The 142704-nt window shown below is 41.7% G+C and overlaps 5 protein-coding genes and 1 non-coding gene across 16 annotated transcripts in view; 5 read left to right on the top strand and 1 right to left on the bottom strand.

Annotated features, from left to right (window-relative positions):
* Window positions 1–18440, top strand: part of GSTA4 (glutathione S-transferase alpha 4) — a 20810-nt gene extending 2370 nt beyond the window's left edge. Inside the window, exons 3-9 of one of the 2 annotated variants that reach the window (XR_007152011.1) lie at window positions 3038–3089; window positions 4443–4575; window positions 5452–5593; window positions 7983–8114; window positions 11749–11922; window positions 14500–14509; window positions 18430–18440. Coding sequence is in view for 1 of the 2 variants with exons in the window: in XM_047857773.1 (XP_047713729.1) it covers window positions 3038–3089; window positions 4443–4575; window positions 5452–5593; window positions 7983–8114; window positions 11749–11871 (582 nt within the window). In the remaining variant the exon portion in view is untranslated. Of the gene's footprint in view, window positions 1–3037; window positions 3090–4442; window positions 4576–5451; window positions 5594–7982; window positions 8115–11748; window positions 12361–14499; window positions 14510–18429 lie in introns of those variants that run through there. The other variant, XM_047857773.1, reaches the window with a different exon arrangement.
* A 5011-nt stretch (window positions 18441–23451) lies between these two features.
* On the top strand, window positions 23452–23554 carry LOC125166903 (U6 spliceosomal RNA). The gene has a single exon (XR_007152608.1). It is a non-coding gene; the product is annotated as a U6 spliceosomal RNA (small nuclear RNA).
* Window positions 23555–24995: 1441 nt separating this feature from the next.
* Window positions 24996–56682, top strand: LOC125165186 (glutathione S-transferase alpha-4-like). Of its 6 annotated transcripts, none has more exons than XM_047857768.1 (8): window positions 25049–25151; window positions 26857–26908; window positions 29483–29615; window positions 31981–32122; window positions 36750–36881; window positions 51184–51236; window positions 52753–52772; window positions 55009–55121. In XM_047857768.1, coding segments are annotated over exons 1-7 (600 nt in total). In that variant the 5' UTR covers window positions 25049–25064; the 3' UTR covers window positions 52754–52772; window positions 55009–55121. The 6 variants fall into 6 exon arrangements, with proteins under 6 accessions (XP_047713722.1, XP_047713724.1, XP_047713723.1 ...); XM_047857767.1 differs by lacking the exon at window positions 55009–55121 and adding an exon at window positions 54227–54356 and having other exon boundaries at window positions 52753–52891; XM_047857769.1 differs by lacking the exons at window positions 51184–51236; window positions 52753–52772 and adding an exon at window positions 56551–56682 and having other exon boundaries at window positions 55014–55150.
* Window positions 56683–61717: 5035 nt separating this feature from the next.
* On the top strand, window positions 61718–73658 carry LOC125165188 (glutathione S-transferase A2). The gene is made up of 7 exons (XM_047857772.1): window positions 61718–61860; window positions 67040–67144; window positions 67526–67577; window positions 68828–68960; window positions 70863–71004; window positions 72180–72311; window positions 73176–73658. The coding sequence occupies exons 2-7, from the start codon at window positions 67058–67060 to the stop codon at window positions 73299–73301; spliced, it is 672 nt and encodes a 223-aa protein (XP_047713728.1). The 5' UTR covers window positions 61718–61860; window positions 67040–67057; the 3' UTR covers window positions 73302–73658.
* A 4316-nt stretch (window positions 73659–77974) lies between these two features.
* TMEM14A (transmembrane protein 14A) lies at window positions 77975–121677 on the bottom strand. Of its 5 annotated transcripts, XR_007152012.1 has the most exons (6): window positions 121527–121677; window positions 117397–117488; window positions 112667–112768; window positions 110349–110436; window positions 93601–93781; window positions 89057–90089 (listed from the first exon to the last, which is right to left on the bottom strand). XR_007152012.1 is itself a non-coding variant. In XM_047857775.1 (5 exons), exons 2-5 carry the CDS (start codon window positions 117464–117466, stop codon window positions 78588–78590), a joined length of 372 nt encoding a protein of 123 aa, XP_047713731.1. In that variant the 5' UTR covers window positions 117467–117488; window positions 121527–121677; the 3' UTR covers window positions 77975–78587. The 5 variants fall into 5 exon arrangements, 4 of the variants coding, with proteins under 4 accessions (XP_047713731.1, XP_047713733.1, XP_047713734.1 ...); XM_047857775.1 differs by lacking the exons at window positions 89057–90089; window positions 93601–93781 and adding an exon at window positions 77975–78699; XM_047857777.1 differs by lacking the exon at window positions 89057–90089 and having other exon boundaries at window positions 92899–93781.
* Window positions 90020–105658, top strand: LOC125165190 (glutathione S-transferase-like). The gene is made up of 6 exons (XM_047857774.1): window positions 90020–90106; window positions 95626–95677; window positions 98065–98077; window positions 98154–98276; window positions 101083–101224; window positions 105451–105658. Exons 1-6 carry the CDS (start codon window positions 90020–90022, stop codon window positions 105619–105621), a joined length of 588 nt encoding a protein of 195 aa, XP_047713730.1. The 3' UTR covers window positions 105622–105658.
* Window positions 121678–142704: the final 21027 nt, after the last annotated feature.

Genomic DNA, 142704 nt, shown 5'->3' with positions numbered 1-142704 from the left:
AGCACAGAGGACAAGTGCCTTTCTCATTGTATCATATTAGGGCTGATATTAACATGAGTATATCACTGGTGCTGTTAACCTTGGTCATTTGGCTAAGACGGTGTCTGCCAGGTTTCTTCATTGTAAAAGGATTTGTTCCCTTTATTTTTTGGAAACGAGTCATTAAGTTCAGCCCACGCTTAAAAGGATGGGAATTAAACTCTACCTCCTGGAGGGGGCGGCATCTGTGTTTAGAATTCTTACATAAGGGAGATTTGGGTTTTTTCTTGTCCATTTATCTATTCAATCATTTATTTTTATCAGTGTGGACTTTAGTATTTATTTTGTGCTTTGGGTTATAATCCAATAATGTTTTCTTGCTCAAATTGTCCCACTTTGGCCATTAGCTCTTTCACATTGGCTCCTGCGTCACACCTGTGCACATGACTTCATCCTCCCTTTTCTTTTTTTCCCTTTAGCTCTTTCTTACTTTCTGACACTACAAGATGCTTCAGGCTCATCTTGTATTTTCCTTGCCCTGGCCTTAGAAATTGGTATTCTTCCAAGGAGCCCTGGTCCCTTTTATTAGCAAATGGTATTAGCAACCAACAGCTGAGTGCTAAGTGTCTGCATCTGTTTTTAGTGCCATTTATTTGTGGAAGAAACTACCCTGTAGAATTTCCCCCATTCTGGATTTGACTGACTTACCCTCATTTCAACATATTCTTTTATTCTTTATGTTTCCTGTAAACTAGTTAGACCCAGAGATATGATCAAATCCAGGCTCCTTGTTTTCTTTCTATCTCTAAATCTTTTTTTTTTTTTTTTCCTACCAGACTCCATCACAGGGATACTGGGTGCATATTTTTATTATACAACATCAAGGGATGCATGATGTTTGTCTCCTTTTCAGCAACGCCGGCTTGATCAGTGCGTTCCGGTGACGTCAGGCTGGATCCATGCATAAAGTTTCCTCCATCACCTTCTCAACTAGTGGTTTTAGCAGCTATTTTCATCACCATTGTTAGGGATAACAAAATGGTGCTTTTTCTATTTCTGTCTATCATTTTATCTGAATTTATTAACTGTGTTTCTTTTCTGAAGAGTAGTTTTTCACTTAACTATTTAATTACTTTGAACTACAGCTCATATGGGAAGAGTAAGGTAAATGCTTGATATAGTCTCTTAATCGATTTTCAGAATAATTAGGCGTTACCGTAGTAACCTCCAAAGATGATACATGAGGGTTTTGGGGTTTGCGGTTTTGTGTTGTTTGGTTGGTTTTAGTTTTGGTTTCTTTGCATATCATTATAACTCACCATACAGTGTTTTACAGTTTTCTAAGTGAGTTGATATCACTTTTATTTACAAATTCTGACTTCTGACTTCTCTTGAGAAATTTGAAGATCTGATTGATACTGGACCCTCATTTTCAGAGGGCAAGTAATTACTAAGTCTGACTAAGTAAGGAAGGACTGCCACCATAGATGGTCCTTTCTAGTTCATCACAGTCCCCATTATTCCACCATTGTCTCAGGATATGTTTTCTAATTATGTTAAGAAGATAGTGAAAAAAATTCTTGGTCCGGTGACCTGAACATGGTTGGCTTATTGATGTCACCTACCTTTTCCCTGCATGCTTCTGAGTTTGCAGTTCTGTCTTATTGAATAGGTTTGCAATGGTTATCTTATTTGTACCTTTAATATAATCTTTTCCCAAATCATCTCTCTTTCCAATCCTCATTCTACCTCATGCCTCCTACTCTCCTATGTATGAGTCAAGATTCTTGGTGACAGCAGTAGAAAACCAACCCTAAGTAAGTTCTACAAAAAAGAAAGTGGGTCACATAACCTACCTCCCCTAGACCAGTCGCAGTGGGCAGGCAGGTGAGGTAGAGGAATTAGCCCAGCAGGTCCCGAACCCACCTTCCAGCCAGTGTGGAGGGAAACTGCAAAGAAATGTATAAAGGAGAAACTGACTCGTGAACTCCCACACAACTTGGTAACCAAATTCCATCTAGAAGAATTATCAGAGGAGGGCTACCTAGCTAAAGTCCAATCTCTTAAATAAAGATTTGTCCTTGGAGAATGGAGCTCACACTTTCAGTTGGGAAGTGAAAGTTAGTCTAGGAAAAGAGAGCCAGGTAAGTGGTAAAGACTGCAGAGTGGGAATGGCAGAGGCAGATCCCTCGAACCTGTTCTCAGATGTTGCATGCTCAGGCAAAACAAAAGGAAACAAGTTTTCTGTAGGTTTGAAAGAGTCTCAGCCATTTTTGTTACAGAATACCCTGCGTCCTGGATTTGCCTGATTTTCACCTTGCAGTTAGATCTGGCAGTATTTTTTACAGTGTTATTGTGCCCTTCTCACTGTCACAGCAGGAAGCACACAATGTCTCAGTGTCCCCCAATGGGGAGCTAAGTTTGACCACTTGGTTAGATAGATGGTGTGATCTCCCAATCTTTCCACCACAAAGATGCTTTTTTCCTTTGTCATAATTAACTTGTGGGCTGATACTTTAAGGTTGTTTGAATATTCTGTTCCCCGAAAGGCAGTGATTTCAGCATCCATTTTGATCCTTTTCAGAATCAGTTGTTATATTGTAGGTTACAAATTGGTGATTTTCTAATTGTATCATTAGCACTAATTCTTCTGTTAAAAAAAAAAAAAAGCTTTTCCTTCTGCCTTGTTGAATATCATCACTTAAGGACACAGGGATTTTTTTTATTAGAGTGTGTGATGATCCTTAAGTGACATTACCCGTCTGATGCTTGAAATGTCCCTAATTTGGCTAAGGACTCCCCTTCAGGTAGGGTCCTGCCTGCCTTTGCCTTTGCCATATCTCATTGGTCTTTGAGCTCTTCCTTGCTTTCTGATGTATTAGCATCAACCTTTTCTCCCAGGAGTCCAGGTTTCTTTTAGTGGTACAGGGAAACCAAGATGTGGGTGCTAAGTGTGCTCCTTCTGCTTCTGAGACAGTTTAACTTGGTATTTTCAGTACTGATCCTCTAATGATATGTGCCTTCATGGGGGATATCTTTTTTTTTTTTTTTAATTTAGTTTGATGAAGAGTTCTTAGAAACAAAAGAACAGTTACAGAAGTTGCAGGATGGTGAGTATGGAAGTGAAACAACTGTTTGGTAATGCTGATTTTTCTTTTAAGAACCAATATTTATGTGGAAGGTCAAAGATGCTGCTTACACTGAACTCTCAACAGTATCCTAACACCAGGGGGGGAAATAGCTGAAATTGCTCTTCTCTGAGAGCTAAAGGGAGTGAACCATCAGGTGAACAGCCTTTCTCCATCCTTTTCTCCTCTCTCTGCCCCCCTCTTTTCCCGCTTTTTTTCCTCTCCTTCATACCTTCCCTCTTCATCTTCCCCACCTAGCTCCAAATTATCTGAGCCATCAGTGCCTGCTTGAGTATGCAAACAGAAGTCCTCATTTAAACTGGGCCGCATATTTGCAGTGAATACTAAACAGAAATGAATTCAGTGAAAGTCCCCCCACCTTTAACTCCTGATCAGCCCCACTCCCTCTATGCCCAGGCTCCGTAAGGAATACCTAGTGACTCTGTAAGTAGCCTCCCTCCCAGCCATCAGCAGGGTCTCTAGACCCAACTGAAGGCTGCCTCGAGAGGGACCAACTGTAATGTCACTCTTCCTGTGTGACACTGGCCTCATGTCACTAGGCATGTGTTGAGTAATCATTTTCCCCAGACACTCATGTACCCCCAGTCTGTGAGCCCCTTGAGGGCTAGGCTGTATCCTACATTTGCATCTCTCCCCAGGGCTTAGTATATGGAAAGTGTTTGACACAGTTTTTGTTGAAAACTGCAAGTGGTTGGTTTTTGATCCATGACAGCAGACTTGGTAGTACGTGGTCTGTGGCTGTGGAACAGAAAGCCCGGTGAGTACACAGGAGTCTCAGTCGGTGACGTAGGTTTTATGATCAGATTGTTTAAAGCAGTGCAATCGATAGAACAGTCTACAGTGATGGAAATGTTCTGTTCCCAGTCTGGTGTCATAGCCGCTAGCCATATGTGCCTACTGAGCACTTGCAATGTGTCTAGCATGCTTAAGGAATCGAATTCTAAATTTGTCAAAATTTTGATTAATTTAAGTGTAGGTTTAACTAGACACATGCAGCTACTGACTACTGACTGGGTTGGCCAGTGCAGCTCTGAAGAAATATCTTCCCCACATTCTCTCCCGCCCCTTGTCATGACTGTTGGGCACTTTTGCTGGTGTGAACATGAAAAGGGAAGGTTTTGAACAGGGCTTGTTTTCAGGCTTCTTTGGCAGTTCAGTCTGCTACCCTGCATGAAGTTGATGTCATCTGTCATCAGGGAGCTTTCCACTGTTCTCAAGGCTCTGGCCCCACCATCCCTTTTCATTCAATAGGGCATGTTCAGGGGTTGGAGGACAGGGAAGAGATCAGTTTTAACTCTGGGCTTCCATTCTCAGGTAACCACCTGCTGTTCCAACAAGTGCCAATGGTTGAAATTGACGGGATGAAGTTGGTGCAGACCCGCAGCATCCTTCACTACATAGCAGAGAAGCACCACCTGTTTGGCAAGGATCTCAAGGAGAGAACCCTGTACTATGGCCCTCTCAAGTGTTCTCGATTGTCACTTACTGAGACCTCAGCCGATTAGCAGTCTCTACAGCAAGCCCCGTCTCCTTTATGTCTTGTATCATTAGAGTAAACCGGGAACAAAAACCAGTTGGAAAATCAGCACAGAGAGTCTGGGCAAAACAATAGAGAAGAATTGAGTTCAGATACTAGATCCTCTATTTGGGGTGTGATTGTTTCAGGTTTCAACATGTTTAAATGCTTTGATATTGCTTTTTACGTTTCTTGCAAATTTAATATCACAGAGTATTAAGAACAGGAGGCTGCTATGACATTCAAGGTCAGGAATACTGTACCTTGATTATAATTTGGATTATATTTTTGAACTCAAAGCCTGATCATTGTACCTACTAAGATGCGTGATCCAAGGCAAAATGCTGAGTTCCACAGTCCTGCCGAGTATCGTATACAATATATTAATATCATATGCCTGATAATGAAAGCCAATTAATATGGATAATAGACTCAATGAAATATTGGGTGGAGTGTTTAGTACCATGCCTGGTACATACCAAGCATTCCATAAATGATAGCCACTGTTTTTATAAATGTGAAATTCCACCCACACCAAGCGTGGGTTCTGGAGTAAGGATAGACAATTAGGGTCCCTGGAGAGGGGGATGTCATTGCTATTTGCTTTCTGATCTGTGACAGATTTTTTTGAATTACAGCTAAAATTGGCTTTGCATCTTTGCTCTTGAGCCAGGTATAGATAAATGCTCCCGGGTCCTTAAGTTGCCAGAGCCTTAAGAGAAAAGCACTCTGAATTCTTAGTTGTGGAAGCCGATGAGTTCAAAAAAGGGGAAACTGAGATAACTTTTTTGTTGTTGTTATTTTAAGGATTGACATGTATGTGGAGGGGACGCTAGATCTGCTGGAACTGATTATCATGCATCCGTTCCTAAAACCAGATGATCAACAAAAGGAAGTGGTTAACATGGCCCAGAAGGCTATAATTAGATACTTTCCTGTGTTTGAAAAGGTAGGTGGCAGAGCAACTCACGAACACAGCATGACCAGACTACAAGAGAGCTGTCACTGACGCCCCGCTCTGCGCTGGGCAGTGGAAAGGGGAGCCTGCTGGACTAACCTCGGAGATTCCCGAGAGCTGACAGTAGCTGTCAGAGCAAAGCCAGGGTGTCTTGAAGCCCCTCAGGCTCTACTTGGACCATGTTACTCTGGAAAAAACATGGGTTCACCACATGTGCGCATTATTGTTCACCGGGTGCCCACCCTGGGTAAGATGCAGAAAAGCAGAAACTGCCTAATTCCTACCTTCTTTCATCCCATGAACATTTGGGGAAGGGCCATTGTATACCAACATCCTACCTGATAGTTTGGTATGATGAGAAGACCATTGTTTTATTTTTCTCCCCTTTGCTCTCTTTGCTTCCTGTTTTGTTATTTTCCTCATCTTGTTAATATATCTGCTTTCCTGAGCTTCAGACTCCTGTTTTTCTCAACTAAGAGCAATTGTTTTAAATGTTTCTGTTAAAAAAAGAAGAGAGTGTAAACGTACGGAATTGGCAAATCTCTGGCCATCTTTGTAGAATTAGATTTAAGAAGGAGAGGTATTCTCTGGGTTTTTCAGTCACTTGGTTTCATGGTCTCTCACCCACAGGCACTTTGCAAATGTAAAATATGATAATGTAGAAATGTGGTGTGACAAGGGAGGAAGAGGTGCCTTGGTGAGAGGTCACTGCTGGTTCTTAAATTCCTATGGCCCAGACTGAGTCAGCTCCTAATACATACATGAGCTGAAAATTTTTAGCTTTATTTTTTTTAATTTTTATTGTTTTTTACACATAATGGAATGGAATCACAGAGAGACTGAACAACATGCCTAATGTGGGGAGCCGGGATTGGGAACCCTGGCCTCTGACTGCAATTCTGGATTCACTGTGCTCTCCCACTCTGGCTCCAGTAGCTATACTTGATTGGGAGTTGTATGTAGAGCCCCTGTCTGACACCCCCCCCAACCCCCCCCCTCCCCCCCCCCCCAAACACACCTTGCATGCATTCATACTCACTTATGGGCATCCAAGAGTTCACTACAAAGGAGATCCCTCCTTTTCTTTCTTCTCTTTTTTCTTTTTTTTTTTTTTTTTTAACTTTTATTTATTACTGAGAGACAGAAAGACACAGAGTGTGAGCAGGGGAGAGGTAGAGAGAGGGGGAGTCAACAGAATCTGAAGTAGGCTCCGAGCTGTCAGCACCGAGCCTGACGCGGGGCTCGAACTCACAAACCTGGAGATCATGACCTGAGCCGAAGTCGGTCGCCCAACCAACTTAGCCACCTAGGCGCCCCAATCCCTCCCTTTTTTACCACTGTTCCCTGCTTCCTCCTCCTCATCATCTATCCCTATGAATCTCTGAAGCAACATGTTGCCCTCACAACAGGAGTCAAGATCAGCCCTTGTGCTTTTAGTTTTCTCTGTCTTGGAAGTTGTGACAGGAAGCCTGCTTTACTAAAAAAATTTTTTTGGGGTGCCTGGGTGGCTTGGTCGGTTAAGCGTCTGACTTCGGCTCAGGTCATGATCTCACGGTCCATGAGTTCGAGCCCCGCGTCGGGCTCTGTGCTGACAGCTCAGAGCCTGGGGCCTGTTTCAGATTCTGTGTCTCCCTCTCTTTCTGCTCCTCCCCTGCTCATGCTCTGTCTCTCTCTGTCTCAAAAATACATAAACGTTAAAAAAAAAAAAATTAAAAAAAAAAAAACTTAAAAAAAAATTTTTTTTTTCAATGTTTATTTTTGAGAGACAGAGACAGGTTGTGAGCAGGGGAGGGGCAAAGAAAGAGAGAGGGAGAAACAGAATCAGGAGCAGGCTCTAGGCTCTGAGCTGTCAACACAGAGCCTGACGTGGGGCTCGAACTCATGAACTGTGAGATCATAACCTGAGCCAAAGTCGGACACTTAAGGGACTAATCTACCCAGGCACCTCGGAAACCTGCTTTTTTTATGGTCATGTCTAGTTGATGACTGCAGGTCCCCATGTTTGTAGAAATACGGAGTCAGCAAGTGAGATTAGAGTCCTTGGAGGGGACCTGTTGCTGACTTACATGACATCCCCCAGCCTCCTGCATCTGTCACCTCTAATCATTTCTGTAGGATACATTTATGGAATAGATGTGTCCTTTTAAAGCACTGGATGCTAAATCTAGAGTTCAGATTTTCTTCCCCTTTTCAGTGTTTGATATAAAGCAGGTATTTAATAGTACTTCTGTGTCTACACCTTTTGTGTGTTCTCTCTCTCTGATATAGGGATCCTCCTCTTGATATTACTTATATGCAGAGATACTGCACTGATTCAATAGTTTCATCAGTTTCTCTGTGTAAAGAATTGTTAGCAATGCAAAACATTTATATCCTGCAGGTTTTAAGGGATCATGGGCAAAGGTTTCTCGTTGGTAACCAGCTGAGCCTTGCGGACGTGATTCTACTCCAAACCATTTTGGCTCTAGAAGAGAAAATCCCCAATATCCTGTCTGCATTTCCTCACCTCCAGGTAAATAAAACCGTGTTTTAGAAGATTGGTTCAGATCTCTTAGACCTTCCTTCCTTCAATGTCTGTTAGTTGGTTGGCTAGGGGTGCATGTGTCCTTTTTTAGATTCTAGTTAGTAAGATGAAATGAAAGTAGAAACTTGAAATGGTTTTTCTGGTTCCCAGATCTTACGAGCTGAAAGATAACGTATCTGTGAAAGCAGTTTTACCTAAATTTTATCCCATAACTATGCTCTTGAAAAAATATCCCATACACAGTTTGCTAACAAACTTGCCTTAGGGGTAATCTCAGGGATGAGGCGTTCCTCATCTGTCCGTGCTGTATATATACTGACAGGAGGGCTTCAGGGTCAACACCAAAAACAGTCTCTTTGTCAGGATGTGGCTCCCGATTTTCAGAAATAGGTGCTCTTGAATTGGAAATGTCCCAGCCTGAGTTCTGAAAACAAGTAAGAGGCTCGCTGAATATCACTCTAGAGAGTTCCCACCATACATTCCCCTTCTTGGAAAATCCAAGGAGAGACTTGTGTGTGTCTCCACTTATTCCTCAGTATTATTCTGGTAAGACTGATCATGGAACTTCAAAGCAGAAAAGGGCTTTAAACAACTAATCTCATCCAGAACCTTTGGTGTAGATACGAGGAAATAGAGACCCAAGGTCAAGAAATCAGCAGCCAAGATGGCCTAGTTAGTGAGCCTCAGTTCTGTCTAGGACCTTAGCCTTTTATCTCCAGGTCCAGTGGGTTTCCTCTATATGGGGGTTTGGCAAACTACAGCCTCCGGGTCAAATCAGCCCTGCCACCTGTTTGTGTATGGTCCCTGAGCTAAGAATGGTTTTTACATTTTTTTTTTTTAAAGTTTTATTTATTTTTAAGAAATCTCTGAGCTAAGAATGGTTTTTACATTTTTTTTTTTTAAAGTTTTATTTATTTTTAAGAAATCTCTACACCCAACATGGGGCTTGAACTCATGACCCCAAGATCAAGAGTCACACTCTCCTCCAAGTGAACCAGCCAGATACCCCAATTTTTACATATTTAAGTGGTTGAAAAAAAACATCAGAAGAATAATATTTCATGACACATGAAATTATATAAAGTTTGAATTTCACAAAGCCATGGCTCATTCATGCACACATTGTTTACAGCTGCTTTTGTGCTACCACAAGAGTTCAGTAGTTCTGATAGAGACCATATGGCTTGCAAAATCTAAAATATTTACTAACTGGTCCTTTATAGGAAAAGGTTGCCAATCCCTTATATACCCAAATGGGCACATATTTGACTAATTTACCAAAAGTCAAGAGAAATACACTAGATCTCCAAAATCTCCAATGCTTCTTAAAAAATGATAATAATTTTTCCAAGCCTAGCAAATACACTTTGATATACTTACGAGGACAACAACCCTAGTTAAATACATACACCTGGAAAAGAAGAATAGAAGTCTTCAACAAGCCAGTAGCCATTATATTGTTTAGCTGCCTGTTCATTTCCTCTTGTAGACACAGGGGCGAACATTCTTTAACCTGACTTTCATACCAGTAGGTCCCTGAAATAACTCAGGGACCTGTTGGCATTTTCCATCCATGACACTAACGACTTATTTTTAAACCCCAGGTACATCTGTATAAATGTAATTTTTTGGAACGTGGGTCAAGGTGTTTTTTTTCCATATTGAAGGATAGTTAACACACAATGCCATGTTAGTTTCAACACCGTGACCCAGCAGCTCCACACATCATGCTATGCTCATGACAAGTGTAGCTACCATTTGTCCCCATACAACGCTATTACAGTGTCATAGACTATATTGTCTGTGTTGTACCTTTCATTCCCATGATTTATTAATTCCATAACTAGAAGCCTTTATCTCCCACTCCCATCCGTTTTGTCTATCCCGCCCCCACCCCACCACCTTCCTTCTGGCAACTGTCAGTTTGTTCTCTATTTATGTGTCTGTTTCTGTTGCTTGTTTCGTTTTTTAGATCCCACATACAAGAAAAATCCTATGATACTTGTCTTTTTCTGACTTATTTCACTGGGCATAATACCTTCTAGATCGATCCATGCTGTCACAAATGGCAGAATTTCATTCTTTTGTATGGCCAAGTAGTGTTCCATTGTATATATATAAATACATATCTTATATATCCACATCTTCCTTATCCATTCATCTATGGGTGGACACTTAGGTTGTTTCCATAATCTGGCTATTATAAATAATAGCACAATAAGCACAGGGGTGCATATATCTTTTCAAATTAGTGTTTTCATTTTCTTTGCATAAATACTCAGTAGTAGAATTACTGGATTGTATGGTATTTTTATTTTTAATTTTTTGAGGAACCTCCTTACTGTTTTCTATAGCAGCTGCACCTAAATACAATTTTAATCTCTGATGAGATTGGGCATCAATATTAAAACACTTTTTTTTATGTTTATTTTATTTTTTGAGAGAGAGAGAGGGACCAAGCATGAGCAGGGGAGGGACAGAGAGAAAGGGAGACACAGAATCTGAAGCAGGCTCCAGACCTGAGCTAAAGTCAGACACTTAACTGACTGAGTCACCCAGGGACCCCTTGGTATTAAAGGACTTTAGAATCTAACACCAGATCTAAGTTGAAATGAGGATCATTCCTGCATTGATTAAAGGGCATAAAAGTCAGATGTCACAAAAGTTTTATTATATGTGACAAATATGAATCTCAGGTAAATCTTTAAATGATAAATCCTATAGAACAAGTTTCCAAATGTTAGTATAGTATTTGAAATTAGATGATATAAAGAGTTAAAATAAGTAATAAAAAGAGAAAATTGTCATTTACATAGCTTTAATTGACATAATTATTAGCTTTTGTTAATAGTGAAATATGTATGTATGTTTCTGTATCTCTGTGTGCATGCTTAAGGTTATGCTTTGTATATTATTGACTTTTAATAAATAGTAACTTTTTGAATAAATGACCTCTTTGAAAAATTTTATTAGAATAATTATATATGATAGATATACACTTTTTCATATGGTTCAAAATTTTTATTAGATCGAATAGACTTTTCTTCTCAATTACTGAGAATTGGTAAGATTTGACTGTATGAATGGAAAATATGATTTCCGTAAATATCTGGTATCTGGGGTCTGAACCCCAGGCCGTAAAAAATGCTACTGTCCGTCTCCCATTCATAGCCATAAAGAGGATCCATTTGCTAATAGGAGTAAAACAAGTCCAAGGAAGCTGAATTTCAGTTGTGCCATATGATGACTTTTTTAAATACTTTTATTCAAATGACTCATGCATTTTCTCTGAGTAGAATAGTATATTTAAGGTACTGATTTTTCCTTCCTTTTTTCTCTTTAAGCAAGCATTATAATCCTAATCTAAGTATCTTTTTTATTTTTCTATGTCTGAAAAGAATTCACATTTTGGTCTGAGCTGTGAGTTTGCGTGAATAAAGCCTGGATAGATCCCAGCCATTGTGGGCAGAGATTGTAAATAGTCACACCAACACTTCTGCTTGGGTTCCTGTAACAAATATGTATTGCAAAAACTTTCATGGGCCATTTTGTACAACTGTATTTTCACAGTAACTTATTACCTTTGCTGTTAACCTTGAATTGTTGTGTTTTCCTTTTTCAGGAGTTCACAGTGAAAATCAGTAATATCCCTACAATTAAGAAATTCCTTGAACCTGGCAGCAAGAAGAAGCCTCCTCCAGATGACATCTACGTGAGAACTGTCTACAACATCTTTATGCCCTAAGACATCACACCCATCTGTGAGTGCGAGCTAGTCCCTAGAGATTGCTGTCTCCACAATAGCATCTTCACTGATGCTGGGCCACTGCGATCCCAGCTCTGTCATGGTGCTATGTATGATTGTTCTTCAGTTGGGTCTTTCATGTCAAGATCTCTTTTAGAATCATTGATTTTTTTTTTTTTTTTTTTTTTTGTCCAGTGAATAATTGTTAAGTGACCTTTTTCTGAAAACCTTTTTGAAGAGGCTGACATTTAAGTTAGATCTGATGTGGTTACTCATTTCCTGAATACCAAGGATGGGCAGGACCTCATGTTCTTCTCTGAGCTTCTTTTCTCCTTTCCTTATCCCATTCTAAATGCCCTCCAATCTTTTCCTAATGTTTAGTGTTTGATAACAACAGAATATCTAGTGAATAATTCCTCTCTGCTATAATAAGTCTGTGGTAGTAATGAAGGCAGTCAGTATTAGCCAAAATAAAGAATTTATAAATCATTGCCCTGTTGCCAGAATTTTTTTTTTAATTAATTTGTTTGGAATTTATTACACACTCTCATGGTTCAAAAATCAAAAGAGCGTAAGAGGGTATAGACTTGGAAGTGTTCTTTTCAGCCCTGCCACCAAGCTACCCAGTTCTGTTCCCCATAGGTAAACACACTTATCATTTGTATATCCCTCCAGTTGTATTTGATGCATGTATATGAAAATATAAATATATATTATTTATCTTCTTACTACCCAAATGGTTATTTGTAGACTGGTAACTTTTTGCATTTCAAAACTAAAAGTACTGTTTATTAATACTCCTTTATTTTTTTTTTAATTTTTAAGTAAACTTTTTTTTTAAGTTTATTCATTTATTTTGAGAGAGAGAGAGAGAGCAGGGGAGGGTCAGAGAGAGAGGGAGAGAGAGAATCCCAAGCAGGCCCCACACTGTCAGCACAGAGCCCAATGAGGGGCTTGAACTCATGAACTGTGAGATCATGACCTGAGCTGAAACCAAGAGTTAGACGCTTAACCGACTGAGCCACTCAGGTGCCCCTATTTTTAAGTAAACTTACTAAAGTATAATACACACACAAAGGTAAGCATATTGTAATTTTAAAGTGTAATGAATTGTCACAAAGTGAATACTCCAATGTAACCACCATTCAAATCAAGAAATAAAACACAACACCTCAGAGGCACCCCCAAATGTCTCTTCTCAATAGTTTTTGTATATATAGTGCAATCATATGATACACATTTTTCTATTTACTTTTTATACTTAATAATTTTTATGCCAAGAACGTATACCCTTGTTAAACCACTGTATTAATACTGCTTTAAACATGTGTTGGTTTTTAAAAAAAATTTTTTTTTTCAACGTTTATTTATTTTTGGGACAGAGAGAGACAGAGCATGAACGGGGGAGGGGCAGAGAGAGAGGGAGACACAGAATCGGAAGCAGGCTCCAAGCTCTGAGCCATCAGCCCAGAGCCCGACGCGGGACTTGAACTCACAGACCGCGAGATCGTGACCTGAGCTGAAGTCGGACACTTAACCGACTGAGCCACCCAGGCGCCCCTGATATTTCAAGAATTAAAAAACTAAGGAAAAGCAAGTTTTTGATGAGAGTCTTAGAGGGGACAAACTCATTTCTTACTGCAGAGGAATATTTGTCCAGATGTAAAAAGCAAACAGCAGCCATGAGGTGATCATTAATGCCTATCTTAATCAATGCCAGTACCTCAGTGTTTTGTTAGAGGAAAATCAAGTACAGCCATCAGGGTGATTATTTGTGTTTTCATGTCCACAGGGTGGGCTTCTGTTATCACTATGATATTTAGAATTGCTGGAGGAGCAATGGCTTGGTGGCAGGCACAGTGCCGGGCAAGCCTGAGGAGTAATGATGGGCTAGGCTGCTGCTTCTGAGGGAGAGGCCCAGGCTCCCTCTAGGCTCCTGAGAGCAAGAACACAAGCCAGTAAGAGGAAAATGGGGGAGTTTATAGTACAGTATCACCTCACCCAAAGACAGGTCTGCCCTTTGCTTCTGGGAGTTGATCTCTAAGCCCTTGGAATATCATGCCTGATGGGAACGCCTGTTTGTCTGGAGGAATTGGGCCAGCCAGATCATAACTACATGATTTAGGGTGAGACCCTTGAGCCACACCAACAATAGAGTATAGGGTGGGGTCACATGTCTACTCAACTATGGAGGGGCTGGAGACAGATCAGCCATATGGACAGTCAATCATGACCATATGATGGAGCCCTCATACCCACCCCCAAATTCTGGACTCAATGCTCCAGGAGCTGTCCTGGTTAATTATACTCCATTGTCACACATGGTTGTCAGGAGGAGTTAATGCTCTCCACGACTACATAGGACAAGGACATCCGGAAGCTCCATGTTGGGAACCTTCCTGGATTCTGCCCTGTGCATGTCTTCCCCTGGCTGATTTTCATCTGTACCCTGTCCTTATAATAAACTACAGCTGTGAGTATAATAGCTCTCAATGTGTTCTGTGAGTTTGTCAGCAGATTGTGGAACTTAGGCTGGTTTGGGGGCACCCTTCAACTTGTAGCTGGTGTCAGAAGTGAGGGTGGTCTTTTGAACTACTCCTTCTAACCTCTTCAGAGAAGAGAAACATGTTATACTCATGTGTAGATTAATTTATGCATAGGAACCAGACATTGACTTGATAACACCCAGGGTCTGTATGATTGGGTTTTGTGGGATGGCAGCAAATTTGCACTATTTTGTACTATTATTGTGGTGTGATTTTACTATGCAGTGCCATTGCCTGGTGATATGTAGACCTCAAGCCTTTTTGTAACCGGTGGGTTTTAATTCTTCAACACTAGAGGGCCCTCAGGGCTCTGAGAAAACAACCAGAAAGAAAGGTTGGCTTCTGAATTAGAGGATTAGAAAAAATAAATACAAGAGACCATGTGGTGTCAAATGAAGACAGGTTCCTGTGTCTTTCCTGCTCAGGGCTACATGACCTTAAGTTGTGTGGTTCTCTTCCTGTATTGAAAACAACTTTCCCTCCTCCCCTATTTTGCCTCAGGTGGCATTACCCATTTTGTCACAGTCCATTTTTGGTCCAGGCTCCTACCCTTTGGTCTCAGCCCACAGCACTCCACCCCCATTTTCATGAGCCACGAGACTCTGGTAATAGAGTAAGAGGTCAGGAACAAGAAATCGTTCATTCTCAAAAACAGCAGTATGGTAGAGGGTTCAGGGCTGACCCCAAGCCCATGGAATAAGAGGCTCACCATCTAAAGCCTCAGCAGGTGAACGAACAAGTAAAAGTGCCTAGCCCTAAATGGGCCAGTTGCAGAGGCTCTGGTGTCTGGACAGAGGAGAAGGTGCAGCACTTAATGAGCTTGGGACCCAGCACAAGCCACTCAGAAAGTTTGCAATACAGATTTACAACTATGCAAAGACCACTTTCAAATAACACTATACTGCCCGATGGGTAGTGCAGGTATCTTAGAGTATTCCCGATTCTTTCCTCTGGTCCCTTATAACATTTCTGTCATAGATGTCACTTATCCACAAGCTATAATCATCTGACATATTGTTCCTACTATTATTTTTAACACACTACATTTACTTGTTCATATATTTATCCTGCCTGTCTTTCCCAACTAGAATGTAAGCACCACGAGTGCAGGAATTGGGGTTATCATGCCTGCCACTGTAGACTCCAGGCCTAAACCACTGACGGGCACAGAGCGGTACTCAGTAAATATTTGTTCAATGCACCAGTGGAATCTTACTTTCTTCTTACTTGGGCAACCTGATGCACTCTCAAATACACAAACAATGGATGTAAAGTGAAGCCCCAGAGGTGTGTACAAACTGGAATGCTCGTTGGCTAATCCCTTGAGTTGGGTGGAGCATTCAGTGGGAAAGGAAAGGGTCATAAACCCTCACTTGAACTTCCTGCAACACTCCAAGACAAGAGCCACGAAGAGGTAAGGATAGTGGTGAATTTCTTATATGATGTTCTTGGGTTTGGCTGGATAGTTCTATTTTGTGGCCAAATTTGCAGCTTACAGTCAGCAATTGTTTTAACTTTGTGGTTAATTTAATGCCTAGGATTTTAAACTTGCCTATTTCAAATAAAAGGAACATTTTTTATGCAGAGTAGATCTGTACATGGAAAAGAGATAGCAAATTTTCATCTAGACAGGCCTTTTAGAGACTTTCATTGCCTATGTATGACATATAACATATCACACATTGAAATGCCCCCCCCCCAGGCCCATACTGCACATTAAATGTAATTTAAAAAATAAGTATGTAAGAGTCAAGTGGTATTTCAGTTGATTGGCGGAAATAACACACTTAAGTAGAATTGAAACATTTACCAATTTTTAAGCCATTGCTTCTTTTCCCCTCAGGCAAATCTCCTACTTTTGTACACAGTTGAAAAGAACACAGGTGCCCCCCCACTCTGTGCCATGGTGGCTAACAGAGTAAATCTCTTCCATCTAGGTGTCTATTTTATGTAGGCTTGGAAGATGTAATCATCCAGTCTGACACGGGGGTCTTCCTCCGAGGTCCTGCATCCCTGAGGGTCTGTGCTAAGTTGAAAAACAGGTGTCTCTCTCTAGTCAACCCTGACACAGTTTTTCTAGGTCTTGCCCAGATCTTTAAACAGCAATAGGCCAGGTGATGGCCTACTTTGTTCATTCCCTCAACAGCCTGAATCACCTGGGCAGCTGAATGTCTCTTCCTTGGCTCAGGTATGTATTTCACCAAGATAAATTTATAAACCTGGGGGGTGTAAGTCGACCTCTTATTAGTTTTGGCAACATGAACCAATCCATTAGGCCCATTAAACCCTAATGGAAAGGAAATACAGTTTCTGAAATATTTAGGAAATATATATTTCTGAAATACAGGGCTCTTTGGAGAAACTGCTTAGCATGTGAGGTTGGAATAGAGCTACCTTCCTAACCACCCTATTACAGAAGTAACTCCCACCCCCACCCTACCCAGGAATGTGGTTTGGTGGTTTGTGTATTAAAAATGTCAGAGAAATACTTGAGCTATTTTTCGGAGGGGCTAATTCCATGTAAGAGGCTTACCTTTTGATAACATGTCAAATTCAACCAACGTGTCAAATCAACTAATTAAATATTTTTCTAATATGTCATGTTAGAAAAATAGAAGAGAAATAATTCTTACTCAATTACAAATGGATTGTAACTTTAAGCCTATATTTAACTATACTTTAAAGCTACACTGAAAAGTCTTGGTTATGCTGTTAATATTGCTGTTTTCCAACTTTAACATATTCTTTGTCTGAAACACTGTCAACTTAAGGCTAAATTATGCTACATCTTTCCAGTCTAGCAAATTTAAGTTCTGTGGGTGAATACAGGGTTATGTGGGAGAGATTTGGGTTTGTTCTGTTTTGTTTTGTTTTTGTCTCAATTTGGATCTACTGGTTACAATGAAGATAGGCCATTCAGATGCACTGGAGAAGCCAAAGTAAATGTTACAGATATTTCCATTAATAATAGATTTAGCATCAACATCTTGAATTCTGGCCCAAAACATCTGCTAAAATTGGCAGCTTCTTAAATTAACCACTTAAAATTTTCATTATCCTGAAAATTCAATAAAAGCCTGCCTTTTGCCTAACTGTTCAAATAACTGAGAAAATCGTGTGCTGTTTTGCCCCAGTTATCCAGAATGGCTGTTAACATTGTCAGTAGAATTTCACCTCAAAAAGATGGCCTGTTTTCTCAAGGCATGTGTTCGACAGTTAGAGGAGTGTAGGGCAAAGAATGAAGACAAGTGAAGAAAAGATCAGAAAGACTGTTAAAACTGAAAGAAATGAAGGATTTTATCAAATTCTAAGCCAACTCCCCGTTTGATAGTTCAGGCAAGTGACATTTCTTCCAGACCTACCCCAGGATTGGAGGAAAGCTACACATCTGGTACTCGGTTAAACTTGGGGATGGAAGAAGCATTATATCTCTTCAAAGGGGGTCAATGAAAATTTATTTAGCATGGGAAATTCACTTACAATTATCCCAAACTCCCTTTGCCCTTCTTTTTCTCCATTCTTAGCCACATGCCACTCCAGCACTTCACCATTTGCTCACCCTACTTTTTAAGTATCTGCAATTTATGTCTGCACGACAGTTCCTGAGAAGAATGACCTAGGGCCACACATGGAGCCCCAGATGCAGTTGTGTTGGGTGTTCACTCCAGACCTGGCTTCTCAAAGTTCATTAAAAAAAAATTTTTTTTAATGTTTATTTTTGAGACAGAGACAGGGTGTGAGCGGGGGCAGGGCAGAGAGAGAGGGAGACACAGGCTCCAGGCTCTGAGCTGTCAGCACAGAGCCCAGCGCTGGGCTTGAACTCAGTGATTGTGAGATCATGACCTGAGCCGAAGTCGGACACTTAACCAACTGAGCCACCCAGGCGCCCCTCAAAGTTCATTTTGATATACAACTGAATTGTCTAGGTCTCTTATGAAAAACATAGACTCTGATTCAGTAGCTTTGACCCAGGAATTTAGAGTCTACATTTCTAACAAGCTCCCAGGTGAAGCTGATGCTGCCAGTCCAAAATCCCACTTGTGGAGAATGCCTTCTTTCAGAAGCAAATTTGACTTCTTTTCTCGCATGTGAATGTTACTACAATCTGGAGATAGGGAATGTATATGTGCCTATGTGTGTGTGTGCATGCGTGTGTGCATGTCATTTTTTGAGTCCTTACTATGTTCAGCAATTTGCACACATTATCTCATTTCCCTCTCATTAACTACCCACGTGAATTAGGGACTATTTGTCTTATTATACAAATGAGGAAACTGAGGCTCAGAGAGGTTAAAAAACTTGCTTAAGTGAGAAACAGAGCTAAAATTTGAACTTAGGTCTTTGCTTTTATTGGTACCCAGGGCGTAACTCAGATATGAGTTCTTCCACATTTTCTAAAAGATTTGGGGCATATTTTTTACCCAGGTCCACACTCTGACTATGCAAATGTTGTGATGTCATCCCATTACTGTCTTCTGCTGACCCTGTCTTAGGCATGGGCCCCCGGGGCTCTGAGTGGGGGGAGTGCATCCAACGGCTCATCTCACAGGTGAAGTTTGTGAGCCCGAAAAGGTGGCCCTCAGTTCCCAATGTAATAAGCCCTGTTTGGGAATCTTAGCTGGTGCACCAGGTTTGTTTAATTAAGGACATACATGTTGGTCAATATTAGCGGCACAAAAAGCAAACTTGAAGACTGGGGTTTGAGTTTATGGTGAGTTCAACACCTCGGGTTCTGGGTCTTCCAGCAGCTGTGTTTGCAGAATGTCTGCATTTTGGGTGAAATCCAGAACACACTGCTCCTTTGTTCCCTTTATTTCACATGAAAGGCACAAATATTTCCATTGCACCTGTTCCTTTCAGATTTGACAATGTACTTTTACTTTTTTTTAACAATGAGAATAATTGAGTTTATTTCTTGAAGCACAAACAAACTTGGCCTTCTATATTACCAAGCTGTGGCTTATTCTAATCTTTGTTGAAATTAATTAGAGGTCAAAGGAAAAGGATTAAAAGACTTGGTTTAGGCCCTTAACCTATAATGTCATGGGACTGGAAGGGGCAGGGCTCAGAAAAACTTATATTTATATGCTCATTCTGTACGGCTCTGTCCAATTCTTATAATACCATATTGTATTTTTTTTAAACACTATTTACTTCTTACAACTTGGTAGTCTGGATGTTTCCATCACTAAGTATCAGATTTGTAAGGGTTTTTTTTTTCTTTTTTTTTCAGTTTACTTTTTTATTTAGAGAGAGAGAGGGAGTGCAATCAGGGGAGGGGCAGAGAGAGAGAGAGAGAGAGAATGAGAATCCCAAGCAGGCTCTGCACTGTCAGCATGGAGCCCAAGGCAGGGTTTGAACCCATGAACTGTGAGATCATGACCTGAGCCAAAACCAAGAGTCAGACGCTTAACTGATGGAGCCACCCAGGCGCCCTTGGTTTGTAAGGTTTTTGATTGCAGGAACTATATCTTATTTATCTTTGTATGCTTGGAGTACTTTACCTAGTACTGTATTCATAATAGGAGCTCAATAAATGTGTGATGTTGAAAGAATGAAAGATCAGACATTGTGGCGAGTTTAGAAACTGGCATCTCAGAATGGCACACTGAGGTAATAACTATATTCTGTACAACTGCCATGTGTCTGGGATAGTAGTGGGTTGGTTCTCTAGGAGATGGAAGGAAGACACCCTGACCCCTGCCTTCCAAGAGTTTGCCACCTTGTTAGAGTTTTGCAGTGCAGAATCTAGGGGGAGCAGTTGGTTCTTGGCTGGGGTGAGATTGTAAGCAGTATTGGGCTCCTTCCCTGTACTCAACTCTTCCAGAAGAAACAGCTGTTCCTGGGAAGGGTTGGGGATAGGGACTGGACCCAAGAGCCCACTTTAGAACACCAGAACTGAGGCTGAGAGGTGAGGCATGGTGGCTGGTTGGCCAGAACCAGCTGTTCATGGGGTGCACAAACATCAAGATTTTTACAAGAAGTGGTAACGGGTTATCATCTGAGTGCCTGGTTATTAATAACTAGTGGAAAAAGTTTCCTTCTTTTGGACTGGAAAGGGAGGGTTGCAGGCTACAGTCCTCTTTTTCAGAGGTGGGGTCTCCATTGTAACCCTGAGCTTTTAGGGCTCCCTTGAACAACAGGGAAGGTTTGGAGGTGGTGGCAGGGAGGGGAGTGATCCTGTCCCTTGTAATTCAACTCTGGATTCCAAAGATTCATCCTTCAATCTCCCACGTGCCTTGAGAATGAGTAAGAGCCTGGCAGAAGTGAAGTGGGGGAAAGTGATGGGCACAAGGGCATCACATAAAATCCCCAAATTCTCTTCCATACAGCAGCAAACCACGAAAAAGCTCCAATGATGCTCACAATCAAAAAATGAAGGCAAAAGTCACATCCTAATTTGCTTTTAAAATGTCTTATATTGCAATATTGAGTCAAATTTACAAAAGTCTTGTCTTAGCCCCCTTTTACAAAATATCAGTATCATTTGCAACAAAAACTTATAGATCACAAATAAAACTAATAGAGAAGCCAATCAGCATTAGAAACTCTAAGAAAACATTAAATCTGTTTGTAATTCATTTAAAGAAGCACAGAGGACTCTGTTTATGGACCAGATAATGTAGTATGTATTCTATCCATTATTTTGTCCTCGAATCCTTGCAATAGCCCTCTGAAGTGAGTAGTACAACCACCATACCCATTCTAAGGATTAGAAGACTGAGGCTTACAGGGGTGGAAAAAAGTTGTACAACATTAGTGAGGACTTGTGACTCTGCAGCCAAGAGCACCTTGCTTTGAAAGATGGGGATAGTAACACACACACGTCATCTCTGTTTTGAGGACTAGACATAGTTGGGTACCATGCCTGGCAGAATGGGATGTAAATGAATGGTACTAGATCCACATCTGAGCCCTCAACTTTTTCGGTGTTCACTCTCTGTGAAGCTAAGGTGGCTTTTCTATCTATATTTCTTTCTTTCTTTCTTTCTTTCTTTCTTTCTTTCTTTCTCTTTCTTTCCTTCCTTCCTTCCTTTCCTTCCTTCCTTCCTTTCCTTCTTTCTTTCTTTCTTTCTTTCTTTCTTTCTTTCATTTGTTTTTTAGAGATAGAGAATCTTAAGCAGGCTCTTTGAGGAGTCTGGAGCCCGACTCAGGGCTCATCTGGGATCATGACTTGGGTCAAAATCAAGAGTCGGACGCTCAATTGACTGAGCCAGCTAGGTGCCTCAAGGGTGGCTATTAATCCATAGTCTTGATTATATACCCTAAGGAGCACAGCTTTCCCTTCTTACCCATTGACAATGCTCCTCTCAGCAGAAAACACCACATTCCATCCCTGGTACCTAGACTCCTGTGCACCTGATGTTGCTGGCTCCCATTGTTTCATTCCAGCACCTCCAAAGGCTCATATGCCTGCATCTCTTTGAGTGTTGATTCTGCCCATGCCACCAAGAAGCTTGCCTTTTCTTGATCATTTTAGGAGTACATTTTGCTGCCCCTCTTTTCATCTGACAGATTTCACCATTACTGGGACCAGGCACAGTACCAGTAATCTTACTCTTACTCTTGACTGGGTCTCTGGAACAAATACAATGTCTGGAGCCTCCACATTATGACACTCAGTAGTTGTGTTAGGTATCTGTCTCTCATGGGCAATCTGGGGCCAGAATTTTAATCTCTGTAGATTTCAAGTAACTAAGAGAATAATCAGAAGAAAGACCATCCAGCCAACATTTTAAGTGACCATTGTTGAGAAACAGCTTTTAGAGACTACCAGAGATGACCTTTTCTGGATCCAAGGTCTAAATCAAAGGATAACTTTCAGCCTTGTCTAACTGGGGGTAGGGGGGTGGAGGGTAGGGATGTGGGGGGTAGGACAGAATCACTATAAAAGGGTGTTAGCTGGGGCATCTGGGTGGCTCAGTCGGTTAAGTGTCTGACTCTTGGTTTTGGCTCAGGTCATGATCTCATGCTTTTGTGAGTTCAAGCCCTGTGTTGGGCTCCACACTGACAGTGGGGAGCCTGCTTGGGAGTCTCTCTCTCTCTCTCTCTCTCTGACCCTCCCTGACATGTGTTGTCTCTCTCTCAAAATAAATAAACTTAGAAAAAAAAAAGGTGTTAGCAGGAGTTCCTATGTCCCATATTCTTTCACCATAAGATTTATTTCAAACAGAATTTGGACTCGTTGAAGGTTTCAAGGAGATGAAATGACAGGAATTAACCTGAGACCAGCCACAGCTAGATTCACAGCCTCATCTCCATCTCTCAGAGCAGGTGGAGAGGGGTCAAACTGGTTAGAGCTCCATGCACTAACCAGAGTGGAAAGATGAAGCTCCTCAAGCTAGACACTGATGTTTAACTTCACCAGTGTTGCTTTATTTTTGTCTGAAGGCAGCAGGACAGACAGATACTTGGAAGGGGTTCTCAGAGGGCTTGAATCATTTGTCGGTCACCCAGGGTTTGCTGTTGTTAATATTGTTGTTGTTTGTTTGCTTTGCTGCCTTCCTGACATCTGGTCAATACCTGAAAAATGGCCCATGTGGGTGTGAATTACTCTAGTGCTGACACCCACTGGGCATGTGTCCTGCCGTGTCTTTAGCATGCTGGTGAACTGCTATGCCTCCTCTTTCTGACTTCCAACAGCACTTGCATTGGCTCCTTAACCATCCTACGTGGGACCTGTAGGAGACCAGAGAATTCAAGAGCTATCTCACTGGGGAGAGGTTAAACAAAAAGGCACCATTTCCCTTCTCCCTCTTGCCATATTCTTTCCACGCTGATTTTATTGTAAGGCTCATTCTAAGTTGTGTTAGTAGTAAGTTACTAGACCCGAACATGTTTCTCTAATCAGGGAATTCGGGTGCCTTTTTAATCATTGTTTCCCAAGACAATAAAGAAGTGGGTTTTTAGGAAGCTCCTGACACTTTCAATACTCAATAACTAAAGAGGCAACTTAAAAGAAATGAGTCTTAAAAGCAACCCAACATGGGCAGTGCCCAAGAGGTGACAAGACCACAACAAGAAAAGAATTGGTGTGGCTTTGGCAGCACATACGCTAAAATTGGAAGAGAATACAGGGATCAGCATGGTCCCTGTGCAAGCATGACATGCAAATTTGTGAAACGCTCCATATTACAAAAAGAAAGGGATTCAGCTTTTCCAAGAGTTAAACTGTAAATCCAACGTAGAGGAAAATAGAATGATTGAGGGCAACACGGCCTCAAAACACCGGCAAGATTTTGTGAACCTGAGTGACTTTGTTATCATAGGATATAGGGTATTAACAGCCAAATTCTTCATCATGAACCGAGCTACTGATGTTCTGATTTTTTTTTTTTACTTTCTTGTGAATTTTCTTAGCACAGGCAGCGTCCTTGAGTGGAATCCTGGCTAGGACATGCTGTTTGGCAGTCTGGGGGTTGGTGGGCAGAGGACTATGGTGAGGGCTGCCTTGGGAAGTTGAGGTCGGTCTCTCTGTCCAGGTCATCTGAGCACCCTCCCAGCCACAGCACCATGAGCACTGTGCCAGTAGTTTGGCTTTTTTTGTTGTTTCCTTGGAGCATGCATTGTTACCTATGGGGTCAGAGAGGCAGATGTGGGAGAAGGAGACCAGGCAGTTCTCTGAGTTGGTATAGAGTGTTAACATTCTCAAAGCACATTCAATAATCCTGTGCGACAGGCAGAGGTCACTAGCATAATAGCCACTGTGGCCCTTGCAGCAGTGAGGTAGAAAGTGCTATCACATATGCCTGCGTTATCACGATACTTTTCTTGAAAAGGCTGCAGGTCACCTAGTGTAATCCTTCCCAGTTACAGATGAGGACATGCAGGTGGACAGACCTACTGAACTGGGCCTAAGGTTGCCCGGCTCCCTGGTGGTCACGCAAGGACTAGAATCCTGGTCCCGACTAGGCGTACATCTGTGCCTGTCCCAACACTCAGAAACCTTGTGACAGAAATGAAAGAGTGTCCCAACTCCCACAGAACATCTCAGTCCAAAACGGCCCAGCTCCTTGCCACTGTTAGAAAAGATTTTCTTTTGCAAGGTTGTTCATGAAACCATCATATTAACACCTGGATCCTTTCTCAAAATACCAGAGACAGTCTCTCAAATCTATGGATACCTTGATACTTTGATAAGTATAGTTTGTTCTTTTTTCTTAAATTGTGAGATAGAGCATACATACAGGAGAGTGCATTTATGTGCAGTTTAAAGACTAATTATAAAGACCGATTATTAATTCTGTTTAAGAAACAGAATATTGGGGCACCTGGGTGGTTCAGTCGATTAAGCGTCCAACTTTGGCTCAGGTCGTGATCTCACAATTCGTGAGTTCGAGCCCTGCATCGGGCTCTGTGCTGACAGCTCAGAGCCTGGAGCCTGTTTCAGATTCTGTCTCCCTCTCTCTCTGCCCCTCCCCTGCTCTCTCTCTCTCTCTCTCAAAAACAAATAATCGTTACAAAAATTAAAAAAAAAAAAAAAGAAACAATATTAATAGCATTCCAGACTCACCCTCATTCACCCCCCGCCATCACAACCCTCATCTCCTCCTTGGAGGTAACCACAATCCTGCTTCTATGATCATTGTTTTCTTGCTTTTCTTACTTTTCTTATTTTGCCCTTCAGAAAACCCTGAGCCAGGAGTCATGACAACCAAGCCCAAGCTCTGCTACTTTCGTGGCAGGGGCAGGATGGAGTCGATCCGCTGGCTGCTGGCTGCAGCTGGAGTGGAGGTTGGTTCCTTCCTGGGAAAAGGAAGGAGGGTAATTTGGGTGGGCTGGAGTGGTCCTCTTCCCCACTTCATAATTCAGGGTGGTCTTTAGAGATGGATCCACTCTTTCCCTTTCCATCTGTCTTCCTTTGTAAGAGGTGAGGGAGGGATCATAGTCCTCTGTTTAAGCAGGGTTGGGAGGGTGGAAGTGTAGGGAGGTGTTCTGGAAACTTTGTAGGGGCAGAGAGATCATGATGACTCATAAGACAAAGGAGAGAGAGGAGACCCACATATGCATCATTGTTTTCACTGGAACGAACTGATTTCCTGGGGTCTTTCCAGCTCTGGCCTGGCACCATGTTCTACCCATGGCTACCCACTGAAACCTTACCTCCAGCTGCGATCTGGTCTCCTCTTGAGCCCAGAAAAGTCTGCCCCACTTGGATCTGTCCTTAATTCTGAATTCCTTAACCACTGACTTTTCCATAGATTTTCACAAGTGCTTTGAAACTGTTTGGTTTCATGCAGGTGTAGACTTCATTTTCCCTCTTTGAATGCCATCTTCTTTAAAACGAGGACTCATGCATGACCTTCTTTGTTTTGTTCACCTTATCCTACCCCCATCTCAAGTCTTAGGGACAAAAAGTCACTCTTTCCCACTGAAGCTTCAGAGATTCCATCAGTAAATGATGATAACCCCACCTGAGTAATAATCTTCAGATCCCTTTCATTGAATGTACAAGTATCGAAGAGAAATTTAATTTGACCTGATACAGAGGGAGAATGGCACAGAAGAGAGAGAAGAAGGGAAAGAGAGGAATAGGAGAAGGGAAATTATTGGGGGAAGTTAGAGAAAAGGACAAGAATTTGGAGAGAAAAAGGAGCTAATGTGAAGAAAAGGAAATAATATGAACGGGGCTGGGGATATCCTGTTAAGTAGACAAAACCCCCTACACACACATGCCCCCTTGCCCCCTACACACACATGCTGGCAGAATTTTCAGCTGTGTCTAAATTGGTAACTTTGTGGTTCCTTTTAAAATTTTCATTCTGGGGGCACCTGGCTGGCTTAGTCAGTGGAGCTTCTGACTCTTGATCTTGGGGTTGTAAGTTCGAGCCCCACATTGGGTGTAGAGAATACTAAAAAATAAAATCTTTGTTGCTGTTGTTGTTTATTTATTTGAGAGAGAGAGAGAGAGAGAGAGAGAGAGAGAGAGAGCACTACCACAAGCAGGGGAGGGGCAGAGAAAGAGGGACCCAAAGGCTGAGCTGTCAGTGCAAAGCCTGACTTGGAGCTCCAACACATGAACTGTGAGATCACAACCTGAGGCACCCAGGCACCCCTACTTAAAAATGAAATCTTGGGGTGCCTGGGTGGCTCAGTCGGTTAAGCATCCGACTTCAGGTCAGGTCATGATCTCACAGTTCATGAGTTTGAGCCCTGCACTGGGCTCTGTGCTGACAGTTCAAAGCCTAGAGCCTGCTTCAGACCCTGTATCTCCCTCCTTCTGCCCCTCCCCTGCTCATGCTCTGTCTCTCTCTCAAAAATAAATAAACATTAAAATTTAAAAAAATAATAAAATCTTAAAAAAAGTAAATAAAAATAAAATTTTCATTCAGGAAGCCATTGGACATTTTATACTGTGAACATTTCTCCCTCTCTCTCTCTCTCTCTCTCTCTCTCTCTCTGAGGACATTAAAGTTATAACAATGTTTCTTTTATCTAGTTTGAAGAAGAATTTATTGAAACAACAGAACAATATGAGAAGTTGCAGAAGGGTGAGCCTAGATTTATCCAATGCTATCTTACTAGAAAAAAAAATTGTTTCTGGAAATACTCATTTCAATACAGGAACACAAAACTCTACAGTGACAACTATGAGGACAAGGACTGCTAACACTGATTGAATGCTCACTGTATCCCTGTCATAGAGCTAAATGTATCATCTGCATTTCTCCTTAGACTTCATAAAAGCTTATCAAGTAGACTATGACCCTGACCTCAATTAGATATGATAGCATGGGCTAACTGAGCTAATTGGTTCAATACTCCCCACCCCACTAACGAATCCTTTTAGAATTCTTAAATACTGATCCAGTGGGTTGGAGGGGAGGGAGTAAAAGGGAAGAGGAATTTGACCAAAGATATTCTTTAGTTCTCATGGCTCATATCCACTTCCTCTTAATGGTTTCAGCAGGTTAACAGACACCATTTTTTATCAGGTTACAATTATAGAACCAAGACTCTAGAAAAGATCAAAATTTGATTACATTTGGAAGAAGTCCTTCATCCTTACAATGCCCTAGAAAAGTCTCTCACACCAAGACAAAAGACTAGTACTTTCACAGAGCTTCTTAAACTTCTAACCGCCACAAAGTTGTTTTCCTTATCTAAGGAAACCTGGATGTTCCCATTATTGCTGATAAACAGTCATGAAATGAACACAAATTATTTTTTGGAAAAATGTTCAACTAGTAATCAGCAGACCTACCATTTACAAACTGTATGACTGCAGAAGGCCTTTAACTTCTCTGCGTCCTTTCTCCTTACCATAAAATAAAGATAATCTCTGTGGTCACAGATGCAGGATGCCAGTAGCTCTCATTAAATGGGGAAGGCCAGCTAACCCCTCCCCAGTTCTTGTCCAGAAACTTTAATAAATCCCTGAACCTCCTCTTCCTCGTTATTTCTGCCCTACTCCACCCCAAACAAGGCCGGTCACTGGTACGTAGTAGGGAGTAAATACATATGTATTGAATAAGTAAATGAAATGTATCTTCAGAAACTCTTCCATGATCATTCTGGCAGGAAGTCCTCCCTAACAGCCTAGGAGATCCTCCATTCCTCTCTGAGTCTGTGATGCTACTCTTGTGCTTCTGATACCCTCCTGGGCATTACTATTATTAGCGAATAAGAGGCAGAAAAGGACAGCAGAGAGGGCCCTCGGCAGAGAGTCGGGAGACCTACTTCTGTTGGTTTAGCTGTTGTTTAGCTATGAGTGTGAGCAAGTCACATTTGCCTTCTTGGCCTCCATAGTGCCATAGTCTATAATATGAATGAACTAAATGATTGCAAACATCCTTCCCTGCACTGTTGATCCTAGATTTTTAAAAATCCTTCTGAAGAAGATCATCAGTTCCTAGAAGCATGGATCATTTTTAATGGACTTCTGCATCCTTAAAAGCAGTAGCACAGAGACCAGTTTGGATGATCATTCAGTGTTAGACAAATGTAGCACTATCTTTAGGAAGTGGAGATTTTTCAGTCTCTCCATTAATAATTGTACTAATATTTCCAAGGCATGGTCACAAGCATGATTTTATTCCTGCTCAAGGAAACCCTACAATGGGCAAGACAATACTGCTACAGATCAGAAAATAGGTTTAGGGAAGACAGAGACTTGCCTGAATCATCCAACTAAATAGGGACACTGGCTCCCTGAAAAGTTCCTGCGGTGGTTTTCTCTCCACCATCTTCTACTGTCTCTCATTAAAGCAAGCAGCAACAATATTGGAAACTAGGGAAATTCATTATGGTCTTTGCCAATGCACTAGTGAAGTCTGGTTCCTATTCTAGATAAAGTTCCTTATTCTCAGCAATGTGCAGGTAGTAAAGGAAATTTAAAGGCTATGTATTTCTTCAAGACCCTATCCTATGAAAAGAGTACTAATTATAGTACACCTTTAAATGCATTACTTTTATAGGCAGTCACTCACAATGAAGAAAATTTAATTTTACTGAACACTGATTATTGACAGTATTCAGTGCTTTTTTAAAGCTATCTCATTTAATCTTTTCAAAAATCCTGCTTGATAGGTATTATTACTGTTTTAGAGAAAAGGAAGCTGAAGCTCAGGTAAGTCATTTGCTTAAAGACACATGGCTGGGGAGGGCTAAAGCTGGCATTTGGACCCAGTCTTCCTGGGTTCTTGTTGTCACATCCGTCCTGCTGCTGTGTAGACCTGGAGTGATACCTGATGTGCTTTTCAAAGAATTCGGGCTCCCAGCCTCCAGCCCTGAATCAGAATTATCTGGGGAGTGGGTGAGTATTTTTAACAATCCATCTCCCTGAGATGATTTTCATAGTATTTATATTATAATACAGTCATAGTAAATGTATAATGTCTTAAATAGTTGTGATTAACCAATGCACAAAAATGCATGAAACCATCAAGCGAGTCTCAGATTTTCCATAAAGCAAATGGTAGGAATTTCCTCAACAACTGGCATCGTTAGCTCACCACTTTGGATGAAAACTAAAAACTACTCAACAAAATTAGAAGGGACCCTCCTGCAGGCTTACCACAACCATGGAAGGAGAGTACCCTAACCTCTCTTTGCTCAATCCATAGACGGATGCCTGCTATTTGGCCAAGTGCCTATGGTTGAAATTGATGGAATGGTGCTGACACAGACTAGAGCCATCCTCAGCTACCTTGCTGCCAAGTACGACTTGTATGGGAAGGACCTGAAGGAGACAGTCAGGTACCACAGTGTTCATGTCTGTACTTGACTCTTATCCAAGCTCTGTAGTTTTGCACCAGCTGAAATTCAGTTCAGATGTAGACTTTCTGCCTGGGCTAGGAGGAGAAGGCAAGGGGAACAAAGGGGAGATGCTCTTGCTATACCCACATGTGCTGTGCATAACTCTGAATACTCCAGGTTTCCCCTTTTACTACTCATGGTGGTCTGCATTCAACATTCGTATCCTCTCCCCACTCCTCACAAAATAGGTTCTCATAAAATGACCTAGTAAACTTCATTCTATGTAAGGTGGAAATGACTGATTCAGCAAACACTGAGCATTGTATCAATGATCTATTACCACAAATACTGTTGTAAAACATACCACAGTGACTTAAATCAGTAGGCATTTATTCTCCCTCACCAGTCTATATGTCACGTGGGCATTGGCATATCTGGGCCAGGCTTGACTCCTCTTGGCTGGACTTACTCATTATGTCTGTAGTCAACCAGTAGTCAGTCAGGGGGCTCTGGTTTAGGGTGCTAGGGTGTTGACTGTCTACTGAGGGGTAAATGGGCCATGTGTCTCTCATTCTCTCATGCCAAGCTTGTTCTTGGAGCAGCTAGGGAGGGTTCTAAGAGAGAGTAAAAGCGTACAAAGCTTCTTAAGTTCTAGGCTCAGAACTGGTCATCAGTTCCACCTCATTCTATTTGTCAAAGCAAGTCATGAAGTCATTCCAGAAAACAGACCACAACTAATGATGGAAGGGACTGTCAAGTTTTATCACAATTACTGAATGGTGAAGTTTTGTGTCCATTGTTTTGCACATATATACCACAAGCATCTCCTCCATGCTGGGCACTGTGCTAGGCTTGGCTGAGGATGGCTGGATTATTACTCCCAGGAATACATAGTTCAGCTTCACATGAGATAAGTAAACTACAGACAAAACAAAGACTTATAACTATAAAGGTTTTATCTGTATTTGGGGTCAAAGGGCCATTTCAGTGGTCCTTGAAATCTTATCCCCACAAGCATGAACACTATGGGTGGTCTGTACATATACATAGAAGACATGGTAGGACAAAGGCCTAAGTTCAGTTGTTCAGAAGAAGGAGAGAGAGTATAACATAGGAACGAAAAAGTCCATAACCAGAAGCAGTGCACCCAACTCTTCTCTAGACCCACCTTTAAAATGAATTTAGTCATCCTAACTTGCAGTCCCAAAGGTTTACGGGAAGAGAAGCAGTTTCAAACAGTGTATGAAAAGCATCCTTTTGTAACAATGTAAATGAGTAATACCATGCAAAAGCCATCTGTTTCTCACTGTTTTGATGCATGTGTTTGTTTTTTACAATTAAAGGTGACAGGCTAGGTGACAGTCGAACATGTAAGAAAAGCGATTTGTAATTCAGATAGACAACAAAGTAAATTATGCTTTTATATAGGTTGAAAATAGAGATGATCACTGAACCAAATCTGTTGGGCAGTTAGCATATAGTGGGGGATACACAGACACACAACTCTTAATGTTTGCATACCGGTTGTAGAGAGAACTTGCACAGCATAACTGCACCAATAGTCTAATAAATAATGGTCATATATCTACCATTCTTAGTTTTTTGGTTTTTTTAACCTTTTTTTTTTTTTTTTTTTTTTTTTTTTTTTGCGTTTGTCAATGCAAGGGAAAATTTTAGAGAATGAATCAAGGTATTTGTCTGATCTGACTAGGAAAGCAAACGTTTCCTTCTCAGTTGCCAGGTCAGGGGAAGACCTGCTAAATTATGCATCTTTCCTAAACAACTGAAGAGGTTCTGGTGCTAATAGTTTCGCACTTCCGGTAAACTTCATTCAGTTGGGTTTTTTTTTTAATTTTTTTTTTTCAACGTTTATTTATTTTTTGGGACAGAGAGAGACAGAGCATGAACGGGGGAGGGGCAGAGAGAGAGGGAGACACAGAATCGGAAACAGGCTCCAGGCTCTGAGCCATCAGCCCAGAGCCCCACGCGGGGCTCGAACTCACGGACCGCGAGATCGTGACCTGGCTGAAGTCGGACGCTTAACCGACTGCGCCACCCAGGCGCCCCCAGTTGGGTTTTTAAAACCACAATAATCTATTTATTTATGGCAGATATCAATTTAGAGGCACTTATTAATTTTTTTCACACATCCCTTCATTCAATAAACATTTCCAGAGACGCTAGTATACCCTGGTCACTAGGATGGCTCTGTTGGCAGAAATCATTCCTGAGCATGGAATCTTAAGGGAGGGGGCATGAAAAGTCATTTGCCCCAATATTGACCTGCACCACCACTGTGGCGAATTAGGGAATCCCATACTGAAAGGGTCGCGTCGGAATGAGAGTCAACACGCTGTTTTGTCAGGATCAACATGTACGCTGACGGCACCCTGGACCTCATGATGATGACCGCGCAGGCTGCGTTCAAACCCCCTGAGGAAAAAGAGGAGAATCTTACTTTAATCGTGAAGAAAGCTAAAACCCGTTACTTCCCCGCCTTTGAAAAGGTAGGGGGATAGCATTCCACTTTGGACCTCACTGAGGCCTTATCCAGGCGGGCCAGACGGGCCAGGGTGCTCTCGCGAGAGGCAGGGTCGCGCTCCGAGACGGCTGCGCGCGCAGGTCCTGCTAGGGGAGCAGGGGGCGGGGCTGGCGTCTTCAAGAGGCCTGCCGGTACCCCTTCCTACGCCAGAGGGGAACTGGGGGCGGAGCGGACGAGAAGTGGGAAGTCGAGCGCGGGCAAGGCAAGTTCCCACCTGCACTTGCAGGATGCAGGCATTCCGGACTTACTTCCTGTTGCTAAGAAGACTATTTCAGGCGTGAATATCTGTTAAAAATGTTAAAAAGACAGAAGCTGTGGTAGAGCTTTACTGCACCTGGAGCAAAACTTTAATAAGGGTTACGTAATTATGGAACCTCTAACAAAACTGAATGGGAATAAGCCAAATGCAATGAAAGGTACAGCATTTCTGTTCTGATTTTTTAAAAAGCCATCAGCCCAAGGCATCTTCGCCTTAAATTTCCTGTCAGATGTTTCTTTACGTGTAATACCGGTGGGTAATCATGCCTCAGTAAAAAGATAAGGTCTCTTAAAGTTACAACTTTTCCGAAGTCATTTTGGAGTGAATCATTAGGAATGTCCTGGAAATACATCTGGTAAGGTACCATGTATGCGTAGGGTTCCATAAATAAAGGCTTGTCAGACAGAAGAATTCTGTGGTATTTCTCCTCAGTCTTAGTCTTGGGGAAAAATGATTTATTACTGATTAAACCACAGTGAAGGATTCTGCCAGTACCTCAGAACTAGACAAGCAAGCTCCTCTTTATCTGGAACAATGTACAGTGTTGTTGAAATGCCTTTCATGTAAAAAAAACAAAACAAAACTAGTGTGATTACTTGAGTTATAATGTTAAATGTACATTATCATACCACAGATTTTGAAATCTGTGTGGCCTAATCCAGTACTCCTCAAAACACTTAAAATAATGTATTTGTTCAAATCAGGATCAGACTCAAGTTTATCTGAAACTAATGTAACATTGTGTGTCAACTGTATTTCAATTAAAAAAAAATAACCCCGAAAACAATGAAACAAAAAATCCTCAAATTCATTCTCTGTCATTAGTCAATTACATTTTTAAGCTTCTTTTAATCTATAAGGTCCCTTCCTCTTTTTTTCTATGTTTTAAATATTTATTTATTTTGAGAGAGAGAGAGTGCACAAGGGAGGGGGGCAGAGACAAAGAGAATCCCAGGCAGGCTGCCTGCTGTCATCACAGAACCCAACTCGGGGCTGGATCTCATGAACCATGATGTCATGACCTGAGCCAAAATCAAGTTGAATTGGACACTCAACTGACTGAGCCACTCAGGCTCCCTTTTTTTCTCTCCTTCTATTCCTCTTGTATTTATCTTGTCAAATTTCCCATAGCCTGGATTTTACTAAATGCAGCATACTCCTTTATTCTCTAAAATTCCTGTCAATTGGAAGTTAGAATTAGAAGCCTAATCGTGTCCAGGTGTGATGATTTTGGCCAGACTGTCACAGGTGATGTTGTGAAGGTCATTAGGAAGCAGACATTATCTGGTTTTCCCTCTTCTCACAACTAAATGCGACTGATGATTAATGCCTAGACCCACTGATTTATTGGTGAATGCAAAATACTGACACCCAAATCTGTTAACCCCTCTTCATTTATTAGCTGGAATACTTTCTATAAAATGAATCTTCCCATCATAATATATTTAGTTACTTTGGGGTGTGGTTTATGTTAGGAAAGGAGGATAAATCCTTGATTCTTGCTCTGTGTTCACTGCTTTTCAAAATGAGTTAGTTACCTAGCATCTTCAAAGGGGACTAATGAGTTTATTGATTTTTCCTTCTTGTTTTTGTTCTTTAAATAACATGATGATACTGTTTATTGCCATGAATTTAAACATTGGCTGTGCTTTGATTAATGTTAGAGCTCTTCTTCTTCTTCTTCTTCTTCTTCTTCTTCTTCTTCTTTTTTGAGTATAGGGGTGCCTGAGTGGCTCAGTCAGTTAAGCATCCGACTCTTGGTTTCAGCTCAGGTCATGACTTTGTGGTTCATGGGATTGAGCCCCATATCAGGCTCTGTGCTGACAGCTGGCAGCTTGCTTGGGATTACCTCTGTCCTCTCTCTGCCCCTCCCCCATGCATGCACATGTGCACATGCATGCCCACATGTGCTCTCTCTCTCAATAAATAAATTTTTAAAAATACATAAATAAAGTAAATTTGAGTATAGGTGACACACAATGTTACATTAGTTTCAGTAATTATGCAAGTGATTATAGAAGCTCAAGTATCTTATCTTTTGGACAGTGGTAGCTTCGTCAGGTTTGCTTCTGGTTTTTGACATGGTCCCAGCAATCTTTGATTCCTCCCTTTTTTTTTTTCAGTCTGAAGAATCTCCCTCTTTTTTTGTAAATTTTTTTTGTTCTCTTTTTTTTTCAATATATGAAATTTATTGTCAAATTGGTTTCCATACAACACCCAGTGCTCATCCCAAAAGATGCCCTCTTCAATGCCCATCACCTACCCTCCCCTCTCTCCCACCCCCCCATCAACCCTCAGTTTGTTCTCAGTTTTTAAGAGTCTCTTATGCTTTGGCTCTCTCCCACTCTAACCTCTTTTTTATTTATTTATTTTTTTTCTTTCCCCTCCTCCATGGGTTTCTGTTAAGTTTCTCAGGATCCACATAAGAGTGAAAACATATGGTATCTGTCTTTCTCTGTATGGCTTATTTCACTTAGCATCACACTGTCCAGTTCCGTCCACGTTGCTACAAAGGGCCATATTTCATTCTTTCTCATTGCCACGTAGTACTCCATTGTGTATATAAACCACAATTTCTTTATCCATTCATCAGTTGATGGACATTGAGGCTCTTTCCACATTTGGCTATTGTTGAGAGTGCTGCTATGAACATTGGGGTACAAGTGGCCCTATGCATCAGTGCTCCTGTATCCCTTGGATAAATTCCTAGCAGTGCTATTGCTGGGTCATAGGGTAGGTCTATTTTTAATTTTCTGAGGAACCTCCACACTGCTTTCCAGAGCGGCTGCACCAATTTGCATTCCCACCAACAGTGCAAGAGGGTTCCCGTTTCTCCACATCCTCTCCAGCATCTATAGTCTACTGATTTGTTCTTTTTTAATTTTTAAATTTTACTTAAATCCAAGTTAGTTAACAAGAATGTCCTTCTTTTTAAAAAGATTCTGGAAAATCCTCCACCAAATAATAGGGAAAATGGCTTCCTCCCTATTCTCTCTGTTCTGTCCTTCTGGGCTCCTCTTAGACTTAGGTTGGAGCTTCCTTCTATATTACATGTCTCTTAACCTCTCTCTCATATTTTCAGTATCTTTATTTCTGTGGGTTTCCTCAGATCTTTATGCCAAATTATTTTTTTCAATTTTTCTATTGAATATTTTTATACCATTTATATTTTTCATTTAATAATATTTATTTCTTTTTCAAACCCATATGCTCTTTTTTTTCCACATGCCTTCCTCCCCCATTTTCTCTTTGAACATTTTAAGCATTTTTAACTCCTTAAAGAGTCCACTCTTGAGGCACCTAGGTGGCTCAGTCAGTTGAACATCTGACTTCAGCTCATGAGCTTGATCTCATGGTTCATGAGTTCGAGCCCTGCATTGGGCTCTGTGCTGACAGCTCAGAACCTGAAGCCTGCTTCAGATTCTGGGTCTCCCTCTCTCTCTGTTCCTCCCTTGCACTCTCTCTCTCTCTCTCTCTCTCTCTCTCAAAAATAAATAAAGATTAAACAAAAAAAATTTAAGACTCCACTCTTACATTTGGCTCTGTGACCCAAAATTCTTCTTTGTCAGTGTGTTGCCTCTGTCTTATAAAAGAGTTATCTCAAGTACAAATCATGTGCTTTGTAACTTGTGTCTGTGAGCTTGTCTTCTGCAGGAATCATTTTCCATATATTTGGCATATTTGATATATTCTATCAACTGTTTTTATGTTTGCCATGGCTGGAATACTCTAGAATTCACTGATTCAAGTCATTTTATTCATCCATACTAATACTTTATTTTTATTCACGTATCCCAGGAAGAGGTGTGGTGCCTGAATTTATCTTTGTTCCTTACCTATGGAGTAAACCCATATTTTGTACATCTGCCACTCAAAGCTACACCTGAGGGATTTTTATATTCACTTTTCATTGGATAGTAAGAAGGCTCAGGTTTGGGCTTCTGATATCCCATTGATGATTTATTTCTACTTGTGGGATAGTAGCCAGATTGTAGTTAATCATGACCTTAGTGTCTCCCTATACTAGTGGGTTCAGTTTTACTTAACCAGCTCTAAGCTTATAAGAGAGAACTCCGTTCTAACACTTTACTACCCCAAATATCTTGATAATCACTGACAATTTTCCAACAATATTGTGCCAGTTTGCAGCAGGTTTAAGAGTGTTTAAGAGTTGGTTTCATCTGACCCTTTCTAACATTCTTGGAGATTATCAAGAAAAAGATTCTTCAGTACATATGATCTTTACAAAAGAGTCCCTGCTTTTATAAGTGTTTAGCCAGGCAAAATAGTCTTTACTTTTATATGATATTCTTTGTCATCTTTCTTTCTGCAGATTTTGAATGACCATGGAGAAGATTTTCTCGTTGGCAACAAATTCAGTTGGGCAGACATACAACTGTTGGAAGCTATTTTAATGGTGGAAGAACTCGATGCTTCTGTTCTTTCTGACTTCCCTCTACTGAAGGTAGTGTATTAATATCCACATGAAACCCAAGAAAAAGTGAATAGAAACAAAGACTAAAACAAAATGCATCTCCAGGTCATCTTAAAAGAAGACTGCTAAAAAAATTTTTTTTAATGTTTATTTATTTTTCAGAGAGAGACAGAGGATGAGTAGGGGAGGGGCAGAGAGAGAGGGAGACACAGAATCGGAAGCAGGCTCTAGGCTCTGGCCTGTCAGCACAGAGCCTGATGCGGGGCTCAAATTCATGAGCTGTGAGATCATGACCTGGCCTGAACTCCGAGGCCTAACTGACAGAGCCACCCAGGGACCCCAGGCATCTGATTCTTGATTTCAGCTCAGATCATGATTTCGTAGTTCATGAGATCAAGCCTCACATCGGGCTCCATGCTGCCAACTGCTAATGCTTGGGATTCTCTCTCTCCCTCTCTTTTTTTGCCCCTCCCCTTTTTTCCCTTTAAACTAAACAGTGCATCCTAGAGCTCTTTCCCTGTTAATACAGGGGTCTTCCTCTTCTTCTTACATATTATATCATTTTAAATTACTGAACTGTGTACTTTGTAGGGATGTACCATAGTTTATATAACCAGTTTTCTGTTCTTGGAAATATAGGTTATTTCTGACTTTTCACTGTGCTAACATTCTTATCGTTATTTCTTCGCTCGTACGTTATGTTATTTCTTTGCTCACCCTTATAAGAAATTCCTAGAACAGGAATCAGTAGGTCAAAGAGTATGAATTTTTTAGAGTTTTTAATATGAACCTCTTTGAGACAATGATTTTTTATTTTTTGAATTTTTGAGAGAGAGTGTGTGTGTGGGGGGTGGGGAGGGGCAGAGAGAGAGAGAGGGACAGAGAGAATCTTAAGCAGGCTCCATGCCCAGCATGGGGCCCAACATGGGGGCTCCATCTCACGACCCTGGGTTTATGACCTGAGCTGAAATCAAGAGTCGGACACACTGACTGAGCCACACATGCACCCGAATGATTGTTTAACAAAACAGTTTATTCAGGCTAAACATACTAGCAATTGTATTACCATCCTGGGAACATCCAGAAAACAGGCCTTAAGAATTAATTCAGATTCAACACACTGAGCTCCATAAGCTGGCAGCCTAAGCACTCTCCTCCCATGACAAAGTTATGATTTTCTTAAAGGTTGTGGCTGCTATGGAGGCTTTCATTTTACTGATTCTCATTTCAGGCATTTAAAGCAAGAATCAGCAACATCCCTACAATTAAGAAGTTCCTGCAGCCTGGGAGTCCGAGGAAGCCACCCTCAGATAGCCACTATGTGGAGGTAGTCAGGGGCATCCTGCAGTTCTGATGAAAGTAGGTCTTACAGTGGCAAACAGCCATGATCCAGTCATAGGATCAGTACGGTCCTCTGCAAACTGAAGCAAACTATAGATTCTAGGAGTAAAGTGTCTGAAAAGAACAAAACCATACTACTAGGAACAGCAAACACTGATTAAATGCAATACGAAACCATTCTGATGTGTGAAATTTTTTTAAGCTTGTCGATCGTGGATGATGGTTACAACCTTTATGAAATCGGTGTTGTGTGTAAATAAATAGGAGGCAGTATGGGGCGCCTGGATGTTTCAGTTGGTTGAGCATCCGACTTCAGCTCAGGTCATGATCTCGCAGTTCATGAGTTTGAGCCCTGCGTCAGGCTCTGTGCTGACACCTCAGAGCCTAGAGCTTGCTTCTGAATCTGTGACTCCCTCTTTCTCTGCCCCTCTACTGCTCATACTCTGTCTCTAAAAAAATAAACAAATGTTAAAAAATGTTTTTTTTAAAATAAGAGGCAGTGTGTATTTAGGGCAGCGGCCTACATAAGGCACTGTTCTCGCTGTCTGTACCAAGATCAGGACCACTGTTGGAAGAGTGAACAGAGAGATTTGGGGGCCAGGATCTCTCCAACACCCACACTGACGCTGAGTACTTGGGTTAGATAAAAAGTGGCAAAAGACAAATCAGGAGTGACATGATGGCTGATGCTAGTGAATCCTAAGAGGAAGGATGGGGGACAGAGAATGTCCAGGGAACATCATTCTGTGGCCCCAAAAAGAACTTGGACAATTAGACAACCCTATTCCCCCTAACAGAGCCTCCTTAGTCTGGGTTTTGCTTTGCTGAAACAATTCCAAGTAACACTAAGATTAAGATGTAACCGATGAATATTTGTACAAACTGACCCAAAGATTCCCTGTCCTTGATAAACATGCTTTAAGTGTATCTACTGCATTCCCAAGTTGGGTATTTGGAACTCAGCTCCACATCAGGGCCCTGTTTGGTGGGGGATGGAGCAGCTGTCCAGGGTGATCTTACAGGCACGGTGGTGCTTTCCGATGGGTGGTCTGTGGTCTGGAGCAGGGCTTCTGTCAATGCTTTGAGGTACATGACTCTACCAGCTCTAAACTGCTGCTGGGCCATCCTGCCCAAGCCACACACTTGATCAGCTTTTGAGTATGTATCCAGGTACATGTCCTTACTTGTGAAATGACTTAATGGCTCACCAGACTTCATGCCACCTGAAGGGCACCACAGGGCATCCCTACACTGTACCTCACCTCTCCATTTTACCTCCCCAACTCAGATGACAGATTGGTCAACAGAGTTATAACCATGTAGACCATTCAGCATCCCCCAGCCCAGCCTGTGTATGACCTGAGCTCTTGCCCCCAAAGTAGTCAAATCCCAACCTGGGGATTCTCATTTAGCTAATTGCCCTGTCTCATTCCCCACTCTGACAAGGCCATGGTCACTACCAGATGATGAATCAGAGTGGGAGAAAAGACTTCTCACAGGGAAACTCTGCCCTTCTCTCTGTGGGATGACTTTTTCCTCTGACCTCCGCCAAAGCCAAGAGTCTGACCTGACAGAAATTAAGTAAGGAAAGGAAAAGAACTTATTTTTTCATGATTCAAAATGGTAAGCCAATCTCTTTTTGTTATAATCACATGGTCTTGGTAAATAATTCAAATAGTTTAGAAGGCTTACACAGTGAAAAATAAAATCCTCCCCTCTCTGGATTGTTCTTAAAAACAAGCACTTCCTGGGTCCTCACTCCCTGCCCTGATGTCTCCCTTGAGAACCAAGCACCATGTGGTTGAGTTCCCAAAGCCTTAAGCCTGTGTTGCCCAGGGTCCTACTTCCTGGGTTATGAAAACAAACCCTAGGTCTGACCCCAACCCGGCACATTCTCTGAGCACACCCTAAAGGCAACTAACAAAGGCACATCCAACCAGTGCCAGAGAATGATTCATTATAATACATAAAAGTTGCTGTCTTTCTTGTAATAGTCTTTATCCCTTCATCCTTCCCTATAGGGCTCTCTTTGGGCCAACTGCCTAGCTACCCAAACTAGTAGAGGTAACTCTGGGTGTCCAAGGAAGTGAGCCTCAGAGAGCCTATAGCAGTCAGCAACATTCAAGGCCCCACTTCTCTTCCATCACTAGGGAGTCGTAGCTTTGGACAGAAAAAGATGGGCAAGTGAAGACAGTCAGCTCAGTATACCCATAGAAAGGGAGGTATAGGGCTTCAAAGGTCCTTGGTCTTCTCTTCCAAAAGATTCTGGGATGAAGACCCTCTAACCATCTTTCTTTGCCCATTTCAAAAGGTTAGCCCTCTGAAAGGTGAGAATTTCTTTCCTTGGTGACTATGAATCTGTCCTATTTCAGTTAAAACCTATTTGCTTTGTTTGCTTAGACCTCAGCATACAAAGAATTAAAACCTGGGTAGTGACCCCATAATGACCCTTCCTAACTGGATGTTGATCATTAATCCTCCCTTTGGACTCCAGCTTGGACTTTGCAGCATGGGATTGCTGCATGAGTTTCTCTGATAGGTCCAGAGGGCAAAAAGACACAGCCAGAGATGGTTGTTTCCATTAGCTTGTAAAAGGAAAGGGGTTTTTTTTTTGGTTTTGGGATTTTTTCATTTGGGGCAGGGGCATGTCAGAGGGTGTACTTGTAGTTTTTAAGCAAAGAAGGAGGTTTATTAGCTCATACATCTGAAAGAACAAGTATGAATCCAGAGACTTTCAGACCATCAGGATTGCCCATATTTCACTCTGTGTTGGTCTTAGGTTCTTCCGAGGTTCTGTGATTGGCTCATCCTCATCCCAGGTGGGCCCTGGGGCTGGCGATGCTGCAGCCACAGTGGAACCACAGGGAGGAGGCAAAGGAGGTTCCTTAAAGGAGTGGGCTGGTATTGCAAGGAGGAGAGGGGAGACATGCTGGGCAGACACACCCACAAAGGTTTACTATCTCCCCAGTCTACAGAGAGGGAAAGTGAGGTTCAGCAAGTCTGTTACCCCATACACAAGGCTCCCACTGTGTTGTGCTACCAGTAGGAATTACCTTCCAGCTTTAGAGATGGGAAAAATTAGACCCACAGAGAGGAGGCAAATTCATTTAAGATCGCAAGCTGATGAGTGGCTGAGCTGTAGCCCAGACCATGGATCCATGGTCTTTTAAATAGACTGGCAGGAGCCTGGTGTTCATTTTGTGAGATTGAGGAGAGGTAGGAGATAGTCTTTCCTGATTGCTTAAGGAATGGCAGATTTGGACACAGTGTTCCCATGCCTCGCCCTCAGTAGCCATTACAATGCTGAATCAGTAAATTGTACTTTCTGGTTTTTGTTTTTTTCCCATGGCCCTTTCCATCCAGTATCTATTGGACCCTCCCCAAAACCTTGCAAGGATAAAGCTTCTTTCTTTCAGATTGTAACACTACTGGAACTTGATGATTTTTTTAATTTTTTTATTTTAGAGAGAGACAGTGGGTGAGTGGGAGAGAGGGATAGAGGGAAGAGAGAGAATCTTAAGCAGCCTCCAACCTCATCATGGAGCCCAAAGTGAGGCTCGATCCCATGACCATGAGATCATGACCTGAGCTAAAATCAAGAGTCAGATGCTCAACCAACTGAGCCACCCAGGCAACCGATTCTTTCTTTTCTTTTCTTTTCTTTTCTTTCTTTCTTTCTTTCTTTCTTTCTTTCTTTCTTTCTTTCTTTCTTTGTTATTATTTTTGTAAAGCTTTTTATGGAAGTAAAGCAAACAGTGAAGGAGGCAAATCTTACATTTACAGCTCAATGTCCATTGTTTTTGTTCTTACAAATGTCACATTTCTGTATTTTAATAGGAAGCAGTGCTGGGGATACTGTATATGAAATGTTCAATGAGTTTTAGTTAGCGTATATAATCTTGCAAACATCACCTCACTCTAATGACTCTCATTCTAGTCATAGAATGCTCCCATTCCACAAAGTTTCTTTGTCCTAGTCAAAGGCTGCCCCCATTCCAGTGCCAGGCCATCCCTAATCTGCTTTCTGTCACAGCCCATTCGCTTCTCCAAGATAAAACTGGCATGAACCCCCAATGCCAAAGGTAATAATCCTGGGTCATCTTTCTGTGACTGTCTCTTCCTGCAGAAAGGTCCAGCAGACCTGCCCTTTTCAGTGAGAGGCTGTCCTACCTGAATCGGTATCTCCTTCTCAGCAGTGAATGAAGTAAGGTAGTACAGACAACACTGGGCAAAGAGAGAATGTCAAGGTCCTGTGAGGAAACCTCAGACACTAAGTCAATTAAGGATGCTGAGGTGTAACCTCAAGGAAACAGGATTTAGTGCAAAAGTGAGTTATAATTCACTTAGCAGTTCTATATAGCAGTGTGCATAGAACAGGAATTCACACACTGTTCCAACACTTGAACATGACTATTCTGGGCCCCCTGGGCACAGAGCTTCCCAATCTGTGTGTCCTGGATGGGTTGCAGGAAGCCAGGAATTAATCAGCTCAGTCCTTGGGGCTGCTGGAGCCATGTGGTGGTTTACTTCCAGGGCTTACAAATACCACCATTTCTTCTCTCTACTGGTTTGTGAAAGGTTGGGAAATTGCCCTGGGGAGTGCAGGTGGTGGACTCCGAGTTCATAGTGTCATGAGTCAAACCGGCTCTCAACATCAGCCCACTTTCCTACCTTGGGTTATGCTTTCATCAGAGCTTCGTTTACAGACTTCTTTTCCCCCCTCTGGGTGTGGGTGTGTTGGCCAGTTATCAGGAACCTTCAGATCCTCCGGGCAATAATTTTCTTCTTGTAAAGTAACAGGTATCTCTGGTTTGTATATATGTCTCCTGGGTGTGTTTTATTGTGGTAAAATATGCATAACATAAAATTTACCATTTTAACCATTTTTAAGTGTACATTTCAGTGGCACTAAGCACGTTTACATAGTTGTGTAACCATCACCATTATCCATATCTAAAATTTTTCATCATCCCGGGGAGCCTGGGTGGCACAGTTGGTTAAGCATCTGACTCTTGATCTCAGCTCAGGTCCTGATCTCACAGTTTATGAGTTTGAGCCTTGTATCGGGGTCTGCTCTGATGGTGCAGAACCTGCTTGGGATTCTGTCTCTCCTTCTCTGTGCCCCTCCCCTGCTTGTGCTTTCTTCTTTCTCTCTCTCAGAATGAATAAATAAACATAAAAATAATTAAAAAAATTTTTTCATCATGCCAAACTGAAACTGTATACCCGTTAAATAATAAATTCCTATCCCCCCTCCCTCCCTGCCCCATCAGGCCAGCCCCTGTTAAACACTGTTCTATTTTCTGTCTCCATGAATTTGCCTACTCTAGGTACCTCAAATAAGTGGAGTCATATGATATTTGTCCTTTTGTGTTTGGTTTCAAGGTTCATCCATGTGTCAGAATTTCATTCTTTTGAAGGGTGTCTTGTGTATTTTTCGTGAAAGGAAGTTTTCTCCTGTTGTATTACCTCTGGAGGCACATTTACACGACTGTATTTTAGGACCTGAATTGCTGATACACAGACCCTGGGCTCATGATCATACAAGACGCCGCCATCTTTGTCTGAGAAGCAGGCTGGGATCCTGTTCTTTCTGGCTTCTCTGGCCACAACACTCTTCCCCTCCACAACTAGTTCTCAGCTTTATGTAACCTCCCTCTGCACAATTTGTATGCTCTACCTCGTACTTAATTGTAAAAAATTTGTCCCTTCTAAGAGGAATTTCAGGTATCAGGAAACAGGTATGGATATATCAGGGATCAAAAGTCCTTCATAGTGAAACTACACAGCACAGAGATTGCTTTAGACAACTGTCATGAGTGAAAAGTAACATTTACTGGGCATTTTCTACGGACCAGGTTCTCTTCTACGTGCTTTACATTCATTATGTGATTTAATCCTTTAGACAACTTTTCAGGAGACATAGGGTCATTTGAGATTGTACAGCGAGGAAACTGAGGCCCTGAGAAGCCAGAGGACCCAGGTTCCCAGAGACAGGACCAGGACTAGTGTAAGAGCCAGGCCTGCCCATCCCAGGCCCAAGGTGCCTTCCTTTTCCAGGGTTGAGAGCAAATGATTATAAAATATAAGGCTTTAAAAAGATCCAGACCCTGGTTGGGGAGAGATTACTTCATCTTATTTCCCTGCATGGCCTCTAATACCATCAAGGAATCCAGTCCTGCAGGGACACCCTTGCTCAGACGAGCCTTCTGGTGAGAGCATTCTAACAAGCCAGGTCCACCAGTCCAGTGACCCCAGAAGGGGCCAGAGAGGCAATTCTATTTTGTTTTTCTGGTAGTGATGGTACCTAACTATGGGCATCCTGGGTGGTGGGTGTATGTGGCCCCATTCTCCCTGGTAGGTATCCCCCAAGACCTGCCTGGTAGACTGAGGTTGTCTTCTTGTCTAGATTTCTAACTACCTGAGACAGCAGCCATTCGAGGAGGCAATTGACTTTCCTCTCTCATCTCCACTTTTTGTTTTCTCTCCTCAGTGCTTTTAAATTCTCTTCCCATAACCTCTGCTATTTATATTGATGCAGTCATCATAATGGCTACTGTCTTTGAGTGCCTTCCTTGTGTCTAGCTTCGTGCAAGGCAGTTTTTATCTGTTACTTAATCTTCAAAAACACCTTATATTGTCAGTCTCACTAGCAGGGGAAGGGCAGGGGCAGGAAGGACCGCCATTGTTATTAGACTGTGCATACCAGGGAAACCAGTCCAGTGGACAGGGGTGTGTGGAGAACTCTCAGGTTCTACTTAAAGCCGGATCACCTCTTCACAGGCCTGTAATGCATACCTAGAAGTAGCTGCTATTTCCCCAAAGTCTGAAGGCCCCTGTTGTCTCTTTACAACTGCAAAAGAATTCAAGAATCTAGTTAATTTGATTGTTTTTCCTTTTGGGTCTTTGTGGCCAAATTAAAAACTATACTTTAGTTGTATTTCTTATTCCCAGAATGCATCATAGAGAACAGCTTTATATAGTCATAAAGCATCTGGTCAAGTGTGAAAGAAGCAAACAAGAGTCAAGGGACTAGAAGAGATGCTGGAGTTAAATTGGATGATGCCTCCAGAGACAGGTCCCCTCGAATAGGCGGGCAGCCCCAGTCTCTTCTAGGGAATGGAATTGCAAAGTATTTTTCTCATATAAGATTATACCCTACCTGACCAATTTCCAAAATCAAATTTTCTGTTTAATCAGGACATCCACATCAACAAAAGCAAAAAGATTTGGAGAGTGTGTCCATCTGTAGACTCTAAAGATAGATATTTATTCTCACAAATGAAATGAATTCAACAAAAATTAAAAACCAGCTGCTTTCTGCCTCTTACTTTGACATGGATGTGTGTGTGTGTGTGTGTGTGTGTGTGTGTGTGTGTGTGTGTATGTGTGTGAATCCAGTGACAGATTTAGGCACAGTGCCTGCACATAGCAGCCCCTTGATGCATTGCAGTTTTTCTCCTTCTTTCCAAACGCAGAAAGGAGAAGTAGAGATTTTTCTGATAACCCCAAAGCCAATATCTGTTTTCGAGTTTGCCAAATATGAGGTGGGAGGCCTTGGAATCCAGAACAGAGTTACACTCTGTAGCATCATCATTGCTGATGTTGGGTGGGGAAACCTCTCTGCTCCCAGATGCTGGCTCAGTCCTGGTACAGCTGGCTTCTTACCAGCCTCTCTGGGTCTGGCCCCACAATTGGTGCCACTCCCTATGTCAAAAACAACGAAACTTTGAAAAGTGAGATTGTGGGAAAGGAGTTCCTTTGATTTGGAAAGATTAGACCCTCCTCATCTTTTGACAAAAATAACCCCTCAAAACCTCAAGGCCAGCCCAACCACTGTAGAAACCTTTACATCGATAGAAAAGAGATAAAACCTCCAAGGTCAACAGTTCTTGTAGGTCTTTTGCCAAAAGTAAACAATTAAGCCCACAGCTGGACTGTAACAGCAGCAGAAAATAACAGACATACTCTAGACTGTTGTGTCTGAAGCAGAGATTCCAGTGGCACTTCAGTGGCTGTTCCCCAGTGCCTGTGTCCCCCATCCTAGTGTGGAAGGCTCCATCTGTAGAGGGCACTTGTGTCTGAACTTCTCGTTCAGCTTACATGGTTTACACTTCCTACTTAAAGTATGGAACCAGACTAGCACTATAGATAGCACCTGGAAACATGTTAGAAATGCAGAGTCTTGGGCCCTACCCAAGACCCACTGAATGAGAATCTGGATTTTAACCAGATCCTGGGTGATCTGTGTGCCCACTGAAGTTTTTTTTTTTTTAATGTTTTTTTATTTTTGAGAGACAGTGAGAGACAGAGTGCAAGCAGGGGAAGGGCAGAGAGAGAGGGAGGGAATCTGAAGCAGGCTGCAGGCTCTGAACTGTTAGCACAGAGCCTGATGCAGGGCTCGAATTCACGAGCTGTGAGATCATGACCTGAGCTGAAGTTAGACGCTTAACCAACTGAGCCACCCAGGTGCCCCTGCTCACTAAAGTTTTTGACATGGCCTTGTACTAATACTTGTCTTTCCAAACAAACACAGTCTTGGCTCCACATGTAGAATGCTATCCTTCCCAGGTGTGAGAATGTTCTATTTCCTTTCATCCCCTACTTGCTGTCTATACCATGGGTGTAATCAAACATTTACTTAATAAGAACAACCTCAAGGCCTTGTCTCCAACTCAAACCAGATCCAAAAGGCATTCAGAAATAGGGTTGCTAATTTACCAAATAAAAATACAAGATGTCTAGTTACATTTGTGTTGCAGATAAGCAATGAATAGTTTTTTGGTATAAGTATGTTCCAAATGTTACATATGTCCTGTATTTTATCTGGCAACACTATGCAGGAGTCAAAGTACTAGGCTGCTCTGACGGTTTCCCACTTCCTCTGCCGCCTGCTTTAGGTTTCAGACCCTCAAATTGCTTCCAGTGGTGGTGTCTTTGGTTCATGTTTTCAAGCCCCAGATCATGGTTTGCTTCCTTCTTTCCACTCTGGGTGAGGCAGATGGTGAAAATAGCATTGACTTTGGCATCAGAAAGACCTGGGGCTGGCTGTGCCAACCCCGTGACTAAGCAAGTTTTCTTTCTAAGCCTGTCTCCTTATCTGTAAACTCAGTACCACAGAGAGAGTTTCCGGGACAGAATGCATCTGCTTGCCCAACGTCCTTGGTTGGCTTTAGTTATCTCTTGATAACCAGAGCCTTGGCAGGCACGGCCCACCTGTCCTTGAGTCTCTACCCTTTTCCGGTATCAACTCCAGAGAATCAGATGTGAACTATTCCATACACACCTGGGCCATCCTCACGTGGCATCCATTACTGGGCTGCCGTGAATTCAGCTCTGATTGTGGCAGTTCCCGGGTTGCAAATTTAGGATGAGATCCTTTACTCAAGTTGCTTACAAGCAAAGTGTGGTAATCATATGGTTGGTATGGGCAGCTGTGGCAACTTTTTGTTTGAGAGGAAACAGTATTTAACCCTCACCAATGGATGAGTTTTCATCATTTTTTGTTTGTTTGTTTGTTTATTTAGCGCTAGTGGGGGAGGGGTAGAGAGAGAGGGAGGGAGACAGAGAATCCCAAGCAGGCTCTGCCCTGGCAGCTCAGAGCCAGACACCGGGCTCAAACTCACAAACTATGAGATCATGACCTGAGCCAAAACCAAGAGTCAGACGCTTAACCAACTGAGCCACCTAGGCACCCCTCATTTTGGTGGTATAAATTGCATGTCTAACAAAAACATGTTTGGGGCATTATAAATTCCATGCATTCCACAAACACCTCATACTTTTTCTCCCTTTGCATTTCCACTTTTGTTTGCTCCTTGAAGCACTACTGTTGACATCACTAGAGCTGTGATGTCAGCAGAAGTAAGAAGGCACATTCTGTTCAAATGATCTTTGCCTGTTGGTAGTTCAGTGAGAGGGGAAGTTGAATTTTTCTAAATGGCTGTATCCAAACAATAGTTATTTTTACTAGGTTTATTACACAAGCTGTATGTATATCTGATATGGCTAAATAATCAAAAAGGTAAAGAAGTACCAATTTTATGAAGTGTGTTGCCTCTAAAGTTTAATAAGATTTTTTTTTCAATGTTTATTTATTTATTTTCACAGAGAGACAGAGTGAGTCAGGGGAGGGGCAGAGAGAGAATGAGAAAGAATCCCAGGCAGGCTCCAGCTGTGAGCACAGAGTCTGACCAACTGTGAGATCATGGCCTGAGCCAAAATCAAGAGTCAGATACTTCACTGACTGAGCCACCCAGGTGCCCTGAAAGTTCACTTGGATTTTAAAGTCAAATTAGCAGCAAGCCCTAGCCCCAACCATTACTGTTGCACATGCAGTGTAGGGGTCTCATTGCAGTTAAGGAAACAATATTTCACAATAATAAGAAAGAGGAGGTGGGATTTAAAAGTTACATCTGCTATGAGCACTGGGTAAGATATGGAATTATTGAATTCTATTTGTATACCTGAGACTAATAAAAAACTGCATGTTAACTAAAATTAAAATTAAAAAAAGATAAAAATTAAAAAAATTTTTTTAATTAAAATTAACAAAATTAAAATTATATCTGCTTGCTTTTCCTCATTTAAGGTTTTGGTTGTGGTTTTTGGCTTTCAGCTGGCTGTATTTTTGTCCACACAGATATTTGTCTCCATAGGTTTGCATTGCTCATCATTACCAACATACTCCTTCTGTGCCAGTAGGCCACTTTTACCCTCTGTATAATTCCAGGCATGTTCTAAGGAGGGACAGAGGCCCTCTTCACAGTGCTTCAGACCTGGTGTGCAGAGATCTGATGGTTAATCTTAACCTAAAGCCATCTGGGCTTTAACAGAGGCGCAACTTGATTGTTGATGAGTTTCAAATGGTTTGTGTTCAAAGTAGAAGGCTGTAGCAGAGGGAAGATGTATTGAAATAAACACTCGCTTCATTGAAATGAATTTGGAATTTTTTGTTCCTGTTGTAATATGAGCAGACAAGTTGAATTTTAAACATAATGGGAAAAAGTGATCAAATGAGGCCATTGTTTGCTTTTGCCTTAGTATATGTCTCTAAAAATGTTGGATAAAAATCTCCTTAATGGTAATTTGATGGCTTCCATGGTCATTTTTGTAGCTTTCCTTCTGTACTAAACTTCTACATTTCTGGAGATGACCAAACATTGAAATCAGAGATTCCAGTGACCACCTGTCAGATTCCAGGCATGTTGAACATGATCCAAAACCTTCAGAACCTGACTGAACCAAGTTTTCCTAAAGAATTTATTTCTTCCCTGTAGACTAAGTCTGGACTGTCCTAGACCCACACTGTATATACTGCACAGGCTTTCCATCTGCTGACTGGAGCTCTTTCCTGGAGGCACTTTTAGATTCGAAGAATGCACTCACCTAGTCCAAAGGAAACAGGGATCACCTGGTCCAGGCTCTCATCCATTTTATGGATGTGAAAACAAAGACCCAGAGAGATTAAGAGATTTGCTCTATTGAGAGCAAACACCAAGTTACCAAGTGATAAAGAGGGAAGCTGATATCCCCAAGAGCTAATCTGTATACAGAGCCAATGTTTTTATGACTGGTGGAGTCCTCTTTGTAAGGCTGCTCCACTGTGTGGGTTCATTGGCCAGCCGCATTTCCATCAGGGAGCTTAGAATGCAATTGATTGATTGACTGATTGATTGCCAAAATACATATAACATAAACTTTACTATCTTACTGATTTCTGAGTGTACAGTTGAGTGGCATTAAGCACATTCACATTGTTGTGTAACTGTCACCAGCTTTCATCTCCAGAACTCCTTTTAATCTTGCAAAACTGAACCTCTGTACCTGTGAAACAACTCTCCATTCTCCTCTCCCCCACCCTGAGCAACCACTGTCTCTCTGAATTTGGCTACCCTAGGCATCTCATGTAAATGGAATCATACAGTACCTGCCTTTTTTGGTGTCTGGCTTCTTTCACTTAGCATAATGTCCTCAAGGTTCATCCATGCTGTAGCATGTGTCAGAATCTCCTTCTTTTTTGAGGCTAGACAATATTCTATTGGGTGTGCACAGCATATTTTGTTTGTCCATTCATCTCTGAGTGAACATTGGGTGCTTCCACCTGTTGGCTGTTGTGAATACTGTTCCTATAAACGTGGGCATACAAGTAGTTCTTCAAGACCCTGCTTTCAATTCTTTTGAGTATATACCCAGAGGTGGAAAGGCTGGGTAGAAGTGCAAATTCCTGAACTCCATCTGAGCCAACTAAATGAGAATCTCGCCTCAAGGAGGCCCAGGATCTGTGCTTCTACAAGTTCTCCAGGTGATACTTTTGTCTTTCTTTCTTTCTTTCTTTCTTTCTTTCTTTCTTTCTTTCTTCCTTCCTTCCTTCCTTCCTTCCTTTCCTCCCTTCCTTCCTTCCTTCCTCTTTCTTTCTTTCTTTCTTTCTTTCTTTCTTTCTTTCTTTCTTTCTTTCTTTCTTTCTTTCTTTCTTTCTTTCTTTCTTTCTTTCTTTAAATATAAAATGGAATGTAGTGATATAAATGGCCTCAGAGGCCCCTGGTGGCAACATCTGAGTTGGTCACGGTTCCCAGTGGCATAGCCCACACTGGGGCACACGCAATGTCCTGTCTGTCTCATGTGGTGAGACTGGCTTTTCTGAGATATTAAACTCATAACTAGAAGGACTTCTCAGTTCCTTCCCTCCAAAATGACATCCCCCTTCCCAATCACAACCTAATCATTGCCAATGACAACCCCATCGCCAAGCAGGTGGAGGTCAATTGAACTGACAAGAATAAGCTGTTACGTGCTGCAGCCCATGCTGTTGTCTTGATGGGTCTAATCTAAATTTCCAAATGGCCATGATCATGCTCCTCTGCATTCCTGGCCACACTCAGAAATCTTACCTTCTGCATAGTATGTACCAGACAGCGCCATTCAGGTTTCAAAGTTCTATAATGTTATGGAATGAAATAACAAGAACTCATTTAGTGTTTCTGCTTTCCAGTCCGAAGAGAAATTTATAGAAACTCCAAGAAGACTTGGGGAACTTAAAGAATGGTAAGACCAGGTATCTAATTCCTCGGATGAGGGGGTCAGGTAGAAGTCATAAGTTAGGGTTTGAACACCTACTTGTGAGTGTGGTGGGAGCTGGGGGTGGTGGAATGGAAGAGGAGTGGCTCCAAGGTAAGGGGCGGGGCTCCTTGGGCAGATCTTCCACCTCACTCAAGGCTGGGTGGGCTTGAACTCTGAGTGTTTGCTAAAGGAACTATCCCCACCTCCCTATCCCCCCCCCCCCCACCATGTCCTGTGAATGCCCTCCCCTTGCACTCTCCAACTTTTCTGCCCCCAAGTGAGCTGAGTTCAGGATCCCACATAGCCTGCCCACGCAAAGACTCTCAAACACATGCAGTAGAATGAAAAGAGTAGAAATAGGCCAGCAGTTATGTGAGTTCTTTTCTCTGATGGGTTATTGCAAGCTAATATCCTATCAAATAATGCAGATTTTGAAGAGCAGGGAAAGGAACCCCTCCATAGAACTCTCTTTCAAAACTCATTTAAGTGCCATGAACACCATGAGCTTTGTTTATGAGCTCCAAGCCTGTCATTCAAAAGGCCAATACTCAAGAGGTGGGTTTTGATTGGAAAGGAATATGAGCTTTATTCAGGAGGCTGGACACATGGGGAGAAGCAGACTCTTGTCCAAAAGCCGACTCCAAGGTTTCCAAAGGAATTTTTCAGGGGGGTCAGGGTAGTTAATCAGTAAAGGGAATGCAGCGGTCTGCAACATTTCTCGATTACGCACAGACTTGATGCCAGCTGCAAATGTCATCTCACTGCTCAGAGTTGTGTGAGCGGGTCTAGTTCCTGTTTCATAATACGCAGGAGTGCTGTTCTTTCTGCAGAGGAGGTTAAGGTCTACAGATACACAAAGGGAGGTTAGTAAAATCATTTGTATGACCTAAAAAATAAAAAATATTTTGCTGAAAAAAAAATTGCTGTGTTAATCAGAAAGCCAAGGCATCTTCAAACAAACCCACTGGCTTCTGCAGCCTGGGAAAGGTCTGATCCCTCACTCCTCAAGGCCCGTGGCCAGTCTGTCACAGATCCAGGGACTTAGGTCAGCAAGGAAGGAGTGTATTAACTCAAAGCAAGTTAACCTTTAGGACGGGCTGGAGTGCTGTTGCAGACTTACTTGGGAACTTCCCATCTGAAATGACATCTGGTTGGCAGCCTTGTAGCCCTCTTCCAACATCTTCCTAAAGTCTCCATGAAGATAAATTGTCACAAAATTATGTGGGACTTCTCATCGACCTGGATGAGAAATCGAAAGATAAATGAAATAAAGAGGGTAAATGATAAATGAAATAAAAGGGTAAAGAGTAAAAGACTGAGAGGAAAAACAAGGACTCCAGGAACCTAAAAATAAAATGCCATTCTGTTAAAGTGTTAGCAGGTCATTTTAGTTTCATTTTTAAAAAAATCTCTAGTCATTTCCACAAACTTTTTTTTTCATCCAAAAAGAGTATAATCCATAAAACATTTAACTCTGCTTTTTTTTTCTTTTTTTCAAAAGATGGAAGTCTGTAAGTTCCAGTAAGTGCCAATGGTCGAAATCAATGGAATGAAGATGGTACAGACCAGAGCTATTCTCAACGACATTGCCACCAAATATGACCTCTGAGGGAAAGACATAAAGGAGAGAGCCCTGTTTGGTACATTTTATGGGTTTTCAGCAACAGTTAAGAGGAACAATCTAGTTCCTTCCCTGAATGAACAAGACTGTGCTCACAGGTTTTATGGCCAACAGCAGTAGAGGCCTTGGTGGTATAACTGAGGTCTAGCACAGGAGAGACCTACCAGGGAGAGGAAATAGTAAACTTGGCGTGGGCTCAAGTGAGTGTGGTTATATAAGGGGGTGTGTCTAGAGGTATAGCAGAATGACAGAGGTTTCCAAAACTGATGAACTATGAAACCAAGAAGATGGTGCAACATGACTCATGTACTCAGGCCTTAGGAGCTGAAGATAGCCAACAACTAGAGACAAGGGACAAGTGTCTGAGTGTCTAGAGAATAAGGCTCGAGAAAGGAAGGATCCAAAGGAGGACCCTTTGGATTCTCAAGTTTCAGAAATTACAAATTAAGAAATTACAAGTTTCAGAAATTACATAAATTATAATGACTAGGACCCTAACTTATCAGCCAGTTACATGAACTGGCCATTTGACAAAAGTTAGCAGAGGCTGGTCCTCAAGGTGCCACGGTTACTTTGAACACTTTGATACAGGACTGAAGCAGCCAGATTTAGTCAGTATGCTGTCTGGGCAATCTCCTGTCTGTTGTGATGGTACCCCATGATTGAAATTTAAATCTTATAAAGGATTCTCAGCAAGTACACAAAAATTACACATAGTTGTCATATTTCAGTAATTCTACTGCTGCATATGCACCCAGGAGAATTAAAAAAAATATTCACACAAGAACTTGTTCACAAACATTTATAGCAGCACTGTTCTTAGTAGTCACAAGGGTGAAATAAATAAAATGTCCATCAATGATGGATGGATGAGCAAAAGGTGGAATATCCATACAATGGAATATTATTTAAACACGAAGAAAATAAATTACTGATGCCTGCTGCAACAAGGATGAGCTTTGAAAACATACCATATGAAAGAAACCAGACACAAAAGGCCACATATTGTATGATTTCAATTGTATTAAATGTCCAGATGTTTAAATCAACAGAAACAGAAAGTAGTTGAGTGGTTGCCTGGGGCTGGAGGGATGAGATTATGGCGCGTGGCTGTCACGGGCACAGAATTGTTTTGGGGGTGATAAAAATGTTCTGGAATTAGAATGTGTTGATGGTTTCATAATGTACTAAAAATTACAGAAATACATTGTAAAGGGTGACAATTATGTGAATATATTTCAGCAGAACCAGTATTTTTATAAGTAAGATAGAAAAGCCAGTTTGAAACAAAAGAAAAAGAGATCCCTTATAATATGCACTGGTTGAAACTGTATTAAGAATTTCACCATTTCAGGGGATATTTTAGGTGAATACTTGAGAAATGCAAACAAGGCCAGAGTTGGGCAACTGCATATGGACGGAGTGTGGAACTTGTGCTGTGGAAAATAATTGGAAAACCTGCTGACGTTGGGCACATAAACAGGTCTGTGTGGTGTAACAGGATGAGAGAGGAAGGGAACATGACTGAGATGGCTGTTCCAGGGACTCTCTCTGGAGATCACTTAGGGGGCAAGTCATAGCCACATAGAGTCACACTCCATTTGTGCACAGAATAAGCCATGGCAGAGGTGACAGACCCTAGGTATGGTCCTAGTGGGTATTTGCAGGATTTCACTGATTTGTCTGTGACTCTGTCCCTCTATTTGGTCATGAGTATAATGACAATTTTAGACATGTATATGTACCTTGATGGCTTGTTCCAGGATGAAATGGTCAAATCAAGTAAAAATCAGAGCTGAATGACTGGCATATAAAAATGAATCCAGGGGTGCCTGGGTGGCTCAGTCGGTTAAGCATCTGACTTCAGCTCAGGTCATGATCTCGCAGTCATGATCAAGCCCCACATTGGGCTCTCTGCTGTCATCACAGAGCCTGCTTCAGATCCTCTCTCCCACCTCTCTCTGCCCCTCTTCCACTTGTTCTCTCTCTCTCTCTCCCAAAAATAAATAAACATTTAAAAATTGAATCCAGTGGAGCTTATATACTTTGCTACCTCCTGATGCCCGTTCTTATATGTTTTTCAACTCTAAAAACAAGGCAGAAGGCACTTGATAATTCGGTCATTTTGTCTTTCAGGACAGATATGTACACAGAAGGTATGGCAGATTTGAATGAAATGATCCTCGTTTTGCCTCTGTGTCCACCTGATCAGAAAGAGGCCAAGGTTGCCCAGATCAAAGAGAAAGGAACAGATCGTTATCTCCCCGTGTTTGAAAAAGTAAGTGGACAGTCATTGAGCACTTTGGGTGCTGGACATAGAGGACAAAGAAAGACAGTGGCTGGCATTCCTTGAACCTTTACCTTCACTTCCAATGAGCCTTCCTGAATACTGACGCAGCACCCTGACTCTCAAGGCATTTCATAAAAACTGACTGTGAGGAAGAATTGCACCATTGATACCCAAGTTTTAATTTTCCAACAAGACTTCAACTTACCAGGAGCCAATCGAGAATTCTCTATTTGGCAGACTTTCATGGTCATAGTTAGAGCCTGGGCTGCTGAAGGCTCTGAGAGCCACACTGGACATTGGAGTAGGTCCTGCAGACAGAGCACCACATAGGGGCTTTGATCGAAGAGGAACACAGTGAGAGCAATGCATCAGGAGATACTGTGGCAGCATGCGTAGGGAGATAGGGAGACATGAGACCAGCTGCCCTTCGGGAGAAAGTGGCAGTGTCTTGGGGGTGGACAGATGAGGTGTGTCTAGTCAGAGATGGGGGCAGTGTGATGAAGAGGAAGATACAGATGGAGAGCTGTTAGGGAGAAAAGAATTGAGCTACTCGAAGGCATGGCTCTCACACTTCAGAGGACAGCCATGCAAACTAAGGAAATAAGGTTCCATCATTATAGACAGTGCTTATCTCAGTTAATGTTTCTCCTTGGACGTAAGAAGAGAATGTTTCAAGATCCAAACTACCTGAAATCATGCTAAATGGAAACTATGGGCTGGGGCACCCAGGTGACTCAGTTGGTTAAGCATCCCACTCTTGATTTCAGCCCAGGTCCTGATCTCACAGTTGGTGAGACTGAGCCCTGTGCTGACAGCCCAGGGCCTGCTTGGGATTCTCTCTCTCCCTCTCTTTCTGCCCCTGCCCCCACTCGCTTTGAAATCAAAGCGCCCTATGGTAAGTTAAATGAAAAACATATGTTACCATATGGCATTTAAAGTGGTCTTATATTCTTTGCATAACAATTATCCATGTTTCTATATGTGTACATAGTGTGAAAGGGTATTTACCCAAATTGCCTTAAGCTGGTGATGCCGTGGGGTTTTCTCTTCACGTTATCATTTGCATATTATTGGGATGTTTTAATAAATTTTGTGAATTTCCCCAACATCTTATTAGGAAAAGTTGCATACATCAGAATAGTTGAAAGGGATACACAGGAGCACACGTTTCAGGGAAACGGTAGCTGGGGCTTCAGCTGAGGAGCAGGGACAGAACAGCAGAGACCTGCTGTCACACTGAGTCAGAGCGCAGCGAAGAGGGTCTGCAGCCAACACCCCCTCAGTGAGGCAGCAGAGGTGGGGAGGTTGGGTTGGAGAGTGTGGGGAGGGGCAGAGGGACCCAGCCTGACCATGCCTGCGCTCATGATGTAATTCCTCAAACCTGCCAGGTGTTAAAGAGCCACGGACAAGACTACCTTGTTGGCAACAGGCTGAGCAGGGCTGACATTCACCTGGTTGAACTTCTGTACTATGTGGAAGAGCTTGACCCCAGCCTTATGGCCAACTTCCCTCTGCTGAAGGTAATCTCTCTTACAGCCTTCAGGAGGGAAGGCTCGCATCTCCCCCTCCAGAATCTAACATTTACATTCGGGTCCCATCGTTGCCCAGGACTTGGCTGTCCCCACGTCTCCAGCATTAATTACCTCCTGGATGCTGGTCGAGGCATGCAGAGAATCTTGTCATGCCCAGAACATCTGAGGTGGATGCTTCCCCAAGAAGAACACTTTGTCTTTACCATGAGAAGGACCCAGGGCTCGGCATCAGTCTCCCCATCCCCATTGCTTTGTGGCATCTGTCCTTGGTTTCTCTGGGATTTCCCTTATCCACCTGTGTCCTTCTCTTTCCTTCCTGTGCCTGTCTGAGCAGGTTTCCTGCCTTCTGATTTTTTCCCTCCGCACCTGCTCCTAAGGGCAGACATCATGTTTCCCTGGGCCGAGTCTCCCTCTCTCGGTCCCTCTCTCAGTGGGATGCCTGGTTTTGACCAGTCTCATGGTTCAGCTTTCTATATTTTCTGTCTCTCGTCCAGGGCAATTTTCCTACGTTTTCATTGTCTGTTTGGAGACTTGATGTGTGTGGATTCTGACAGACACAATCCTCTTCCCTGTATTGCACAAAAGCCATGAAGCTACAGGATTTTCGTGTAGGGAAGAAGAAACTGAATAGAAACTGAATAGAGCCTGAAAGAAAGACATCTTTGGGGAAAATGGGATCGAGCTGTCTTTTCTTCCTCCCATCTTCCTGTCTCACTGGCTGTGCATTTCCTAGCCTCACACTGGTGCTGACGGAGGGCACTCAGCTGGTCCTTGTCTAGGAGGGTCTCTGGCTTGTGCTAGGGATGGGGCTGGCCCTGGCTCCGTCTGAGGCTGTGCTTTTGTGTATTGCAGGCCCTGAAGACCAGAATCAGCAATCTCCCTCCCGTGAAGAAGTTTCTGCAGCCTGGCAGCCAGAGGAAGCCTCCTATCAGTGAGGAAGATTTAGAAAAAGCAAGGAAGATTTTCAGGATTAAATGAAGCAGGCATGGATGGCCAGCACTTGCATCTGGGGCTTCCAACAATGACGTGCGTTACCTGATGTAAGATGCTGATGATTGTGAGGCTAGTAAAGTTTTCAAAAGTATATAATTTCATCTACTATGAAGATTTGCAAAGCAATTTATTTTGTTTTTACCAAATATCAAATCATGATCAGCCCCTAGGACATCTCTTGGACTTAAAAATAAATAAAGGAAGAAAAAAATTTAATGGATTCTTTGATGTATTAAAAAATTGTCATAACATCTATCATATACCTTGTCAAAAAGATTGAAGTAGAAAGTTTCATGTGACCCATATTTAGTAACACAAAAAATGCTCTTTTTTTTCCTTTGTATTTGCTGTATTTCTTAAAAAAATTTTTTTTTAGTGTTCATGTAGTTTTGAGAGAGACAGAATGCCAGCAGAAGAGGGGCAGAGAGAGGGAGACACAAAATCCAAAGCAGGCTCCAGGGTCTGAGTTGTCAGCACAGACCCCAGTGTGGGACTGGAACCCATGGACTGCAGACCATGAGATCATGACCAGAACCGAAGTTAGATGCTTAACTGACTGAACCACCCAGGCACCCCAAAACTGTTTACATTTTAGAGATAATGTACTAAATGTTTGATAGATGGAGTGATACACTGTCTAGGGTTTTCTTCACAAACTCCCATGATATTGGGGGGCAGTAGATGGGAGTATACAGTGGTTTTTTATGGTTGCTCTCACAAAGTACTACAGAGGGAAGGCTTAAAACAACAGAACTCACACTTTGGGAGGCCAGAAGTCTAGAGTCAAGATGGTGGTGGGGCTGCTCTTCCTCCAGCGGCTCTAGGGGAGAATCCTTCCCTGCCTCTTCCAGCTTCTGGTGGCTTTTTGCACTCCTTGCTTTTCTTGACTCATGGCCACATCGTCTGCATCTCTGCCTCCATCTTTGTACCACCTCACCTTCTGTGTATCTGTGTTTTTCCTTATGTTATAAGGACATGTGTTATTGGATTTAGGTTCCACTTAGATCATCCATGATGATCTCATCTCAAGTTCCTTAACTTAATGACATCCGCAAAGACCTCTTCTCCAAATAAGATCACATTCACAGGTTCCAGAGATTTGGACATGGACCTATCTTTTTAGGAGGCCGGTATACCACCCATTACAGGGTGTTGATGAAAAAAGATTGTTGGCAGTTGCTGAAGCAGGGGGATGAGTACATCGGGATTTATTACTCTGTTCCCTCTACTTTTGCATTTGCTAGAAATTTTCCATTTAATTATTTTAAAACAGCATATTATTTATTGAGCTCTACATGCCAATGTGTGTCTGATGCTGTGCCAGGCAATGGGGGCTTGACTGAAAACAAGATGAAGACTCTTTTCCAAGAGTTCGTAGTCCATGGAGAAAACTGGTAGTAAACATATAATGTCAAAATACTGTTAGAAAGAACATAATTGGATAAATACAGTAGCTTTAGGTAGAGTATTCCAAACTGAACAAATAGTAAGTGCAAAGGCCCAGAGGCTAGGAAGGCTGGTTGGAGTGTGACAGTGAGAAAAAAGCATACAAACTGGATTTCTAGATTTAGGAGAAAAAATTCAGGATACCAGTTAAATGTGAGTTTCAAGTAAACAATAATTCTTTAGTGTTAAGTATGTTCCAAACAACATTAAGGCATACTTATACTAAATGAGTATTTATTTTTTGAAAGCTTTTATTTTTGTAATTAAAAATTTTTTTAATTCTAGCATCATTAACATACAGTGTGATATTAGGTTCAGGTGTACAATACAGTGATTCAAAGATTTTATATATTACTCAGTGCTCATCACACTACTCATACTCTTAATCCCCCACTGACCTCCCCTCTGATCACCATCTGTTTGTTCTCTATAGTTAAGATTCTGGGTTTTTTTTGTTTTTTTGTTTCTCTTTTTACTTTTGTTTCTTATATTCCACAGATGAGTGAAATCATATGGTATTTGTCTTTCTCTGACTGACTTATTTCACTCAGCTTTATACTCTCTAGGTCAATTTGTGTTGTTGCAAATGACAAAATTTCATTTTTTTCATGATTGAGTAATATTTTTTTGTGTAAATACACAGAACATCTTTGCTTTAATTATTTATTTTATTTTAGAGAGGCAGAGAGAGAGAGAGGGTGAGTGGGGAAGTGGGGCGGCGGGGGGGAGAGAGAGAGAGAGAATGAGAGAGAGAGTCTTAAGCAGGCTCCACACTCAGTGTGAAGCCTGATGCAGGGCTTGAACGCACAACCCTGGGATCATGACCAGAGTCCAAATCAAGAGTTGGACCCTCAATCAACTGAGCCAGACAGGCACCCCACACCACATCTTCTTTACCCATTTATCTGTCCAGGTACACTTACGTTGCTTCCATATCTTGGCTATTCTAAATAATGCTGCAATAAACATTGGAGTGTGTATATATATATATATATATATACACATATATATATATACACACATATATATACATATATACATATATATACATATATACATATATATACATATATACATATATATAAATATATATATATATATGTATATATGTATATATATTTGCATTGCTGTCATGTTCCTTGAGTAAATACCCAGCAGTGGAATTACTGGCTCATACTGTAATTATAATTTTAATTTTTGAGGAAACTCTATAGTGTTTTTCACAGGGGCAGCACTATTTTGCATTCCCACCAACCACAAGCCTTCCTTTTTCTCCACATTCTCACCAACACTCATTGTTTCTTGTGTTTTTGATTTTAGCGATTCTCGCAGGAGTGAGATGATATCTCATAGTGGTTTTTATTTGTATTTCCCTGACGATGAGTGACGTTGAGCAGGTTTTCATGTGTCTCTTGGCCATCTGGATGTCTTCTTTGGAGAAATGTCTGTTGATATCTTCTGCCCATTTTTAAATTATATTATTTGTTTTCTGGGTGTTGAGTTGTATAAATAAGTTCTTTAGATATTTTGGATATTAACCCCTCAGCAGGTGTATCATTTGCAAATATCTTCTCCCATTCAGGAAGTTGCTTTTTTGTTTTGTTGATTGTTTCTGTTCTGTGCAAAGCTTTTTATTTTGATTCAGTCCCAACAGTTTATTTTTGCTTTTGTGCCCTTGCCTTATGAGACATATTTAGAAAAATGTTGCGGGGCACCTGGGTGACTCAGTTGGTTAAGCGGCCGACTTCAGCTCAGGTCATGATCTCAGGGTCTGCGAGTTCGAGCCCCGCGTCAGGCTCTGTGCTGACAGCTCAGAGCCTGGAACCTGTTTCAGATTCTGTGTCTCCCTCTCTCTGACCCTCCCCTGTTCATGCTCTGTCTCTCTCTGTCTCAAAAAAAAAAAAAACGTTAAAAAAATTTTTTTTTTAAAAAAAAAAGAAAGAAAAATGTTGCTAAGGCTGATGTCAGAGAAACTACTGCCTGTGTTCTCTTCTAGGATTTTCCCAGTTCACGTCTCACATTTAGATCTTTAATCGATTGAGAGTTAATTTTTCTGTAATGGTGTTAGAAAGTAGTCCAATTTCATTCTTTTGCATGTAGCTGTCCAGTTTTCCCAGCACCATTTGTTGAAGAGACTCTTTTTCCTATTGTATATTCTTGCCTCCTTTTTGAAGATTAACTGACCATATAATGATGAGTTTGTTTCTGGGGCTCTCTATTCTGCTCCATGGATCTATATGTCTATTTTTGTGCCAGTACCAAAAGATAATGTATTATGTATCTGAAATTCACATTCAATTGGGTGCCCTGTATTTTATTTAAAACCCAATATAAAAGGCATTCCCGAGATCTGCTAGCCTCGTGGTAGAGGTTTTTCATCTGTCTTGGTCCTAGTATGCAATTCATGAAAACCTCACTGTAAATTTCTTCCCAAAGCCATACCTCACTAACTAGCAGAGAGAGTCCAATCAGTCAGAAATTGTTTAATCTTTGAATTGCCAACCTTGAAAAGGAACATATTAAATAGTTGTTTCATAAGAAGGTGACTCGCCATTTCCTTCAAATCTGTCACAGAAGCCAAGGCCCTGAACGTTGTGGGAGTGACTTTTCCCCCACTGAACTCTACCCACCTCACAGAGGAGGAGTTACTAACTATCAAAGAGCTTATAAACGCAGGAAGGATTGGCACGCAGCTGCTGAGCCTAGTGGGAAACAGACCTCAGTAAGGTAAGTACTGCTTTTCTAAGTTTTCAGACATTGCCTTCCATCCTCTTCTCCAGGTTACCAGAAAACTGCATTCAAATGTGTCCTTAGCACAAGGAAAAGCCTGTTTTATACTCACATTACACTTCTTGGTGTGTCTGGGGAACAGTTTAAGAGCTGTTTGTTTTGTTTTGTTTTTTGAATGTTTATTTATTTTTGAGAGAGAGAGAGAGAGAGAACACAAGCAGGGGACGGGCAGAGAGAGAGGGAGACACAGAATCCGAAGCGGGCTCCAGCTCTGAGCTGTCAGCACAGAGTCTGATGCAGGGCTTAAAACCATGAACTGTGAGATTATGACCTGAGCTGAAGTCAGATGCTTAACCGACTGAGCCACCCAGGTGCCCCAAGAGATGTTTATTCACTTGCTGTTGGATACATCTTTACAGAAATATAAAAATAAAGAGATTAGAAACCTAGGACATAAGGATTTAGGTAGAAAAAACTGAATGATATAAGGGGAAAAAAGAACGATACCATTTCAGCAATCTGAGAATATGACTAGTGCAGGAGAGAGTGTGAGTGTTTTGCCAGACTTACTTTCTCTGTGGAAGCATAGTGGCCCCCTTACGTGTCGTTTGCCTTCTGCGGTTTCAGTTACCTGTGGTAACTGCAGTCTGAAAACATTAAATGGAAAATTCCAGAAAGAAAAATATTCGTATGTTATAAATTGCCCATCATTTTATTATAGCGTATCATTAGAATTGTTCTATTTTATTATTAGTCATTGTTGTTCATCTGCTGCGCCTCATTTATGAATGAAATTTCATCGTATGTATGTATATATAGGAAAAGAACATAGTATATGTAGAGTTTGGTACTCTCCTAGGTTTCAGGCATCCACTGGGGGTCTTGGAATGTATCCCACACAGACACAGAGAACCATTATAGTCAACACGCAATAGTTGTGAATTATGATACAGTGATGTGATGTAGGCTGTAAAAATTAAAAATTAAGACTTAATATAAGAGAAAAAATTAATCTGAATGTCAGCAGAACTAGATTCTAAGTAAGTCTCTGCTCTGATTAGCTGACTGGCAAGCCCTATTCTCTTTCTGGGCAACTCATGGCAAACCTAGAGAAGGGCTGGAACAGGGTTTCACAAGCTTGGCCTTCTTGACACTTTAGGCTGGCTTATTCTGTGTTGTGGGGAGCTGTCCTGTTAATTGTTCTTTTGTTGCCATTGTTGTTTAGTTAAAAATATTTGTTATAGAAATGTACATTTAATTAAAGAATGTACTTGTCAATAGTGTTAACATACATATTTTCTCAAATTTGTGAACTTCGACCTTTAAAATATCTACAATGAGAGCTTATTTACAAGTTTTGCAAGAAATGGTTACTTCAGCAGTACTGTTGACACAGTTAAGATTCTCATGGTTTCTTTCTGTTTCACTCAGTACTTCTAGAAAGAGCACAGTGCAGGGGTCAGGCTCCACCCTAGGACCAGTGACAGGCAGCCTGTGGAGCAGAATAAGTGCCAATGGATAATGGAGAATTACTGTGTTTTCCCAAAATGGCAGTGCATCCTATCCTGGAAAGACTACATAGGTACAGTAGCTAATTGCAATCAACCATAAGACGTTTTCAACTAAGTATCCATTAAATGTGTCTGTTAGGATAACACGTTGATGAAAAATAAGCAGATAAAATGCAGAATGACTAGTAGGAGACAAAAAGCATTCGGAGGCACATCAAGCATGGTCTCATGCCATATCAGAGGCATCTCTGATCCCTACCCAGCTGACAATGCAACACTCTCCTTTCTGGTTTTGATACCTAACAATGTCTCTAGACATTATCAGATGTCTTCCAAGGTGTGGGGAAGCAAAATCACCCCTACTTAAGAATCACTAGATTATGTGACTTCTCCAACTCCCAAACTCAAGAAATCTTGATGGGAAAAGTAGGTAATCAGCAGAACACTTAATTCACCTTTAAAAGGCACAGAAATTCACCTAGCTAGAATGCACAAGTCATTGCAATCAGAATATAAGAGTCAACGATGTGCTGTCCTAAGTGTTAACATTGGTGGGGAAAGACAGGTTTGGACAGGCGAGACTAGAGTTTCAGTGACATCACTGTAACAATCCAGAAGTTGTCCAGGCATAACAGAATCCACGGGAAAAGATATAGCATGTATGGCAGAAGATATTAAAATGACAGTGAAGACAAGCACTTTGCAAGATGCTCAAGAGAGCAGGGTTGACAAGGATAAGGCACAATCCTAATTTGAAGAGCAGGAAAACAGACAAATGGTGGTCAAAGAGGCAATGAGCATGAACATGTCATGCTGTCCTGGGAGGCAGGAGGAGCCTTGGCTTTCAGCCTGGCAACCTTCACCTTGCTCTGAATTACTTGGGTAAGAGAATCATGATTTGGGGGTTGGACCCAATTAAACTGGAGTCACCACTGGGCCTTTTGTGTGCTGCCAGTTATCTAAACCCTATCAGGCTCCTGTCTTGTTCCTGTGAACCATCATTTCTCAGTACATGAAACTGATCAATGATGTTAGTCGAGAAAGTTTGAAGGAAACTTTTTGAAAGCAGGATATATGTTACATGTCACCAGAAACAAAGTGTTGAAGAAGGAGCAGTGAAAGGTCTGTTACCAGGTAAGAAACAGGATGTTGGGAGAGAAGGGATCATTTTCAACCCGAGTTGACAGTGAGGCCTTGTGCTAGTGCTGTGACCAGCAGCAGGGAGAAGCAGTGGCTGGAATCCATGCAAAGGGCTGGGGCAGGAAAGACTCCATAGTGCCTGGATCAGGGAGCCAGTGGCATGGGGGATGGGCCAGACACGGAAGACATAAGGGACGCACATGGCCGGGGCAGAACCAGAAATCTGCTGTTGTCTTGATCAGGCAAAGTTCTCTGATAACCTTTGCCCCAGCCTTTATCAGGCCTCTGGAGACCTCCCCTTCAGAAGGTGAACAAAGCTGCTTATCAGGGGGAGTCCTATGATAAAATATTATGTAAGGTAAATATCATTTCCTTTAGTAACCTGATCCTCAGTCCATGGGTAAGCAGTGTGAGGGTTTGAATCACAGCTCTGTGACCTGTAGTTCAAAACATACATAGCATGAGCGCTATTCTTTTCATTCTGCTGAGTCATAGTACCTCTATTCCCTGTGGTAAAAAAGTACAATAAACAAAATCTCTAATTACAGATGACTTGAGTAACTATGTTTCCAAATGGTTCTTTACTTTCTAAAGATTTGACTGTTGAGTCCCAAATGAAAAATGTGGACATGAAAAACATTTTGATATCTAAAATTCTAAAATTCAAGTCACACAGTTTTTCAAAGATGTATCCACTGGGTAAGGGAGGTATATTTTTGTCCCAAACTCCACAACAAAATTTTGCAAGACAATCTTAACGTTTTGCAAACAGAGCTTGGGATTTGCATAGAAAAGGCAACTGTTCCTCCTTAAGACCTGCCTTGGGGACTCCACCTTTTAATGAGTCCTGTGTGTTTCCATTCACACCTATGATAGCACATCCATTGTTTGAGCCACTGAGTTTTATTATCTGGTTCCCTGCTTTGTTCGCAGCCTGGGATGGACCAAGGGCTTTCAAATTTCATTGACCAGACACAAAGTATCACAAAGTACCATTACACTGATCAAATGAGTATGTACTCATGCACAGGCCCCTATACACAACAAACACATAATTGAAGCTAAGGCCTCATGAAACAAAGTTTGTGTTTCTACATGAATGCACTCTGATATTTTCTATTTTCTCCTACTTCATTTTAAAAATTAGTAGATTTCACAATCCACTGAAGGATTGTCACGCATTTTTTAAAAACACCAGTGTAGAAAATAAAGCCTTTGTCTTTGAGTTAGAGGTAGGTTTGAGTCCCAACTTCACCACTTACTTTGGGCAAGTTACTCAAGAAACCTCAGTATCCTCAACTTTAAAATGACACTAATAACAGAATGTATCTCAGGTGATTTTTGTAGGATTAATTGAAGATAAATAGGCGAGAATACCCATTGTATGATAGACATTGAAGAAATGTTAGTTCTGTTCCATTGATTGTAATGTTAATATGGTAATATCCTGTTTTTCAGATTATAAAGTGCACCAAGTAAAGGCAGAATGTAGAATCAAAAAAAAAAAAAAAAAAAAGGAAGGGAATTGAAGGAAATTAGCAATTAGCATCCTGTGTCTATGGAAAGAACCAGGGTTGGGGCGCCTGGGTGGCTCAGTTGGTTAAGCCTTCGAGGTCATGATCTCGCGGTTCGTTGAGTCCAAGCCCCGTGTCAGGCTCTGTGCTGACAGCTCAGAGTCTGAAGCCTGCTTCCCATTCTGTGTCTCCTTCTCTCTCTGCCCCTCCCCTGCTATGCTCTGTCTCTCTCTGTCTCAAAAATAAATAAAACATTAAAAAAAAAATAAAAATAAAAAAGAACCAGGGTCTTTTGAGCTGCAGTTAAGCGAGTCTTAGTCCTAACTTTGTTTTAAACAAAAGCAGCATAACAGTCAGGAGTGGAAGCCTGACTCTGCTCCTCATCCTGGTCTTGTCAGAGATGTCCTCTGCTTTCAGTGTCCCTCATAGGCATCCAGCGCCAGCACTGGAGTGGATTCCAAGCCTGCTCTCTTTTTAGTCCTAGGTGTGGATTTCCATGTCCATCACTAACTAGAGAAGACTATGGACAAGGCTTTTCACCTCTGAGCCTTGGTTTCATTAACTGAAAAATGGGTCTGATAACAAATAGTTCATAGGGCCATTTTGATGATTGAAGATATAATGTATCCAAAAGGACTGGCATTGGGTCAGGATCATTAGCAGAGTTTCAACAAATCGCAATTCTCTAATCCTTCTCCCTCCTCCTTACACCCACACCTGCATCCTTACCACACACTCTCACCTATTAGCCTGCCAAGAGAATCAGACTTTACCTAGTGGAGGTAACAAGCAGGGTTTGGAAGAGTTTCCCAGGACTGGCTAATGATGTATGAGAATTGGGCCTTGAAAGACATTCTAGGGTCTCTTCTAATTCTTCCATGAGGAAGGCAGGTACTCCTTAAGCACTGTTGGTGCTATTTGACCAACATCAAAAAGTATGTTTTTGCTTCTGTGATATCGTTCATCTGTTCACTCATTCATTCATTTGTTTGTTGTTTCATTCATGTTTAGAGAAATTCAGAGTCTATCATGGCAGGGAAGCCCAAGCTTCACTACTTTAATGGACGTGGCAGAATGGAGTCCATCCGGTGGCTCCTGGCTTCAGCTGGAGTAGAGGTTAGATCTGAGTTTTGTCATCCTAAGTTAGACCAAAAATTGACTCTATCAGAATACGTTTCTCACATAAGTTAGGAGATTCTTCTACTTCTATAAATGACCTGTCAAGAGTTTTATGTTAAAAGAAAACTTGTCAGCTATTAAGAGATGAACAGATTTCACCTAATATATTATTAAATTTCTTCTCATCAAAGAACTTAAACTCAGAAGCTAAGCATAATGTGTAAGTCTTATCTGGATTTTGATTTAAACAATCTACAAAATATCATTTTTGACATTTGTGCAATAATTAGAAACATGAATCTTTTTCAAATATCAGATGATTTTAAAGAAGCATCCTTGATTTTTTAGGTATGCTAATTCACTGTTTCTGCTTTCCAGTTTGAAGAGAAATTTATAGAAACTCCAGAAGACTTGGATAAGTTAAAGAATGGTAAGACCAGTATCTAATTCCTCGGATGAGGGGATCAGGTAGAAGTCATAAGTTAGGGTTTGAACACCTACTTGTGAGTGTGGTGGGAGCTGGGGGTGGTGGAATGGAAGAGGAGTGGCTCCAAGGTAAGGGGCGAGGCTCCTTGGGCAGATCTTCCACCTCACTCAAGGCTGGGGGTGGGGGGACCTTGAACTCTGAGTGTTTGCTAAAGGAACTATCCCCCCCTCCCCCCTGTGTCCTGTGAATGCCCTCCCCTTGCACTCTCCAGCTTTTCTGCCCCCAAGTGAGCTGGGTCAGTTCAGGATCCCACATAGCCTGCCCAGGCAAGGACTCTCAAACCCACGCAGTAGAATGAAAAGAGTAGAAATAGGCCAGCAGTTGTGTGAGTTCTTTTCTCTGACGGATTATTGCAAGCTTATATCCTAGCAATATCATAGACTCAGATAATAAGATGGTTTAGTTGGATTAATTGAAAGGCCAAGTGACAGTATGAAGATGGAGATGAAGAACAAAGTTCAAGCACTACTCGCATCAGCAGAGTCAGGAAACCAGGGCTTGCCCGATACACACTGTCCATTGGTAGAACTGGGGGAGCAAGCAAAACACCCTGCATAGAAATCTCCCTTCAAATTCGTCTTAATGGCATGAATCCAGAGACTTACTTTGGAATGTTTCATTTGAACTGAATGCGATGTTGGCCCTGGTGTAGCCTCTCTCAACATTTCCTAAAACACCCATGAAAGTAAATCAACCACAAAAAATACAGGAACCTACCATGTATCTGAATGGTAAATAAAAAGATAAATGAGGGTCGCCTTGGTGGCTCAGTCGGTGAGTGTCTGACTTTGGCTCAGGTCATGATCTCACCGTTCGTGGGTCTGAGCCCCACATCAGGCTCTGTGTTAACAGCTGAGAGTCTGGAGCCTGCTTCAGATCCTGTGTCTCCCTCTCTCTCTGCCCCTCCCCCATTCTCGCTCACCTCTCTCTCTCTCTCTCTCAAAAAAAAAAAAAAAAGAATTAAAAAATTTTCCAAAAAAGATAAATGAAATAATAGGTGAAAAGTAAAATGCAGACTGAGATCAAAGAGGATTGGAGGATGCAAAAACCAAAATACAGATATGGTGAAATGTTACCAGGCAATAATTTTTGTTTCCTTTTATATCTTCAGTCATGGCAACAAACATTTTTCATGTTAAAAGAGTATGATCCATGAAGTATGTCACTCTGCTTCTTCCTTCTTTTTTCAAAAGATGGAAATTTGATGTTCCAGCAAGTGCCAATGGTTGAAATTGATGGAATGAAGATGGTCCAGACCAGAGCCATTCTCAACTACATTGCCACCAAATACAACCTCTATGGGAAAGACATAAAGGAGAGAGCTCTGTACAGTACTTTTTTTTATTCTTTCATCAGCAATTAATGTAAAAATTTGGGTTCTTGGGCAGGCAGGACTGTGTTGGGGGGATCGTGGCCAGCAGCAGCACAGGACTTGGAGGTATAGATTGAGGTCCAAAACCACAGAGAGCTGTGAGGATGAGGGATTCCCCTAGGAGTGGATTCACCAAGTGGGATTACAGAAAAGGAACTGGTCCACATATAGAGCACATATGATGACAGTCTTTTGCTAACGCTGATGAACTAGGAAGCCAGAAAGATGGCGGAGTCACTATTCTCAGTACTCAGGCCTTTAGGAGCTGGATATCAGCCAACAGCTGGAGACAAAGGATGAGTCTGAGTGTCTGGCAGATAAGACTGGGGAACAGAAGGATCCAAAGGCGCTGATTCTGAAGGTTCAGAAATGATCAAAATGATGATCAAGAACTTCACTTACCAGCCTGTTATATGGACTGGCCGCTTGACAAAGGTTAGCAGAGCATGGTCCTCAAGATGCCAGGGTTATCATGAGCATTTTGATACAGGACCGAAGTAGCCAGATTTAGTCAATACAACCATATCTGTGGGTTCTCTCTGTGGTTATGGGACCATATGATTGAAATTTAAATCTCAGAAACTGTTATGAGTTGCTCAAAAGTGAACCATAGAGTTGCCATATTCCAGCAACTCCATTACTAGGTATGCAAATAAGACTACTGAAAACACATCCATGCTAGAACTTGTACACAGATGTTTATAGCAGTGGTGTTCTTAAAATTCTTAATGTGGAAATGACACAAATGTGCATCAACTGATGAGTGGTTAGTCTACTTATCAATGCAATATTGTTTGGCCATGAAAAGGAATGAAGTACTGATGCATGCTACAACATGGATAAACCTTGCAAACATCATGTTATATGAAAGAAACCAGACACAAGGGCACATATTGTGTGAATCCATTTGTATGAAATATCCAGAACATTCAAATATATAGAAACAGAAAGCAGTTTAGTGGTTGCCAGGGGCTGGAGGAGGGAAGAAATTAGAATGGGTGTAAAAGCATACAGCATTTCTTTTGGGACTAGGAAAATATTCTGTAATTAGTGTGTGGTGATGGTACAGAATTCTGTGTCTTTACTATAAAAATCACAAACTTAAACACTCTTGAAGTGTACACATTATGGTATTGAATTATGTGCCAATAAAGATTTATTTAAAAAAAAAAACTCTTACAGAAAGCCCAACTTGGAACATTCAAAACTACTCTGCTGGAATATGTGCTACTTGGAATGTACAAAGTATTTCACCATTTCAGGAGATATTTTAGGTGAAGACTTGAGAAATGTGAACAGGGCCAGAGTTGGGCAACTGTATATGGACAGAGTGTGGAAACATGTGCTGTGGGAAATTATTGGAAAACCTGCTGACATTGGTTTAAACAGGCCTGGGTGGTGTAACAGGATGAGAGAGGAAGGGGACATGACTGAGATGGTTGTGCCAGGGACTCTCTCTGGAGATCACTTAGGGGGCAGGTCAGCCACATGGAGTCACACTCCATTTGTGCCCAGAACAAGCCACCATGGAGGTGACAGACCCTAGGTATGGTCCCAGTAGGTATTTGCAGGATTCCACCAATTTCCCTGTGACTCTGGACAGGTCACCAATGCTCTCTGTCCCTCTATTTCATCATGTGTATAATGAAAGTTTTAGACACATATCTACCTTGATGGCTTGTTCTAGGATGAAATGTTCAAATCAAGTAAAAATCAGAGCTGAATGACTGGTATATAAAAATGCATAAAATGGAGCTGAATTACTTTGCCACCTCCTGATGCCCCATTCTCATACATTTTTCAACTCTAAAATCAAGGCAGAAGACATTTGACAATTTGGTCATTTTGTCTTTCAGGATAGATATGTACACAGAAGGTATGGCAGATTTGAATGAAATGATCCTCGTTTTGCCTCTGTGTCCACCTGATCAGAAAGAGGCCAAGATTGCCCAGATCAAAGAGAAAGTAACAGATCGTTATCTCCCCGTGTTTGAAAAAGTAAGTGGACAGTCATTGAGCACTTTGGGTGCTGGACATAGAGGACAAAGAAAGACAGCGTCTGGCATCCCTTGAACCTTTACCTTCACTTCCAATGAGCCTTCCTGAATACTAACGCAGGAAGAATTGCACCAGTGATACCCAAGTTTTAATTTTCCAACAAGACTTCAACTTACCAAGAGCCTATCGAGAACTCTCTATTTGGCAGACTTTCATGGTCATAGTTAGAGCCTGGGCTGCTGAAGGCTCTGAGAGCCACACTGGACATTGGAGTAGGTCCTGCAGACAGAGCACCACATAGGGGCTTTGATCCAAGAGGAACACAGTGAGAGCAATGCATCAGGAGATACTGTGGCAGCATGCGTAGGGAGATAGGGAGACATGAGACCAGCTGCCCTTCGGGAGAAAGTGGCAGTGTCTTGGGGGTGGACAGATGAGGTGTGTCTAGTCAGAGATGACAGCCCAGGGCCTGCTTGGGATTCTCTCTCTCCCTCTCTTTCTGCCCCTGCCCCCACTCGTGCACGTTCTCTCTCTCTCTCTCAAAGTAAGTAAATAAACTTAAAAAAAATACTCTCTTTCCTGACCTTTGTGGTGCTGAGAGTTGGGGCGCATTCACATGACAAAAACCTGAACAGTCATCCCACTTGAGCAAGCCTATACTTTGAAATCAAAGCGCCCTATGGTAAGTTAAATGCAAAACATATGTTACCATAGGGCATTTAAAGTGGTCTTATATTCTTTGCATAACAATTATCCATGTTTCTATATGTGTACATAGTGTGAAAGGGTATTTACCCAAATTGCCTTAAGCTGGTGATGCCGTGGGGTTTTCTCTTCACGTTATCATTTGCATATTATTGGGATGTTTCAATAAATTTTGTGAATTTCCCCAACATCTTATTAGGAAAAGTTGCATACATCAGAATAGTTGAAAGGGATACACAGGAGCACACGTTTCAGGGAAACGGTAGCTGGGGCTTCAGCTGAGGAGCAGGGACAGAACAGCAGAGACCTGCTGTCACACTGAGTCAGAGCGCAGCGAAGAGGGTCTGCAGCCAACACCCCCTCAGTGAGGCAGCAGAGGTGGGGAGGTTGGGTTGGAGAGTGTGGGGAGGGGCAGAGGGACCCAGCCTGACCATGCCTGTGCTCATGATGTAATTCCTCAAACCTGCCAGGTGTTAAAGAGCCACGGACAAGACTACCTTGTTGGCAACAGGCTGAGCAGGGCTGACATTCACCTGGTTGAACTTCTGTACTATGTGGAAGAGCTTGACCCCAGCCTTATGGCCAACTTCCCTCTGCTGAAGGTAATCTCTCTCACAGCCTTCAGGAGGGAAGGCTCGCATCTCCCCCTCCAGAATCTAACATTTACATTCGGGTCCCATCGTTGCCCAGGACTTGGCTGTCCCCACGTCTCCAGCATTAATTACCTCCTGGGTGCTGGTCGAGGCATGCAGAGAATCTTGTCATGCCCAGAACATCTGAGGTGGATGCTTCCCCAAGAAGAACACTTTGTCTTTACCATGAGAAGGACCCAGGGCTTGGCATCAGTCTCCCCATCCCCATTGCTTTGTGGCATCTGTCCTTGGTTTCTCTGGGATTTCCCTTATCCACCTGTGTCCTTCTCTTTCCTTCCTGTGCCTGTCTGAGCAGGTTTCCTGCCTTCTGATTTCTTCCCTCCGCACCTGCTCCTAAGGGCAGACATCATGTTTCCCTGGGCCGAGTCTCCCTCTCTCGGTCCCTCTCTCAGTGGGATGCCTGGTTTTGACCAGTCTCATGGTTCAGCTTTCTATATTTTCTGTCTCTCGTCCAGGGCAATTTTCCTACGTTTTCATTGTCTGTTTGGAGACTTGATGTGTGTGGATTCTGACAGACACAATCCTCTTCCCTGTATTGCACAAAAGCCATGAAGCTACAGGATTTTCGTGTAGGGAAGAAGAAACTGAATAGAAACTGAATAGAGCCTGAAAGAAAGACATCTTTGGGGAAAATGGGATCGAGCTGTCTTTTCTTCCTTCCATCTTCCTGTCTCACTGGCTGTGCATTTCCTAGCCTCACACTGGTGCTGATGGAGGGCACTCAGCTGGTCCTTGTCTAGGAGGGTCTCTGGCTTGTGCCAGGGATGGGGCTGGCCCTGGCTCCGTCTGAGGCTGTGCTTTTGTGTATTGCAGGCCCTGAAGACCAGAATCAGCAATCTCCCTCCCGTGAAGAAGTTTCTGCAGCCTGGCAGCCAGAGGAAGCCTCCTATCAGTGAGGAAGATTTAGAAAAAGCAAGGAAGATTTTCAGGATTAAATGAAGCGGGCATGGATGGCCAGCACTTGCATCTGGGGCTTCCAACAATGACGTGCGTTACCTGATGTAAGATGCTGATGATTGTGAGGCTAGTAAAGTTTTCAAAAGTATATAATTTCATCTACTATGAAGATTTGCAAAGCAATTTATTTTGTTTTTACCAAATATCAAATCATGATCAGCCCCTAGGACATCTCTTGGACTTAAAAATAAATAAAGGGAGAAAAAAATTTAATGGATTCTTTGATGTATTAAAAAATTGTCATAACAGCTATCATATACCTTGTCAAAAAGATTGAAGTAGAAAGTTTCATGTGACCTATATTTAGTAACACAAAAAATACTCTTTTTTTTCTTTGTATTTGCTGTATTTCTTAAAAAAAATTTTTTTTTAATGTTTATTTGTTTTTAAGAGAGAGACAGAATGCCAGCAGAAGAGGGGCAGAGAGAGGGAGACACAGAATCCAAAAAGCAGGTTCCAGGCTCTGAGCTATCAGCACAGAGCCTGACATGGGCCTGATATGGGGCTCAAATTCATGAAGTGTGAGATCATGACCTGTGGGGAAGTTGGATACTCAACCGACTGAACCACCCAGGCGCCCCTGTATTTGCTGTTTTTGTGATGCAGCCTAAAAGATTCCTCCTCCCTTCACCCTCCTTCCTTCCTGCCTGCCTTTTTCCTTCTTTCCCTCCTTCTCTCTTTCTCTTTTCTTTTCTTTTCTTTTCTTTTCTTTTCTTTTTTGTACTGAACCATTTTCCCTCAGTTGATGAATCTTTTTTCCTGTTTAGTTATGGAGCATATATTTATTTTATCTTTAATATAGAACATTCTGTGTTCCAGGAGCTGGGTTATTAATGATAAACAAGCCAGATATAGTCTTTGGCCTATGGGAGGTTACTATAGTGATAGAAAGAAATAAAAAAAAATAGGTAATTCTAATCCTGCATACCTTGTATATCATGCTCCTAGGGCTGTTGTAACAAATGACTACAAATTTAGTGGTTAAGAACCATAAAGTGTATTCCCTCACACTTTTGAGGTTCTTTGTGTGACATGAAGGTATGAGCCGGCCATGCTGTCTCTGAAGGCTTAGGGAAGGATCCTTCCATGCCTCTTTAGCTTCTGGTGGCTGCTGGCAGTCTTTGACATTTCTTGGCTTGTAGATGCATAACTCCAATTCCTGCCTCTATTGTCACATGGCATACACATTTGTGTGTGTGTCTATACAGATTTTCCTCTTCTTATAAGAACACCAGTAATCAAATTTGGGCCCATCCTAATCCAGTATAACCTCATCTTAAATTGACTGCAACTCCAAAGACCCTATTTCCAGGGAAAGTCACATTCACAGGTACCCAGGGTTAAGACTTCAACCTATCCTTTCCGGGGGACATAATTTAATCTACAACCTCATGCTGGGGCACAAGATAATGCTGAGCATGAACCTAATCGGGACACCTTTGCCTGAATCTATGAGTCCTTCATGGTCTGTCATGAAGGGCAGTCATAGCTGATGTGAGATCTGAGGAGTCAAGTTGCAGCAGGTTAGGTTGGGGGAGCTTAGGTTGGGCAGTAGGGATGGAATCCAGGCAGGAGGTCAGCAGGATCACTGGCCATGCAAGAGAGAGACTGTTTGTATTGGAGGAAACAGAAGTCATTAGGTCTGAGTGTAGCATGACAGCACAGGTGGGGAAGGGCAATGATGAGGTGAGATCAGGGAACAAGGCCTAGAGTCTAAGGACTTTGAAGGCCATGGCAAGAAGTTTGGATTTTGTTCCAAGGAAAATAGGGAGCCACTGAAGTGCAGCCATACACCCTGCTCTATGAGCCTGATGTACATATAATAAAATCACATCTTTTCAATATTCATTTTAAGTCACTCAAGCACACATCTTAGACCAGTAGGAACGTTCATTCCCCAAAGCAGTCTCTTTTGCAATGGTACATCCAGCAACCTAGGGTTTCACTCCATTCAAGGAGTCCAGTAGACCCAAGACTGACCAAAACTCCCAGAATCCCTCTGGGGAAGACCCTCTCTGGTCTGAGAAGATTTGGTCAAAACTGGCCACCATTCGTCCACCTGGGCAGCAGTATCCTCTTTCTCTATAGCTTCAGAGGGAAGGAAGTGGAGGTCTCCCTCCTTGCTGTCACTCAGGCCTGGGATCTCAAACTGTACATGGAGATATATAGTCCTTTACCCCCCGGCCTGTCACCGTGCAGGAGAGGCTGGACTAGAGTGATGTCCAGCCTCAGTTCTCTACTGAGCCTGAAATTTGAGCTCCCCCAAGAAATGCAGGATCTATGGGGCTGAGCCCAGGGCCCTAGCCCCAACTGGCCATTTTCATAGTGTGAACTTCCCCACAGCTGCATAGGATGGGACAGACAAGTACACAGGACGCATGGCCTGTGTCCTTTATGCCTACCCAGGGTTAGGTCAGTTCAGCCCAAGCAAGATGTGCCAAGCTGTCTTCCTAGGAGGCTCCCAGTTCCCTTTGCATGGACCTGATCTCTGTCCAGCCCTAGACTCCTCAAGTTGTTTATGAGGAGTTTGTTATCTATTCTTCCTACAATATATTCTCATATTTTGCTCCAGGACAGAGCTTCTCAACCTCATCACATCTAGCCTTCCCCAGTTTCTAACATATTTTATAATCCTTTCTTATTATCCTGAGGCAAACTCCATAACATTTACCTCATTATGGCTGGTGCTCTGAGTACAGGAAGAGTAAGATACCATCTCACCTCAAAAAGGGTGGCTGAAGAGAGGTTAGTGAAATGCCTACTTACAAAGCTGGGGTAGCATTAAGATACCTCAAGGGGTGGTGATACACTTGGGGCTAGCCACAAAGGGAGGCCTCTACCTCTCCTACTCTTGATGGGACAAGGGCAGAAAGCAGTACAGGAACCAAGTTGCAGGTACAGGAAAGGGCCACCCTGACAGAGTAGATGGCCTTTACAGAGGAAGGCACTCACTGGCAACCCAAACTACCAAGGACACAGTGACAATTAATAAACATCACAAATGACTGGAAATTATCATCATGATTTCTGACTGGTTTGCACTATAGCTTTATCCAATATTTTGCCATACATAGTTTGGTTAGAAAACAAAAGGAAATATTATTTTTTTTTAATGTTTATCTATTTGAGAGAAAGAGAGCATGAGTGGGGGAGCGACTGAGAGAGAGAGGGAGAGAGAGAATCCCAAGCAGACTCCATGCTGTCGGTGTAAAGCCTGACATGGGGCTCGATCTCATGAACTCTGAGATCATGATCTGAACCAAAATCAAGAGTCAGATGCTTAACTGAGCCACCCTAAAAAGAAATACTGTTAATTTTCAATATATATCCTGCCTTACATATTAATTCATATTTACTATACAGATGTCAAGTGTTTTGAATATCACTCCTGGGTAATCTGTGACATAAAAGGATAAAGATGTTTGTTACAAAATAATTTACATTTGGTATATGACCCTTATACCACCCACCATTTTCTTGGAGGGATTATATAGATATAATTGAAATGAAAATAGATATTAATTTCTCTGACTATACTGGGGAAATTGGGTCAAGATTTGAGGTATTATACATGGTAACTTGCCAATTTTCCAAAATCTTCTTGAAGAACAAATAAGTATTAGAAACATTTTGCCAACCAGAGCTGGTTGGACAAGGCATCCATGAGTCAGCACAAGTATTATTAAAAAAAAATTTTTTTTAAGTTTATTTTGAGAGAGAGAGAGAGAGAGCATGAGCGGGATAGAGACAGAGAGACAGGGGAGAGAGAGAATCCCAAGCAGGGTCCACACTGTCAGCAGAGAGCCCGATTTGGGACTCAAAGTCACGAATTGTGAGATCATGACCTGAGCTGAAACCAAGAGTTGGACGCTTAACTGACTGAGCCACCCAGGTGTCCAGAGGTCCGCACAACTTTTATCTGTATTGTCTTTGATCTATTTTTTCCTTCTACCTTTCTCTCACAATCTTTGCTTACCTCTTCTCTGCACTCAATAGCTATGTTTGAAATATTTGTCCTTTGAAACTTTGAACATAATTGTGACATTCTAAGTCAACAGGCCAGCCAAGGATACCTAGTAGAAAAAAAAATATTTAGACTCTGATCTCAGAAATTGATGAAATCTTCTCAAGGAAGATATTATTCTCAAGGAAATAGTATTTAAATAGTTTATTTTTGTTTCATTCAGTAAATGTTCATTGAGCACCTATTTTGTTCCCTGCATTTTTCTAGGCACAGAGGATGCTATGGTACATATAAGAACATTTTCCTGCTCAGATGACAAGTAAATAAAGAAATAAATGAAAAATTTATTATGGTTAGTGATAAGTGCTGTAAGGAAAATAAAACAGGGTGAGGTGATGGAGACTTTTTAGGATGGCAATGGAGAAGTGGTTAACTTAAAATGAGTAATCATAGAAGACTGAGTTCTAAATGACAGGAAGAAGCCAGGCATGAGAAGATCCAAGGTAACAGGATATTAGCCAGAGGTATCAGTGAGGACCAGGTCTTGGTCATAAACAACTTTAGTATGTTTCAGGCACAGTAGTCAGGCAGATGTTGTGGGAACATGATGAGAAAGTACTGGAAGATGAGGTCAGAGAGGTAGACATGGGTGTATCAGTTATCTATTGATACCTAATTAATCAGCCCAAAGTTTAGTGACTTAAAGCAACAAACATTTACTATCTAACACAATTTCTGAGGGTCAGAAGCTTGGGAGAAACTTAGGTAGGTGTTCTGGATCAGGATCTCTCAGGAGGTTGTAGTCAAGCCATCAGCCAGGGCTGTCATCATCCGAAAGCTTGATTGAGGATAGGTGATCCATTTCCAAGATGGTTCACTCACATGGCTGTTGGCAATGGACCTCAAATCCTTGTTAGGTCTGCTTCTCTGTAGGGGCCGCTTCAATATTTTCATGACAGATCAGCTAACTTACCATAGCGCAAGCAATCCAAGGGAGAGCAAAGCAGAAACAGCAATGTCCCTTATGATCCATTTTCTGAGGTCACACTTCTGATGACAGTGACAGACTAGAGACTCACCTAGGATGAGGAAGCAGTTGGAGAGGAGAAGGCAAGTAGAGTGCGAGCCAGGCAAGAAATCCGAGGAGGTGGTTTCTATGAAGCAGGGGAGAGCCTGGAAAGTGTGGCGTCATGAAGGAGAGGAGCATGAGGACTGGAGAGTGAACACTGAAGTTGCAGACAGGAGGCCACTGCTGGCCTTGATGAGAGCAGCCAAGTGTGGGACAGAAGGCCGACCAGAATGGGTTAAGGAGGAAATGGGAAGTGAGGAGTAGAGACAGCAGACACTGACCACACTTTTGAGAAGTTTTGCTCCAAGAAAAGGCCGATGAGTGGGACAGTAGACTTTCTCTGAGATCTAAAAAAAGAAAGGGAATGTTAAATAGGTTGGGCTCAGTTTCATTTGCAATTGTGGGAAGTTACCTACGAACAGCAAGGCTGTGTACTACAGTGACAGATTCCTAAAGGCACTTAAGTTGTTGGTACCAGAAAGGTCCTGTTGCTCTGGAAAGTGTGCCATCTAGTGCTCAGCCATGGCGTCAGAGTCATGCTAACTTCTTAAGAGTAGGTTGGGCCTCTTTGGTTCACAGCACTCTGTTTGCTGGAACAGAGAAATTGCTTTTTGTTATAAATCTTAAATCTACATTGGAGAACAGCCAAAAGAGAAACTCAACATTTCTGACTGAAAAGCTGAGTTGGAAAGTTCTCCATGCTTCCCCTCAGCACCTTCCAGATCATTCCTCTTTATTTCTTACTTCTTCATCTCTTTATCTTCATCCATCAGACCCCTATTAAGTGCCCTTTTCCATTGTCTACAATCTATAATATAGATTGGACTGATGCTCCCACAAGCCAGAGATTGCCATGCAACCACCAGCAGCTAGGGGAGGGGCATGGAACAGATTCTCCCTCACCACCCTCAGAAGAAACCACCCTTGTTGACCTCTGGCCTCCAGAACTGTGCGAGAATAAATTTCTATTGTGTAAGCTGCCCAGTTTGTAGTAATTTGTTGCAGTGGCCACAGGAAACAAGTCCAGCTACTTTTTGATAAATAAGAATGAATACACATCACAACATAGATGAATCTCCAAATAACGATGCTGAGTGGAAGAAACCAGAAAGATCAGAGCACTTATTGTATGCTCCCATTCATATGAAATTCTAGAAAACACCAACTAATTTATCATGATAAGAAGCAGAGGGCTAGTATGGGGAGAGGCAGGAGGAAGGGATTCCAACAGGGCATCGGACATAATGTATTTGCTTTACTGATTGTGGTGAGGCTTCCACTGGTGTATACATATGTCAGAACTTATCCAATTGTACACTTAAATTACAGGTACTTTACCATAGGTCAGTTATGCCCCAAACATAGTAATAATACTAATGGAGGCAAATAGCCCCACAAATCTACCCTGTAGGTAGTCATTCTAGACAATCTGTCTGCTAACCATTCTGCCTTGCCTGCCACCCTTGCCTCTGGCATGTCACCTTCTAATTACAAACTGACTGAGATCTCTCCTGTCATAACCCCTTAGCCACTTACATCTCCACCCCTCAAAACAAAAACAAAAACAAAAACAAAAACAAAAACAAAACAACAAACCCTGCAAAATAAATCAAAACAGTCCTTCTTTATCCCTGGCTGGTCTCCCCTTTGGCTATTTCCTTCCCTCTTTCTTCTCACTTCCAAGGCTCCAGGAGTCTACATTCTGGCTATATGTCCTCTTGCCAAAGGCCAGAGTCGTGAACTTTTGTTTCATGACCAATGAACTAATCGCCATCTTAGTCCTATCAGTTCAAAGGTGTCTTCTCAGTTCTATGTTGTTTGACCCCTTTATTGCAAATCTAAGCCCACCTTCCCTTTCCATCAGCAACTTTCTTCCAGGGCCTCCCTGCCCCCCACCTTCCACCAAACTCTAGTGCTCCCGTAATCCTGGAGCTCCCTTTTCTTAGTTTAGTGATTTATATGCCTTTCTTGCCAACATGCTGTCACACTCATTGCACCCAATCCTGCTTCTTTTCAAAAGGACAGAATTTTCACAAAATGAATAATAAGTTATCAGCGACAGCCCTCCCCTGTCCAGAGCTCGGGCTTGTGAAGAATGTTAGGAAAACCTTCCAGAGTCTGACACTGGGCATCAAATGCAACATTTGAGAGGGCAAATTGGATGAGCCTCAAGAATGACATGACCACTATCCCACACTCCCTAAGCTCCTTTCCTTCTTATCTTGAAATGTTCTCTCCACTGCTGTCTGCCACTCTATCAGTGCCTTTTCCATCAAGACACCTTCACTGATGGACTCAATAATACTGGGCATTCCCACAAGCGCTCCTAGATATGAAGTTTCTTTCCATTCTGTGCATGAGTGTGTGTGTGTGTTCAAATTTTTAAATTTTATTTTATATTTTATTTTATTTTAAGTTTATTTATTTATTTTTGAGAGAGAGAGACAGACAGACAGAGAATGCAAAGACGAGAGAGAGAGAGAATCCCAGACCGGCTTTAGCCATGTGTGCAGAGCCTGATGTGGGGCTCAAATTCTCGAACCACTAGATCATGACCTGAGCTGAAGTTGGGCGCTTAACCAACTGAGCCACCCAGGTGTGTCCCTTAAATTTATTTTGAAGAGAGAGCACGAGAAGGGGAGAGGGACAAAGAGAGAGAGACAGAGAGAGAGAGAGAGAGAGAGAGAGAGAATCCTAAGCAGGCTCAGTGCAGAGCCCAATGCAGGGCTTGATCCCACGACCTTGGAGTCACGACCTGAGCCAAAATCAAGAGTGGGATGTGCAACAGACTGAGCCACCCAGGCTCCCCTCCCATTCTGTTTTCATGTCCTTAGGTTATAGTATCCTCAGCCTAGCCCTGGGGAAGATATGCAAGGGAGTGGTAGTAATCAGTAGTGTTTATACAATTCCTACTCAGTAGGAAGGTGGCTATTAGGCATTGTAGGTGAAAGCTGGGCCCCATGCACCAGAGATGGGGATGCATGGAAGCTGATTAAAATTCTTTCTTTTTTTTTGATCAACAGAATCAAATATCCTTTATTTAATATTTATTTTCCTTTCTTCTATGTACATTACAGCAGAATAAAAATTGCAGTACTATTGCCCATAAAACGTTTCACTGGCATATTAACCTCCAAGTTTTCTCTGCATAGTTCTCACCCACCTACCCATCTACCTACCTACCTACCAGATGTGGGGGTGGATGACCTCCCTACTGTGGGGATATGTGTTTATAAGATCCCACAGAAGTCCCCCAAAATGGCTAAAAGTGACCCAAATTCAAAAGTAGTCCTGAATTTTGTCTGGTATCAGCTATGATACGGGCTCCAGACACAATGTGAACCTCTGGATGATGTTATCCTTTGTGCCTATTAACTGCTCAGATTTCAAGATTTCATATTTGCTGGTGAATTTCCATGCCTCACTACCAAGATTAGTACAGGAGGGAAGTGGGGTGAACTGTAGCAATGATTTTCAATTTACTTGAGGGGCAGACTGGCATAGTAATTAAGAGCTTGGATTTCTAGCCTTTCAAATTCCAGTTTTGCTTCATACACAATGTATGATCTTGAACAAGTTTCTTGACTCTTTTGCCACAGTTTCCTCACGAGTAAATGGGGGTAATATTAACAGAATTTACCACATTGGGTTATGAAGATTAAGTGGGTTAATACACATAAACTACTTAGAAAAGTTCCTGGTACTTGGTAAATCATCAATATTATTAGCTATAATTATAATAATAATTATTATTATTTTTTAACTTGTTTTGTTTTTTATTTTTTTTAATTTACATCCAAATTAGTTAGCATATAGTGCAACAATGATTTCAGGAGTAGATTCCTTAGTGCCCCTTACCCATTTAGTCCATCCCCCATCCCACAACCCCTCCAGCAACTCTCAGTTTGTTCTCCTATTTATGAGTCCCTTCTGTTTCGTCCCCCTCCCTGTTTTTATATTATTTTTGTTTCCCTTCCCTTATGTTCATCTGTTTTGTCTCTTAAAGTCCTCATATGAGTGAATTCATCCAATTTTTGTCTTTCTCTGACTAATTTCACTTAGCATAATACCCTCCAGTTCTATCCATGTAGTTGCAAATGGCAAGATTCCATTCTTTTTGATTCCCGAGTAATACTCCATTGTATATATATACCACATCTTCTTTATCCATCCATCAATGGACATTTGGGCTCTTTCCATACTTTGGCTATTGTCGATAGTGCTGCTATAAACATGGGCGTGCATCTGTCCCTTCAAAATAGCACATCTGTATCCCTTGGATAAATGCCTAGTAGTGCAATTGCTGGGTTGTAGGGTAGTTCTATTTTTAGTTTTTTGAGGAACCTCCATACTGTTTTCCAGAGTGGCTGCACCAGCTTTCATTCCCATAAAATTCTCTTGTTATACCATCCTGACCCTATTGTTCTACCTCAAAACCTACCCATACTTTTTCTGAGGTTGCCCTAAATACTGGCTCTTCCCATGTTATTGTGAGAAAATGAGGAAGGAAGATTCAAGCATCAAAACTTGGCAGCTGTCTTACCCTCAATACATCTAATCTCCCTAGTTTAGATGAATAATGGCAGGGGTCCAGAGAGGTTGGGGTTTGTCTAGGGTCAGAGGGCTGGTCAGCGGTAGGAGCAGCCTAGAGGCCATATCTCCTGACTCAGACCAAAGCCTCTCTCAGTTACTCACTGATTCAGGAAATACCTTTTGAATCTAGCCTGGGATGTTGCAAGGGTGCAGAGATACTGGGCTGAGCAAGATGGACAAAGGCCTTTGACCTCAAGGAATTTACATTTTAGTAAGAAGAGATAGACCACAAACAAACAAATAAATACCACAGTCATAGCTTGTGATAGAGATATGAAGAAAATTACACAAGGACTACAACAGAGAGTAGTTGGGGGGCAGGTGAGGGGAGAGCTCTACTTTATTTTTTCCCAGTATTATGGAGGTATAATTGATAAATAAAATTATAAGATATTTTAAGCGTACAACATGATGTTTGAAATTCGTAAACATTGGGAGAGGATTTCCTCCACTGAGTTAATTAACACATCCATCAGCTCACATAGTTACCTGTCTTTGTTTTATTTTTTGTTTTGTTTTGTTTTGTTTTGTTTTGGTGAGAACATGTAAGTTCTACTTTCTTAGCAAGTTTCAATCATGCAGTAGTGTTACCAGCTATAGTCACCATGTTATAACATTGGATCCTCACACTGTTCATCTTATAGATGAAAGCTTATCCTCTTTTACCAGCAAGAGCTCTACTTTAGATGGATGGTGAGGGAACGCCACTCTGGGGAAATGACCTTTAAGATGACACATACGAAGTGAAAAGAAACCAGGCAGGCAAGGAGACAGGCAAGAGGGCTCCAGACCAAGGAACCAGGCTTTGAGTGGGAAAGCCTGCAGTGTTTTGTGGACCCCAAACCAGAGGAGGCTGGGCTGGAGAGTGGGGGATAGGAGTGTGGCCTGAGATGGGGTGGAGATGCCAAATGACACACTACTACCAGTCCTGTCCTTTTATTCTAGATGAACTGGGAATCCAATGTCTGGCTTCTTCTGTAAGATTTTGCCCAGATGATACAGTATTTGGGGAGGTATAATTTCACATTATAGATATTTGAAAATATACCTTGAACTATAGAAGAAAAACTCATCTGCTTTTGCACCCCCATCCCCCAAAAAAAGGATGACAAGAAAACTGAAAATCAGTCGTAGTGTGTGGATTTGCCAAACTAAATTAAATTGCCTTTCTGGAATTTAGTGGATAAGTATGTTGGTATGATTTGTAAAACTTGTAAAAAAAAAAAAAGAATTATAATGATGTAAAAAGGATGGAGCCCACTACAACTTTAATTGAGACTACTCTTTGCTGGGTGTAACTCACTGAGAAGGTAACAGTGAATGAAAACATTTTAACAGAATCATTTAAATCTATCAATCCCTATCTATCTATTCCTACTTAAACTTACCAAATCATTTCAAAAACAAAAGGAGCTCTGGAATAGTGGGAATAGTTGCTTCTAATATTGTACTTTATAAATTAATATTTTAATGCTAAGCTTTCTTGAAATGAAGCTTATAGTACAAGATTGTATTTGTACAGTCACACATATACTCCATGCACATATACATATATGAGGAAAACACGTCCTAAATGCTGACGGGCTGAATTATACCTAAGTGCAAAGTTCCACATTTTAAGATTATTTGACACTTTAAAAACATTAGATTAATATTTAATAGGTCATTGGGATTTGTGAAAAGAATTGATTTTGCTTAAATGTTTCCCAATATAGTGTAAATAAGTTGACTTGTTTGCTTACCTAGCTATTGTCTAATTATTTTACAAAGCTTCATTTTCCACCTATTGTAACAATTCAGTTCCAAGAACCAAGCAATCCTCCAGCAGCGATACTGAAGTACAGAATTTTCCAAATCAGAGAAATATGTGTCAGGACATCTCTTTATGGGAGCAAACTTCACTTCATTTTATGTCATCAGCAGGCCAAAAATTCTCCATAAACCAGAAAATATGCATTCTATACCCAAGGACACATGAGAATGCACTGTGTGCTAGGCTTCTAGATTAGCTCTTATAGAGGGGAACATCATTGCTCTTTCTCATAGATTAGCCAGGAATCAATGTTACTAAAATCCAGTTTCAGGAGACAAAGCAAAATGGGGGCATGATGCCAAGATAAGTAGAGATAAAATTCCAGAAGGCTAGGCTTACAATAAAGGAAAAAGACATGCAGTTCCCGGTCTACTTAATTCCTTTTATTCTTACACCCTTTAAACAATGGATTATTACCTTTTTTTTTTAATTTCAGATGATCACTTGAAAGCTATGAAATTATCTACTTAGCAGGTTTACCTGCCTGCTCAAGTTCTTCTACCTAGAATGAAATAAAGCAATAATTGCTTCTAATCCCTTTCCTTTCTGAAAATAGGTGGGGGGACGTTGTGATCAGTGCTCTTAGACTCTACTGAGCTTTCTTATGATTTCCCTTGACCTCCATAAAGGACAGATTTGGAAGCAGTTACAAAAGGAATGACAGCTGGAAAGAGTTGGTGGCAGATGGTATTCTATTAATACTTATTGCTGGGAGATCTGTTTGGGGTCCTTTGTAGGAGGAAGTTCAATACTTTCCCTTAAGCAAACAGTTCAGTTGTTCAAATCCAGTAATTATGTTACAGCGTGTTTACTCTATGTGTAAGTCACAGATACTAATAATATATCTAATGTTTTTATTGACAATAACATGTAGCTTTAATGAAAGCCCAGGTTACAATTTGAATGGTTTAAAATGTATTAACCATATTGATTTAGTTATATTTGCCAAATACTCTTGTTATTCCCTCACCTCACATTAGTATGTACAATTTGGAACAAGTGGACTGGGGACTTAACCATTATATGTTACATATACAGGGGCTCTCCCACCTGTCACCCTGGCCCTTCTCTGGTTTCTTTTTTCTCCAAGGTACAGTTTTCTCTAGTAAGACTCAGATAAGCTGCCTCCTAGGTCAAATACTCATAAATGTCACAGTCCCCATTTGGGGGGTGAGTGGGCAGATGAGTTGGGGGCAGAGGCCTTTCACATCCCCTAAAAGTTGGGCAGGTGAGGGGGCAGGATAATAGTGAAGCCCTGTGCTGGTCTAGTCACCTGGAGAAGGGGGTGACCCAAGAAATCCCTGGTTCAGAATGCTGGGGATGCCCCCACTTGGGGGAAACCAAGATTTGCCGACCCAAGGGAGAGCAGAGGGGACAAGCACTTGTGCCTCAGGCTGGTGGGTCTCCTGGGAACTGCGCCCAAGAGTGAGTGCTTATGGTGAGAAGGGTCTGGACAGGGCACCCTTGGCAGTCTTGCTGGAGATCAGGGTACAAGCCCTATGGATGGCAGGTGAAATTCTGGGTGGCTCGGGTCCTCCCCAGCTCAGGCCCCTACCTGTGCTTATCAGTGCCTCCCCAGCACATGACCCAAGGCTGCCCACTGGCCTCCAGTCTGTGGGAACCAGCCCAGAGCTGATGGAACCAGACACCAGGGACCACAATATCCAGCCCCGGGTCCTCACAGGGGCCTCACCAGGCTCCATGGACTCAGCCCCTCTTAGCCAGCTCCTCAAGATGACATGAGAATCAGAAACTAATTGTCCTTTGGGAGGATTTGTAAAACTTGTAAAAAAAAAAAAAAAGAATTATAATGTAATGATGTAAAAAGGATGGGGCTCACTAACAACTTTAATTGAGACTACTCTTCGCGGGATGTAACTCAATGAGAAGGTAACAGTGAATCAAAACATTTTAACCGAAATGGCCAGATGGGAAGGTAGGTCAGCTTGCAAGCTCCCTGGGCCTCAGACTTTTCAGAGAGAACTTTTCAGAGTGGATACCACAGGGTGGAGATCCAGGTGAATCAGTTCACAAACTCAATAGTGCATTTTTAAAAAATATTTCTATAACTGAGTTTAATTTCTATTTTGAGCCCCATTCCACCAAGGACACAAACTAAATCTAGGCTGAGCATTCATCCCACACATTCATCCCTAAATCTGGAATGAATACTGTTCCAGATCTCCTTGTGGTTCAGAAGTCACCCCGGGGCCTTTAAAGCTTTAGTCCTTTATGAATAACATCAGCTTTTGCTGAGCAATTAAAAAATGTTTTTATGATGGGAAATTTCATACATTTAGGAAAATGGACGAAAAGTATAAGAAACCCATATACCCCTTGCCCAGGTGCAGTAATTAGCAACAAAAGGTCACTTGTGTTATACTTACACTCTCACCCATTCCCCCTCACAACTGGGTTAATTGGAAGCGAATGCCAATATCATACTATTTCACCCATAAATACTTTGATATGAGTGTCTGAAAGATATGGATTTTCTTGGTTTAGAATAACATGCATTTATTATTTCATAGTTTCTGTTTCTATAGGTCAGGTATCCAGCTTTGGGTTAATTAGATCCTCTGCTCAGGGTCTCTGAAGATAAGGATTCTTTCTGAACATTCCATATCACTATAATACCTAAAAAATTAACAGTAATTCCCTTATCTGAAAAGTTCACAGTTCAAATCCTCCAATTGTGTCATATATTTTTAAAATAATTGCTCTCTTAAGATCAGAAACCACAAAAAGTTTCTATATATTGCATTTGTTTAAAGAAACTCTTAAATCTGTTGAACCTATAGCTTCCTCCTGCCTCTCTGATTTTCATGCAACTTTAAAAACTTTTAGGGGCGCCTGGGTGGCTTGGTCGGTTAAGCGTCCGACTTCGGTTCAGGTCATGATCTCACGGTCTGTGACTTTGAGCCCCACATTGGGCTCTGTGCTGACAGCTCAGAGCCTGGAGCCTGTTTCAGATTCTGTGTCTCCCTCTCTCTCTGCCCCTCCCCTGTTCATGCTCTGTCTCTCTCTGTCTCAAAAATAAATAAACGTTAAAAAAAAACAACAAAAAACTTTTTATCACCGGAATATAAGACTAGAGAGTTCTTTGGGAATGTATTAGTCACTTGACCTGGAGAACAGTGCTTCTCAAACTTGAATGTGCATGTAAAGCCCTCGAGATCTTAAAGTGTAGCTACCGGAGGGTCTAGGCTGAAGCCCAAGCTACCTGCAGTTCTAGCAGCTTCCCAGGTGCTCCATATGTTGCTAGCCTCGGGACCACTCTCTGAATAGCAAGCCTGTAGAGTTCCACATTGTAGATTTTGCTGATTTTGCTAATTGCATCCCTGAAGTGCTCATCTGTTTCCTGTATTTCCCATAAATTGGTATCTCGAGGCTTGACCAAATTCCAGGTCAGTTGTTTTGGCAAGAATTCTTCACTGGCAGTGCCGCACGCTTTCTACTGTATCGTATTAGGAGGCCTGTCACGTCTGGTTGTCCTACTTTTAGTGATGATAGATGTTTCGAGTGCTCAGCCTAACCTTTCCATGCTAGAGATCTCTATCAGTAGTTTTAGCAGCCATTGTCCAGATCAGTGGTTCTTAATGCTGACTGCACATTAGACTCACCTGGAAAGATTCTAAAAGACACAGATGGCAGGGTCCTCTCCCAAATCAATGTGGGGCCCAGGCAGAGAGAGAGAGAGAGAGAGAGAGAGAGAAAGAGAGAACATGCATGCACACTTGTGCACCTGCGTGTGTTTTAAGCCCCTAATAGGGTGATTCTAGTAGGCATCACATAAAGCTGAAAAGCCATGATTTTCAAAATGGTTTCCAAAATAATATCCTCAACTATCATTTTTTCTTCATTCATTTTGCTGAGCTTTTAATGGGTAAAAGTGCTCTTTCTTTTTAATGTTTACTTATTTAGAGAGAGAACACGAGCGGAAGAGGAACACACAGAGAGAGACACAGAATCCAAAGCAGGCTCCAGGCTCTGAGCTGTAAACACAGAGCCTGATGTGGGGCTCAAACCCATGAACTGTGAGATCATGACCCCAGCTGAAGTCGGACGCTTAACTGACTCAGCCACCCAGGTGCCCCATGGAAGTGTTGTTTTTAAAATTGATGGGGCTCCTGGGTGGCGCAGTCGGTTAAGCGTCCGACTTCAGCCAAGTCACAATCTCGCGGTCCGTGAGTTCGAGCCCTGCGTCGGGCTCTGGGCTGATGGCTCAGAGCCTGGAGCCTGTTTCCGATTCTGTGTCTCCCTCTCTCTCTGCCCCTCCCCCGTTCATGCTCTGTCTCTCTCTGTCCCAAAAAAAATAAATAAATGTTGAAAAAAAAATTTTTTTTTTAAATTGAGCCAGGTGATATGCTCCAAAATATATCAGTTCCCATTGAAAGCATGTAGACATGAACTCTTTCTACTCCTAAAGCCACTCCCACCCCTCCACACAGGCCCCGATGCTTCCAGGAACCCCCTTCCAAGTACCTCAAGCCACCTTTAAATGTCCAAAGACTGTCCCCCCACCAAGTCTACCTCTCCATGTCCCATAAACCTCAGATGCTATCTTGGGGTCACACAGGATGGGCTTTTGATTTCTATAATACTTTAATTTCTTCAAGGTGAGCAAAGGTTATGTTTCTAAAAAAGATATTTCCATTTTCAGAGGAAAAAGAAAGTGTGAAAAGACCCACTTTGCTTAACTTTGCACTTTTGCTTTAAATCCTAATGAGTCATTGAAAATCCCCTTGATTGCTGTCTCCAGGCTTCAGAGGTCGCCAGAATTAAAGTACTGAAATTAATTTGGAAAGTGAAAAGCATCAGCCTCCCCTAATCTCGCCCCATTTAGCCAGTCTGGGCTGTGCCGGTAGGAGGAGGGAGGAGGACCTGGATAGAAAAAAGAAAAAAACATTGCAATGCTAACACCTCGCCACCTGCTACCGGAGGAAGAACTGGTCAGAGTCTTATTTTCAAATTCCTTCCATCTGTCTGGCTTCCTCACTTGTCCTCTTTCTATTTTAAAAAATGTATCAGTGATTCAATTAAGTTTTGAGAACATCAATTTGTGGCGATAAACTCCATTTGTGAGGAAGAGCACAGAACACAGGAAGCCTTGGAGCTGAGGAGCAGCTCTGATTTTGGGCACAGGCCCTGAGCTTTCTGGTTAACTTTGCATTGCTCTCTTCATGCGGATTCCTCTCCTGCTCTGTGTGCAGAACAGTCTTCATCAGTCTCTCTCTGTTGATTTGCAGGAGTCCTTAAGCATGGCGGGGAAGCCCAAGCTTCACTACTTCAATGGCCAAGGCAGAATGGAGTCCATCCGGTTGCTCTTGGCTGCAGCAGGGGTAGAGGTGAGATGCTGATTTATTCATATTATTTTCGTCTTGGGGTCGTTGAATACTTACTTACGGAGCTGGTGTAGAAAATATGATTATATGGATCTTGAACAAAAAGCCAATTTTGCCACCTGCTCTTTAGACTCTGGGCTGTGAAACAGTGCATTCTTTTATTAAGAATAAAAGTGCCCAAATAGCGTGGAAACTGGTTGTTGGCATTGAGCTCACCCAAGGTGAAGCAAATAATGACTAATGAACAAAGGAAGGGAGGGAGGAAGAAGATGAGGAAGAAAGGAAGGGACCCAGTCTGTCAAACAGCTTCTTTTCATTTCATTCTTATCAGCCAAGTATTGGATATGTTTAACTACATTAGTCTCAAGCCTGGGTGGCTTGGTCGGTTAAGCATCTGACTGTTGATTTCAGCTTAGGTGATGATCTGGGCTCAGGTCATGATCTCGTGGTAGTGAGATCAAGTCCTGCCTTGGCTTGCGCTGACAGTGCAGACCCTGCTTGGGATTCTTTCTCCCCCTTTCTCTCTGCCCCTCCCCCACAGGTGCTAGCTCACTCACTCAAAATAAATATATATGTAAAAGAATATTAAGAAACAGGTAGTTTTCTTTAAATATATAGAACACTCTCATAGATACTGATGTTAGAACATATCATTCATTACCAAAACTATAACTATCCTATACTTTAATGAATTAAAAAAATTATATTCTCAACATATTTAAAAGCTAAGTTACTGAAGTTTATAAAGACCTTTCAAAGATAAATATTTGTATCTGTAAATATTTATTGTGAGTAGAAAGCATTAGCCTCTTCTGTAACCCACACAATTAAAAAAATTTTTTTAATGTTTATTTTTGAGAGAGAGAGAGAGAGCAAGCATAAGTGGGGGAGGGGCAGAGAGAGAGGGAGACAAAGAAATGGAAGCAGGCTCCAGGCTCTGAGCTGTCAGCATAAAGCCTGATGCGGGGCTCAAACCCAAGAGCCATGAAATCATGACCTGAGTCAGATGTTTAACTGAGTGAACCGCCTAGGCGCCTCCACACAACTTTTTTTAAAAGATTTATTTATTTTTGGGAGAGCGCAAGTGGGCTAGGGGCAGAGAGAGAGAGTGACAGGATCCAAAGCGGGCTCTGTGCTGACAGGCTGACAGCAGTGAGTCCGATGTTGGGCTTGAACTCACGAGCAAGATCATGACCCGAGCCCACGTTGGACGTTCAACTGACTGAACCACCCAGATGCCACCACACATTTTTTTTTTTTTTTCTAATTGCTCCTAAATGGTCTCTTAGATCCAAAGATGAAAGAACAGGCAGTTTTCTTTACACTTACGGTCAGCTCCACGTGGTTTAATGTGAAAATAGCAAGTAACCTCATTCACTTGATATTTGTTAGGATGGTCTACATTCTGTTTTAGCCCTGACAGAATATGTAAGTTAATTTGTTCACTAGGAATGTAGATTCCTCATATGAATGCAGCTTAGAATATGGTTTATTATTTAAGCATTTTGTGAAATAGACCCATTTTATGATACCTGGTGGTACAGAGGTTTTGAAAATATTTTAGGTGACAATAACAGATGTTTTATACTAAAATCTGAAGAAACCTAAGAAACTATTTGCCAGGAAAAAGTCTGATGTACTGTAGGGGCTCCAAGAAGCCACGAAATACATAACTGGAATCTAGGTCCCCAGGTAGAGAATTTCTGTTGTAATAGGGGCACCTGGGTGGCTCAATCAGTTAAGCATCTGACTCTTAATTTTGGTTTAGGTCATGATGTTACAGTTCATGGGATGGAACCCCACGTTGGGCTCTGCACTGACAATGTGGAGCCTGCTTGGGATTTTCTGTCTCCCTCTCTCTGCCCCTGCCACACTTGTGCTCTCTCTCTCTCAAAATAAATAAACTTTAAAAAAAGAATTTCTGCTCTAATAAAGCAAAAAATCTCTGTGAAAACTTCACCAGCACTTTTGTCAAAAATTCCTTTGTTATGAATTTTTTAAAATTTTAAATTAAAATTTTGAAAATATGTGAAGTACAAAAAAGCTTATAATGAACATGATGCCACTATGTGGAGTGAGCAGTTATTATTATTTGTCATATTTGCCTCCAGCCATAAAAATAAAATCACAAGGGTAATATATTAATATAATCTTTTAGAAATAAAGCATTAACAGATGAAGCTAAAATTCAGTTGGACTGTCACTCCCATGTCTACTGAAGTAACCTCTATCCAGTCAGTCCAGCCTTTATATTTTTACATTCATGTGTGTGCTCACCAACCACTCGTGTGCCTTTTGAAATAATTTACATAAATGGTGCCTTTTGAGCATCATTCTATATTTTCCTCCTTACATTCACTATTATGTTTTTGAGATCTCTTCATATGGAGATGGATAAATGATAGATGAATAAAGGAAGGGGGTGAGGAATTAGGGTCATTCTTTTATAATTTTTATTTATTAAAAAATAAAAAAAATTTTTTTAATGTTTTTATTTATTTTTAAGACAGAGACAGAGCATGAGCAAGGGAGGGGCAGAGAGAGAGGGAGACACAGAATCGGAAGCAGGCTCCAGGCTCTGAGCTGCCAGCTCAGAGCCCGACGTGGGGCTTAAATTCACGGACTGTGAGATTATGACCTGAGCTGAAGTCGGACGCTTAACTGACTGAGTCACCCAGGCGCCCCCCAAAATTTTTCAATGTTTATTTATTTTTGAGAGAGAGAGACAGAGAGTGAGCAGGGGAGGGGCAGAGAGGGAAAGAGAGAGACACAGAATCGAAAGCAGGCTCCAGGCTCTGAGCTGTCAGCACAGAGCCTGACATGGGTCTTGGACTCATGAACCATGAGATCATGACCTGAGCTGAAGTTGGATGCTTAATGGACTGAGCCACCCATGCAGCCCTAATTATTTTTTAGATCTCAGTTTTTATGTATTGTTGTTTTAGCATTAACTCTGAATAAAATATGATAAAACACGTGGGAGACAATGTGAGCCCAAAGCCCACCTGTCAAAAACACTGCAATTTCTTCATGGGGGAGGGCACTATTTTTTAGTATATAATAAAACAGTTTGAACTTGTTATTTCTTCTTCCAATGACCTAATTTTTTCAAAACAATAAAAGGCCAATTCTCCTTTCTGAGCCACATGAAGCTCTTTCTGGGATCTCCTGACTCTTCACAGTTCTTATATTCAGGGTTGGTATTGTAGTTTGTCAGAGTTAGAAGAAAATTCTATAGTCAATATTTACCTTCTGTGCCTGACTTTTCTTTTTGATATGTCATAGCAAATTTTCAAAAGTTAAATAATCATGCTCTAGCACAAATGACTTTGCAAAAATGGCTGTGCTTCGTTTATCCTTAGAGCAGAACTTGACAGGGCCCCTCACATAGTAAGCGTTCAAGCAAAAGATATAATTGAAGAAGACACCCCATTAAAAACAACGTTCAGGTGGTAAACCCTTGCTTTGTGGTCTGGTGAAACTCAATCTAAACCTACTAGAAAATTCCTCGGATAGTATGCAGTCTGAGGAATTTCACTGTATTCCATTCTCTTCATGGCCATACCCAGACGATGGGCTCCCGGATGCTGCCCTCTCCCCAAGTTGCTCTCATGGATTAACCTGGTAACGCCCTGGTTGGAATTGGAGGTTGGGCTTCACGCTCTGAGATCTTGAAGCCTGGCCAAAGCAAATAGTAAAGTTACCCTGGAGTTCCTGACATGAGAAATTTTAGGAGAAATTAAAATCATAAACAAATGTACTTTTCCCCCCATCACACTACATGAAAATCAAAAGTAATCTTTAAAATGTTTTTTAATGTTTATTCACTATTTTTTGAAAGAGAGAGAGAGAGACTGAGCGTGAGCAGGGGAGGGGCAGAGAGAGAGGGAGACACAGAATCCAAAGAAGGCTCCAGGCTCTGAGCTGTCAGCACAGAGCCCAATGGGAGGGGCTTGAACCCACAAACCGAGAGAACATGACCTGAGCTGAAGTTGGAAGCGTAACCAACACTGAGCCAACAGGTCCCCCAAAAGTAATCTTTAAATTTAGGAAAAAAGGGCTTTGGGGAAAGCTTTGTTTTTATACTCTGGTTTCCCCATCTGTATTCTCATATTTGGTGTCAACTTTGGAATATGACTTCTTCCTATAAAAATTACTCAAATACATGCAGCACCTGGGTGGCTCAGTCGCTTAAGCATCTGACTTCAGCTCAGGTCATGATCTCACGGTATGTGGGTTCAAGCCCCACCCATCGGACTCTGTGCTGACAAGCTCAGAGGCCTGGAGCTTTCTTCAGATTCTGTGTCTCCCTCTCTCCTGCCCCTCCCCCTCTCATGCTCTGTCTGTCTGTCTGTCTCTCAAAAATAAACATTAAAAAATTATTCGAATACAAATTACACATTTAGCAAGGTGATAGTGTCTAAAATGTAGTGGGTTTGGAGAGAAGGGACTCTAGCCCTGGTTCTTCCACCTTTTAGCTGAGGGACTTTGGGCAAATCAATTAACCTCTCTGGGCTTCATACACATCAAATGAAGGCTTGGAAAAGAAGAGCACCCAGAGTTGTAGCTAATGCTCATTTTCAAGGTTTAGGAACGAGGGTGATCAAATACCTCAGTTTAATGTTAACTCTACGTATTCAGGAATAACACTGGGAACCACATTGTCAGTACCTTTTCTTAATATTTTTTTATCATCCCAAATTGTAAATGTAAAATTAAAAAATTTTTTTTTGTTACAAAGGGGGTAGAATAAAATCTTTGGGGAAAATACTGTTTTCCATTTATGCATTGTGTTTTCCATCTCTAATCACGATAGAAATAATACAGAAAACCCATTGTGTTTAAATTTTACATTAAAATTATACTGTACAAAATGCACGCATTCAATTTACAGATGCATTTTTTTTCAGTTAGATTGTTACCACATAGTTTCTGAGATTTGCTGCAGTTTAAATTCTCTGTGTCTAAATAATAGAATGATCAAACAAACACTTGTTTGTTCTTGAACCCTGGAAAGGAGGGACAACAAACACCACCCAAGGGAAAGTCCTGAGGAAAAGAGTAACAATGATCAACATTGAGCCAAACATAAGAGTTCGTCTTCTTTGGTAGGATCTCATTTAACCGTCATGACTGTCAGGAGTAGGTATTAGCTTCATTTTCCCACATTAGGAAACAGAAGAGAGTAACTTGTCCGAGCTAATGAAAGGAGTAGTCTGCATTTAGATTATGATCTGAAAAGTCCATCTGGCAGATTCCATCCATACAACAGGGGGTATCAGTGTTACTCAAGGTCAATTGAATTCAGTAAATCCTTTGCTTTGGTTTTATATAAACATTTCCTTAGGTTCACAGAACACAGAAGAGGTCAGCATGGGTTCAATAACTACTTGAAACATTGGTTTAATTGGCGGCTAGACCATTTACTTCTATTCACTTATTTTTCTCTGATATCAAAAGTAATAATAAAGATCAAAATGATGCTCGCAGCCCATTATTATATTCTGTCTTTCATTCTTTAGTTTGAAGAAGAACTTTTTGAAACACGTAAAGAATTTGAGAAATTAATCCAAGGTGAGAAAAAAAGCCTGTTACACATGATGCTGTATTAGACCAAGGATGAGACAGGTGGTCTCTCTATCTCTGTGAGAGGCACACCACACACACACACACACACACACACACACACACACACACACACACATTCTTTCTTTTTTGAGAGAGAGAGAGAGAGAGAGAGAGAGAGAGAGAGCATGCATCAGGGGGGAGAGGAGCAGAGAGAGGGAGAGAATCATAAGCAGGCTCCATGCTCAGCACAGAGCCCAAGCCAGGGCTTGATCTCACAACCCTGAGATCATGACCTGAGCTGAGATCAAGAGTCAGATGCTTAACCGACTGAGCCACCCAGGCACCCCACACAAAGAGCAGAGAAAATTAGGTAGACAGTATCTGATGTATCTCTATGTCAAGAAGGCAGCACTTGGATCTTGCAACAAGCATATGAGAGTTCAAAGTGGGAGGAGCCCTGCCTCCAAGTTCCTAAACTGTTACAATTTCAGCCCCATCCCCTTGTTTCCTCAGCCATAGGGATGATACTTACTTTCTGCAGTAGCCACTTTCATGACACTGCATTGTCCCTTTGTTGCCTCTCAGTTCTCCAGGACCTAGTTAACTTCTTTGGAACTAGGTATGGTTAAAGTAACTAAAGTAACTGGTATGGTTCTGTCTCCCAGCTGGACCCCAACTGATGTAATTAGGGAGCAGAGAATGTCCTTACAGTGAAACCTGGTGGCGGCAGCAGAAAAGCCAGGATGCTCTCGCCATGGATCCAGTCCAGAGAACTAGCTCAACTTAAGGTGTTAAGTGGGAAAAGTGCCAGCTTTGCTGTTTCCCTTCTGAGGAAGGTCAGACAGATGGACAGAGAGGGAGGGAAGAATAGGGACAGAGAGTGGGGTTTAAATCAAACCATTGCTCTCTCAAGTTGTTGTTGTTAAATGCAAAGATTCCCTGAAGACTGAAACATTCAGCCCAAAACAAAGAGCTATCACCCAGATGGGAGGTCACCGGGATTCCGACTGGGAGAAGGGAGGGAAAGGATGGAAGATTCACACAGAGTGGTGTGCAATAATGTGTGGAAAGTGCATGGAGGCACATTTCAAGGAGTGCTTTGAATTCCAGGTTGAGATTAGATGTTACTGTCTTATAAGCAAAGAGGAGTAATGGAAAGGTTTAAACAGAGTGTTATGACTCCAGGAAAACAATCAGGCAGTGCATGTGGGGTAGGTCAGAAGGGTCCATCTGATCAACGTTACTCATCATCAGGCAAATGCAAATCAAAACCACAATGAGATATCACCTCATACCTGTCAGAATGAAACAAAAGGTGTTTTTTAATCAAACAACACAAGAAACAACATAAGAAACCAAAAGTGTTTTTAATTCAAAAAATTAAAAGTAGAATGGCCCTGTGATCTGGTAATTGCCCTACTGGGTATTTACCCAAGGAATACAAAAACACTAATTTGAAGAAATACATGCACTCCTATGTTTATTGCAGCATTAGTTACAGTAGCCAAGATATGGGAACAGCCCAAGTGTCCACTGACAGATGAATGGATAAAGAAGAAGAGGTGGTGTATATATATATATATATATATATATATATATATATATATATTTAAATCTATAGATATGCAATGGAATATTACTCAGCCATAAAAAAGAACAGAATCTTGTCATTTACAACAACATAGATGGATCTAGAGTATAATGCTAAGCAAAATAAGCCAGCCAGAGAAAGACAAATACCATATGGTTTCACTCATATATAGAATGCAAGAAACAAAACAAATGAACAAAGGGAAAAAGAGACAAACCACAAAACAGGCTCTTAACTATAGAGAAAAAACTGGGAGGTGGGGGAGGGGAGAATAGGGGAAATAGGTGATGGAGATTAAAGAGTACACTTATCACGATGACCATTGGGTGATGTATGGAATTGCTGAGTCACTATATTGTACACCTGAGACAAATAGAACACTGTATGTTAGTTATGCTGGAATTAAAATAAAAAACCTTAATTAAAAAAATGGAGGGCCCATCTGAGGGCTGAGTTACCACCTAGGACCTTACTATGATGGTTCAGAGGGAAAGAGAGTCTACTTTGTGGGGTGGCTATAGGAATGGAGAGTAAGTGATGAGAAAGGGGCATTCCTGGCCAGAAAGAAAGTTTCTGTGTCTGTACTTTGTTGTATCTCCCAGATTACACAACCTCAAGTCTTGCACTGTACACATTTTTGTGTGAATAAATGCATAAATATTTCTTTTATATCAGTCTCTAAAATATTTTAGTAGTATTTGATTACTTACTCTCATTTTGTAGCAGCTTAAGAGTTTAAAGAATATTTAGTTACTACCATCAGGGACAGTAAATAATGCAACTTCCCTTTGTATATTTTAAGGTGGAACTCTGATGTATGAACAATAGGGACAGAGAGTGGGGTTTAAATCAAACCATTGCTCTCTCAAGTTGTTGTTGTTAAATGCAAAGATTCCCTGGTCAAAATTCCATGGTCGAAATTGACGGAATGAATCTGGTAGAGACCAGAGCTATCCTAAGATTCCTAGCTGCAAAATATGACTTGTATGGAAGGAACATACAGGAACAAGCCTGGTAACAACAATCACTTCTTACTTAAAACAAAATTAAAAAAAAAAAAGAATATCTAACCTTTAGGCATGTTAGCAATCGTAATAAATGCTAGATTAATCATAATAGACAATAGATTAACTGAAAATTCTTTTCTTATTTTTTAACTTCATATTATGGGAAAACTAACACACATCAAAGGAAAGAGAATGGTAAAATAAACCCTATTTACACAATGGTTACTTTCAACAATGATCAATTCATGGCCAATTACACAGTTTATTTCATTTTCTGATTCTTTATCTAGTACAAAAGCAAGGACAAGAACCAGTGAGGGAAATGGGACTCTTTCTCATGAAATCTGTTGTTTGCCTCCACTAGGTGGGAGTAAAGCACAGGGTAAAACACAAGAACGAACAGATTTGGGGCGTGAATGTGAAATTGATTCCAGAAGTATCTTTTGGAAACCACCTCGCTAGTCTCCGGCACACCAGATAGCTTCCCAGTCTCCCAGACAGTCTAAATTCTCACGTACACACACCAGTCCTTTTGCAATGGGCAACCTGGTCTACAAACCAGCACAACAGTCTTGTCTTAATCTGGATTTTATTTTGTTTTATTTTGTTTTGTTTTATTTTATTTTATTTTATTATATTATTTTTTATCTGGATTTTAAAATAGCAACCCTAAATTGTAAATTATTACACAGAATTAGAAAACCATTAGTTGGTAAACAACAAACAGTCCATTTTTACCAAATGTGGTGTGTTTTAAATAAATTTCTCATCGTTTTATTCACAGAATGCATTTATTTTCAGAAGGTTAGCTTTAAACTTTTTAGTGCAGTAAGATTTTTGAAATGCATCTTGTATTTTTAAATCTTAAAATAAGTTTTCTCTTGCTTTCTAGCAGATTCTAACTGCCAAATTTCTGCTGATTACATCCCTGCAGTGTAGTTTAACACAGTCTTCTGTCTCAGTATTTCCTGGCAATTAGTTGTTAGATATTGAGGTTTTATCAGACTCAAATACTAGTGGTTTTTGCAAGGCTATTTCATAGGTATTGGTGCATTCCCTTATCAGGAAGCAAAAAAAAAAAAAAATGTCTGCTCATCTACTCTTTATGATCTTAGCCATTGGCATTCAATGCTATCATTCCTTCTGCATTTATTATCTAGAATACTCCTATAAAGAAAAACTCTCCTTTACTATCTGGTTACCTGGAGTACAGTTTCTCAAAGGAAATGCTAGACCTTTGTTTACCAATTTTCCAAATGAGTTGCCTCACCTGATTCCTACAATTAATTATTTGTTATTGTTCTAGTATCACTGTGATCTCATCGATTTAAGTACCTTTGATGTGTTTCAATTCATGTTAGTTGTTATTCTTATTTATGCTCGAATTGTCCTACCTTTGGCCAGTGGGAGCCAAGTGGCTCCTGGAAATGTTTGACCTTGCTCTAGTGGTCTCTGATAACTCCCTTATTACCTGGTATAATATGATGATCCAAATTAATCCTGTACATCTCTTGTTCCAGACCTGGACTCAGCCATTCCTTGAAGGAGCTGTGGTTTTTAAGTACATCTTTCTCACTAATGTTTAAAATGGAAAATGAACTAATAATTTTTACGTGCCTTCACTGGTATATCATTATAATGAAACCTTGTATGTGTTACATATTTTATATTTTAAAATTCTTTCAACTACGTAATCCCCAAGTAACCCTAATGCTCAGAATGCTACTGGCTCTCTACTGCTGCAGACACTTTCTCTCACGGTTCTGTGAGTTGACAGGGATCCGCTGGATGGCAGTAAGAGTCTCTCATGCAGGTCCTCACTCATATGTCAGGCATCTGGGTTGGGAGAGCTGGAACAAAGGGCCTGGCAGGGTCTCTCTCTCCCTCCACATGACTTCTCCCTGAGACCAGCTTGAGCTTTTTCTTCCATGAGGTGGCTGACTTCCCTTAGAGCAAGTATGGAAAAGGATCGGGTAGAAGCTGTAAGGCTTCTTATGACCTAGTCTTAAAAGTCTCAGAACATTGCTTCCCCACATTGTGTTGGTCAGGCAAGTCCCTAGGACCCATTCAGATTAATAGGGGAAAAAGAGACTTAGTCTCAGTGGCAGGAGTAGCAAAGAATTTGAGACCATTTCAAGAGACTCATTGCTATTCTAGGTTAAAGCTAAACGAACTGTGGCTCCAAAAGATTAAGAGACTCAATGTAGAGCAGGACAGAGGTTTTCCAATGCCCAGACCAGTAGTAGTCTTTTCACTATGCCATGGTGCCTCGCCTAATGTAGTACCTATTTTTCTGTTCATTCAGGCATAGAGATGTGAGTGGCAAGGGGGAACCTGTTGAGTAAGTTCTGTGCCTTCCTAAATTGTTCTACTAAGTTTGAGAACCTTCAGTCCAGATGGAAATGTTGTTGGCAGCATAGAGGTCCCTAGTTACCTCCCCCCACCTTGTATAGACATGGGTAATTTCATTGTTATAACATTTAAGCAGCCAAATACGATCTTTGCCTAATTTATTACTTTAGGAATATTTTAATACATTGTGTTTTAATTTGCATTCATGTCACAGGGTTGAAATTCACACCCACATAATTGCTCACATACTTTAGTCCTAGAATTTTCCTTATTTCTCAAATTGATTTTAATATCTCAAAGAAACAACATGCAAGTAGAAATACTTGCTTTTAACTCATGAGACATTGAGATACCTGCTAACTAGGCAGGTTAAACTGAGGCATTAGTTAACATGTTTCTTTGGCTCATGAAATGATGGTTCCTTTACCTGGAACTCTTTTGATTTATCATCCCTTCTCTAGGATTGACATGTATGTAGAGGCCTTGAAGGATCTGAGTGACATGATTATGTTCTTTCCACTCTCTCTGACTGGAGAGAAGGCGATGAATCTTGAATACATCCTGGAAAGAGCCACTACAAGATTCTTCCCTGTCTATGAGAAGGTAAGTGACAAACTTCTGCCCTGCTCTATGACATGGATCAAGGAGGAGAAAAAACAACTAAACTGAAAATAAAGAATGTTATTGGTGGATAAAGGTCCCAAAATCACTTTGTGGAAGCAAAATTCTTCCCCCAATTACAGTTATAAGACAAACCTGCCCTTCTTCCTCTCACTCTGGTCTTCTGCATTATATATTTTTAAGGATTTCATGCATAATTCCAGCAATATTTGTAGTTCTAGTGCTGACAGAATTTCAGTTACTTGATTTGATTATGGAATAAAACAGAGTCTTATAAAGAGGATTCCAGAGGGAAAATTCCACACTAATTAGAGAGGAGGGGGTGGAAAGGATGGATATTACTTCTAAAATACACTGGATAGTACAGGGCCCAGGACAGTTTATAAGGCTTATCAGAATTCTACACAATATTTTAAAATTAAGTTAAGAAACAAATTGTTATAAAAATAACACTATTTTTCATCTGTCCCCACATCTTTAACAGCTGAAAATAATGTCTGAAAAGCTTGAGCTTTAAGCAAATACTTAGTGCCAGTCCTAACACAAGGGTTGGTTGACTTCTTTAGTATCAGTGCTCTTAACCTACAGCTGCATTCATTATAATATCAGTCAACATAGGGAAGCATCATGAAAAATGTTAGGGGTTTGGTAAAAATGAGACAGATCAGTTTTCCAAACCTAACAGCAATGCTGGTTTAATCCATCCTTTCTGGGTTGAGTACCAATGGTTGTAATTGAAGGATTTAGTACATACATTGAAATATATTTATATCAACAATTTTACAGCTTAATCATATAATGTAGATTGTTTATTTGATATTTATGTATTTTGTATAGATGATTGATACTCTAACTTCCTAGGTTATACTTTTTCATGTATTACATTAGGTGAGTTATCAGTCCCCTTGGTCCAAGATGGAAGATGAATCAAACTGAATAGTCTATACCTCAGACTTTCTCAGTATCATTTGTTCAAAATCATTTAAAAGATAGTCTGTGGGGCACCTGGATGGCTCAGTCAGTTAAGTGTCCAACTTCAGCTCAGGTCATGATCTCACAGTTTGTGAGTTCGAGTCCTGCATTGGGCCCTGTGCTGACAGCTTGGAGCCTGGAGCCTGCTTCAGATTCTGTGTCTCCTTCTCTCTCTGCCCCTCCCCAGCTCACACTCTGTCTCTCTCTCAAAAATAAATAAATGTTAAAAAAAATTTTTAAGTAATCTATTCTGGTGTAATTAGCATATAATTTAAGAGATTTTTATCCTACAGTTTTACCAATAATGGCAATGGAATCGATGTTTAACACCGCTATTCCCAGGACTTAAGTGTTTGTTGTGGGATACTATGAAAAACAGAGACTTCTCTGGTGGTTAAAAATAGTATCAACAACATCATCACCACCAAAACGGTGCTAATCCTATGATGGCTCATTTTTGTTTTGTGCTTACTTTGTGCCAATCACTGTTCTATACATTTTGCATGCATGATTCCATGTAATCTTCATAACTCCATCAAAGATGTGCCAATGTTATCCTCATTTTGCAGATGAGGCAACCAGAGCTTAAAGAAGCAAAGTAACTTGCCCAGTGTCATACAACTAATAACACTGAAGCCTACAGTCAGGTCTCTCCAGCTCCTGATCCCATGTCCAAGCAACACAAAATCACAGAGGTTTAAGGCTAGAAAATACTTTAGTGACCTTTCTACTCCAACCTTTTATATTCAGTTGATTTTAACACAAAGTGACCCATAAGTCAGAGCCTTATTAGAAGAAAATTTTCAGGGTGATTGGGTGACTCAATCGGTTGAGCATCTACTCTTGATTTCAGCTCAGGTCATGATCCAAGGGTCATGGCATCAAGCCCCACCTCAGGCTCTACACTAAGCATGGAGCCTGTTTGAGATTCTTTCTCTCTTTCCTTCTGTCCCTCTCCCTCTCTTGCACACACACACACTCTCTCTAAAATAGCATAAAAATGTTAAGAAAGAAAAGAAAATTTGTTTATAGAAACGAGGCATGTGTCCCTTTGAGAATTGTGTTCTCCTACAAAGAGCAGCAAATCTAAGGAGCCTGTCCTGAGATGGTGCGAGGAGAGAATTATGATTGCAGACCCAGGAGAGCCACCAATCCAGGCTGTGAGGGGTAAAATTGTTCTATAAAGGTTCATAGAGAAGGTACAGGGAATATAATGGAAAGAAGACAAAGGTATATGTGAGATTAGGCTGTTTCTGGTGTTCAGAATACTCAGGAGGATTTGGGCTAGTCCACCTCTTTTAGATGAACAAACCGAAGCCCTCAGAGATGGGATTTACTTGTGCTCACACAGCTAGCCAGTGGCCAAGATTAGGGAACTAGGTCTCTAAACTTTTAGAAGACTTTCTGCCAATGACACTTACTTTAAATTATCTTTCTAGGTATAATCCCTAAATCCTCTAATTCTTTTCAACTATGATGCAGGCCACGGGCAAGATTTTCTTGTGGGCAACCAGCTGAGCTGGGCCGATATACAGCTCCTTGAAGTCATCTTAATGGCTGAAGAGTGCAAACCCAGTGTCCTCACAGGATTCCCTCTGCTACAGGCAGTGCTCTCCAAATAACTCCCAAGAACTGCAGGAAGAATGAATTTTTATCATTTGCTTATTCTTTCATTCAGTCATTCTCATTCTTATTCTCATTCTTATTAGCATTTAAGAACCTACTAACTTCTTTGTGCCAAGCTACAAAGATACCCTCAAAGAACACATCTAGTGGGTGAGACAAGCACATAGACAGATAACCTCAATATAAGGTAGTAAATTTAAAAACAAAGTAAGATACAGGAAAGTAGAGGAAGGTCATGTGGGCCAGCATGGGGATCTGGGGCAGACTTCTGGCAGGACTCAAGTCTCAAAGGTTTTGCCCAGAATGTAGCAGAACCTCAATAAAATGGCTTTCTTTCTCTAGATAAGGTGACAGGAAAACATTTAAGATATTCTTGTCCTAACACAGCAATTGTTTAACAATAACCAGAGCCACTGACTATACTCTTGTGTGCTAAGCATTGTACCAAGCACTGAAAGCACATTACTTCATTGATTTTATTTCATCCTCAAATGGGTAGGAAACGACTCCAAGAGGTCAAAGAACTTTCTTTCAAGTCACACTGTCAGTAGGTGACAGGACTGGTGCACAAACCCTCAGTCTGACTGATTCCATGGCCTGTGTTCTAAGACACTTTGCTATGTTGGTGGATTCCTTTCTAGCCTTTTAAATATATGCGTATTGAAAATAGTTGTATTCCAAGTTATGGTAATTCTGCAGTCTCCATTTCCCACTTCACATTACATTATATGCATGTTTTGGTATTTTTATTTAGTTTGCCTCATTTTTATACGATATGGTATTATATTTTTGAACATTTTCATGATTATATAATATTCCATTTACTGTGCTCAGAATAACTTGCTATTTGTTATTTATTTTTGAGAAAGAGAGGGAGAGAATAAGCAGGGGTGGGGTGGGCAGAGAGAGAGGGAGAGAGAGAATCCCAAGCTGGCTCCTCAGTGTCAGTGCAGGGCTCGGTGACGCAGGGCTCGGTGACGCAGGGCTCCGTCTCACAAGATCATGACCTAAGCCAAAATCAGGAGTCGGACACTTAACCAACTGAGCCACTCAGGTGCCCCAGAACAACCTAATTTAAATAGTGAAAATCATAACAACTTAAATATTCAATACCTGAGGAATGTCTACATAAATGAAGATACATCTATTGGGTAGAATTTTATGCACTTACCTAAAGGCATATTTTCAAAGATGACATAACAACGTGGAAAAATGCTTATGACAGAAAATCCTTATGACTTAAGGACTTGTATTTATTAGTTAGACATCAGGATACTCTGGAGTATTTGCTTTTATGAACAATGCTGCAACAGCATCTTCATGGTTATAAATTTTTCCATATTTAAGATGATATCATTAGGATGCAATCTGAAAAATGGGGTCAGTTGGTTACAGCCTATGAACATTTTTGTGGTTCTTGAGAAATATTGCCAACTTGCTTTGTACAAGGCATCACAATGTATGAAAATTCCATTTTATCCTCTACCTCCACCAGCCATGAGGAATATAATTTTTAAACACTTTCTCTCGGATGCAAAAATGTGCAATGTTTGTATTTTGTCTATTTTGCCCTATTCTCTTTTCATGGATAGTATACTTCTGCATTTTAGGAGTTCAAGGCCAGAATCAGCTGCATTCCCACAATTCACAAATTTCTCCAGCCTGGAAGCCAAAGGAAGCCTCCACTAGATGAAGGCTCCATTGAGACCATGAAGAACATATTCAAATTTGAACGTGGCATGTTTCTTAAAAACATGGGTACTATAGTAGCCGAGTATTAACAAACGAAGAGGTCTAAAGGCCTCGGCACATCTCACTTCACATTTGTAGCAGTACCCACAAAGGTATCATAAGGTCACTTTGATAAAGATAGGCAAAAGGAAATAAACTACCTAATACTGGCCTGTAAATCAGACAACACTTTTTCTGTTTTTTATAAAACAGTAGAACACCAATCCATCAGAATCATCCAAATAAAGATTCTTCTGCATTCTACTTATTGCAAAAGAGTACAATCCTGAGTAAGCCAATGGGTATTGAAGACTTCTTTAAAAAAGGAAAAGCCCCACATATATACCAGCCATCACGCGTTTCCAGATCCTTTTGGGAAAAGTCCAGGACAGAGCATAGCTTCAAATTAGTTTCTTAAACGTTCAACCACTAGAGTCTTTTACAGATAGAGCATATATTTTTATCATCAACTTCACACTTAGTTTCTACTTTAGTAATCTAAACTTTGAGTGTAAACTGTTGTCAGTCTAAATCTGAAGGGTCTTCTCAGTCATCTCTATAGTCAGCAAATACAGAGCACCCCAGTGATAACCACTTTTTCCAACCTTCTTGTGGTAACAACCTCTTTGCGCCATTAGGATAAGTGGGATTTTTTTTTTTTAAAGAAGAATATTTTTATTTGGTTAAACTCGTAGGCCCCTTCCTGTCTTCCTCCCTCCCTCCCTCCCTCCCTTTCCTGAATTACTTATCACTGGAAGTCTAATAACTTCCTTGAAAGTCAGTGGGGAAAGGTAACTGAACACAAGCATATCAACTCTGCTCTTCTCAGCTGGGGCTCCACTCACCATCTCATGTAAAGAGTGGGTTTGAAATCTGACACCCCTGAGTAAAGACACCAGGATCAAAATTGCGGACTTTGAGAGCTTTAAGGGACCCGGTCAACCATTTAGTCCAAATTCCTCCTTAAGGATGAGAAACTGAGACCCAGAGAGAGGAAAGACCTTCCAAAGAACATGCAACCAGTCAGTGGGAGAACTGGGCTGGAACTCAGGTCTCTTGATGTTCAGTCTGGGGCCTAAAAGTAAGTGCCCTGGACATAAAGTCATAACTATTTCTAAAAATGTAGTAACTCGGGGACAAAATCATTTTTATTTCAGAATTATTACTGTTTCAGTGAGAGAGAGTATCTGCTCTTAAGGAAGAGTTCTGGCTTAAAAAAAAAAAAAAAAAAAAAAAAACCTCCTTTCCAATCACTTTCATTAATAATTGAGCATTTAAATGTTAAAAATAGAGGGGCGCCTGGGTGGCGCAGTCGGTTAATCGTCCGACTTCAGCCAGGTCACGATCTCGCGGTCCGTGAGTTCGAGCCCCGCGTCAGGCTCTGGGCTGATGGCTCAGAGCCTGGAGCCTGTTTCCGATTCTGTGTCTCCCTCTCTCTCTGCCCCTCGCCCGTTCATGCTCTGTCTCTCTCTGTCCCAAAAATAAATAAAAACGTTGAAAAAAAAATTAAAAAAAAAAAAAATAGGGGCGCCTGGGTGGCTCAGTCGGTTGGGCGTCCGACTTCGGCTCAGGTCATGATCTCGCGGTCCGTGAGTTCGAGCCCCGCGTCAGGCTCTGTGCTGACAGCTCAGAGCCTGGAGCCTGTTTCAGATTCTGTGTCTCCCTCGCTCTCTGACCTTCCCCCGTTCATGCTCTGTCTCTCTCTGTCTCAAAAATGAATGTTAAAAAATAAATAAATAAATAAATAAATAAATAAATAAATGTTAAAAATCACTTGAGTATATATGGAGAGGACATTAAAATGAGAAAACCAGGTTCAAAACAGAAAGCATTTTATTTAAATACCGAATACATTCCATCAGTATGCAGAGTGTGCTGAGAAAAAAATAACACTGGCAGTAGTACGATTAAAATGGAAGAAATATAGTTTCTAATACAACGCAAATGACAAACAGATACATGAGCATTTTGTAAAGTTCACCTTGGGCACTCCATTATCTGATAACTGGCAGTTTAATTTCAACTTCAGACCCAACTGTTTGGAATTATCAAAAAATAAAACACCCCACACATATGAAAACTGGACACAGCGAATGAAAGAGAATGTAACGATTTACTAAATATTTTTAATGAAACCATTATCAGAGAAGTAGAAAAACAGTCGAGGTTTTGTTTAAAAAAAATTACTCAAACTAGTGTTCATGTTGGAGTGTTTCTGTTGTTTTTAATGTAGAATAAGACACATAACATTCCATGCTGAAGTTCATCTTTTTTTTAAGTTTACTTATTTATTTTGAGAGAGAGAGAGAACAAGTGGGGAAGGGGCAGAAAGAGAGAGAGAATCCCAAGCAGGCTCCGCACCACCAGTTGCCAAACTTGATGCAGTGCTCGAACTCACGAACTGAGAGATCACAACCTGAGCTGCAGTTGGACGCTTACTGACTGAGCCACCCAGGCATCCCTGAAGCTTATCTTTTAAATACAAAGTATGTGCTCTGCCCGTTACAGCAGAATCGCATGAATTTAGTTTTCAGTTCCTCCATATTTTCAGAGCAGCAGTAAGACAAGTCTCAGAATCATCATGAGGCTGGATTAAAATAAAAGAAAGGCAAGGAGCAGGTCACGCTTACGTGGCATAAGACAGGTTAGTATGTTCACCAAACCCGTACTATTACTAAACTTTGGCTTCCAGGGTTCTCTCTTGCTTCTCCTTGGAGCAGGGGTGATCTCGTTATCCCTGTACTGGAACTTCCCAGACCCAGCTGGATTAGCTACTTAAAAATGGTGATTGACTGCATGAGCAAACTCAGAACTCATTGTTCTGAAAATCTGGGATGAACCTTTATAAGAGAAAGGTTTGGAAAGAAACGCCTTTCATAAACTAGTAAAGGCAAGTGGTTTGAAAAAATAACCAAGGAGCAATTCTGGGGTGTTATTATTATAATCTCAGCTACTTTCCATTGACTGGGGTCTTGTCTTCTTGACCCAAAAACTGTGCTTCTGATTCTTTCTATCACTAAATATAATTTTTAGAACATAGCCATCACTGGAAGGCAGTCCTTGTAATCACATTCCTCCCTGACACCCACCCCCAACCAAGCCATAAGCATTATACATAGCCACACCAGAATTTCTATAGTAAAATAGAAAGGAGAAAATTAGTCATTGCATTACCACCTAGTGATAAACACTATTAACAGTGTGAAGTATTTCCTTCCTATCTTGGTTTTTTATACAAACTTTTGAGATCACACTATATTTGGTTGTTTATTTTGTTTTTATCTCCTATTGTATCATTCTAATTTTCTAATAGAAAATAGATTTTCTAATGCCACTAAACAGTTTTTGAAAACAGTGCACGTAATGCCTGCTCAGTATTTCATTATGTAGACAAAACATGTATTGAAACATTTCCTTATTGGTGAAGATTTTTAAAAATGTTTATTTATTTTGAAAGAGACAGAGAGGGAGAGGGAGAGAGGGACAGAAAGAGGGAGAGAGAGAACCAAAGCAGGCTCCATCCATGATGCCAGCACAGAGACTGACATGGGGGGAACCGTGAGATCATGACCTGAGCCTAAATCAAGAGCTAGATGCTTAATCACCTGAGCCACCCAGACACTCCTCAAGTTGTTTCTAATTTTTCAATTCATCATGTGTTCCATTAGAAATAAAGTTGCAGGGGCACTTGGGTAGCTCAGTCAGTTGAGCGTCCAACTTCAGCTCAGGTCATAATCTCGCAGTTGGTGAGTTTGAGCCCCACAACAGGCTTGCCACTTGTCAGCCTGTCAGTGTAGAGCCTGTTTCAGATCCTCTGTCCCCATCTCTCTGACCCTCCCCCACTTGCGCTCTCCCAAAAATAAATATTAAAAAAAATTTTTTTTTTTCAACATTTATTTATTTTTGGGACAGGGAGAGACAGAGCATGAACGGGGGAGGGGCAGAGAGAGAGGGGGAGACACAGAATCAGAAACAGGCTCCAGCCTCTGAGCCATCAGCCCAGAGCCTGACGCGGGGCTCGAACTCACGGGCCGCGAGATCGTGACCTGGCTGAAGTCGGACGCTTAACCGACTGCACCACCCAGGCGCCCCAAATATTTTTTAAAAAAAAGAAAAAGAAATAAAGAAATGAAGTTGCAATAAACATCAGTCTTTGTATACATTTCATTATTTCTTTGGAAATTCCAAAGTAAAAAAGTAAAAATGTGTAACAAAGGAAATGCACATGTTGAAGGCTTTCAACATAATAAAGACAGCTTCCAGGAAGAACTAAAAATGTTACCTGTAAATTTTTACTTGGTAATATGCTTAATCTCATGGATAGAATTACTAGGATCAAAATAAGAGAAACCAGAGGTTCCCTGTTATCTTTTTTAAAAATATTAACTTTCTTCCCTTAAAAACTCAAAATAAGTGTAGCAGACTATCACTATAACACTCTAAGAGAGACTGAGTATCAGATTGAAATGAATACATTTACTGTTTCAGATGAGTAAATCTTGAGGAAAAATGAGGCTGAATTTAGTTCTTTATTCTGAAAAAGGTAGGCGAGTATGTGTGCTCGATACTATAGCAACCCTACGTGTACTCCACAAAAATGTTCATCGGTACATCAATACCAAAGACTGACTGAATACATGATATTTTAAGGTTTTACAGTCACGCTTACTGTCATAAAAATTACTTTGACCTTTCAAATTAAAACTGACTCCTGCCAAAAAGTCAGCACTTCAAAATTATGGCAGAAGAAAGTACAGATCAAAATAGTTTTTCTTACCTTAAACCTGCAACCAGACCAGCTGGCATGATTTTCTTGGATCTCTTATACCTCACGCCCATTATGGTGGCCAGGAAGAAAGCTGTAACTACAAACCAAACCGATGCATGAACTGCAGTTTCAAACACATTCTCAATGCTTGCTTATGAAAAAAAAAATGCATATCATTTCAGCTTTTTAATAGAACTACTATGTGTAAGTACTGAAGTTGCTTCTGAAGAACTTAAGAAGAACTTAAGAACTTAAGAAGTTGCTATCTTCTTAAAAAGATAAAGTGCTCTATTAAAAGACTTTGTGAATTAGCTTATTGAAAAGGTTGTTGAGTAAATAAGCATGTAAAAATCTATTCCTGAAATATCTTCAAAATAAAAAGTCTTGGTCTAACTTAAATGTCTAGGAAGGCTAGCACTGTGTCTTACTCAACTTTCCTCAGGAACACTCGGCAGTATGTCTGGATCCACAAGGGGAAATCAAATAAATGCTTAGTTAACTGAAAGTAAAGAAAATAATTGGTATCTTTTTTTAAAAGTAAGACTTAATGAATAAAAAAAAAAAATACTAGGAAAAAAGGCTGACTGTTTTTAATGTGCAGCATTCAATTTTGGGAAATTGATGCCTGGAGACTAAATAACAATCATCTAGGTAATAATATTAAATTTAGAAGCATCATACCAGCCTTTTAGGAGCTGAACCAATATGGAGAGAGAAGCCATTTTATTAGGGCACTGATGTCACAATTTAATAACAGCTTTCAGGGAGCCTGAGTGGCTCAGTCGGTTAAGCATCTGACTTCAGCTCAGGTCATGATATCACAGCTTGTGAGTTTGAGCCCTGTGCTGGGCTCTGTGCTGACAGCTCAGAGCCTGGAGCCTGCTTCGGAGTCTTTGTCTCACTCTCTCTCTGCCCCTCCCCTGCTCATGCTCTGTCTCTCTCTTCTTCAAAAATAAATGAACATTAAAAAAAATTTATAAAAAAATATAAAGAAGAACAGCTTTCAAGGAACAATTGCTTGCTGATATAAAAAAAAAATGATGATAAACATATGTGAAGTACTTAAACACACAAGGATAAAAAGCCCAGTATATCCACATCTTGCTGATATGTTTCTTCCTTTGATACAATTTCATTATTAAAAACTATCCCTAGAGATGCCTGGGCGGCTCAGTCAGTTAAGCAACTGACTTTGGCTCAGGTCATGATCTCTCGGTTCGTGAGTTTGAGCCCCTCATCGGGCTCTGTGCTGACAGCCCAGAGCCTGGAGCCTGCTTCAGATTGTGTGTCTCCCTTTTTCTCTGCCCCTCCCCTGCTCATTCTCTGTCTCTCTCTGTCTCTCAAAAATAAACATTAAAAAAAATTTTTTTTAACTATCCCTACCTCCTGTTTCAAACAAAGAAAAAAGTAACACACTAAGTCTCTTTCTCTCCCTCAAATACCAAACTAATACAGTTTGTCTTCATTTGTATTTTCTTCCATAACCCACCAGGGCACTTTGAATAATGATCCAATTAAATAGAGACAATTTCCAAACCTCCACTGTATTTCAAGCTGGACTACAGAAAGAAATCCAAGCATCCCGGGCCTTTAAATACACATGGGTTTCCATTTTCACTGTGGACATTCCCCTACTAAACCCAACAGGGGAAGAAGCTAAAAAAGAGTCAGCCTTGGTTTTTTAGATTAAGTCTTAAGGAAAAAAAAACAGGATCTAAAAGCTGCTTGTGAATTAAATAATGTGAGGCTGTCCCTTTTTAGGTATTTTAATAGCAACATGAGAACTATGCTAATATGCACTTAGGGAAGTTAACAGAAAATCTAGCCATAATTCCTTTAATTTTATAATTTTATTTTTCGAGTAATAAGTTTCACAGAAATATGTTCTGTGTTTGAAAGCTTGGTAGCAATATCCTCATTTTTGATTGGGTCTGTCTAGGAAGGAACAAGAATTGTGTTCAGTCTTGACATATGCATATGCACTTGCCATGTAACTGCATGTTTTCTTTTTTTTTATATATATATATTTTTAATGTTTATTTATTTTTGAGACAGAGAGAGACAGAGCATGAATGGGGGAGGGTCAGAGAGAGGGAGACACAGAATCTGAAACAGGCTCCAGGCTCTGAGCTGTCAGCACAGAGCCCGACGTGGGGCTCGAACTCACGGACCACAAGATCATGACCTGAGCCGAAGTCGGCTGCTTAACCGACTGAGCCACCCAGGCACCCCTAACTGGATGTTTTCTAGTGTACCTGGTATAGGGTATCAAAAAAAACACTCCCAAGGTTTGACCCTTCAGAAGAGGAAAAAAATGCCTTACTTACACAGTGACAGTTTTACATCTCGCTTGTCATTTGAGACTCGGTAAGCTCCATAGCCAGCCAAAAATCCAACAAAAAGACCAGCGATCAAAGATGGAACACCACCTGGAAAAAAAATGGGCTCAGAAAGAGAAATCCCAAATGAAAGGAATTCCTTCCATTCCTTCAAGTATGATACATGCGCCTTCAAATGTATTTCTACATTTGGCACTGTAACTAGACAAAGCCAAATTAAATATCAGTCTACTCATGAACAGTTTCTAAGATTTGACTGTTCCCTGCTGAACCTGAAATGCAAGGCAGAGGAATCCCGAATACACAGCAATGCCAGGGTTAAACATGGCTGTATGCCAGTGATGCTGTGAACAAGATACACAATCATTTCAGCATGGAGCTCACTCTATTTAGAATCTCAGATTGGAATCCATTGGGGTAGGGTCAAGGCATCTTTAGTTTAAAAATATCGATAGGAAATTCAGATTGCAGCCAGGGTTAAACCATTGCAGCAATGAGCACACGCATGCAACACACACATAACACACACACACATACAGAGCAGCATCCTGAATGAGAAGCCATAGGCACTAGGTTCTATTCCTAATTCTTCCATTTGTTGCCTGCAGGACTTTGGCTAAGTCACTTAGTCCTCTGAGTTTTGTCAGCTGCAAAACAGAGTTAATAATATCATCTGTGTCAAATATATAATGGCTTAGAATGTTACAGTTGGAGGTATTAAATTCTTCATTGTTCCTCCCTTCCCGCAAATCTATTTTGCAAACACGGCAACATGATCTCTTAAAAGCATACATCTGGACAGGTCACTCCCCTAATTGAAAACCTTCAATGCTTCCCACTGCACTTAGGGAAAAATTCAAGTCTGCTCTATTATTGGAGCCTTGGCCTTCTTTCACTTCCTTGAATATGTCAAACTCTTTATTCCTCATGGCTTCTAGGCACGCTGTTCCTTGCCTGGACTGCTCTTCCCTGCACTATTCACCTCACCAACTGCCGCTCACCTCCAGATGTCTTTGTAAGTGTTAGCTCCTCAGAGATGTCTTCTGTGATTCACTATTCTGAATGAGGACCCCCGTCAAAGTTTTCTACTATTTGTCATCATATATTTGTACACCTACCTGTATGTTTAAGGTCAGCCCCCTGACTTGCTTGTGAGCACTATCTCTTTTTGCTCACTGCTGTTTTCCAGGGCCTGACATAGTGCTGGCTACTTAGCAGCACTAGATAAATACTGACAAAACTCATGCTGGGAACTCCCTGTTAGGGGTCATGTTTAAGCAGAAGATGTCAGATTAGAAAAGAGTTAAGGGGACTTAAGTATTTTCTGAAACACTTGACTAGGTCGCCTTTATTAAGGTGTCTTCTCAACTCGAGATCTATGACTCTTTTCTGTATTTCCTGATGATTTCTGCACTGCTAAGATCCTCCCGACCTTAAATATGTGGAGGCGGGAGTGATGGCATCTGCACCCAAGTCTTGGTGATGTCAGGCAGCAAACAGTGGGGACAGGAATGCACACTAGCAGCCCACGTGAATGAGAACCAGGAAGGCTCCTGGGAGAATTCATCCTGCATGAGGAAGGAGCTGGGACCATGGGCTCTACCTCATAACAAAGCCATGGCTAGTGGAAGGGAGAAAGATCCTGCAAAAAAGCTCACTGTCTATGGTGGGGCTACGAAAAAAGACGTTCCAAGCTCTGCCCTGCATCCCCTTCCTCCCAGTGCTGACCTGGTTGGCGCAACCTTGGTAGGGGAGTTTTCAAAGGAACTGAAAGGTACACATGGGGGCCTCCCTCCCTCAGAGCAGGACACCAGCTCTCCTGCTCCCCTCCTCCAGAGGGGCTGCTGTGCCCTGACCTTGAACTAGAGTAGGAAGGTGTGAAGCCAGGTTCAGCCCTGGTATAGGAGAAGGCCAAGTGAGCCTTCTGGCCAACTTTAGCTTTGAGCACTGGCCACCTGGCTCAGAAAGAGCCTCAAAATCATAGTGTCCCCCTGGCTATGCACTTCTCTGGGGACTTATATGGGAGAGGGGTGAACCCAGAACTCAGTGCTCAGCATCCTGCCACTGTGCTGCCTCTTTCCACTTTCTCTGCCCCCAGCAAGAAAAGAAATCTCCGTCCCTCACTTTGACCCACGCTATGTCAGGCAGCTGGTCTAGTATAGGATTCAGATATACTTGTCTTCTTACCAAACACCTTTTGGACATCACATCATTAACCTACCCAACATTGTTCTTTTTTTTTTTAATTTTTATTTTTTAACGCTTATTCATTTTTGAGAGACAGAGAGAGACAGAGCATGAGTGGGGGAGGGGCAGAGAGAGAGGGAGACGCAGAATGCGAAGCAGGCTCCAGGCTCTGAGCTATCAGCACAGAGCCCAACGCGGGGCTGGAACTCACAAACTGCGAGATCATGACCTGAGGTGAAGTCAGACGCTCAACCGACTGAGCCACCCAGGCACCCCCAACATTATTCTTAATAACTGTCCCTTGGAATGGTCTCCTGACCCAAGTGCACAGGATTCATGTCTCGGGAAGACGTAAGTAAAATCAGAAAGCATCGACTCACTTTATACAAAAGTTCTAAGACCTCAAGACCACAAGCAGCTTAGAATATAATACAGAATACAAAACTAGGAAAAGGTATTTTGCTCCACTGGCCCATAGACCCTCCCATTGGCAGGACAGTAACAACAGAAACAACAAGGGTATTAAACCTTTCTTCTGGGCCAGGCACTGTGTGAAATGTGTTACATGCATTATCTTATTTCATCCTAATGGATTAATATACAAATGAGGGATTCAACCCAAAAGCTAAAACAATTCACACAAGTATCTGAGCTAGTAAGCAGTAGTGTCATAAGGAGAATCTAGGAATGCTTAATTCTGTGGCCTGTGTACTCTTAACCTACATTATACAAGAGTGGGCTTCTTTGTGAACACATGCCCCCAGGAGCTTCCCAGATCACTTATTTGGGGGCTCTTGTAGGAGGCCAGGCAACCATATTGTGCAGCTGAGCAACAAGCACGTGCCCTCAGAGACCTTACAGCGAATGTGATTTCATTTGTTCCCAAAGAGATCTGGGTTAGAATGTAAAGTAATCCTTGTCTCTCTGCCCCTCTCCACCCCTAGCTGCCCCAACACACACACACACACACACACACACACACACACACACACACACACACACAGCCTTCTTCCCACCCCTCTAAGAGGCAGGTAAAAATGTTAGGTGTGCTCTTCTGTTCCGTAACAAGAAGTTATTTAGACACATCTTTGACAAGGGAAATGTTTTTCAGTAACAATCCTATCAGAATTTTAAACTCAGTCCTCCTTTTTTTTTTTTTTTTTAAATGTTTTTTGGTTTTTTTTTTATTATTTATTTTTGGTACAGAGAGAGACAGAGCATGAACGGGGGAGGGGCAGAGAGAGAGGGAGACACAGAATCGGAAACAGGCTCCAGGCTCCGAGCCATCAGCCCAGAGCCTGACGCGGGGCTCGAACTCCCGGACCGCGAGATCGTGACCTGGCTGAAGTCGGACGCTTAACCGACTGCACCACCCAGGCGCCCCTAAACTCAGTCCTCCTTAAAGTAGATTATAAAACATGAACTTTTGAGTAGTGGTTTACAGGTCTTCGGTGCCATGATTTTTTCATCAAATACATATCCACGATGCTACACGTATTGAGAGAGAAAATAAGAACAACAAACAAAAGTCTAAGTGATTTACAGGCTCTTGGAAATCTTAGAAAATAATGTTTTGGGGCTCCTGGATGGCTCAGTTGGTTAAGCATCCAACTTCAGCTCAGGTCATGATCTCAGGGTTCGTGGGTTCAAGCCCCGCATCAGGCTCTGTGCTGACAGCTCAGAGCCTGGAGCCTGCTTTGGATTCTGTGTGTGTGTGTGTCTCTCTCTCTAACCCCTCCCTTGTTCACACACACACACACTCTCTCTCTCTCAAGAATAAGTAAACATTAAAAAGAAAAGAAAATAATTTGTTTAAACCTGCCACCCCTGAGTCCCTACAGAGACCTGTGCTTCTGGCCTTGGACTTTTTAGCAATCTCTAAATAAGGAGTAACTCTAATAACTCTGTAGACCTGGCTTTTTCACTCAAGTTGAAGTCCACCAATGTCACAAATATAACACTCTTTGAAATATAACTTCATTTTTAAAATTTCATGAAAATATAAGAAACAGAAATATGAGACACCATGACTAAAAATACTTCTACCTTAAAACAAAGCAAAATATGAAACTTGACCTTTTATTTTTCTCCATGAAAACCCTTTATCAACTGGGTTTCTTCTTCTTTTGGATACAGATGAAGAGACAACTTCAGATATGATACCTAAGTATTTAACAAATTTTCCTCTGCAAAACATAATCTCAACATAAGTCAGTTTTTGATACTGTGAGTATGTAAACAAATGAAAATCTTCCTTTGATAATAAGCGCATAGCCCTGAGGTAGTTAAATCAATTAATTATGTAATTGATAATGATGGGTGAAGAGAGACCCAGAAAGCCAGGCTAGAATGCTCTGTCACACCCAGCCCCACTTCCCTCTATGGCTCCCTTCCATGCACGACATGCTGGTCCTCAGCCACCTCTAGGACATCTTTAGCTTCTTGTCTTACTTACAAACCCTCAGATAATCTTAGCACAATCACCAACCTCCCACCAAGTCCCTTTGATGAAAAATATGGTTAGGGCTTACCTCTCCGCTTATATCCCAAAATGCTTCCAAAAGTCACAAGGGCCGCATAACCAAAACCAATCAGGTCCATTGGCAAGGTTGCAATTCTAAAGCTGGGGAAAGGGATAAGTTTTACAAAATAAAAAGAACTGGGAGCAGTATATGTATATAAAAATGATACGCATTCCACAGAATTACAGAGATTAATTTCTCTAATCTACTAAAAAAAGGAAAGCTCAAAGACATCCACACGTAATCAATAGTAAATCGTGGGCGCCTGGGTGGCTCAGTCGGTTGAGTGTCCAATTTTGGCTCAGGTCATGATCTCACAGTCCATGAGTTCCAACCACACGCCAGGCACTCTGCTGACAGCTCAGAGCCTGGGATCTGCTTGGATTCTGTGTCTCCCTCTCTCTCTGCCCCTCCCCCATTCATGCTCTGTCTCTGTTTCAAAAATAAACAATTAAAAAAAATTTTTAAAAAATCAGTAGTAAATCACTGAAGAATATTAATGAAACCTTGCACAAAATTAAGTGAGCTATGAGAATATCTTATGCCTCATAGCAGCAGTTGAAACATGTATCCAGGGGTGAGAAGTTCCATTAAAATCCTGCCCAGGAGTCTATAAGATGTCAGAGAAAGTGTGCTGGCTACAGGCTGGAGATATGGGTACTGGCACTAGCAGGTTGTTGGCCCTTGGACTATGACCTATCCCTGATGTCAACTCGCCCCAAAGCAAGGGGAGTAGACGAGATGTTCCTTGCAGCTTTTAAATTTCTGATTCCTAGTGGTGCTTTACGTATCTTAATGCTTTTACATCTGTATTTCCTCCGTGGGGAAAGTATCTTTGTACATACAAGGAATAGCGTATGAGATTTCTTTGTAGTTTTATAGTGTTTTCACTGCTCACCATTTAAGTTAACCTGGTCTCTTATCCTCTGTACCAACTGGTAACAAACTGACCCAGAAGAACAGAAGAGAGGAAGCCAGAAGTTAGTGTGAGGAAGGGTCTGTGGGGAGGGAATTTGAGGTCCAGGAGATGATGGCACTGAGGAGGCACTAGTGAAAAATCCTCAACATCCATGGGAAGCAGAATTAAAAGAGAAGAACTCATCTGTGTCCAAGAAATGGTGCTACAGTATTGAACACATAGGAAGGACCTGTGTTCAAAAACCATCGTCAACTGAATGATATGAACACATAATAATAATGGGGATGAAGATGTTTTGGAGCAATTACCATTCGAGAGCCTTACATCAACACATTTAATTATTACTACAACCCTCTTAGGGAAGTGCTATCATTATTATCCCTGCTTTCCAGATAAGCTGACTGAGGCACAGAAAAGGCCAGCAATACTCCTGAGGCCACACAGAAGAACCAAGATTACAGACTCAGAGAAGTCTCATTCCTAACCACTAGCAATAATACCTCTGATAACTGAGTTAGCTGTTTGAAAAAAGTGAATGTGCAAATAAAACTAATGTTCTTCAGAGTTTTTAAATTCTGGATCAGTCACTTCTGTTTGGTCTCGCTGCTTAAAGCTGTGGCCTTCCATTGGGTGACTTACCATCTTCAGCCCTGTGAGCTTCTCATGGTCAGTCCTACTGTCCTACCTCCTGTCTTCCCCCAAGAGTTAATCATATTCCACAATGTACGCTTGCCTCCAAACCTGATGCCACTACTTACTAGCTATGTAACACTAGGCATGTTCCCTAATTTCTCTGCAATTCAGTGTCTCCATCTGTAAAATAGGGATAATAAAATTACCTGCCTCACAGAGTTGTGTTAATTAAATGAGATACTAGTGTAAAGTGCTTAGAACAGTGCCTGGCACATACTGAGAACTCAACAAATATTAGCTGTTCTAATCATGATCATTCTTCTCTTTCACCTTTACACTCATTTTGGAGTTTGACATGTGTAAGGCCATAACTATAACAGCACACTGACAAATAACTGAGGTAGTGTGAATTTATGATTCAGGCATTCAATGAATCAAACCGTAATATTACAACTTATACTGAATTCCACCTCACAACTATTGGGTGTCTTCTTTGTGCAAGGCAGTAGGAAGCAATGGAAAGCCCTTGGACTTGGCTCTGGTCTTCCAGGACTTGCAGTGCTGCACAGCAGAGGAGGCAGATGTGTTAATGAGCCCTAAGAGGAGAGGCATGGGCACCATAACAAGCAGTGGTGCCTAATGAGACATGGGAGCCTAAGGAAGGATTCCTAGAGCAAGTGCGGTCCCAGCTGGGACCTTAGGCAGAGGAGTGAGCCAAGTGAAAAGGGTGGCAAGGAAGGGTGTGTTCTAGGCAGCCGGGAGAACATGTGCAAAAGCCCAGGGGCACGAGAAAGCATGGCATGTTTTCAAAATGGACGGGTGTGCAAGGGGGTTGTGAAGAGTGAGGGGCTGGTGAAAAAGACAGGGCCAGGACACATGTAAACCCTATAAAGGGAGGCTGGGTTCCGTCTCAAGGGCGGTAAGGGATGAATGAAGGGAGCCTCACAACCAGACTTAATTCCAGCAAGTGCTTCCTGGCTGCAGTAGTGGGAGATGGATGGAGTGAGGCAGGAAAATAAGCTAAGCAAGAGATGATGGCAGCCTGGCCTAGAGACATGGCAACGAGGGTGGGTCAGATTTGAGAGAGGATCAGGAAATAGAATCAATAAGTCTGGATGTGGGAGTGTCAGGGGTGGGGGTGGGAGGATAAGTCAGAGATGACTCATCTCTAGGTCTCTGGCTTGGACCACTAGGAAGGAGAGGTGGGAGGCAGGTGAGCCTTGATGCTATTCTGAGACAGGGAGCACTAGAACAGCAGGAGGCATGTGGTGGCAGGAGGAGGCAGGTCACCAGGAATGATGGGACCTATTTGAGACATAATCTAATATGCCTGACACACAGCGAGGAAAACACAGTTATATAAAGATCTGAAGCTTATGAGAGATCACTCATCATGAGGTAGTAATTTGGGGACCTGATTTTCTCCTTAAGCCAACCACCTGGCATAAAAGGCTGATTCTTCTCCCTCCTCTGAGCCCCCAGCTCTTCTTCTGACTCTCTCCTGGGGCCCCACCCCTTTCTACCTGGTGTAGAGTTACTTAGGTTGGGCTTCCCTCCATATCTCCCTCCAAGCCAGTCAAACTCCTCCAGGGCTAAGCTCAAGTCCAGTTCATCTTCCTCCTCCCCACAGCACAAACCTCACTGCCATGCACAAGGCAGGTGCTTAGAAAATACTTGAATGAACGCATGAGTGACCCAAAGGAACAACTGCCTGAAGGAAGACATTCTGTAAGTGAGCCTCAGGATAGCTCTATTGCCAGGATACAGCCTGTTCTTTAATCTCTTTACTGAACTGGGTGTTCTGAGGAGGCAAAACAAATCTATTCCCAATCCTTGTAAGAAGTCTCTATACTCACAGGGAAAATGCAGACAAAAAGCAATCACCCCTCTTGCTCCATTTCCATGGCAAGACCATATGACCTGCCCAAAACTACACATGAAAGCGATGGAAGTGGGAGACGATGTGCGATGTGCGCTTTGCATCACATGCTCCCATCGCAAACGCTATGCCGGCCGGACACTTGGAAAGGCCAGAAAGCATCTTGGGTGCAATGCAGCAAAATGATTTACTGCACCGCGTACAAAACCAGATGACAGGGCCCTGCCTTGCCCCTAAACCTCCAAAATTTAGGGAACCCACTAAGAGATTTTTCCGTAAGCTACTACGTAAAAAGCTACCTATCTTTGTACTCGCTGGGGCTCGAAAGACACATTTTCGACTGAAGTCTGGGTGGTACTGGGAAGGTTAAAACTATTTTTGCAATGGTCCGAGAGCCCCATCCCTTCTCCACCTCTCCCTAGCTCCAGGAAAGTAGGAAGGAGGACAGGTGGGAGATTCGGGACCACGGAAGGAAGAAATCTGGGGAATCCCCAAGAGGTGGAGCGAAGCGATCCCTGGAAGAAGCAGCCTCCATCCCCTGCAAAATCCTCCCAAGGTCCTCAGCACCTTTGCTTAGAGCAGTGCCTTTACAAGAAAATTCAGGGGAGGACGTTCTCGACTGCGAGGTGTACAGCACCCAGCAGCCCCGAGCCCTCCCCGCGGATCATAAGTGAAATCTCAGGGGCCAGCTGCAGGCTAACTTCGTACCTGGTATCCGGATGCGGTCCCCGCTGCCAGCGCCTCCCGACTCGGCGCGCTACCTTCCCGCACTCTGCCCGGGCCGCTTGTTCCGGGAGGCGCCTTCCCTGCAGCGCGCATGCGCCACGGCCTGCACTCTCAGCTGCGTGTGCCCCGCGCAGGCTCGCGGGGCTGAACAGAGGAGGCCAGTCAGCTATCCCGTCACCTGCTTGGTCAGCCGGGCTGGGCTGGGCTTTCGACTCTGGCCCTGAGCCAGGGGTTGGGCGGGGCGGAGAGGCATCCGCAGAGAGTGGTTTGGGTGTAGCAGGGATCCTAGAAGGTGGAGTTTTAACTGTGAGGCTCATTCATCACTCAGGGGACACTTGGGGACCTCACAACAGCAACCTCGGCCTTTTACAAACTCGATTGTCCTCATTTTCAGTGTGGGGAGCTAAGGTTCAGACAGGTGAAATGATTTAGTTATCCACGGTGTCAGCTCCTAAGTGGGGTACAAAGATTAGAGTCCCAAGTTTATCTGGTTTCAAGGCCAGAGCAACCTCTATTTTACTACCCTATCTACAAGGTCATGTAGATGTGGGGAGATCAGGATCCTGATTTTATACCTCAAGCCCAGGATTTGCTGGGCTTCAGTACATGAAGAGAAAGATATAGACTGGCAGACTTGGAAAGCACTTTAAGTCCTGTCCCAGGATAATCCCTGCCTAGGAATGAATCTTAAATGGATTTAGAATTCGGCTTCCTGGCAACACCTTCTCATCTCACGCCAGTTTTGCTGGGTAAGCCGCATACAGTAGCTCCAACCCAACCCTCTTCCATATAGAACAGCCCTTCATATATTGTCAGAAGGCGGTCATCTAGGAGTCATCAAGCAGCTCTAGGGGTGTTGCTGGACTGGGAATGACAGCAGAGTTTCTTAAAATTAAAAAAAAACAACCCTAAGAATATACATTAAATCTTGTGAAATTTTTTTGCCAAACCTATTCCTTGTGCTTAAAAGTGCTTCAGGAAAGGAATGTAACTAACTTATGAGAAGTCTAAGTCCCAGGGAGTTAATATGATTGCTGAAGGTTCACAGGAGAGTTTATGACAGACAATGGAATATGGAGGAGGGGGGAAGTGGTACCTAAAATTTGACTCTGAGTCCCAGCTGTCTTTTCCATCCCCTTCTATGTCCATCCTTACCCTAGCCCTCCATCCTCCCCCCCCCCACGCCCCCTTGCCTCCAGATTCCCAGGACAATTTTCCTATTCATAATAAAACGGAAAACCCTCTAGGAATGCCTCATTATCTTTACCTGATATGACCTTTAGTAAATAACTTGCCCCTGGATTTCAGTGCCTGGATTTATAAGATGCTTCTCAGACTAGGTGCTCTCAGAGATCCCTTCCACCCCTGTCACTGAGGTATTAGAAGCTGGAAACAGTCCCATGATATTCCTACTCAAGGCATTTTCACCTGAACCTAAAAGGAACTCTCTATTATGGGAATTCCATATTGTTGTGCATTTGGGATCAGGAAGGTTCTTAGGCAAAGGGGCCAGCGTCCTCTCAACTCATACGCCAGCTAATGGTAAGGTTAGAACACAAGGCGAGGGTGCCACAAAGCATTCGTCTCCACCTATTTGTAAAGCTGTCTATTCATGATCTGCAGTAGAGACAGATGGCACTCCAATGTGCCATCAACCCTCTTTGGAAGTCTGGAAAAATATATACAACCAAATACATAGGACTGCCAAGGAAGCCAGTTTTATTGAAACACAGTTATCAAATTATTAAAAATATATCTGGGATATAATAGATGTGCTGCTGCTTTAAATTACAGGATTTCAGAATAGGTATAATAATTACCATAATTCCCAAGTAGTGCTATACATAAACAACACTTTGAAGTATCTGTAACATGTGAATGTCTGTGATTCCTAGTGATGACAGAGCCACAAGTACTAATCCCACAGGGGTTTGTTGATTATGAAAGAAATACTAGACTTTAGTTAGAAGTTAGTGGATGTAGAAATTTCTCTTGTCATCCAAGTTCTCAGATCTCCCGAATTCTATCCTCAGGCCCTTTGGATTTGCAGAACTCCCAATCCATAGTAACACAAGCTTTCATAAGTTGTATATAGAGAACTGGAGAAGGGGAGGGCACAGCTGCATCTGACTGACTGACAGACTGGCCGCTCAGGCAGGACCTCATATTATGTTTACCCCTCAGTGAGTGCTCTGTGGATCTTGAGCCTAATCCTCATTTTCAAATGTTCTGAAACTCAGTCTGCATCAGTTCTTCCATGGGCACCTTAGCTTTGGAAGATTAATTCATAAAAACCAAAGTCCTAAGGGACTTACTGGCTTTTAAGCAAACAACTAAAAGCTGGCTTCAGGTCCATGACTCTTCCCTTCCTCCAGATCCCACAGGGTTACTTATTATTTAGGGCTCTGCTCATGAGTAAAAGAAATTTTGAACAAGCATCCCTATATGTGTATATTTCTAAATTAGACATATACTGCTGTGCTAATATGCTGTGGATATTTTATTTTATTTTTAATTTAAATCTGAGTTAGTTAACATATAGCATAGTAATTGTTTCAGGAGAATTTAGTGATTCATCACTTATACATAAAATAAGTATGCTCATACGCTCATCCCAACAAGTGCCCTCCTTCATCCCCATCACCCATTTAGCCCATTCTCCTACCCACCCCCTCTTCAGCAACTCTCAGTTTGTTTTCTGTATTTAAGAGTCTCTTATGGTTTGCCTCCCTCTCTGTTTTTATCTTATTTTTCCTTCCCTTCCCCTATGTTCATCTGTTTTGTTTCTTAAACTCCATTTACGAGTATAATCATATATTTGTCTTTTTCTGACTTACTTCGTTTAGCATAATACACTCTAGTTCCGTCCATGTTATTGCAAATGGCAAAATTTCATTCTTTTTGATTGCCAAGTAATATTCCAGTGTGTGTGTGTGTGTGTGTGTGTGTGTGTGTGTGTGTGTGTGTATGTATACATATATATGTATATATATACACACACCACATCTTCTTATCCATTCATCAATGGATATTTGGGCTCTTGCTATATAGCAGCTAGTGCTGCTATAAACGTTGGGGTGCATGTGCCCCATCAAATCAGCACTCCAGTATCCTTTGGATAAATACCTAGTAGTGCAATTTCTGGGTCATAGGATAGTTCTATTTTTAATTTTTTGAGGAACCTCCATTCTGTTTTCTAGAGTGGCTGCACCAGTTTGCATTCCCACCATGCTGTGGATATTTTAAATACAAATATATAATCAAAATAGGATACATGATGCAAGAATTTAAAAGGAGAACATGAATATAATATGATTAAACAGGTATTTCCTACCTTTAATTAAAAGTGACATATTTCTTTCTGTCCCATGGTGCAGTAGACTATTTTTATTCTTTCTGTCTTCTTTTCGAGTAATACTTTTGTAAACTGCTTGCAGCCTTTAGGACATCCTTCTTTTCTTTTATGTAGGGGTAAAAATTGAATACAGGCAAATGTAAAATTCACTCTGACTTGCAGCTTGGCTCTCTGCAAGCCCACATCATACGGATTCCCTGCATCAGTCCAGTGTGATGACATTAGGCTGAATATCTCCCAATATAAGTGTCTGGACATGGAATACTTAAGGTTTTACTAGAAACAGTGGGTTTTTTAATTTGTAGGAATTAGTTTCCATTTCTCCAAGAATGTCCACCTACTTTATGTCCATAGTCCACAGGCTTGTTTTGACAAGGCAGCTGTTTGTTAATCAGGTCCTTTGCATCTGTAAGTTCATCCTACAGACTACCCATGTCTAAACTGTCCGTCCTTTTTAGGGGCACCTGCGTGGCTCAGTTGGTTGAGTGTCTGGCTTTGGCCCAGTCATGATAGCATGGTTTGTGGGTTCAAGCCCCATGTCAGGCTCTGTGCTGACAGCTCAGAGCCTGGAGCCTGCTTCAGATTCTGTGTCTCCCTCTCTCTCTACCCCTCCCCTGCTCATGTTCTGTCTCTCTCTCAAAAATAAACAGTAAATAAAAATAAATAAATAAATAAATAAATAAATAAATAAATAAAAATAAAATGTCTGTCCTTTGTAAACACTCTGAAGCACACTGGATGTCACCATAAGTTAAACATCTCCTTCTCAAGGAAAATGGTTTTAAGGCACAGAGGTAATGTGAACTGGTAAAACTGAAGTTGGATTCCAAATAAGTTGCTGCTTTAGTAAAGAAAATAAAGTCACGTTTAACTTGATTGCCCTTTTCTGGTGACTTTTTTGTTTTTTAATTTTAGTTCTGAAGCAGTCTTATTTCTAAAAAATGAATCATTTTTCCACCATACGAGTTTTTGTCTCAACCTACACATAACATCAAACCGCTCAGATGCAGTCAGTTCATCCTTCTCTAAGTTTCTTATTCCCCCTTCAAAAATCATCAAACAGTTTTGGAGAAACAGCATATAAATGTCTGTTTCCTGTTTCTCCATTCTCATCCTCAATATATTTCCAAATCAAAGAAGGACATTCTTCTTGTCCTACATTTTGAAAGTATGATTTTATGGCAGGCAAACAGTTTAGTATCTTTTCTGTGGCTTGGAGCAAGGACATCCATCTTGTAGTCATGTGTCTAACGAGGCTATCTCCTTCCACTTCTACAAAGTAAAAAATATCATTAAGAGCTTTTGCACAATTTAAAAAAATGTTTATTTATTTTTGAGAGAGAGAGAGTGTGTATGGGAGGGGCAGAGAGAGAGAGGGAGACAGAGGACCTAAAGCAGGCTCTGAGCTGACAGCAGCGAGCCTGCTGTGGGGCCTGAACTCATGAACTGTGAGATAATGACCTCAGCCAAGTTGCATGTTTAACTGACTGAGCCACCCAGGTGCCCTGAGAGCTTCTGTACATTTTGAGGAAACTGAAAAGTGACCCAGACTTTCATTATGAGTCTCAATATCACATTTAAGCAAATCACAACCCTTTTTAGCAATGCTGTATACAAGATGTGCAAGACATTGAACAGGTAAGATCTTTTCCTTTTCTTTGGTGAGACACTTCTAGACTGAATGGGATTTGCCAAAATTTACATTGGCACTGTTTGATGAATATGCAGATAGATGAGCTATGTCTAGTTTGTATTTGGATAAAATATCAACAATCTTCTGCTTTATGATTTCAGCAGTTTCATTAAAATCCTCATAGAAATCCAGAAGACATGGGGCACCTGGGTGGCTCAGTAGGTTAAGCCTCTGATTCTTGATCTCAGCTCAAGTCTTGAGTTCAAACCCCACATTGGGCTCCACGCTGGGCATGAAGCCTACTTAAAAAAGAAAAAGAAAGAAAGAAATTAAGAAGACGATTTGTGGGGCGCCTGGGTGGCGCAGTCAGTTAAGCGTCCGACTTCAGCCAGGTCACGATCTCACGGTCCGTGAGTTCGAGCCCCGTGTCAGGCTCTGGGCTGATGGCTCAGAGCCTGGAGCCTGTTTCCGATTCTGTGTCTCCCTCTCTCTCTGCCCCTCCCCCGTTCATGCTCTGTCTCTCTCTGTCCCAAAATTAAATAAACGTTGAAAAAAAAAATTAAAAAAAAAATTAAAAAGAAGACGATTTGAAATCCATTTTTTTAAGTCAAAGTACCTAAGAATGAGAGGGAACATTTTTTGTTGCCGTGGGTTGATGCATTGCTTAAAGTTGAAGACTGTAGAAAGCATGACGGTTGGGGAGAAATGACTAAATCAGCTCTACACCGTAAGGGGCAAACACCTCCATTATCAAAATTTCTCCTTTTGTTCGCCTGCAGGATATTTTAGTTGCAACCCCTGAGTCAGGAAAAGTAACTTTACTCAGTTTCATAGAGCAATCAAGGGAGCCATATGATAATGTTTGTTTGCGTGGTATACCCAAGCTAATTCAGCAGCTGCTATTTTTGACTGAACATTGGTGTCTTTTGGGGGAATAAAAACACTTTGATTGGTTTAGAGGCACTCGCCTGTCTCACTCTTAACTGGTGAGATTCAGTCTCCATGTGTTTTCACATCCCCTTCTCCACCATGCCTAATCCCCAATTCTTTTCTGCATATTGTGCAGTATGCTCTGTTTTGGTTATTTACCTCCCTGATCCAGTTGTATGTCTCCTTCCATTTGTCATTAAAGCAACACAGTTGATTAGCCTTCTTTTTTGGTGATGGGATTGTTGGTACTATAATCGTTCTCATTTTCATTACCTGACTTCTTAGAAAACATGGTCACAATAAAGTCAAAGACAGACTGTAATATTCATAATTACAACACACTGCAGTCACTCTCAGTGCAACAGTGCATGGACAAACCATTACTGTAAACTGCAAATTGTGGTTGACAACACCAGTGGTCAGAAGGAAAGTGGGCAACAGCAACTACAGAAGGTGCAAAATCTCTGCCATATCCATTTGACGCTAAAAACAGTGTTGTTTTCAGCCCCTCTTTTTGGGCCACTGGGTCTGGTACTTTTCCTCCAGTCTGCCACACTCATTGCCAAAAACTAAAGCCTATCATACTCCAGGGAAGAGTTTTCCAGGACACGATACTTTCGATGTTAAATTGAGATGACTGATTACCTCACTGGGTCCCCAATTATCCAAGGACTAGCTCTTCAGAAGCAGGAAGCCTCTGGACACCTTGCTTCTAGAATATTTATCACAGGTTTCTCTTCTTTAAGAGTGATGAAAACAGAGCCCTGTCTTTTGTTGGACTCTGGATCCAGTGAAAACTCAATGGCCTTAATCTGGAAACACAGACAAAGCTCAGGGCTGGTGCCTCCTCCAACTCAGAACCTAAAGGGAACTCATAGGAGGGAAGACACCCAATGTCAGAGGAGGAGAAAGAAGTCCTGCTGAGCAGAACTCCAGCCAGCCAAGGAAGGAAGGAAAAACTCAGCCACAGGTGATTGATGGAGAGCATAAACCACACTTTTGGGAGGCACTCACCTCCTAAAACTTGCCAAAGTACTCCCTATCCTCTCCTCTGCAGCTTTGGGGCTCAGACCCGCAACAAAGATGTTCTTCACATGATCCTTCTTCACAGTCATGGCACTTTTGGGGTTCATGCTATGGCCATCCAGCCTGTGCTCCTTCTGGTCTAGGACCTGTTTCCGCAGAGAAGCAGATTGACCAACTGTCCAGGCTTGTCCAGGATGAAGGGATTGGGGGACTTTCAGTGCTAAAACCAGAAGTGAGGGGTTTCTGGGAAGCAGGACTTTCAGTGTGAAAACCAGAACTAAGGGATTTCCCAGGTTGAGGGACTAACTAAAACTCGAGACTCAGGTTTCCTGGGCTGTGGGGCTTTTAATGCTAAAACCAGGACAATACCTCCTGAAAAAGGGGTCAGACAGATGCCAGTTCTAATTCTCACTGCCATTTCCTAGCAACATTACCTTGGGCTAGTCCCTTTTCTTTGAGCCACAAAACTCCACCACCGGTACACAAAATAGTTCATCCCATCCAAACACACCACACTCTACCTTGAGCCTGACTTCTAAATTTTCTCTAAACCCGAAATCCAGAAGGTTTACCTAAACACACATAAATCAGACCTTAGTCCCTTAGAGCCTCTGTCCATGCTATATGCTCTCTTCCTGTCCTGGTAGTCCCGATTTAAGCCTTGTTTCTTCCAGAGGTAAAATTGCAGGTCTTAAGAGCACAGGCTGTAGCTGGGCTTCTGGTCCCAGAATCCTCACTGTGCTAACCCTCTACTCACATGCAATCTCTTTTAGTTACCAAATCTTCTCTGGGCCTTAATCTCTTCCTTTGTAAAATGGCACTTAAATAGTATCTATTTTATAGCATCCTTGGATGCTTTTCTAATTCTTACATGTGAAGTGTTTAGCACAGTGTCCCAAACAAGCAGATAAACAGATAATAAATATCCACTATCGTCTTCCTGGACCACGTCAACCCATATACCTCTTATTCCCCTCTTAAATCTGTACAGAAACAAGTCCCTAAATTCTGCTTCCCTCAGAGGGCTTGGCCATATATAGCTTAGACACACTGATCATGATCCAGGGATGCTATTCTCTCAGAAATCAAATCCTGTACACAAGGGCCCTTGATGGACTACATAGCTTGCCTTCTCCACACTGGCTGCATCTTGAAAGAGGATCAGCCCAACCCTCTTGATCTTCCAATGTTGGGATCCATTTTTATAGCATGTCAACAACCTCTCCAAATTTGGCCAAAGCGTCTTTTGAGTCCTTTGTGCTGGTGTCCCAGCTCAGGCCACCAACGAACAATTTTCTGAAATGGAAGGGCAAAACACATGGCAGCAAGAAGTCTTACAAGGAAGAATGTTTTGAAGGTCTTCAAGAAATCCATGAGTTAAGGAAGAAATGAACCTCCCAAAGCTTTTATTGTAAAGAATACAAAGAAATCCACCATCCACAGGAAAGGTCTACACCTACCCATCCTGTCTGTAAAGATTCTACCTTTGATAAACGTTAACAAATCTACACTACCTCCTTACTGAGATCTCAACTCCACACTGACACTAATAAAACTTAAGAGCAAAGCACCCCAGGCTGGGAAGAAGAAAGAAAGGGCAACCTGGCCAGAGGATAGGCCCTGGGCACTCATCACAACTGGAAGTGAGACTGGCTTTTAAACACCCTCTTGTCAAAGTGCAATCATCTATCTATCTCTGTCTTCCCCTGTGCCCATATGGCTCTCAAGGAACTTGGCCTTCCTGAGAGAGTCTAGACAGTGACTCCATTCCCACTTGGAGGGGAGGATGGAGAAGGATGGAGAGAAGGATAGACGGAGGAGGGTGGGAGGGAGAACGGCCCCTCCAGCACGTGGAGGGGCCCAGACCTTGACACAGCTTGGTCCCGGGTCGGAGCGCACACCTTACCCTTGGCCACCTACCCTCTCAGCCAGGCGGCTGCGTGATGGTACCAAAGCCCACCCAACAACTCCCGCCAACTCCACGGCCATCTAACTTCTTGTTCTCTTCGTTCTTGCTCTGGTTCATCCCGGGGCCATTATCTGGTCGGCCTCGCGCCGTTCTGGCTCCTAGTGGAGGCCTCCTGGTCCCGGCTGGAGACTCACCTTCGGGGGACAGCCTCGTGTTGGTTCTCTGCCGGGCAGGTGGTTCCCACGGGAGGCTCGCCCTCACCTGCTTCCGACATACTGGGCGGACCCGGCCGCTCCCCTAACCGCCGGGAAGGCCGCGCAGCCCGCTCGCTCGCCCCGGCCCCAGCCCGGACCAAGGTGGCTTTGCCGGAGCCTCCGCTTGACTTAATGCTCACGTTCCGAGACCCGGGACTCGGGACTCGGGGTGGGGGGTGGGGGTGGGGGGGAGGGAGGGCTAGGAATAGCGGGCGGAGAGGGCGGACCCACCTCTGCCACACTGCATGCTCATTGGCTGAACCCACCTGACACTCAACTGTGCGCCGGCGTCCAATTGGCCTCAACGGCGCGCGCTCTAAAACTGTGGTGTCCAAACGCTGCCGCAGAGGGCCCCGAGGTGGAGACGCAACCAAAGTGTGTCCCAAATCGCCGGGGCGCCCGGGTGCACCCTCCACCGGCTGAAGTGGTAGCCTTTCGCCTCTGCGCGCCGGTCTCAGGGCTTCACCGGAGTGAAAACAGGCAAGAGTAAGACAAAAGCCGGTTCAAATCCCTAAAGCAGAACATCCACAGGCCAATTCAAAGAAGGCAGATACATGAGGAAAGTATAATTAAGCAAAAATCCGTTTTTGCAACGGCAAAGCAAACAACTGAAATTCAAGGGTGGGAATTCCATAAAAGAAAACGTGAATCTAATTTCAAACTTTGGTATACCGGTTTCTGCTTAGACCTCGATAAGCAAAATGTAACTGCCTTTCCGATGAAAAGGCAGCAGGGGGCACAAATGCCCTCGTTTCATTCCGGTAGGGGGGTTGTTTTAGCCTGGTCAGAGTTCTCAAACATCAAATAGTTTTGCTCTTAAGAAAACAGGGATGGTTATGAAACTGAACGGTAAATGGGGAAAACAGGACGATGGGTTACGTAGAAAAACGTACGAGAAAGGTATACGATTAATGCATTACAGTCTGTTGGCTAAGGAGTACAGTTGCCTTAATATTGTTGGTGTGTGAGGAGGAGAGGTCAATTATAGGACATAGGGGGAGTTTTGAGGTGGGCTCTGAGAGCGAGCCGGGGCAGTGGAGAGTGACCACAGGGCACTGGCCAACTTCCTGTCCTAAGCCTGCCATTTGGACCCATTTTGAACTTTTGCCAAGGATGCAGGACTTCCCGTGTGAAAAAGGGACTGAGGGGTTTCCCAGGATTGGGGACTTTCCTATAAACAATAATAATAACAACAGCTAATATTTAATTAGTTCCTGTTGTGTGCCAGCCACCTTCCCAGCATTTTACAGGTATCAGCTTTAATCTTCACAACAACCTTCTGAGGTAATACGGTATCATCCCCATTGTACAGAGGAGGAAACTGAGGCAACTTGCTAAAGGTCATGTAAACAGCTGAGCAGTGTCAGATCCAGGTTTAAGGAAAGTGTGCATGTAGGCTCTGCAGTCATTCTGCCTGGGTTCGAATCATGACTCCCATCATGTATATTATTAATACAGAAAAGCACATAACATTATGACTAGCACACAGGAAATACTCAAGTGTTTGCTATTCTTACTCAAAGAGTGGTCCTTGGTTTCCAAGAGCTTAAAATATACTTTAAGAGGTTGGTAAGATTACACCTATCAATGGATGAATGCATATTCATAGATGCATATTAAGTGTTCAGAGGAGGGAACAATTGTGAAACAGTAGTCAGATCTGGGTCGCAGCCTGCTTGGGTGTGGCACCTGCTTAAAATTCTACCCAAGTAATACGCCAGTCTCTGATCCTCAATGGCTTGAGCTATAATCATTGCATTCTTTGTGTTTGATTATCATATGGGTGTGTATGTGTGTTTAAAAAACATAGTCATTTTTTGTTAGTCACTAAAATTCTCTTAATGCTGTGATATCTACTTTTTCAGCAGGAGGAAGCTTTAATTATTAATTTTTCAGAGGAAGCATTTATTAATTTTGCAAATAGTTATCTATTAGAGAGCAAGCCCTAGAGTAGAACTCAAAAATAAACAGGGTGCCGAGTCAGAAACTGACTCTGGAATGAGGGGGATGGGAAGGGATATTATTTTAATTGAAACATGAAGTCTGAGAGGGAGCCAGCGGGCAAGAAGTCAGGGGAACCACACTGGGGGCAGCAGGAATGGTCTGAGCAAAGACCCTTGGTGGGGAAAGGGCTCCATGCCTTGGGAGAATCAAAGAATGGTACTCAGTTGGGCCTAGAGAATTGTGAATTTGAAGCAGAGTGAATTGGTTCTGCAACAAGTTCTGTTCACAAAGAGCCAGGGCGGAGTATGGTTTCCTGCCTCTGAGTCTTCTATTTAAATCATCTGGACTGTGCAGCCTGCAGATGTTGCTGTGTGGAAACTTTAGTTCATGGGTGAGAGGTAATCTTTGTGCACAGCTTGTTTTTCATTGGTCGTCCTCAACTAAGTTTAATGCTATGTGTCTGTGTATACTTAAATCCAGCAGAACCTCTGTCTTGAATGAAATGACTCTTCACTCTTGTGTTTTGCTTAACTGTAAAAGAATTATGTTTGTTTCTATGGCAAAATGGATTTACATACATTCACTAGCATACGTGCCTAACTGCAATTTTTCCAAAAGAGATTTATTTCCCCTTCTTCTTCTCTTTCTTCTTTCTTCTTCTTTCTCCTTCTCCTCCTCCTCCTCCTCTTTTTAATTAATAATTTATTTATTTTTTAATTTACATCCAAGTTAGCATATGGTGCAACAATGATTTCAGGGGTAGATTCCTTAATGTCCCTTACCCATTTAGCCCATCCCCCCTCCCACAACCCCTCCAGCAATCCTCTGTTTGTTCTCTATATTTAAGAGTCTCTTATGTTTTGTCCTCCTCCCTGTTTTATATTATTTTTGTTTCCCTTCCCTTGTGTCCATCTGTTTTGTATCTTAAATTTCTCATATGAGTGAAGTCATATGATATTTGTCTTTGACTGACTAATGTCACTTAGCATAATACCCTCCAGTTCCATCCATGTAGTTGCAAATGGCAAGATTTCACTCTTTTTGATTGCCGAGTAATACTCAATTGTATATATATATACTACATCTTTATCCATTCATCCATCAATAGACATTTGGACTCTTTCCATACTTTGGCTATTGATAGTGCTGCTATAAACACAGGGGTGCATGTGTCCCTTCGAAGCAGCACACCTGTATCCCTTGGATAAATACCTAGTAGTGCAATTCCTAGGTCGTAGAGTAGTTCTGTTTTTGATTTTTTGAGGAATCTCCATACTGTTTTCCAGAGTGGCTGCACCAGTTTGCATTCCCACCAGCAATGCAAAAAAGGTCCTCTTTCTCTGTATCCTTGGCCAACTGTTGTTAATTGTAATTGTAGCCCTTCTGACAGGTGTGAGGTGGTATCTCATTGTGGTTTTGATTTGTATTTCCCTGATGATGAGTGATGTTGAGCATTTTTTTCATGTGTCCGTTGGCCATCTGGATGTCTTCTTTGGAGAAGTGTCTATTCATGTCTTTTGCCCATTTCTTCACTGGATTATTTGTTGTTTGGGTGTTGAGTTCAAAAAGTTCTTTAAAGATTTTGGATACTCACCCTTTATCTGATAGGTCATTTGCAAACATCTTCTCCCATTCCATTGGTTTCCTTTTAGTTTTGCTGATTGTTTCCTTCACTGTGCAGAAGCTTTCCAGTTTTCCCAGGGGCAACATTTGCTGGAGAGACTGCCTTTATTCTATTAGTCTTTCCTGCTTTGTCAAAGATTAGTTGACCATCTGTTTGTGGGTCCATTTCTGGATTCTCCGTTCTGTTCCATTGATCTGAGTGTCTGTTCTTGTGCCAGTTATCATACTGTCTTGATGATTACAGCTTTTGTAATACAGCTTGGAGTCCGGGATTGTGATGCCTCCAGCTTTGGTTTTCTTTTTCAAGATTGCTTTGACTATTCGGGGTCTTTTCTGGTTCCATACAAATTTTAGGATTGTGAAGAATTCTGTGAAGATTCTGTGAAGAATTCTGGTGTTATTTTGATAGGGACTGCATTGAATACATAGATTGCTTTTGGGTAGTATTGACATTTTAACAATATTTGTTCTTCCTATCCAGGAGCATGAAATATTTTTCCATTTTTTTGTATCTTCGTCAATTTCTTTCATAAGCTTTCTATAGTTTTCAGTGTATAGGTTTTTCACCTCTTTGGTTAGATTTATTCCTAGGTATTTTATGGGTTTTGGTGCAATTGTAAATGGGATCAATTCCTTGATTTCTCTTTCTGTTGCTTCTTGTTGGTGTATAGGAATGCAACTGATTTCTGTGCATTGATTTTATATCCTGTGACTTTGCTGAATTCATGGATCAGTTCTAGCAGTTTTTTGATGGACTCTTTTGGGTTTTCCATATAGAGTATCATGTCATCTGTGAAGAGTGAAAAAAGTTTGACCTTCTCCTGGACGATTTGGATGACTTTTATGCCTTTATGTTGTCTGATTGCTGAGGCTAAGGCTTCCAATCCTATGTTGAATAACAGTGGCAAGAGTGGACATCCCTGTCTTGTTCCTGATCTTAGCGGGAAAGCTCTCAGTTTTTCTCCGTTGATGATATTAGCGTTGGGTCTTTCATATATGGCTTTTTTGATCTCAAGACATGATCCTTCTATCCCTACTTTCTTGAGGGTTTTTATCAAGAAAGGATGCTGTATTTTGTCAAATGCTTTCTCTGCATCTATTGAGAGGATCATGTGGTTCTTGTCCTGTCTTTTATTGATGTGATGAATCACATTGATTGTTTTGTGGATATTGAACCAGGCCTGCATCCCAGGTATAAATTCCACTTGGTCGTGGTGAATAATTCTTTTAATGTATTGTTGGATCTGGTAGGCTAGTATCTTGTTGAGGATTTTTGCATCCATGTTCATCAGGGAAATTAGTCTATAGTTCTCCTTTTTAGTGTGTCTTTGTCTGGTTTTGGAATCAAGGTAATGCTGGCTTCCTAGTAAGAGTTTGGAAGTTTTCCTTCCATTTCTATTTTTTGGAACAGCTTCAAGAGAATAGGTGTTAACTCTTCCTTAAATGTTTGGTGGTAGAATTCCCCTGGAAAGCCATCTGGCCCTGGACTCTTGTTTTTTTGGAAGATTTTTGATTACTAATTCGATTTCTTTATGGGTTATGGGTCTGTTCAAATTTTCTATTTCTTCCTGTTTCAATTTTGGTAGTTTGTGTTTCTGGGAATTTTTACATTTCTTCCAGATTGCCCATTTTATTGGCATATAATTGCTTATAATATTCTCTTGTTATTGTTTGTATTTCTGATGTGTTGGTTGTGACCGCTCCTCCTTCATTCTTGATTTTATTTATTTGGGTGCTTTCCTTTTTGTTTTTGATCAAACTGCCTAGGGGTTTACCAATTTTGTACCTCCTTCTCCTTCTTCACTTTAGAGAGAGAGATAGGGGCGGAGGAAGAAAGGGAGAGAATCTCAAAGGCCCCACTCTCAGTGCAGACCCCAACATGGCGCTCAGTCCTACAACCCTGGGATCATGACCTGAGCTGAAATCAAGAGTTGGATGCTCAACCAATTGAGCCACCCAGGCACCCCTCCAAAAGAGATTTCTTAGAAATAAATTTTTTAAAAAAGCAAAAATTAAAGATAGCTCAATTTTTCCTATTCTGTTAGTCCCTATGGAGCTACTACTGTTTGTGATACTTGAAGTGGAAAAATCAAAATAGAAAATTGGGTTGATGAGGAAGAGGACCTGATGTACACACAGGGTTAATCCATTCAGCTTCCTTAGATCTCTTTGAGCAGACAACGCTTAATGCAATAAAAACGGCATCTTTGAGGAAAAGCAGATTATCTTGTCTGATAAGGCTAGTTTTTCTCATTACATTAATGTTGCTTAAACAATGTTTTTAATTTAAAAGAAAAAGACCTAAGAGAAGGTGTAGGCTGAAAAATAGGGCATGATAATACTTGAAGACATGCAATTGAGGAGCATTCTAAAAATCCTCTCAGCAGGGCAGTGAAGCTGACTGTAAAGGTGAAATTGGGTCCAAATTTAATGAGAGGAAAGATTCAGTCCCTTTCTCTGTCCTTACAGTTCAGTCTAAGAGGCAAATTGCTATTGCAAGTTTAGTTGAAGTAGTATCTCCAACAAATTTCTTGGAAAGAATGACAATGAATATTAAAAGAGCTGAAATTAAAATCAGGTGTGGATAGAATGTTACTTTAAAAATAACAACACACCTGGTGCCTGGGTGGCTCAGTCAGTTAAGAATCTAATTTTTGATTTTGGCTCAGGTCATGATCTCACAGTTTGTGAGTTCCAGCCTCATGTCAGGCTCTGAACTGAAAAGCCTGGAGCCTGCTTGAGATTCTCTCTCTCTCTCTCTCTCTCTCTCTCTCTCTCTCAGAAATAAATGAACATTTAAACAAATAACAACACACCTGTATTACCTTAGGCAGGCTCTGGAACACTTAGTAGCATTTGTGTATCTCACCACCAGGTTAGATTTAATGAAGATTATTGGGATGAAGTTGGAGAGAAAGAAGTTCCATTATTCATGAAATGACTTTTTATTTTTTTTAGAGAGACAGAAAGAGCATGAGTGGGGGGGGGGAGGTGGGGAGAGAGAGAGAGAGCATGGAGCTGGATGTGGGGCTCAATCCCACGACTGTGGGATCATGACCTGAGCCAAAATCAAGAGTTGGATGCTCAACCAACAGTCATCCAGGTGCCCTATGAAATGACTTTTAAAAAATTTTGGTAAATGATTTCAGTGAGCAAAGTGGTTGATCATGTTGGCTGGCTGTTAAGCTTAAGTTCAATTAGTGAAGCTTCAAGGCCCCAGCAGCCCGCCAGATGAATAAGAAATGGCCAAGGCTGGGGCTCCTGGATGGCCCAGTTGATTGAGCATCTGATTTTGGCTCAGGTCATGATCCCAAGGTCGTGGGATTGAGCCCTGCATCAGGCTCCGTGCTCAACGTGGAGCCTGCTTAAGATTCTCTGCACTCACCCCCGCTTACTCTCTTTCTTAAGAAAAGTAATGGTCAAGACCTCTCCCTCATATTGCCTGGGCCTGTGGCCAGAATGTTACAGGATGGTTCTCTGCAGTTCCCTTTTGCAAAGATGTACCTACAGACAGAACTTCAAGAAAACGTTTTTTCCTCATTTTTCTTAAATATTTCCTTGGAGGCTTCTGAGATGTTTAATTCAGTGGTTTTCAAAAATGCTGCCCACGGGAACCACCTGGGCATCTTTAAAAATTACCAATGCCTGGCTCCCATCTCTAGCTATTGTAATTTACCCGGTATGGGCTGCAACCCAGAAATGGGAAATGTTTTTTTTTCAATCTAATCTTTTTATAATTATAAATAATTTTAGATTTATATGCACCTGTAAGAAATAATACAGAGATTCCTTGTATTCTTTACTCAGTTTCCGCTTATGGTAACATTTTCCACAACTATAATAAAATATCACAACCAGGTATTGACATTGATATAGCCAAGGCACAGAACATTCATCACAACAAGGATCCCTCCCTCATGTTGGCTTTTATTATCACACCCACTTCCCTGCCCACTCTAACCGCTTGTAACTTCTGGCAGCCACTAATCTGTACTCCATTTCTATACTTTTGTTATTTTGAGAATATTATATAAATGGAATCATATATATGTAACCTTTGGGGATTAGTTTTTTTCACTCAGTGTAATTATCTGGAGATTGATCCTGGTTGTTGCCTGTATCCCTAGCTAGTTCCTTTGTATTCCCGAGTGACAGTACATGGTATGGACGTACCATACTTTGTTCAGCCATCTGGATTGCTTTCAGGTTTTGGCTGAAAGTTAGTAATAAACTGATATAAGACTTCATCTACATATTATTATGTGAACACATATTGTCACTTCTCTGGGGAAAACGCCCAGGAGTAGAATTGTTCGATTGAATGATAGGTGTATGTTTGGCTTTTAAAAAAATGCTGAGCTATTTTTTGGAGTGGCCATCCCATTTTATACTCCTACCAGCAGTGTATGAGCAATCCAATTTCTCTGCATCCTTGCCAGCATTTAGCATTGTCTCTCTTTTTTTTTTTTAATTAAAAAAAATTTTTTTTACATTTATTCATTTTTGAGAAACAGAGAGAGACAGTGCACAAGTGGGGGAGGGGTAGAGAGAGAGGGAGACACAAAATCCGAAGGGGGCTCCAGGCTCTGAGCTGTCAGCACAGAGCCCGACACGGGGCTTGAACCCATGAACCGCGAGATCGTGACCTGAGCCGAAGTCGGACGCTCAACCAACTGAGCTACGTAGGCACCCCAGCATTGGTGCCTTGTCTCTCTTTTATATTTTAGCCTTTCTGATAGATGTATAGTTCTGTCACGGTGTGATTTTAATTTGCATTTCCCTAAAGGTGAGTGATGTTGACTGTCTTTTCATGTGCTTATGTGCTACCATTTGGCAAAATGTCTTTTCATGTCTTTTATCCATTTTCTACTTGTATTATTTATTTTTTTACTGTTGTGATTTGAGAATTCCTTATATATTCATATATGTGGTTTACAAATGTTTTCTCCCACTCTGTAGAGAGATGTTTCAGCCAGATGAGGATGTTCATTTCTGTTTTCTTGTTTAGTTGTGTTGACTTGTTAATAGATATTCATGGTTTCAGAGATACCACATAGACATATAGGTAGACTTAGACTTAGAGCTTCCCAAGATTTGAACTGCAAAACTGCTACTGCATATCAGATCTGGTCTGTGACATTACAGACAAGATCCTCTCAAAGATCTCTCTACTTGTGGGTGCACGGAGTTGATGAATATAGGGATAATTTCTGCACTGTCACACACAGGCCATACAAGTTCACCAAAGAAATAGTTCATTGTGTAGAGAAAAAAAAGATGTATTGCCATAATGGGAGGAGGTCAGGAAAAGGTTCAGATGTCCCAAATGGAATTATAGCTCATTCATTTGAATGGAGTTACTACTCATTCATTTGAAAAATTAAGTGAGTATATTAAGTACAATCCAAGGGGATTATGAATTATGGGCAGTGTATTTCTTATTTAAAATGTAGAGGGAGGAAGAATTTTTGTATAGTCAGAGCAGTGAATTCCAGTGGCTGAAAGTTTTCAACCAGACCTGAGACCACCACATAGCAGGGCTATTGGAAAGGTGAGTCAGGTACTAGGAAGTAAGTTACTCTAGGTGAGCTTTGAGAGTCTATCCGATCCTGACTGTCTCTGACATGATGACCCTTCTCCAAGGTAATATACAGAAGTGTCCTACAGAGGAAGAACATAGGCAGGACTAATCCCAAGAAATTTGGCCAAAGCAGCAGGAAGCAGCCAGATGACTGGACAAGAGCCTTCTCTAGATAAAGTTAGATTTATGGAGCTGGGAGAGGCTTTGGAAGGAGGTTTCTCATGCTCTTGATGGAGAAACTGTATTAGTGAGGCTGCACTATGATGCACTAATAAACTATGAAATCTCAGTGGCTTCACACAAGAAAAGCTTATTGTTCCCTTGTGCAAACTCCTTTTTGAATGTTCCTGAAGTGGCTCTCTTCCAAGTGATGACCCAGTGACCCAAGTTCCTTCCATCTTGTTGCATGGCCCTCAAACGCATGGCCTCTAAGATCTACATGAAAGGGGGGAGAGTTCAGGAAAGGCACCTGGATAGTTTAGATATCAGCCCTGAGTGTTTCATGTGTCACTTTCACTTACATCCATTGAGCAGAATTGGTAATACAGCCAACCTAATTTTAAGGGAGGCTGGCAAACGGATGACCAGACATATCATTGGTGCACAACAATAGTTTTGACCACAAGAAGTCAAGACCCAGAGGGTAATGGTCATGATTTCCATGATTTCATTATGACGACTGTGTTTATGTTGTTAATGTGTTAATGTTGACAGAACTGAGAACAGATAGGATGAGTGATAGGGTTAAATGTGATATATGATGGTATTTGAAGCCTTCCATGGCCTGGTCCTGGACATTCCACCATCCTTTTCTCTCCCCGTGCCTGGAAGCTAGTGCCCCAACAAAGTAGAACTGTTTGTAGTTCTCCATGCCCACCTGTCCATCTGTCTTTGTTCTTCCTGCCCCTTACTTAGGTGTGAATACTTTCTACTTCTTCACCTAACTTCTCTTTGTATACTTAATGTTTCAGACTTTACAATATCTGTTCTTAGGAAACTGATCCCAACTTCCTGATTCTCCACTCCTCAGATTGGGTTAGATATACTTCTATGCTTCCACATTTTCCTATCCATATCTCTTACAGCATAGGTACTAAAGGTTATGTCATTATCCATTTATGATTCTGTCTCCTGCACTAGATTGTGTACTTCTTGTAAGCAACTCTACTTATTAGAGCTTAGATTTTCCTAGTTCTTGGCATGCTGCATAATTTTGGGTTGTATCCTAGATATTTTGGAGATTATTTTATTAGACTCTGGGTCTTATTTAGGTCCTGTGGAATGTTGACATTCTTTGTTTCAGCAGGCAATCAACCCAACTGGTTTTATTTTATTTTTTTAATATGAAATTTATTGTCAAATTCGTTTCCATACAACACCCAGTGCTCATCCCAACAGGTTCCCTCCTCAATGCCCATCACCCACTTCCCCCCCCCACCCCCATCAACCCTCAGTTTATTCTCAGTATTTAAGAGTCTCTTATGGGGGCGCCTGGGTGGCGCAGTCGGTTAAGCATCTGACTTCAGCCAGGTCACGATCTCGCGGTCCGTGAGTTCGAGCCCCGCGTCAGGCTCTGGGCTGATGGCTCGGAGCCTGGAGCCTGTTTCCGATTCTGTGTCTCCCTCTCTCTCTGCCCCTCCCCCGTTCATGCTCTGTCTCTCTCTGTCCCAAAAAATAAATAAAAAACGTTGAAAAAAAATTAAAAAAAAAAATAAGAGTCTCTTATGATTTGCCTCCTTCCCTCTCTGTAACTTCCCCCCCTTCTCCTCCCCCCTGGTCTTCTGTTGAGTTTCTCAGGATCCACAAATGAGTGAAAACATGTGGTATCTGTCTTTCTCTGCCTGACTATTTCACTTAGCATAACACTTTCCAGTTCCATCCATGGTTGCTACAAATGGCCAGATTTCATTCTTTCTCATTGCCAAGTAGTATTCCATTGTATATATAAACCACATCTTCTTTATCCAATTGTCAGTTGATGAACATTTAGGTTCTTTCCATAATTTGGCTATTGTTGAAAGTGCTGCTATAAACATTGGGGTACAAGTGTCCCTGTGCATCAGCACTCCTGTATCCCTTGGGTAAATTCCTAGCAGTGCTATTGCTGGGGTAGATCCGTTTTTAATTTTTTGAGGAAGCTCCACATTGTTTTCCAGAGCAGCTGCACCAGTTTGCATTCCCACCAACAGTGCGAGAGGGTTCCCATTTCTCCACATCCTCTCCAGCATCTATAGCCACTCTGACGGGTGTGAGGTGGTATCGCAGTGTGGTTTTGATTTGTATTTCCCTGATGAGGAGTGACGTTGAGCATCTTTTCATGTGCCTGTTGGCCATCTGGATGTCTTCTTTAGAAAAGTGTCTATTCATGTCTTCTGCCCATTTCTTCACTGGATTATTTGTTTTTTTGTGTGTGGAGTTTGGTGAGTTCTTTATAGATTTTGGATACTAGCCCTTTATCTGTATGTCATTTGCAAATATCTTTTCCTATTCCATCTGTTGCCTTTTAGTTTTGTTGATTGTTTCCTTTGCAGTGCAGAAGCTTTTTATTTTGATGAGGTCCCAATAGTTCATTTTCGCTTTTAATTCCCTTGCCTCACCCCAGTTGGTTTTAAATACCTTTTTAAAATATTTATTTATTTTTGAGAGACAGAGTGCAAGTGGGGGGGTGGGGTGGGCAGAGAGAGAGAGACACACACACACAGAATCTGAAGCAGGCTCCAGGCTCTGAGCTGTTAGCACAGAGCCTGATGTGGGCTCAAACCCACGAACTGTGAGATCATGACCTGAGCTGAAGTCAGACATCCAACCAGCTGAGCCACCCATGTGCCCCTCAACCCAGTTGGTTTTAGACTGCAAGTTCTGACCAACCTTCTGTGGGTTGTGGTTTCAAAGTCAGATGTTTTCA

The sequence above is a fragment of the Prionailurus viverrinus genome, chromosome B2, assembly GCF_022837055.1.
Source record: "Prionailurus viverrinus isolate Anna chromosome B2, UM_Priviv_1.0, whole genome shotgun sequence".
Taxonomy (NCBI): Eukaryota; Metazoa; Chordata; class Mammalia; order Carnivora; family Felidae; genus Prionailurus; species Prionailurus viverrinus.
Note: the sequence above shows the minus strand (reverse complement) of the source record. Positions and strands in the feature narration are given on the sequence as shown.

Excerpts from the sequence above, each read along its gene's own strand:
- TMEM14A (XM_047857775.1), bottom strand. The coding sequence starts at position 117,466 with ATGGACCTGATTGGTTTTGGTTATGCGGCCCTTGTGACTTTTGGAAGC. Across the intron at positions 112,769-117,396 it reads TTTGGGATATAAGCGGAGAG|GTGGTGTTCCATCTTTGATC; the intron begins GTAAGCCCTAAC and ends TTTTTTTTCCAG. Across the intron at positions 110,437-112,666 it reads AGATGTAAAACTGTCACTGT|TTACAGCTTTCTTCCTGGCC; the intron begins GTAAGTAAGGCA and ends TTTGGTTTGTAG.
- LOC125165190 (XM_047857774.1), top strand. The coding sequence starts at position 90,020 with ATGGCGGGGAAGCCCAAGCTTCACTACTTCAATGGCCAAGGCAGAATG. Across the intron at positions 90,107-95,625 it reads TGGCTGCAGCAGGGGTAGAG|TTTGAAGAAGAACTTTTTGA; the intron begins GTGAGATGCTGA and ends TTCATTCTTTAG. Across the intron at positions 101,225-105,450 it reads TCTTCCCTGTCTATGAGAAG|GAGTTCAAGGCCAGAATCAG; the intron begins GTAAGTGACAAA and ends TCTGCATTTTAG.
- LOC125165186 (XM_047857766.1), top strand. The coding sequence starts at position 24,996 with ATGATCATTGTTTTCTTGCTTTTCTTACTTTTCTTATTTTGCCCTTCA. Across the intron at positions 26,909-29,482 it reads ATATGAGAAGTTGCAGAAGG|ACGGATGCCTGCTATTTGGC; the intron begins GTGAGCCTAGAT and ends CTCAATCCATAG. Across the intron at positions 32,123-36,749 it reads ACTTCCCCGCCTTTGAAAAG|ATTTTGAATGACCATGGAGA; the intron begins GTAGGGGGATAG and ends TTCTTTCTGCAG.
- LOC125165188 (XM_047857772.1), top strand. The coding sequence starts at position 67,058 with ATGGCAGGGAAGCCCAAGCTTCACTACTTTAATGGACGTGGCAGAATG. Across the intron at positions 67,145-67,525 it reads TGGCTTCAGCTGGAGTAGAG|TTTGAAGAGAAATTTATAGA; the intron begins GTTAGATCTGAG and ends TCTGCTTTCCAG. Across the intron at positions 71,005-72,179 it reads ATCTCCCCGTGTTTGAAAAA|GTGTTAAAGAGCCACGGACA; the intron begins GTAAGTGGACAG and ends CAAACCTGCCAG.